The sequence below is a fragment of the Rhinolophus ferrumequinum genome, chromosome 12 (genome assembly GCF_004115265.2).
Source record: "Rhinolophus ferrumequinum isolate MPI-CBG mRhiFer1 chromosome 12, mRhiFer1_v1.p, whole genome shotgun sequence".
Lineage (NCBI taxonomy): Eukaryota > Metazoa > Chordata > Mammalia > Chiroptera > Rhinolophidae > Rhinolophus > Rhinolophus ferrumequinum.
The window spans coordinates 49838146-49982324 of NC_046295.1; the positions used below are offsets into that span (position 1 = coordinate 49838146).

General features: G+C 39.5%; 4 protein-coding genes across 7 annotated transcripts; 1 reads left to right on the forward strand and 3 right to left on the reverse strand.

The window, feature by feature from the left end:
• Nucleotides 1-534: 534 nt before the first annotated feature.
• RIGI (RNA sensor RIG-I) lies at nucleotides 535-38784 on the reverse strand. The gene is made up of 18 exons (XM_033123991.1): nucleotides 38584-38784; nucleotides 31556-31690; nucleotides 28769-28950; nucleotides 27628-27775; nucleotides 26455-26577; nucleotides 24915-25016; nucleotides 24345-24498; nucleotides 23559-23817; nucleotides 21698-21860; nucleotides 20097-20216; nucleotides 17279-17436; nucleotides 16203-16338; nucleotides 15312-15460; nucleotides 12836-12926; nucleotides 10491-10661; nucleotides 9176-9327; nucleotides 2836-2979; nucleotides 535-1148 (listed from the first exon to the last, which is right to left on the reverse strand). Exons 1-18 carry the CDS (start codon nucleotides 38687-38689, stop codon nucleotides 852-854), a joined length of 2790 nt encoding a protein of 929 aa, XP_032979882.1. The 5' UTR covers nucleotides 38690-38784; the 3' UTR covers nucleotides 535-851.
• A 71-nt stretch (nucleotides 38785-38855) lies between these two features.
• Nucleotides 38856-57574, forward strand: LOC117032445 (uncharacterized). 2 transcript variants are annotated; one of them, XM_033123992.1, is made up of 5 exons: nucleotides 38866-39079; nucleotides 42328-42367; nucleotides 52648-52856; nucleotides 56789-57073; nucleotides 57414-57574. In XM_033123992.1, exons 3-5 carry the CDS (start codon nucleotides 52829-52831, stop codon nucleotides 57524-57526), a joined length of 426 nt encoding a protein of 141 aa, XP_032979883.1. In that variant the 5' UTR covers nucleotides 38866-39079; nucleotides 42328-42367; nucleotides 52648-52828; the 3' UTR covers nucleotides 57527-57574. The 2 variants fall into 2 exon arrangements, 1 of the variants encoding a protein (XP_032979883.1); XR_004424732.1 differs by lacking the exons at nucleotides 52648-52856; nucleotides 56789-57073; nucleotides 57414-57574 and adding exons at nucleotides 48011-48140; nucleotides 48645-48765 and having other exon boundaries at nucleotides 38856-39079.
• On the reverse strand, nucleotides 42385-57383 carry TOPORS (TOP1 binding arginine/serine rich protein, E3 ubiquitin ligase). Of its 2 annotated transcripts, none has more exons than XM_033123989.1 (3): nucleotides 57201-57383; nucleotides 55277-55471; nucleotides 42385-50060 (listed from the first exon to the last, which is right to left on the reverse strand). In XM_033123989.1, exons 1-3 carry the CDS (start codon nucleotides 57318-57320, stop codon nucleotides 47130-47132), a joined length of 3246 nt encoding a protein of 1081 aa, XP_032979880.1. In that variant the 5' UTR covers nucleotides 57321-57383; the 3' UTR covers nucleotides 42385-47129. The 2 variants fall into 2 exon arrangements, with proteins under 2 accessions (XP_032979880.1, XP_032979881.1); XM_033123990.1 differs by having other exon boundaries at nucleotides 46265-50060; nucleotides 57028-57302.
• Nucleotides 57575-58041: 467 nt separating the features above from the next.
• Nucleotides 58042-69901, reverse strand: NDUFB6 (NADH:ubiquinone oxidoreductase subunit B6). 2 transcript variants are annotated; one of them, XM_033123993.1, is made up of 4 exons: nucleotides 69582-69895; nucleotides 67635-67727; nucleotides 62052-62096; nucleotides 58042-58258 (listed from the first exon to the last, which is right to left on the reverse strand). In XM_033123993.1, exons 1-4 carry the CDS (start codon nucleotides 69759-69761, stop codon nucleotides 58190-58192), a joined length of 387 nt encoding a protein of 128 aa, XP_032979884.1. In that variant the 5' UTR covers nucleotides 69762-69895; the 3' UTR covers nucleotides 58042-58189. The 2 variants fall into 2 exon arrangements, with proteins under 2 accessions (XP_032979884.1, XP_032979885.1); XM_033123994.1 differs by lacking the exon at nucleotides 67635-67727 and having other exon boundaries at nucleotides 69582-69901.
• Nucleotides 69902-144179: the final 74278 nt, after the last annotated feature.

A 144179-nucleotide genomic window follows, 5' to 3' on the forward strand; every position in this document is an offset into this window, starting at 1 on the left:
TACAATAAATTAAAAGAACAGAAATCAACTTCTCAAGCAGTACCATTTTATTTACATGACCCCATTACAAAAAGTTGTCCACTACAGAATTTTAAGATTACATGCCACACACTGCTACCTAGAGAACATGAGTATATGTAACTATTACATGGATGAATATGTATATATGTTGAACGCTTGAATTATCAACATTTAAGGGATCAGCAAAGAGGAACCAATAGAAAAGACTGGGATAGAGCTAGAAGAGCTAGAAGCCAGTAAGGAGTTCTAAGAACGGAGTCCTCAACAGGGGCAAAAGCAGCAAAGAGCTCAGAGAGAACGACCAAGAAATGCCTAATGGATTTAGCAACAGAGTCACTGGTGACCTCGATGAGAACAATTTCAATAGATTGTTAAGGGCAAAAGCCAGTTTACAGTAGGTTAAGGAAAGAAAGGGAAGTACAGAAACATTTTCAACATTTCATTCATTCATTCATTCATTCATTCATTCATTTATTGCCAATGTGTACTGAGTGGCTACTGGGGTTTTTATTCTGGCAGTTGGTTCTGAAGGGAAGGACAGAAAGAGAAGTTAAGGCTTTTTAATTTTTCCTAAGTATTTAGAGCTCTATTGGTACATGAAACATTCAGTGTTGTGATTCACTTACGTGTAGCTTTACATATATGACATAGTTCAAACTGTCGCAAACAATGAACAGAAGGTGAATTAAGTGATAACTATTCAGTACAGGACAAGTGTTTGGTAAATATCTTCACAGTGGTACAAGCCATTCATGACTTACCCACTGGGGATAAGTTCTTTTTCATGCAAGGTCACTCATTCCCTGTCGCTGAAGATTGGGGTCTTGAGGTCATTGGGACATTTCTGCAGCATCAAATGGTAGCTTCTCAAAATGAAAGTCCCTCCACTTTGCATATAGTCTCTGTTGTCCAGTTGCAATGTCCTCCACCACAAAACTTTCAATTTTTATAACTGGAATCTCAAATGCCTTATACTTCACATAGATCCCCCAGTCATGGTGACACTTTTCTCTGGCACAGAATATCTTTGCTTTCTTCTCAAAACACCCAAAACTCTTTGGTCTGGGGTGTAATTTACTCACAAAGCACTCTCTGAAAGCATCTCCAACTACAGTGAAATGGCACTCCTACAGATGAAAGGAGCGAATAACATACAAAACAGAATGTTAGAATCGGCACGTGATTGTGATTAAAAAAAGAAAACTCCACAATAGTCTGAGATGAAGAGCAGGTGATAGATACCCCACTTATTTTACAGATGGGGAAAGAAGGAAATACGGATTCACCTGAAGGCCAGTGCAGAATCCATACAGCCTGACTCCCAATTACATGGTGAGGGTGGAGGGGCAAGGGAGACGTCTCCCCAAGAAGAGGACTAAGAATTTTCCAGGCCACCCAGCTTCCCAAAGTAGATACTCTTTATTAATTCAGAAACAAAAAGAGTATTTGTTGAATATCTGTGAAGCCTGAGTTTACCAGTGGCCTGATAGGCGTAATCCAAAAGATACAGGGAAGAACAACAAAGGGTCACTGTGACTGTGAACAGGGTCAAGGACTAATGTTTCCACACATTACAGTCAACTTCACAGCAAACCTGAAAAAAGGCCACACTGCACAGAACAAATGCAGATCCAACATACCAGTCCTTCACAAAAATGTGCAGTCTAAAAGAGCCATTTCAATAGAAAAATCACCTATATTGGACCTCGAAGGATCTTTCATAGCTGAAGAAGCAGACTCAGAAAAGTCTGGGAACTTGCCAGTATCACCCCTAATAGGCTGCCTGCTCAAACACTTGGACTGATGAGAGACTTCTGCTTTCTGAAGACCAAACAGAACCCTAAAGTAATAACTCATCATCTGAACCAGCCTGGGCACGTCCCCTTCCCCTCCATCTTCACCAATAGTTACACCCATTTTTTGTCTTTGGAGACTTTTATAATCCTTTATCTAAAAGTTTTAAGGAAAGAAAAAAAATATATATATAATATATATTATATATATATATATTATATATATGGCTAACCCACACACGTTATGTTTTTAAAATAAGGAGATACTTTGTTTTCATTATATAAGTGAGCCTATCCCAAAAAGAAAGTTTGGAAAACATAAACTAGTACAGAGAAAATATCATGGAGTATCACTACAAGATATTAATACATTTTAGCTTATTTCCTTTCATCTTTTTTTCTGTACAAAGTGTTTTGATATTTGTTGTTGGTGGTGATGGTGGTATTGCTGATAATATTTCACAGCTATAATCATAAAATATTTATAATTTTGCATCCTGGTTTTTTTCCACTTTACCATTAGTTTGTAAGGAGTTTTCATTATACTACACAAGCTTCATAATCATTAGTTTGCAAATATAGTCCAGAGAATCCTGCATACCCTTCACCCAGCTTCCCTTAATGCAACCTCTTATATACCACAGTATATTTGTCAAAACTAAGACATTAATATCAGCACATTACTATTAACTAAACTACAGATTTTACCACCTTTTCTAGTAATATCCTTTATCCGTTCTAGGATCTAATCCAGGAAACCTCACTGCATTTAGCATAACCATTATTTTTCACGGCTACATAATACTTAAGTGGCTGTGCACCAATTTTTAAAACGATTTCTTTATTGTTGAACATTAAGGGTTTTTTTTTCCCACTTTTTAGCTTTTGTAAAATATATGGACCATGGCCATGATTACAACAGAAAGAATAGTATTCTTACTATAAATATCACACTGATAGTTAGTAAGCTTTAATTAGTGCTAAAAAGTGACCAGTGCTCTTTGTGGAAAAGGCTGCTTACCTCCACCACTCTTATATCAGCTGTATAACATGCAAAAGCTTTGCACTTCCTGCAGAGCAGTTTTTTATTTTTCTTATCAAGTACAGGTTTTGCTTTTCCTTGACTATCCCTGATGAATTTTTCATGGATCTGTATCTGGCGAATCTGTGTGGAAAACAAAAAACAATAAAACACCTCATAAATGTACTTTGAGTATAATTAGGAGACATATATGTACATAATCATCCATTCTTCATTCATATACACCTTCCATGAGCATGGCATACCTGGCTTTGTTTATAAAAATTCCATAGATAATTTTATTGGTTCTCCTAAATCTTTGTTAGTCAATATTTAATTGTGACCTAAAGTTAGTCTTTTAGTTTCCTCATCACAGATGCCCATAAAAGCAATAAAGACGTCCATAAAATAGTCATGTGAACCATGCTTTCTACTTTAATAGCTGGTAAAACTTAAAATATCCTTTACAAATAGACATATTATATGAATTGATTGTTTTAGACATAATTACACCCACTTCCAGGGCATAAACCTATTGAATGGCATAGCAGGCAGAAGAGCTCCCACCATCTAAAATCTTTTTTCTCTCTCCCCTTCCAACCACAGAAAGTATTGCTGAATTACAGTAAAGTTGAATGTATGTATAGTATGACTGTATTTCTACATTTAGGCCTTGGCTGAAGAACCCACACATTATATTTTAAATAAATGTAAGAAGATTCTAGAGGGTAAAGAAAGGAAAATAGACCAGGGACCCTAGGAACAACATGGCAGTGAGTTCCCTGGGTTTTCATTTCATCTCATATGTCCCAGATTGGAGCTGAAGAAGTTGGCAATCAGAAATGCCTATGGGCACAGATTAAAAAAAAAAAAAATCTCAACAAAATCCTACTCTCTCTATCCAAAGGGTCAGGAAAGGGGCAGCCTAGCAAGAAAACTTTTAGATAACAACTATTGTACTCCAGCCAAGTACCACAGAAAACAAAACAAAAATCTGTGACTCAACCACCAGCCATGCCAGCAAAGGCTGAGTGGGAAACCTAGATTTCCACTTTGCAGGACTGTAATGAAACACCCTGACACTCCCATTTGGTGGTGTCAGAGAAGGCCAAGGAGGGAGCCAGGACTATCAGCCTGGCTGAATGATAGCCCCCCTCACCTGTGGTGTGAATGGAAACTATGTGTGGAGCCAGAACTCCTATCTCCACCCAGCAGTGACAAGGAGCCTCCCGCTGGCTGGTGTCAACAGAGGCTGAGTGAGGAACCTCAACTTCTACTTCCACTTGATAGTGATGAGACACTGTCCCTACCTCCTCTCCTGAGTCTCATAATAAAATGAAAATGTTTGGGTTTTGATAAAAAAATCACTCTTCATACCAAAAACCCAGAAAGATCTCAAACTGAATGAAAAAAAGACAATCAGTGGATGCTACCACTGAGAAGACAGAGATGTTAGAATTATCTGAGAAAGATTTTAAAGCAGCCACAGTAAAAATGCTTCAAGAAGCATTCACAAACTCTTAAAACATGAACAAATATAAAGGCTCAACAAAGAAATGGAAGATATAAAGAAGAATCAAATGGAAGTTTTAGAACTGAAAGATGCAATAACGAAAATAAAAAGCTTGGTGGATGGGCTCGACAGCAGAATGGAGGGGATAAAAGAAAGAATCAGTGAACTGGAACATATAACAATAGATTACCCAACAGAAAGAAAATAGACTGGAAAAAAAAATTGAACAGAACCTCAGGGACCTTTAGGACTACTAAAAAAGATCTAACATTCATATCACTGGAGTCCTTGAAGGAGAAAAGAGAGCAGAGCTTAAAAAGTACTGGAAGAGACGATGGCTGAACATTTCCCAAATTGAACATAATGTAACATAAACTTACAGATTCAAAAAGCTGAACAAATACAAAACAGGATAAACCCAAAGAAATCCACACCAAGACACCTTATAATTAAACTTCTGAAAAACCAAAGACATAGGAAAAACAAAATAAAACAACACCATAAAAGCAGCCAGAAAAAAAATGACACCTTACCTATAGAGGAAAAACAATCTGAATGACAACAGATTTCTCATCAGAGACCATGGAGGCCAGAAGGAAGTAACACAATATTTTTCAAATGCTTAAAGGAAAAACTGTCAACCTGGACTCCTATACCCAACAATATATCCTTCAGAAATAAAGGGGAAATCAAGACGTTCTGAGATAAAGGGAAACTAAGAAAATTTGTTCACCAGCAGAACTTCCTTAAAAGAATGGCAAAAGGAAGGAAACGATAAAAGTAGGAATCTTGAAACATCATAAAGGATGAAAGAACATGGTGATTTCCACAATGTCAGCTGTAAAAGGAACTAGCCTGTCTCACTGGTTTGTGGTGCTGTCTGTATTTTATCAGGCTATATTTTCAAGTGTTCCAGGTGGAATCAGACAGTTTAGGCGCAAATCCTATTCCTACCACTTACCAGCTTGTGTGATTTTGGGCAAGTGTCTCAGTTTCCTCAAATACAAAACAGGAACAATAATAGCATCTACTTCGTGGGCTGTTGGGAGGTAACATAAACTTAGGCCACCTGGCACAGGTTAAATGCTCGTCAGTGTTATCCTTGGTCCATTAGGATAGTCTTATGTTAAGAACCATGAAAATGTTAGTGGTTTCTACTTTAGTATGGCGTAGGGCAATCACCATTCAACAGGTGTTTTTTTTTCCCAGCGAATATTACAGCTATTTTCATCTGTTTATTCTACATAAACTCTGGAACCATTTTATCAAGTTGAAAATATGTATACTTTGATTCTGAGTTGCGATAAACCTGTAATTGAATTTGGAGTGAATGCGCATCTTTAAAATATTCAGTTATTCCACTCAAGAGCACAGGATTTCTTTTCTTTTGTCTTAATTTACCTCATATCTCTCCGTACAAGTTTTAGAGTCGCCATTATTTATGCTTCAAACATTTCTGGTTAGGCCACTAGGCGTAGTAATCAAATAGATGTGTTTTGCCAGCTCCTAACTGTGTGATCTACTGGAAATAGAGCTCCTCCTGTCCCAGTTTCCCTCCTATAAAATGACAATAAGAGGGCTTGGTGGAGAGTCCATGTTCTATATGTTAGCTGAAATTATTTTTGTCACTGTGAGTAGAAATCTCCCTCCCCCTTTTATCTTTTAGTTACTGATCATTCATAGGGAATCCATTAATCTCTAATGCACTTCAAAATCAAATAAAATTCGACATAAATAAATTTAGGCCTGGAATGTAGGCTACAAGAAGAATCAAAATACGATTTTCCCAACCCCCATTCTCTGCCACATCTCACCTGAAATTATCTTCATTGTTTTTGTAAAATTAAAAGGAAGTTTATGCCTATTTTCAATTCAATTTTTCATTGCTGTAAAACTGTTACATTATGTATTTCCATTTCCATTACCATTATTTCTTTTGGATAAATTCCTAGAAGCAAAATTCCTGGGCTACATGCTATACATTTCCCTATGAACAATTTTAATTTCCTTTTCTCACATATGGTTCTAATCACTACTTGAGGCAGGCTGGGGTGGGGAGAATGTGATAGGAAAGAGTAAAAATGTAAACTTGCCCTTTGGGCATCCAATATTTTAAAAATTCACTAATACCTGATATTCAATTATATACTAAAAGTCAATTAAATAATAAAATCCCAAATATTTTAAATGTTACTACAGTCAATAAATCCCAATAAATTAAAACTGTGACTGTTATACTTAAAGCTAACTCAATAACTGGGTGAAGAGGCTCAGTCAATGTCACAAATTAAATCTATAGCACACAGCCTTCCCCGCCCACCTGTGGTTGAAGAAGCAGCGATTTTGTGCACTAAGGGGAAAAAGCAACACTATGAAACCCTGATTGTGTACGGTCATGGAAACATATCATGTTGAAAATTCTTTGGTCAAAATGAACTTCCTTTCACCCCACATCTTGTTTTCTACTCCATGAGGCAGGAAAGAGCTTTCTCATTTTGATTCCAGAGAACCCTCACAACTAGAACTGTGAAAAATATCCTTTATACCTTATTCCTCCAGAATGAGATAGTACCAAATCCTGAAGCTTCCATGATGGAAATCAGTCCTTGGATACTTCTGGACCATCTACATGTTAAAATGGCTGCAGAATAACCAGAGATTCCCCGGGGACCACAGTGCTCTAAGGAAGGTCAGACACATGCAGCTGTGGGGCTGGGAAAAAAGTGTACAGTCTCCCACTCCACTTACTCTAGGTTGCCCTAAAGAGCCTGAAACTGCCTCCCTCTGTTCTGCAGTTTTTCCTCCCATTAAAGCCAACACACAGGGACTGGGTGCTCAGATTCAACACCCAAGCCCTAATCAAAACACCACGGAAAGGGGTCTCACCCCAAGAACCATAATTCTTTTTAGTTTTAAAAATATAAGATTTTTCCCTACCTTATTATACTTCTACTAAGCCTTTGAAAGCAAAACCTTTCTCTTTCGCCATCTATGACAGGACAGGGATGACACCAAGATTCCGAGCTCCTAGCTGCCACATAATTACCACTACCAATGACTCCCAGCTACACTTGTTCTGGGCTCCCTCTTGTTCTTTACCATCTCTGCCCATTTTTTATTGACGGGTGTTAGGGGAATCCCAAATGCTATTCAATAGCCTGACTCAACAGATATTTAACCTGTTTTCTCCTCACTCCACTCTGACCTGGTGTGCTGGCTACCAAAGAAAGTCTATGCCTGGTCCAGCCTCCATCTTCCTCGGTAGACTTTTACTCTACTGCTTCTGCCACCTATGAGTCTAATTGGCTCATTACCCCATGAAGGGGATAAAAATTATGCATGGCTATTAAAGCTAATATGGTTTTAAAGCCTTTATTGGCAACATCTCCAGATCCTACAAAATGGGAAGGTGGTTCAGTGAAAAAAACGTATCCTTCACTAAAATTAAAATGGAAAATTAAGAGGAACTAAAGAATTTCCCTGCAATTCTTCTCACTGAAAATGTGGAAGAGGTGTTTTTAACTATCTTGGTCTCTAAACTTTAGGAAGAAATGTTTTTTAAAATGAGTAAACACTGACATAAAGTTATATTTTTGTCCTCAAATAAGTGCTGATTTGCTTTATATCACTGCTTCTCAATACTTTTTGAGCATAGATACTATGACTATTTAAAATTATGGACACTGGGGGGGCAGCCGGTTAGCTCAGTTGGTTAGAGCAAAATGCTCTTAGCAAGGTTGCTGGTTCGATCCCCACACGGGCCACGGTGAGCTGCACCCTCCACAACTAGACTGAAATAACTACTTCACTTGGAACTGATGGGTCCTGGAAAAACACACTTAAAATAAATAAAAGTTTTAAAAAAAAATTCTGGACAATGTGAAATTTGCCCACTGGATTGTAAGGTTCATCTTTATGAAGTTAAAGTATGGCTCATGACTCTGTCCAATAGTAACTCTCATTTTCTGAGCACTTATTTTATATCAAGGCACTGTGCTAAGCAATGCATACATCTCATTTTATCCCCCAAATGGCCCTGTGAGTTAAATACTGTTATTTCCCCAACTTTACAAATGAGGAGACTTAAAAGACAGAGTAACTACCTAAGGTCACACATCTTGTAAGTGGCAGAACTAGTATTGGAACCACTGATTTTGTTAACCAATGTTAACACTCTCTCCCAGTGCTGCAGTGTTCAATGCTTCCAGAAATTCGGAGACAAAAATCTCCATAGAGTCTGGAGAAAGTGTGAGTGTGCATACATGTGAGTGCGAACACATGCGTGTGTGTGTGTGTATGTGTTTTGATTTTCCCCAATCTGGTTCCATGTTTCTGTGTTCTAAAGGAAATTACCATAAAATGAAGGTTACTATCAAGGGGTTGAACTGAACAGGTGTGCCACTCCAAAGTATACATTATTATTCATTCCTGTAGTTCAGCATTTCAACACCTGTACAGTGCAATGTGAGCTTTTCTCTGAGGACTCCAGATGTTAGAAAGAGAGAGATTTGAGGAAAAGACTAAGAAGGGTTATGTCTTTCCGTGTTAGGGTGTTGTCCTCAAGATAAACTATCAACTTAAACACAATTCTTTTAGATCTAAAAACATAACTTTAGGTATTAACATTAATAAAATATATTTCAATCTCATTGAGACTTAAAGGCAGAATGAATTTGATGTTCACTGCAGGACAAATTTTTCAGTTTGAACTTACTGTTCTAATACAATACTCAGAGCTGTCTGATATAAGGTACCAACCATGCTCACATTCCCTGTATGTTACTTATGGTCAGATTCTGAAAGAGTAGCACATATGAAAAGACTTACCTTCTCTTTAAATACTTCTTCATCCCATGTCTGAATCTTTAAAATGGAGTCATTCATCATTTTTTCTTTGTACATGTTTATTTTTTCTTTTTCAATTACATCAGCATTACTAGTCAGAAGGAAGCACTTGCTACCTCTTGCTCTTCCTCTGCCTGTCACAAAATAAATATTTTATTTGATGTCTTTCACGTAAAACTGTAATAAATCTGAGAATACGTAAGCAAAGGGGTTAGGTATCCCTAAAATTCATCTTTGGTCACTGAACCCCACTTTCCAGGGAAGCTGAGCTGTTAAGAGCACGGAGTCAAATGCAGGTGCGCACCTGTGCATTACACATGTAGATAAACTAGGAGTCCACCTTCGACTGGCTTCCTTGGGGGTCTCTATGGTGCAGTGTGATCAGACAGCCACATTACCAGAAATTCTGCTTTAAAGACAATCAAACACGAACCCTCAGGATGACAGTGTGAGGGATCTAACAAGAATAATAAATAAATCCTCCCTCAAGGGCCTTCTAGGCAGTGGCGAAATGAGATATGTTCATAACCCCAGAATATAGGTGGAAAATGAGAACTGCTGGAAGGTCAACATAAAGGAGTATGGGCATTCAAAAGAGAGATTATGCATATTTCCAGTTAGGGGAATTAGGGACAGGTGATATGGAGGCAAAGGAAGAGGTAAAATGAACATCATCCTTCAACAAGGAAAAAATGATGAAGTCAAGTTGGCTGAAGTGAATAATGAGTAAAGAAAAAGAATGGGAAATAGGTTGGAAAGATAAGTTAGTGTTGGATATGAAAACTCTTTTAACCTCAAGAAAATTGGGGAACCATTGGAGTTTCTATATAGGGAAGTGACAGACTCAGAGCTGTTTTCCAGGAAAAGTAATGTGGCAGCTGTTATGGAAATTGAAAAAGAGGAAGAGAGACTGATTAAGAGACTGTCTAGTTCAAGTATGACAGAAGAGTTCCTTGGAGTATGTCTTCTTGAATACAGGGAGTCCATCACCACCCCAAGCACAACCATGAAAGGTCCACACATTGACGGCCAAAGCCTCAATCCAAGTGAGAATTATCCTTCCATAAACATGTCAGTCAATATTGGGCAAGTATACAGTATTCATTGTAAATAAGAATTAAAATAGTGTATATGTTAGGGGACAAAACTAGCCACCAAATCCTGACCAAGTAAGCCAATGATACCAGGGTCCACCGTGACAGAGGTCACACACTCAAGTATGTCTCGGTAAAGGAGAAAGGCTGGAATGACAGACACACTGGCAGCCATTTAACAATGGCACCAAAGCTTCTCTCACCTCTGGTTTGGATCATTTTGATGACATTGCCCACATACTCATACAGGATGACCAGATTGCACTGAGCAATGTCGATGCCTTCATCAGCAACTGAGGTGGCGATCAGAATCTTGTTATCGTCAGTGGTTCTGAATGCATCCAATACGCACTTCTGTGCTGGGAGGGTCATTCCTGCGTCAGAGTCAGAAGGCATTACACAACTCACCAGAGGGAACTTTACCCTTGAAAACTAGCTATTAATTACGGAATGCTTCTTACATGCCAGGTACTGTGATAAGTGTTTTATATTCATGATTTCCCAACAACCTTAGGCAGTAGGGCCTATTCCTATTCTTGTTTTAGAGAGGACATTTAGGGTAGTGACAACTTGGACTGTGCCGCAGATGGCCTGAGTTCAAATCCCAGCTGCGGCACTTACTAGCTGTGTGGCTTTAGTCATGTTGTCTCAAAACAAATATTGATTTTATTTTTATTTTGCAAAAATATTAACTAATTGTAATGCCTCTGCATGTGTATAAGCATTTACAGCTGACAAAACATTTTCATATCTACTTACTCACCGAAACTTCAAAAAGCCCTTTTAGGTTGATGTGGCAAGTGTTTTGATTCCCCTTTCTAGACGAAGACCTTGAGGTTTGGGAAGTGTGGTAAGCTGACAGTCTAGCTCACAGCACAACTGGACCTTGAATTTTTAAGTCTAGGACCCTAATAGTGTATAGTTCTCAGACACTGATAGACTGAGAGGAGAAAGAATTTCAGTGATCGCCACCTCAGAATTAATAGAATTTATAAAAGTTCCACTTTCCCCCCTAGTATATTGGCAGTCAAAATCTTGAGCTCTATTTTGTTAAGGCCCAAAGAATTTCCTTTCACCATCGTCTTCTACTGAACAATGGCCATGCCCAAGACAGACACCACATTTCATTAATTTCTGGACTTATTTATCCATTTGTTCATCAAACATTTATTCAGCCTTATGGTTTGTCCAATAGTGATACGGCGGTTAAAGGTCCACCATTACCTGCAAGGAGTTCATAGTTTGTGGAAGAAGGATATAATAGGAAGCTGTCATTCAATGAGACGAGCAGAAATGGAGGGAGAACTGGATGCTGTGGGGATGTGGAGGAGGTTGGGCAAGGCTGCTTTCATAAGCACAACAACGGGCGCAAAGTTCTAAATAAATGTGGATGGATGGATGAATAAATAAACAAACAAGAAAATGTTTTCTGAGCGTTTACTTATGGGGAAGTAACAAAGTTGAAAAATTAAATTAGACTCATATTGGAGTCAGATGGCAGAGAACTTTGAATTCCAACCACAGTAATGTGGTGTTGGACTGCATGGGGTAAGCCAGATTTTCAAAATTTGAATTTGCTTTTCAAGATTCATGAAATTTAAAATTTGTACAATGGGAAAATGCATGACTGAAAACTGATGAGTGGGGACTATTTATTATAAACAAGACCAAATAGAAGAAACAGAGTGAGGACCTGTCACTGCGGGTCACTGAGGCCTGGGGAACACGGCTGTGAGGTCAGGTGAGCGCTGGCCACCGTAGGATCCAACTTACAGCCTCTGTCTACTCTCGCTCCATTTCAGGATCATCTGCTTGGACTATTTTTTAATTATAAAATATATAATACATAATAACATCTACAGGTTAAAGAATAACAATAAAATAAGAGAATGTTTCTATTTCCAGTTAATCTATTGGTTGAACAGAAGAGTGACATGCTCCAACAACAGTTCAAAAAGTAACTTTGGTTTTGTTTGCAGAATATATGGGGGGAGGCAATGTGTACAACTTTTTGGCATTTGAGCATTGTGATGGTTTTGTGATTTATCAACCTGGCTAGGCTGAACTACAGTCCCCAGTTATTCTTTTAGGTGTTTCTGTGAATGGAATTTGCAGATGTAATTAAAGTTCCTAATCAGCTGACATTAACTTAATGAAAAGGGGTTTCATCCTAGTTGGGCCTGACTTAATCAAGTCAGCCCTTTACCTGTTTGAATACTTGGGCACTCCCTGAGCTCAGAGACTCCAAACAGCTCATGCCTGTGGGGTTCCAGCCTGCTACTGACCACCTACCCTACAGACTTCAGATTTCCTTTGCCAGTCCAACTGTGTATGCTGATTCCTTGTAATAAATCTCTCTCTCTCTCCGTATATGTATATATGCATTATGTATATGTATCGTCTCCTGGCTTTGCTTCTCTGGTTGAACCCTGACTACTACAAACGTTAAAAAAGAATTTGAACATGTTATATATATTCATGCGCACACACACACACACACACACACACACACACACACACATATATATACTATGCTATATATAAATACCTATGTTCTGATTTGTTTTGCCACGTCCAGTCAATATGCCAGGTTTTAGAAAGCTGAGTTTAGAATTTTCTTCAATCCATTTCTTTAAAGCCTGAAAATGAAAAGCAATTATCAGTTGGACACTATTTGTATTACCATCTCTATTAATTCAATATTGAAACATATATAAGAAGAAGGAAAAAAAACTTTAAGTTAGTATACAGAAAGTTTTCAGACTGACAAACCTGAGAGAAAAAGCTTCTTGGAATTGAAGTCTATGCAATAATCAACCATAAAGGTTCTAACCATAAAGATCTTTGTGATGTGATACTGCTGTTTAATCTCTAAGAGGCTTTTTAAATGAAGAAAGCAAAGTTCAGAATAGTGGGTATGTAGAACTAATAACTGAGTTTAGCAAGATCTCAGGACACAAGATATCAATATGAAGAGATGAGTTGTAGTTCTATATACCAGCAATAAAAAAACAATTAAAAGTACCATTTACAGTAGCATTAAAAAAAAGTAATACTTAGGCATAAGTCTAACAAAATATGTGCAGGATCTGTATGCTGAAAAAAACAAAACACTGATGAAAGGAACCAAAGAAGATGTGGTAGGTGGCCGCTAAGGTATCCCTCAATGATCCCCACTCCCTGGTATTCAGATCCTTGTGTCCCCTCTCAAGTGTGAACAACTTATTGACTTGCTTTTAGTGAATAAAATATGGCAGACATGATGGGATATCACTTCCAAGTTGAAGTTATAAAATGACTGTGACCTCCATGTTAGGCACTCTCTCTCAGTCTCTCCTGGACCACTCACTCTAGGGGAAGCCAGCTGCCATGCTGTGAGGCCTGTGGAGAGGCCCACATGAGTGAGCTTGGAAGCACATCTTCTGAGGCCTGCCAGTAGCCATCTAAGTGAGGCTAGAAGTTCATCCTCCTAAGTCAATCCTTGAGATGACTGCAGCCACGGCCTTGCTGCACCTTGATTGCAGCCTCATGAGAGACCCTGAGCCAGAAACATCCAGTTCAGTTGTTTCAAGCTTCCTGACCAATAGGTATTATAAGATAATAGAGTTTGTTGCTTCCAGCCCCTAAGTTTTGAGGCAATTTGTTATCAATAATACGTGACTAATACAGAAGCCCTACATAAATGAAGAGATATATTATGGTCATGAATTTGAAGACTTGATATTGTTAAGATGTCATTCCTCCCCAATTTTATTTATAGAGCCCATCCCAATAGAAATCCCAGGAGACTTTGTCACAGATGTGGACAAACTACCGGGGGTGCCAAAAAAATGTATACACATGATGTGTATTCATCTTTTGTTATTGGTATATATTGAGTATTACAATTTTAATACAGTTTTTTCCTTTCTTAAAATGTGTACACATTTTTTAGGCATCCTCTGTATCAATGAAAAGACAAAGGAAGATAGCTAAAGCAATTTTAAAGAAAAGAAAAAAGTTGGAGGGCTCAGACTATCTGATTTCAAGACTTACTATAAAACTACAGTAATCAATACAATGTGAGATGGGTAAAAAGATAGCTATATAGATGAATGGAACAGAACAGAGACTCCAGAAATAGATCCACATAAATACAGTCAACTGATTTTTGAAAAAGTTACAAAGGCAATTCAATGGAGAAAGAATAGTCTTCACAACCTACAGTCCTGGAACAATTGGATGTCCACATACAGAAAAGAACAAAAAGCATCTCAACCCATACCTCAAAATGGATTGTAGACATAAATGTAAAACTACAAAACTTCTAGAAGATAACATAGAGAAAACCTTTGTGATCTTGGGTAAGCAAAGGGCTTTTACTCATAGATACAGTATCAAAAGCACAATCCAAAACAAACAAACAAGCAAACAAAAAAATTGATTAACTGGACTTAATCAAAAGTTAAAACTTTCAATCTATAAAAGATACTGTTAAGAGAATGAGAAGATCAGAAGAAAAAAATTTCACATCACATTCCTGACAAAAGACTTTTTTGTCCAAATATAAAGAAAACTCTCAAAAACTCAATAATAACATGATAAACAATCCAATGAAACCCAATTTTAAACTGGGCAAAAGATGTGAACGGACACTTCACCAAAGATACATGGATGGCTAACAAGTATGTGAAAAATGCTAACCTATATTAGTCATTAGTGAAATGCAAATTAAAACCCTGTACCCAGAGAATATCACCATGTGCCCACAGAATGGCTAAAATTTTAAAAACTGATGGAAAAAAATCAAAAGACGTATGGAGTGTTTGCTCTACAGGCACTAAGACATATACACTAGAGTGATTAAGGCAGTGAGCTATCAGTGTAGTGTAAGGATAAAACACTAGGTAATCAGAACAGAATAGAAAGCCCAGAAACAGACCCACACATATGTGATGCTTGTTTGCAGAGCCGTAAAGAAAGGATAATCTTTTCAACAAAATGGTACTGAGTCAATTTGTTATCCACCAGGAAGAAGCACTTACATCCACAAGTGCTCTGGTTTTCACAAAGAGAATGGTTCTAGTGTCCGGATTAAAATGGTACTCCTCTTGCAAGATGAAGCAGAGGTCTTTGAGTTTAGGGTTCTCATTGCTGGGATCCATGGAAATGCTTTCTAGTTCTTGCAACTTTTCTGCAAAAGGAGAATGTGTTATAAATTGCTTACACATTCTAGAAATTTAGAACATACCGTGACCTTCGGCTATAGTTCAAACAGTTAATCTCTCAATCTATGACCAGCATTTTGTAAGTAATAACCACTGATTGAATGCATACATTAGATACACCAATAAATGCATATATTTTTTTCCCAGAGAGCTGGTTGTTCAATGTTCAGTAGCCCTTCACTGGATTACACATATGTATAGTAAATATTTTGGTATAGGCCAAAGAAAGATTATTAACAGTAATTACCTTTGGGAAAAAAAATTGGGGAGTGGGAGAAGGAAGACGCACTTTTCACTTAGTATCTTACTATATTTTTCTTAATATGAAGGATGTTGGATTATGGGTCATTTTGGTGTTCTTCTTTATATAGAAGTATATATAAATTATAGTATTTTTAATATCATTAAAACACTGTATAAAATTACTAAAAGTAAAACTAAAAAATGTTATATTAACTATTTCTATGGGATGTATTCTTTACGAATCCTACTATTTTTCCTTCTTCAAAATAGGAAATAGTATAAGCAGCAGATTTTTTTCCTCAGGTACCCAATTTTACAGAAGTTTAACAGTCTTGCCATCTATAATATCTTCTTAACCCAAGGACAAACTCACTGAACACCACCTATGCCAAGTAACACAAGGTAAGTACGCTGCCACTGGAGTCACCAGGCTCCATGGCTTCCTCCTCTGGAAACGCCACTCACCTTCAAATCTCCGAGTAAGATCTTGCTCTATCTCATCAAATCCTGCTGATCGGACATTAGTGAAGAAGTCTTTCAAGTAATCCAGCGCATCTTTCATCCGCGCATGCTCATTGATAATGAGGGCATCATTCAATTTCTGTTTAAAATGAAAACTGAGTTTCAATGTGTTTCTAATGTCTAACTCATTTGCTGTTTTGAAGTCATTAGCTGTACTTAACTCATTAGCTCTACTTAGCACAGAATTAATTTTAAGAAGAAACTTTTCTCAAATCTATTCCAACTTAAGTTTTTTAAGATGAATAGTCCCTAATGGTGCTGTAATAAAATCTTGGAATCAAATACTGTTTTAAAAAACATCTCAATAAGCTAGAATCATTAACTAATTAATCAGGATCACTAAAATGTCTACCTCAGAAGAGAGAAAACTACAAGAAAAATGCATGTCAAAGATTTGAAAAACAAAAAAACGAAAGCAAATCAACTTTCACATCAACCTGCCTCATAATTCAGACATTCAATTTAATCTCTTTATACATCTAAAGCCATTACTGCATTGTAACTGCACCTGTTTACAATGATGGCATGACCACTTACACCAAATATTCAATTAAGTTCATTAAAATTCTATACACGCACACTGTTGAGTGCACTTGAAAATATTTTGATCTTCCTCATGCACATGGGGCTTTATCAAACGTAAAACATATGGTTCAGGACAGGGCAACAGCAGCCCTGTACTGGACTTTAAAGATGGCTGTCACCAGTCACGTGTCTAACACGGATGTTCATCAGCATCCAAGTTTTTCTAATCACGTCAATCATGGGAATGCTCGGGGCACAGCACAGACCCTCCGCCTTTGCTTCTGTCCTGTTGCCTCTAGTGTTAAGTTTCAGAAAACACACAAAGAAGAGACTGAATGGGATAACTTTTGGAGTTTGCTTCATTAACAACCTTCTGGAAAGTTCCTAAGTGAGTTGATGTGGACAGGATGAAAAGTTATGTTCCCTCAGCTGCCACAGCACAGTTCCCAGTAGCTGCTGCAGCTAAAATATGCCTTTCCACAGAAGCCACATACCCGCAAATGTGAAGTGTACAAAAACAGTGCTTTACAAATCCTGCTCTCTTCATCTTTGTCTGCCATCTGTAACACCATGCACTTTTTCTGAACTGCAACAATCCATTGTTCGTATTTCTGTGTTCCAAAATTCCTGTTTTGAATTTCAGATAAGTTTTCTGAGGGGGGAAAAAAAGTTTTTCATTGTGCCATATGTCAGTCATTTAAGGTTCTAAACATGCCTTACCCTCTACTTTTTTTCCTTAACTCTCTGTACACAGAGTAGTCTTCCCGAAATAGTCTGTTTTCAGTAGTCTGGGCTCTGTGCATGGTGCTGGGGATAAAAGGATGAGGAAGACACAGCCCAGTTTCAAGCAGCTCAGTCTGTGAGTTACTCTAGGATTAGTTTTCCAGGGCTCCTCTGGAAGAGCACAACACAATAAAATTCACAGGCAAGAGCTATACCTCTGGGTTAAAATGCTCCTCTTTTTAAAGAAGAGGAACAAAGGAGGCTACCCAGACAAGTGGCACTGACATGCTTCTTTCCCAGCCCCAACTACAAATGAGGTGGCCAGAAGTAAGCTAAACGAATCAACAAGTATTCATTGACTTGGGTAGATGTGAAAAGAAGCTAAGGAATCCAGAAATGAGCAGTTAACAGGATCTGGACTGGTGAAAAGGTGGAAGTAGGGTATTAGAGGTGGAAGGAATAAGAAGGTAGAAATTCATGTCTCTCCACCCTTCGGCCACCTCCCCAATTCAGACCATGTCATAATGTTCCTGGATAACATGATGGTCTCCTAATTGTTCTCCCTACCTCTTGCCCTACTCCCTCCAATCCATTCCCTACTCAGCAGCTAGGGGGAGTTTCCAAATTGAAGATGAGAAAGTACGTTACCCCACTGCTTAAGAGCCTTTATGGATTCCTTGGGCCAAACTCCCATCCTGGCCCACAGGGACCTCTGTGATCTAGCCTCCACCTGCTTCTGATTCTCATCTCCAGACGCTTCCCTTCTTAAATTTCACAGGACTAATGGAAGTCTCCATACTCTCTCTACTCTCCTGGCCTTTGCACATACTGTTCCCTCTGCCTGAAACACACCTTACCACCACCCAGCACCTACCCTTATCCCCTGTTGCATTTTTATTACTTACTAATTTTGGCTTTACTGTTATACTGGAAAGGCCATGAGGGAAGGGGCTGTGGCCCGGGGGCCATGCTGTATTCCCATCACCTCGCACACTGCCTAGCACTGAATGAATGAACAAGTGAATGAACATGTTTAAAGAACTGCTAAATCAAAGAATTAAATAGAGTAGGAAAGAAGGGAAGATAAAACTGGAAAGACAAATGGAACGATTGTGCAGGCATGACTCAAACTGTCAAGTTAGAGACTTAGAGAGCTTTGCCTGGAAGGCAAAGGAATTCAAGCAGGATATTAACATGATAAAACTGGTATTTCAGGAAGACTAACCAGGTAAGGGGTGGGGGTTGGATAGAAAAGAGTGGAGGTGGGCAAACCAGCTAGAAGACTGTTAGAATAAATCCTAAATCTAGCTGTGAAAGAAAAGGAAAAAGAAAAGTAAAATAAGTGAAAGAAGGCGACACAACATGAGGTATCTTGCAGATATCAAAAAGTCAACATTTCTAAAACTCTAAATTCACCTTGTACCTGCCAAAGCTGCCCCTAGTCCTAGAATTCAGTACCAGCCACTGGCATACATACAGGTGCCCAAGCCAGAAGCCTGGGAGAAGTCTTGCACTCCCCTCTCTCATTCCCACCCAAATACAGTTAGCCATTAAATCTAAACACTTCCTATTTGCAGCTCTTTGCACAAGCCTCCTCCCTTCACCAACCCATCTCCAGGGCCTCTGTTTGGCCCTCTTCCTTCACTAGTATTCTCATCACATCACTAATCAGTTTAAAATTTTCAGTTGCTTCCCATTGCTTTTAGAATAAAATTTAAACTCAGCTTGGCCCACCAGACCCTTCCCTGTTTGCCCCCTGCCTCTCCCTTTAGTCTCACCCCTTTCTACGGCTCACATGTTAGAATTGTCAGGAAATGCTTACAGTTCCTAAAACTCAGTGTGCTCTCTCTTCCCTCTATGCCTACTGCCTTTTCAACCTCACTTGGCTGTTCTCTTTCTGAACCTGGCTGACTGCAAGATCTCTCTCCGGCTTCCCCAGGAAGCCTTCCCTGCAGTCCAGGCCAGGCCACAGTTCCCATGTGCTCCTAAGGCACCCAGGGTGTAACTCTGCCCTGCCCATGGAAACAACTCACGTCTCTGTCTCATGATTTGACTGTGAGTTCCACGAGGGTGGAGACTATGTCTTTAATCTTGTTATTTCCATCACCCTGCACAGTACCTGGCACAATAAATATCTGGTGAATGAATGAGTAAAAAAGAGAACAGCACTTGGTGACTTCATGAGAAAGTCTCAAAAGAAGAAAGAATCAAAGATCACCTCTAGGGTTTGAGGCTAACATCAGGGGGAATGGTGGTTTCATTCATATAATGCGGAAGGAAGTCAGGACGGAAAACTAATCTGGAAGGTCAAAAAAAGGAATGAACTGATTTAAATATAATAAATTTTAGGTGTGTGTGTCCAGATAGATTTACTGTGGATTTAAACAGAAAAAAAGAAAAAAAAAAAAGCAAGAGAAAATGAAGGCGGACTTAGAAGGTTCCTGAATAACCTGAATTATCTATAATCAAGAATGTCAACCTCTGGATATGTCTTGACATTGTCTGAACTAAGGAGAATGCAAACGGACACTAGTGAACAATATATAGACATTCCCAAAAGGAGAGGATACAAAATGAGATTTATCTTACCGAGAGTTACGGTACCCAGTTCGCCAAAGACACTCTTTGCCAGACTCTCTGTCTCCCTCATTAACTGAGAGATAATATATTTAAATCTGTCGTCAGTCCGTAATTCCACTTTCCTGAAAACTAGAGCCATCAAAGGAAAGTCAGTATTTTTCAGGAAGAACACATGAGTTCAAGTTGGACATTTCCCAACCTTTCCCTGCCTTTGTTACTTCCTCTGTAAAGCCTGAGGCCCGAGCTCACAGGCAGGTAGATAGTCTAGATGATAAAACAAATGCTCAGAAACCTTGCAACAGCTCCCTCGTGCTTAATGCACTGATCAGTGCACATCTCTGTCTTTCACGCTCTGGGTCTAATCCAACTTCTCTCCCTGTTCCTCAGCACAGAGCCTCTGCTCGGATGAGGCTGGTATCCGTCTTACCTGTGCAAATGCCACACTTTTTAACCCTGTCTCTGTTCTTTGATCCTTTCCCACTCAGCCCTCAGGACTGTTCATACTGTGCCAAACATTAATTATTGCATCGTTTCAGCAGAAACATATTAATTGCCTACCATGTGCCATGTTCTGGTTATAGACAGTTGTAAAAAACACACTCCATGCTCCAAAGAGGTCTGGGCTCTTAGGGGAGAGAAAGATACGTAGCCAAATCACCACAGTAGGTTGCTCTAACATAAATATGTGCAAGGAGTCATGGAGTACTGGCAAAGGAATCTCGAATTTTTCCAGGGGAGGCAGTGTTGTGGGATAAGCAGGGAAAGAAGAAAGGAGGAAGAAAACGCAGTTGTTCATGAAAATAAAGCTTAGAGAGAGAAAGCCCGTGACCCATGTGAGGAGCCCACAGGAACGCAACATGGTCGGGTTTGTGGGAGGTGGGAGGAGATGAAGCTCAGAGGGCGGGGGGACCAGTTGGTACTAAAACATTTAGATTGGGTACCATCTCTAAACCCCTCATAGGCAGCTTCCAGAAAGAAACTTACTTAACTGCCCCCTCCCTTACTATGCCCTGTGTGTGTTCTGCTTAATACTCATATAGTCATATGCGATCCAGAGAGCATGGATGAAGTTATATCTAGCTCCTCGTGCCTCTCACCCTTGCTGGGTTAGTACAGCATTGGTATCCAATAAACATTTGCTAGTCAATCTTATTTTTAAAATCATATTCTGATCTTTCGAGGAAAGATACGAGGAATTCAGATAATTTCATTTCAACCCACATTATTAGACACATATTGAAATAACGAACGACCACACAGTATTATTCTCTTCAGGGATGGGACACAGGGAAGGACTGAGGCGGCCCGTGGCCATTTACATGCTTAGATTGTCTCATCACCTCTCTCTCATTACTAGTACTGTTATAAGAGTTTTATGGAACTGAAGAGTGAGAATGTTTGCTTTCTACAGGCCATTCCTGGGCTTCCTCCACTGCGTGGGGAGAGAACTCAGTTGAAGAGAGACGCCAAAAACGTGATTATTTCCCAAGTTTGGGATTAAATATTTTCTACTAAACAGGTAAAACTTCAGTGTTCATCCAAATGGCTCTGAACTAGGGATAGCAGAGGGTCGCAAAGTCCCAAAGGGCTTGTTACTGGATCCCACTTACACTTCTGGGGCTTATAAACAATTTCTTCCAGTTCCTCTAAGTTGTCTTTGACTGTTGCTATCACTGACATGTCAAGAGACGCACACAGTTTGCAGATATATTCCATGGCTTCAGTTGTGCTTTTGGCATCCCCAACACCGACCGAGGCAGTCAGCCCAACGATCTGTGAAGAGCATTCCAACTGTTAGACGTCTGGGAAAGAGCATGACATTTCCACCACCCCTCAGGTGACTCTCTCCTGCTAGAAGAGGGTTTCCTAACTTCAGATAAAGAGCAAGAACATTTTTTTCTTTTTCCCTGAAATTCTCTATGGCACTGCAAATGGAAAGGTCCCCATTAGGCAAAGATCTGAGTAAATTCAGGAGTCACAACTCATCAGCTGAACACTAATCAGCATAGAAACGAAGAGAGAAAACCCTTCCAAGGGAGGACGTCTCTCTTCTTCATCCTTGTGGCCCTCATGATGTGTAGAACAACATACTGAAGAGGAAAAGGACTGAAATAAGACACACGTCCATTCTGCTCTCAGCCATGTCACACCGCTTGTGTATGCTGGGACAAGCATCTTCAGCTCTCTTTCAAGCTGGGTGACAATAGCGATTTAAAATGGTAGTAGTGTAAATTTAGTCAGATATCATTTGTAATGAATTTAGCTTAATGGTCACCTAATAAATATTTATTTCTTCCTCTAATAGCCACTCAATAAATATTGAATAATTGACTCATTAGCAAGGAATCTAGTTAACTACCAATTATTTTTTTCTAGAAGAAAAAGCTATATGAAACATGATTGCCACTGAATTTTGTCTATGGACACCATACTGAATTTCTTCTAACCTGTGTTTCCTACACAGGTAATTATTAGGGGCAGAGAACTTTACACAAATGTGGGGTTGTTATAAGTTCATCATTTCCAACCTCATTTGGACCCCAATATGACGAGTCAATTCTTCTGTGTATTCCTCTTTGTTCTCTATTTCAAATCCTCTCCATGCACCCTGAGCTCCCTTTGCCATTCCCATCTTGATTATTCTCAGCAAATGATCTATCTACATCTCTTACATTCAAGAGAAAAGAGAGGTTATATGCCAGGGATTCCCTACCCTTTCTGCTCCCATCTAAGAACTACTCTCTGTCTTGACTCTTCTCACCCTCTCCTCTCTAATGACACCAAAAATGGGGTTCCGTCTGCTCTCCTGTATTAATCCATTTACTTACTTACTTATCTCATACCCTCAGGTCTCTCCTGGCATCTGGTTCTATCGATCATTCCCTCTCTCCCATCCTGCCTCACCTACTGCCATTCACTGCTTCACACTCTGCATTAAGGGATACTGAAGAGCTTTAAGATTCCTGAGCACACCATATTCTTTCATACCTGTGCCTCTGGACACACAGGAGGCTTCACTGAAAACCACGCAGCTGTCTACCTTGCACACTTTTGTTAGTTTCTGCCCTCCCTTACTTCTGTTAGGTCTTGCCTTACTTTCATAGCACACCTAGGAACTCTTACTTCCATTCTGATTGCACCTTGTACTCATCTCCACAGTGTGGCATCGTGATCAATTATGACATAATTCTTACATATCTGGCTTCCCGCAGAATGAAAGCTGTTTGAGGGCAAGGACGATATCTTTTTACATTGGTATCCCCACTGCCTTGCACAATGTACAACACATGGAGGCACATGATATATACTTGTTAAGTAGACAGATGAATAAATCAATCAAAATTAATTAATGAGTTATGTAATATGGACTTAGGACCTGAGAAGGACATCCTTCCTGGGGCCATAAGAGTAAGTCAATAGGTTTAAGAAGGTCATGGCTCTTCTAAGAAATCCATCTGACTTTGTAGATACCTGAGGCAGTGGGTCTGAAGATCCTCCGAGTTTCTGATCTAGATAATTAAACATGATCATATTGTAAGGATGGTGTTTACTGGTGTTGTGGCATTCATCAAATATCATCAAAGTAAAGACAGAGAGTGATGGAACAGTCCCATTTTTAAGGCTGTTCACAAGAATCTGTGGAGTTAAGATGATGATGTCATTGTTCTCAACAATCTGCTCCACTGAGACCTTCTCAGACGTGGCTCCAGAAATGCCTGAAACTTTGTACCTGGAAAATGACAAAAACTGCCTATTACCAACCACAGTGTGAGTGAGGAACCACACAATATAAAACACTAAATCAGAATATCAATCGATTAAGTTCTCCCTAAGTCCAAAAAGAGAGACCGGTGCTTAGTTAGCACAGAGCCTTACACATAGATTAATAAATGCCACCGAGTTAAAATTGCTAGTAGTATATATTCTTTCAAGCCACTAAGAAAGAAAATAGTACTTAAAGAGTAATATTAAATAAATTATAAAATCATTAAAAAGTTAAATGTGCCACTTAAATGTAAAGTTTATCTCACGTCATTTACTCACTCTGCAAGAGTTAACTAACCAAAGGAGCTTAGGATTTCAGGTATATCTGACAAAAAAGGCTTGAATTCACGAAGGAATTACATCTAGATTACATAAAAGCTGAATCTATTATAAATTTTTTGCATTATGGTTTTTCAAAAACAAAACAAAGCAGAAAACACACAGGTTATATGAAGCTAGAGAAAAAGAAGTCGGATCAACTGTGATACCTACCCACGTCTCTCAAAATAGTTTGAGAACACAGATTTCTGCTGTTCATACACTGGAAGTTGAATAGCAAAAAACACAACCTTCCCCTTTTGTCCTTGTGGAAATTTTTGAAGATGATGTTCACATATAAGCAGTGAAACAAAGGTTTTCCCACAACCTTTCAACATACAAAGCAAGAGAAAACATGTAACTAACATCGTACTGAAGTATTTCTGTAAAAAGGTAATTATTTGTGGCTCTCCTAAAACCACTGTGTGGACTAGTAAATTGGTAATGTGGATGGGTTAACAATGGCAGGATTTACACCATGACTGAAAAATATCAAGCGATTGCCTAGGTAATACATACTCAAACAGTCAGGGCCTGGAGGAAGCTAAAAGATGGCATTTTTCTTTCCCGTTGTGTTCCTTAAAATATCTTGAGATTATATATGAATAGGACGGTTTTCTCAAAAGACAAATGGAGCAAGAAAAAAAGTGGAACTTGCCCATTTCATCCCCATATTCAATAAAAGAACAAAAAAGGAAGTCAACGCATATATAACGCAAATATAAGTCATGGCAATCAGCTTACCAGTAGGAGCACATATTATTGTATTTCTTCCTTGCTTAGCAGGCAAAGCGAGCTCTAGTTGGTAATTCCTTGGCTTTGTTGGACTGTAAGTATGAGACACTTCTGAAACACAAAAGGAACAAAATTACCAAATAGTGACTGTTCTGAGGAATCAAGACAATAGCTATCTATTGTTAAATAGACAGGAATTCTGACTTCAGCAAGAAGGGCCTCATGTAAGCAAGTTTACAATCTTGTCTCTTGTTAACCATGTCAGCTTTTCCACTGATTTGAAGTACAGAACTAATGACAAAAAGGGAAAGAAAAAAAACCAAACAACAATCAAAAAACCTCAAATGGCTTAATTCAGGGCAAGACAGATGGCCACTAGTTAAAGGAAATCCTACATGGAACAAAACTGCAACAAACCCCTGCAAGATCTTTGAAAAGCACTAAACTGTAGACATTGAATTCCCAAGGAAATCTCACTGAAGAGCAACCATGCTTTGTAATTCTGAAGGCTCTCACATGGTATTTTCTTTCAACAGAACCAGAAGTTTTAAAAAACAAGCAGAGGCTTTATGTCAATAATAGACAACGTATATAAAACGTTAAAAGCTACAAAAGACCTTGGAAATCATCTACTGAGTCCAACCTATGCATTTTAAAGAAAAGGAGAATTTCTAAAAGGTTAAGAGATTTCACGAAGGAATTTCATATGTCAGAAAAGATTAAAGAAACTTACATTCATTGATTTTTATTCTAGAATGACAAAAGACTTATATCATTCAGTTGCAGAAGTAATCTGTAAATTTTCTTGTTGTGGTTTTTATCCCCAAATCACATCTTTCTTCTAACACTACTCACGATTAATAATAAATTCTTCCCTGATGCCCTTTTGTAAGTAACTTTTTACTGTGGCTTATTATGCAACTTTCTGGTCTCCTCATAAAACTATGCTTTTAGAAACATAACGTGGGCCTTATATGGCCACAGCCAACTTACACAGTGCCTCTGTATGAATTAGAAAAAGCACCCCTCTTGGAGGACACAGCCCCTTAGTTCACTGTTTGGCAAACAGCACAGGCTGGATCAGCCTCCTCTCAACCTCTCAGCTGGACACACATGTTGAATATTGATGAATATTTACAAAATTCATCAACTTACTTTGCAGCCCTGGGCTCTGAAAAAGGAAATTGAGCAAGTGACTCACAAGTAGTAGTACTACTTTAGAAAGCCAGGCTGATTTTGCGTTTCTGGGAGGACTCTAGTTGCATTTTCAATGTAGACATGCACATACTTTCTTAATGATAAAGGAAGAGAAAAAAATATATAAAAGAGGGAGAAACAGCTGACAATAGCGATGAGAGAATGACAGGAAGAGAATGACATTCCTAATAATAGAAAAAAGTGTCTATTGTAACATAAATTCACTTTTCTTTCTTACTTTTCCTTAAAAACCATTTCAGAAGGCTGTGACTTTTGACATTGAAAAGATGTGTCCCTACACAAAATACTCGAAGAGCCATCGTTATGTAAAAGAACAAACAATGCTGGGTACCTGAAGGTGGACATGAATTCTGACTAAGATTCTGGCATTCTGGTTCTTCCTTGTAGACAATCTGTATGTCAGAAGTATTCATTTCCTCATCTTCAAGATCTTTCGTTTCAACATCTTTGGAACCTTTATGAGACCAAAAAACATCTTAGAATACTTACATAGTCTGATTACAGTCTTGATGGTGAAAGCCCTACAAACAGGTCATAATACTAAAATTTTAAACTTCCATTAAGATTTCTCACAACCACCCTCTTCACCTTTTAAAATAATTAGAATAATCTTTGTGAGTTTGATATCTTAATTTAGAGCTTGAACTCCAATGTCATTTCAGACTTTATCATTCAAAGTGTGGAACATAAACCAGCAATTTTGGGAGCTTGTTAGAAATGCATACTCTTGAGCCGCTATTGAATCAGATTCTGCATTTGAACAAAATCCCCAGGTGATTCACATGCACACTAAAGAAGAGAGGCAAAATTTAGCAGATATTCATGTCTTCCAATCCTGACCTGACCCAAGAAATCAGACGTGTATTTATACAGACAACTTGGGATCTAAAGAAGCCCGGGCAAAGCTAAGACCAGACACTCAGAGGGTTTGTCAAATTCAGCCTTTAAAACAATGCTCTTAGAAAATGTTAGCTTCAAGAAGCCAAATGATAGCTCAGATACTTAATCACAATAGATTCTTTTTTTCAGTCGTGTTCTGGTTCAGTTCCAGATGGCTTCCAGAAAGAGAACCAAGCAATGTCTATTACGAGTCTACTCTGAAAAGGGGATGAGTCCTGGAGTTTGAACCTTCAACTCTAGAATTTTCAAGCTATTTCTCTGATAATCTAAACCCAGACAGCAAGCTCAGACTCTGCCTTCCTAAATCCTTTGCACCAGACCGGCTAATTCTGGATGAGAATGGTTTGCTGTGGTCCATTTGTAGGGGTTGTATACAACCAAACTACTTCTGTAGGCAAGTAGCCACTTGCCTTCCAGAACTCAATTTCATGCTGGTCTCTAATATTAGAGATGTAGCCATGGCATCTGAGGGGAAAAGTCCTCCTGATGGTGAGTCAAAAACAGACAAGAATGAAGGAAGCCCTAAAGAGAACTATGAGGAAGGCAGAGCATATTTTCAGACCCTCCCACCCTTCAGAGGCAAGATCTTCCTTGAATAACTTACCTGTATCTACAATCCACAGTTCACTGAACTTGTTCTCTTCTTTCTCCAAAGCAAGTTTCAAAGTTTTGGGCCAGTTCTCCTTGTCTGATCTGAGAAGGCATTCAACCATTTTCTCTGCACCAGCCATTGACCCCTTGTTGGAACAAACCTAAGCAAGACAACTGCGATTGACTGACAAATAATTTCAAGTTTTCCTTTAATGAGCTTTTACCGAAGAAATACCAATTCAAGTGCTATCTGATTTAAACGATTTAAAATCATTGTATACACATAAAATCATTGTGACCTATAGTTCAATAGGTCTTATTCATGACCATTTTTGCTCCATCCAACACGATCTTTTACTTTACCCTTTCCTTCGTCCTTCTCTTCTACATGTTATATCACTATGTCAAGCCAAGCATTCTCACCTCCTCTGAGATCTTATATCCAATCATCATCAGCAATATTAGGAAAATAATCCATTTGACAACCATTCAAAATATGGGTATAGTGGCATAGAGAGATATTTGGAAGTATATAACCAAATATTAACAAATGTGTTTTTCAGGGTAGTGGGACTTACGTGACTTCTATTATTAATCATAATACCTAAAATTTATTGAGCACTTATTGTTATGGCTCAGGCATATGTAAACACTTTCCATATATTATCTCATTTAATCCTTGTAAAAATATAGTAGTAAGGTACTATTATTATTTCCATTTTATACATGAAGAAACAGAGGCTTAGAGAAACTAAGTAACTTGCCTAAGGTCACACCACTAATAAGTGGTTGAGTAGTATTCTAACAAAATTTATGTGTTCAGAGCCTGAACACTTAACCACTAGAGTTTATGACTTTTTTTCTTTTTATTTGCTAAACTGTTTGATTTTATTTAAATTTGCATGAAACATTAGTCACAAAAGTAATAAAGTAATTTTAACTGAAAATAGGGCACACCTGAAAAAAAACCTATCACATAATAACTACTCAGTTCACAATTAAAAGTACTATTCTAGGTAAGTATACCTTAGATTTGAGGATTTTTGTGGCTTTCAATGATCTTTCTTAGGTCTAAAACAGTATAGAAAACAGAAAACATTTTTTATGTTCAAATTATTTCTCCCAAATGCAGTATTTCATTTTAGTTAAATTACCTGTTTAATTTCTTCACATTCTTGATTAATTAAACATTCACACATATCAGGAAGGATATGATCTGGATCAATACTGGTTTTAAATTCTGGTTGCAAACGCCTTAAAAGCAATCTATACTCCTCCAACTTTTCAATTTTTTGGAAATCCCAACTTTCAATGGCTTCATAAAGGCCAGAATAACCTGTAAAAGAAAAAGAAAAAAGAATTGGGAGCCTTTATGAGCTCAGCTAAAAAAATACTTTGATTCTCTAAACAATATATGTTTTATTTTGCTTGTTTGGAACTTTGCAATTATATCCTACTCAGCGTATTTTCTCTGACTTAAAAAAAAAGTTTAGTATTACATTTCTAAGCTTTATCTGTGTTGTCGTCGGTAGCTCTGTCCATACATTTTCATTGCATTATAATGAACCATTGTATGAATATTTTAAAATTTACTTATTCATTCTCCTCTTCAAAGATACTGGGGTTGCTTCCAGTTTTGTTTGTTTGCTTGCTTGCTTTTGTTATTACAAACAATTATACTATGAACATTCTTATGTGAGTATTCTGGAATATATGTGTAAGAGTTTTTCTAGGGCACATACTTAAGAGTGAAACTGTTGGATAGAAAGAGAGATCAGAGTTGAACTACAAAAGATGATGCCAAATTGTTTTTCAAAATAGTTGTATCAAGTTACGCTCTGTATAGTGATATTTAAGATTTCCCATTATTAAATGTCCTCTTCAAGTCTTAATACTATTGGACTTCTTAAGTTTTGCTATCTCATTGTGTTCCTAATTTACAATTCCCTAATTGCTAATTGGGCTGAGAATCTTTTCATATATTATTAACCATTCATGCTTCCTATCCTTCGAAATGTCAATTCACATTTTATGCCCTATAGATATTTTCCTTTTTTCTAATTGATTTAAAAGCCTTTTCAATATTTTCTATATACCAATTCTTTGGTGATTATGTATTTTGCAAATATCCTCTCCTAGTTTGTGACTTGTTTTTTCACTTTCATTTTAATGTGTTTTGATAAACAGATGTTCTTAATTTTGATGTCTTCAAATTTATCAATCTTTCTTTTATGGTTAATGCTTAAACGTCTTGTTTCATAAATCCTGCCATACCCCCAGGCAATAAAAATATTATTTTATATTCTTTTCTAAAATTGTTAAAAATTTGCTTCTTAGAATTAAGTCTTTAATTCTTCTGAATTCATTTTGTATTTATGCGACTGAAATGAGGTAAAGAATACAAATTTATTTGTATCAACATGAATATGAAAGTTAGGGTTTGTTTGGTTTTAAACATTATCCTCTTTAGGTTATCCTGTTTATAAAGGCCCGTTATAATTTACCAAAAAGCCCCTCCTTTCCTGATGATCCTCCTTTCCTAGTTATTTCTAATATAGCAGGTTTCCATAAATATATGAGCCTAACTGAAGGCTCTCTATCCTATTTCAGTGGTCAGCTGGTTGATATCAGGAGCAGAGTTACACTGGGTCAATGCCTATGGCGTTACAATTAATCCTGGTATCTAGAAGGCGGAACCTAGACTACTTAATTCTTCTTCTTTAGGGATGTCTTGACTATTCTTGGGTCACAATTCTTCCATATACATTTGTGGACAGAAAAGGGGCCACATGTTAAACCTGACAAGCTCAGAAGACTGAAAATAACCACATAGGATGACGTGAGCATAAAAATTCATAACTAAGGTGGGCCATGGCGGGAAGTCACATCCTTGGCCTTGACAAAGGTCAATCTTTACCTTAAATAAGCCTAACTGTTGTCTTTTTGCATCTAAGATAACATACCCTTGGAATGTCAGAGTAATCCGGACCCCCCCAGGGGGGCACAACCCACCACACTACAGAGCAGGAAACTACAAAATGCCTCATTGTTATCTTGTTCCCCAGATACCATCCCAGTGTGCTGTAAAATGCTATTAACTATCCTGTACCCACCAACATAAAAGAAGTGTGTGTTGCTCCATTTTGCTTTTTATCCAATCCCAGAGATTTCCCCACTTTGCTTTCTCCCACCCCCTTAATTTACAACCAATGGATTTCATGTAACCTTCCTCTTTTGATTCTAATGTATGAAATAAGTTGCAAAATGGCCATTTTCCGGAGCATTTTCTCAATCCGTTGAGACTTTGCTGCCTGGCAATTGTCATCAGTTTGGCTCAAAAATAAGCTTTCTCTTAGGCTGGATGTTTTTCGTTGACACATTTTAGAATCAGCTTGTCAAACTCATGAAAAAGCATGTAGGAGTTTTATTAGAATTGAATATATAGATCAATGGTTGGGAGAGCTGACATTTTCATGATATCAAGTTTTCCTTTCCAGGTGCATAGGTATATATCTCCAGTTAGTTAAGACTTCTTTAATATCTTTCAATAACATTTTATCATGTTCTCCGTTTCAAATTTACACATCTTTTGCTAGATTTACTCCAAAATACATTGTAACTTTTGTTACTATTATAAATGATATTTCATTTTAAATTCGATTCTCTATTTGCTTCCAGTGGTTGGAAATGCAACTAACTTTTGCATACTGATCTTATTTCCAATAAACTGACTAAACTATCCCATTAGTTACAATGCTCTCTGTAGTTTCCTTTGTATATTTCAGGTAGACAATCATATATCTGCCTGAACATAGTCTTTACATTGTCTCACATTAAAAGACATGAACTATATGGGGATACCTCAGAATTAGCCGCATTTTACTTTTCCAGTTCTGAAATGGTCAAATAATATACCGATTTGTGAGTAAGAAAGAACTAACCTGCATGGTCAAGAGCGTCCAAAAAGCCACGGAACCAGCCTTCCTCCTGGAGCTCCAACAGGAACTTGAGAAAAAGTGAGGCAGCCTCCATCACGCCCTTGTTGTTTTTCTCAGCCTGAATATACTGCAGCTCATCTACAAACAGAAGCAAGAGTCACTCATAAAACTGCAGCACCACTAATTATTGGAAGAAAAACCTGAAAAGGGTTGTTAAACCTTCTCAAATGGGGATGGAGACAGTAACAAATCACAGCAATGGAGGAACTGCAGGAAGGCAGCAAATTATCTGCCCTGGCAAACGAGTAGAATAACACAACATGTCGGCTTTCTGACTGGGTTCTTTCACTTAGCATACTGTTTCAAGGTTTGTCCATGTATGTGGCATACCTCAGGTTCCCCAGGTAGAATTTCTTGATCTCATTTCTTTGCTTTCTGTCTTTACATGCCCCTGACTAGAGCACTGACCCTGCATAGTATATAATAATTGTTTGAGGGTCTGTTTTCTCCCTTAAACTGTGACCATGGACATGTATTCATCTTTGAACTCTAATCATCAATAAAGTGCCTGGCTCATGCATGTGTCCAGAAAAATGTTATTGACGGAATGGATAATACAGGAGTATGGCTCCTGCAGTACTAAGGTTTAGCCTTTGACTCCAAAGAGATACTGCAAAACAATCTGTAGCCCACACTTACGTCTACCTTGACACATCATAGATAACCTAACCAAAGCCCTAAAAACCCCAGTGTCCATGCAACCTCTCCATAAGAAACTTGGCTTCAATTCTCCTTTCCCAAGATGCAACCAGTGTACAATATCCAACATATGCAGTGAAGAATTATAGGTCATCAAAATGGCGGTGTGAAGTGAGCCTCTGTAAATCCTCCCTGGAATTTATAACTAATCGAACAACTATAACTCCACAAAGGACTCCCTGCAGAGCAGACAGGCAAGACAAAGAAGCCCACTACTGAATTCACCTAAAGGTGGGCAAATCGCGCGAGCAGGGTAGGAGGGAAGGGAGAAGTGCGGAGACGGAGCCTCGCGGGCGCAGGACGCAGACCTAGCTCAGTGCTCCAAGCTCGCTGCATCCTGGAACTACCGCAACTGCGGGAGAGGGAAGAACTTGGACTGCTGGGCTCCGTTTATGACCCACAGGGCTGAGGGTACAGCATATAACACGGCTGAACCCAACACTCATGACAGAGACCTCGGAGAAAAGACTGAGGAAAGAAGGCTGAAAATGGTGGTTTAAGCCCTCACTGCCGAGCAGAGAACGGTAGCCTTAGGCACTGAGACTAGCCGCCCCCTCCCTACCCTCCCAGAGCTCGCCCCGCGCCCACCTGCCCGGTGCTAGAAGCGGAACAGTAGCAGTGTCAGACCAAAAGAACAGAATATTTGCTGTTCTGAGAACTGTGGACCTCAGACACAGATTTGCATCCCAACTAGTTCCGGCAAAGGGGAGGGAGCTGTGGAAGCAGGACCGGCTGTGGTGGTGGTCGCTGCCATTGCTCTGGGCCACCTCTCACAACTCACCCCGCCCCTGGCCCCACCTATCTGGGCGGATCCCTGCAGGAGCAAACAGAACTGCTGAAACATACGGGCTCTGAATATGGTGCAGGAAGAGCTTTGGAACTTCAAAAGCTCTCCACATACCCACACGAACACTGTGCCCTGTGACCCAGGCGAACTATTAACAGAGGAGAAGCCCGTCTACCAGGGAATCCCCCCATTGTGTGAGAAGCTGGAATAGTGCAGAGAAAATATAGCACTACTGTGTGAGAGAGAAAAAAAGGCTGCAGTCGGAGAGAAAATAAAACATTCTACCAACAAGTACTGGAAAACAAAAGACTTCTTCCTATCAACCTGTTGCAGAAGCCACTCCGGTAGATGTCTAGAAAGATAAATAATAAATCAGTAATTGCCATGAATAACCAAGGTAACAAGACAGCTCAGAAAGAAAGTTAAAAGTCTCCAGAAAAGGAACTTAAAGATATGGAAATATGTGACAAATGACAGAGAATTCAAGACTGCAGTTCTGAAAAAACTCAACGAGATGCAAGAAAACACAGAAAGGCAGTTTAATGAACTCAGAAACACAATCAAAGAACAACATGAGCATTTTACGAAAGAGACTGAAATTTTAAAAAAGAACCAAATAGAATTTCTGGAGATTAAGAACTCAATAGAAGAAATTAAGAATGAAATAGACAGCTTAGGTAGTAGAGTTGACCAGATGGAGGAATGAATCAGTGACATCGAAGATAGAAACCTGGAAATTACACGGATGGAAGAAGAAAGACTTGAGACTTAAAAGAAATGAAAGAACTCTACAAGAACTTTCTGACTCCATCAGAAAGAGCAATATAAGAATAATGGGCATACCAGAAGGAGAAGAAAGAGAGAAGGGAACAGAGAATATATTCAAACAAATTGTTGATGAAAACTTCCCAAACTTGTGGACAGAACTGGATCCTCGAATCCAAGAAGCAAATAGAACACCTAATTACCTCAATCCCAACAGGCCTTCTCCAAGGCACATTGTATTGAAGCTGTCTAAAATCAATGACAAAGAAAGAATCCCGAAGGCAGCCAGGGAAAAGAAGACGGTAACCTACAAAGGAAAGCCCATTATATTATCATCAGATTTTTCAGCAGAAACTCTACAAACCAGGAGGGAGTGGAACCAAATATTCAAACTATTGAAAGAAATTATGAGCCAAGAATAATATATCCAGCAAAGATATCCTTTAGATATGAAGGAGGAATAAAGACCTTTCCAGACATACAGAAGCTGAGGGAATTTTCTAATACACGACCTGCACTATAAGAAATACTAAAGGAGGCTATTCGACCACCATCAACAGGGACAATTTGTGGCAACCGAAACATAAAAAGGGGGAGAGTAAAGGCCTAAACTGGAATATGGGAATGAAGAAAGTAAGCGTGCTGAAGAAAATGGAATATTCTAAATATCAAACTTTCTTTTACATAAACTTAAGGGTAACCACTCAAAAAAAATCCAGAACTGAAATATATACTGTAATAAAAGAATAAACAGAGAGAAATATCATAGAATACCACCACACAGAAATAATAGACAACAACAAAAAGGCAAAGAAACAATGGAGACACAGCCTTACCAGAAAACTAAAGATAGAATGAGAGGAAATCCTCACATATCAATAACCACCCTAAATGTAAATGGACTGAAATCACCAATAAAAAGTCACAGAGTAGCAGACTGGATCAAAAAACTAAACCCAACCGTATGCTGTCTCCAAGAGACACATCTCAGCTACAAGGACAAACATAGACTCAAAGTGAAAGGGTGGAAATTGACACTCCAAGCAAATGGTACCCAGAGAAAATCAGGTGTAGCCATACTGATATCAGATGAAACAGACTTCAGGGTGAAAAAGGTAACAAGAGACAAAGATGGACATTTCATAACGGTAAAGGGGACTATACAACAAGAAGACATAACAGTCATCAATATTTATGCCCCCAATCAGGGAGCACCGAAATATACCAAGCAAATACCAACAGAACTAAAGGGACAAATTGACCAAAACACAATTATACTAGGGGACTTAAATACATCATTGACAGCTATAGATAGATCATCCAAACAGAAAATAAATAACGAAATAGCAGTACTAAATGACACATTAGATGAAATGGACATAATTGACATATATAGAGCACTTCATCCTAAAACATCAGACTACACATTTTTTTCTAGTGTACATGGAACATTGTCAAGGATAGACCATTTATTGGGACATAAAATCAGCCTCAGCAAATTTAAGAAGACTGAAATCATACCAAGCATATTCTCTGATCACAAGACTTTGAAATTGGATATCAACTGCAAAAAGACAGCAGGAAAAAACACAAATACATGGAGATTAAACAACATACTTTTAAAGAACGACTGGGTCAAAGAAGAAATTAGAGGAGCGATCAAAAGATACATAGAAGCAAATGACAATGAAAATACATCCTACCAAAATTTTTGGGATGCAGCGAAAGCAGTTTTAAGAGGGAAATTTATATCATTACAGGCCTATCTCAAGAAACAAGAAAAATCCCAAATAAATAACCTCATGTTACACCTTAAAGAACTAGAAAAAGAAGAACAAATGAAACCGAAAGTCAGCAGAAGAAAGGAAATAACAAAAATCAGAGCAGAACTAAATGAAATAGAGAACAAAAAGATAAAAGAAAAAATTAATGTGACAAAGAGCTGGTTCTTTGAAAAGATTAATAAAATTGATAAACCCTTGGCTAGACACACTAAGATAAAAAGAGAGAAGACACTAATTAACAAAATCAGAAATGAAAAAGGGGAAGTTATCACGGATACCACAGAAATATAAAGGATCATCCAAGAATACTATGAAGGACTATATGCCACCAAATTCAATAATCTAGAAGAAATGGACAAATTCTTAGAAACATAGCCTTCCTAGGCTGAACCATGAAGAACTGGAAAATCTAAACAGACCGATCACCAGTAACGAAATTGAATCAGTCATCCAAAACCTTCCCAAAAGCAAAAGTCCTGGACCGGATGGCTTCACTAGTGAATTCTACCAAACCTTCAAAGAGGATCTAATACCAATCCTGCTCAAACTCTTCCAAAAAACTGAAGAGACAGTACTCCCTAACTCATTTTGTGAGGCCAACATTACCCTGATACCAGAATCTGGTAAAGACAACACAAAAAAAGAAAACTACAGACCAATATCTCTGATGAATACAGATGCAAAAATCCTAAACAAAATTCTGGCAAATCGAATACAACAATGCATTAAAAAGATTATTCATCACAACCATGTGGGGTTCATCCCCGGAGCACAAGGATGGTTCAACATCTGCAAATCCATCAATGTGATACATCACATAAACAAAATAAAGGACAAAAATCATATGATTATATCAATTGATGCAGAAAAAGCATTTGACAAGATACAACATCCATTTATGATTAAAAAACACTTAATAAAATAGGTATAGAAGGAAAATACCTTAACATAATAAAGGCCATATATGACAAACCCTCAGCTAATCTCATAATTAATGGTGAAAAACTGAAGCCCTTTGCTCTATGTTCAGGAACACGACAGGGCTGTCCCCTATCACCTCTGCTTTTCAACATAGTGTTGGAAGTCCTTGCCAGAGCAATCAGGCAAGAGAAAGAAATAAAAGACATCCAAATTGGGAATGAAGAAGTTAAATTATCACTCTTTGCAGATGACAAGATGCTATATATAGAAAACCCTGAAGACTCCACCAAAAAGCTATTAGAAACAATCAACGAATACAGTAAAGTTGCCGGCTACAAAATCAACGTACAAAAGTCCATTGCATTCCTATACACTAACAATGAAATCGCAGAAAAAGAAATACAAAAAACAATTCCTTTTGCAATTGCAGCAAAAAGAATAAAATACCTTTTATTCTTTAACCAAGGATGTGAAAGATCTATATGCTGAAAACTAGAAGACATTTTTAAAAGAAATTGAAGAAGACACAAAGAAATGGAAAGACATTCCATGCTCATGGATTGGAAGAATCAACATAGTTAAAATGGCCATATTACCCAAAGCAATATACAGATTTAATGCAATCCCCATCAAAATCCCAATGGAATTTTTTAAAGAAATAGAACAAAAAATGATCAGATTTGTTTGGAACCACAAAAGACCCTGAATAGCCAAAGCAATCTTAAGAAAAAAGAACAATACTGGAGGTATTACACTCCCTGACTTTAGCTTGTACTACAAGTCTACAATAATCAAAACAGCATGGTATTGGCAGAAAAACAGACATATAGACCAATGGAATAAAATTGAGAACCCAGAAATAAAACCACATAAATATGGACAGATAATTTTTGACAAAGAAGCAAAAAACATACAATGGAGAAAAGACAGCCTCTTCAATAAATGGTGCTGGCAGAACTGGATATCCACGTGCAAAAGAATGAAATTGGACTGCTGTCACCATGTACCAAAATTAATTCAAAATGGATCAAAGACTTAAGCATAAGACCTGAAACAATAAACTGCATAGAAGAAAACACAGGTACTAAACTTATGGACCTTGGGTTCAAAGAGCATTTTATGAATTTGACTCCAAAGGCAAGGGAAGTAAAAGCTAAAATAAACGAATGGGACTATATGAAACTTAAAAGCTTCTTCTGCACAGCAAAAGAAACTATCGACAAAATAAAAAGGCAACCAACTGAATGGGAGATGATTTTTGCAAACAGTCCCTCCAATAAGGGGCTAATATCCAAAATATACAAGGAACTCATGAAACTCAACAACTAAAAAACAAACAACCCAAGTGAAAAATGGGCAGACGACCTGAAGAGACATTTCTCCAAAGAGGACATACAAATGGCAAATAGACATATGAAAAAATGCTCAACATCACTAATCATCAGAGAAATGCAAATAAAAACCACAATGAGATATCAGCTCACCCCAGTCAGAATGGCTATACATCAACAAGACAAATAGTAACAAGTGTTGGAGAGGCTGTGGAGAAAAAGGAACCCTTATCCACTGTTGGTGGGAATGCAGATTGGTGCAGCCATTATGGAAGGCAGTGTGGAGGTTCCTCAAACAATTATGAATAGAATTACCATATGACCCAGCAATCCCTCTCCTGGGTATCTACCCGAAAAATCTGAAAACATTTATATATAAAGACAAGTGTACTCCAATGTTCACTGCAGCTTTGTTTACGGTGGCCAAGACATGGAAACAACCAAAATGTCCTTCCATAGATGAATGGATAAAGAAGTCGTGGTATATATACACAATGGAATACTATTCGGTGGTAAGAAAAGATGATATAGAAACAGAAACATTTGTGACAACATGGATGGATCTTGCGTTCCCAGCAGGCTACCTATATTGATTAAAAGAAGGGTGGAGGGGGGAAGTAAAGGAAAACACGTCCTGAATTGTTTTCCGGCCCCAAGAGGCGGGCGCCGCTGGGGACCACTCACCCTCCTTAAACCAGGGGGCCATGTAGCTCAGGATGTAGGTAGGGTCCAGAATCTTCGTGACATAGTTTTGGAAAGCGTGCAGATTCCGCCGCTCCTCGGCCGTCATAGCGGCAGCTCGACTTCCCGTCTCACCTGCGCTCCACTCCCCGGGAGCCCGCAGAGAACCGGGAGGGATTTTCCCGAAAAACGAAACTGCAACTACTAGCCCGGCCGGGCCGCGGAGGCTGGGTTACCAAAGGACACAGCCGCCCCGCCTCCCTGTCCCCGCTTGGTTTCGTTTCCTCTCCCGCAGCTTGCTTTACCCACCCGTTGGCGCTCGCTGGCCGACGCCTGCGGGCGTCGCTTTTTTGATTTTCATGTTATCTTACTTTTTTGTTTTGCTTTTATAGCGGTAAAATTGAGATTCAATATAGTGCACAGATTTGAAGTGTACAATTCTGAGTTTTGAAAACTGCATGGAGTGGAACCACTTGCCCCAGGTTGTGTGCGCCCTAAGGTAAGTGTAAGCGTATGTTTAACTTGACAGGAAACTGCAACCTCTTCCAAAATGGCCTTACCATTTTGCATTCCCACCGGTAGAGAGCTCCAATAAATACACATCCAGTAAATACAGACACTGGTCAGTTTTGTTTGCCACCTTGGTTGGTATGAAATGACCTATTACTGTGGTTTTAATTTTAATTCCTCAAATGATGATATTGGGCACATTTGCATATACTTATTCGCCATTCATGTATCTTTTTTTGTGAATATCTGCTCCAATCTTTTGCCTGATTGAGTGGTTTTTCTTTGCGTTATGGATTTGCAAGTTTTTAATTTACTGGATACAAACTCATTGTCAAATACATGTATTTCAAATATCTTCTCCCAGTCTGTGACTTACCATTTCATTTTCTTAAAGGTGTCATTTGAGTAGAAGTTTATTTTGGTGAAACCTAATTTATTAGTTTTTTTCTTTTGTTTACTGATTTTTGTGTTCTCTTTAATAACTCTCTACCTAGTCCAAGGTCATGAAGATATTTTGTGTTTTCTTTTAGAGTCTTTGTGTTCTTAGCTTTTACATTTAGGTCTATGATCATCTCAAATTAATTTTGTTTTGGTGTGAGGTAGGGGTCAAGGCTTCATTTTTTTCACCATACTTCTAATTGTTCCAGCACAAATTGTTTCATTTGTTGAAAAATTTTCCTTCTCCCACTGAATAGCCTTGGCATCTTTGTCAAAAGAATCAATTGACTGTATGTGTGCAGGTCTATTTTTAACTCGTGTTTCATTTATTTGCTGATACTGTTTTATTCTTCTTTGTAAAGACTGTGTTGGCTATTCCAGGCTCTTTGCATTTCCCTATGACATAAGAATCAACTTGTCAGTTCACACACACACACACACACACACACAGGCCTATTGAGACTGTGATCAGGACTGCATTGATCCTACAAATGAACTAGGGGAGAACTGACATATTAACAATATTGAATTCTAATCCATGAATTCATTTACTTAGGTCTTTAATTTTTCATTTATTTGTCTTTAATTTCTCAGAGATATTTTAGAGTTTTAAGAGTAGTGTTTTTATACCTATCTGTTAAATCTTAACATTTCATGTTCTTTGATGCTACTCTAAATGGAATTATTTTTAAAGTTTAATTTTGAAATTGTTAGTATATAGAAATACAAATGTTCTGTTTCTTGACCTCGTTTTATACAACACTGATAAATTCACTTATTAGGTCTCATAATTGTTCTGTAGATTCCTTAAACTTTGCTAGGTAAACAATCATATCCTTTGTCAACACATGGTTTTTACTTTTTCCTTTCCAATCTTTATGCCTTTTGTTTCCTTATTGCACAACCTATGATCTCCAATAAAATGTTGAATATAAGTGGTGAAGAGTTGACACCCTTATCTTATAGTAATCTCAGTGGGAAAACGATCCATGTTTCACTTTAATTACAATGTTGGCTGTAGGTTTTTTTTAGATGCCTTTTATCAGATTGATCTTCTTTTATTCCTGGTTTACTCAGAGTATTTATCATGAATGAGTATTGAATTTTTCAATTTTTTTTTTTTTGCATCTATTGTGGTGATCATATATTGTTAGTATACCTGAATTTCATTGATTTTTTTTCCTGAGTATTAAACCAACCTAGAATTCCTGGGAAAAAGTCCATTTGGTCATGATGTAGCATCCTTTTTAATATATATTTCTGGATTCAATTTGCTAATATTTTTGTATCTATGTTCATAAGGGATATTGGTCTGTAAGTTTCTTTTCTTGTAATGTCAGGGTTATGCTGGCCTCCTACACGAGTTCGTGTAAGACTGGTATCATTTCTTTCCGAAACATTTAACAGAATCCACAAACGAAACCATTAAGGCTTGGAGTTTTCTTTCTTTGAAGATTGTTTATAACTATTCAATTTCTGTACTAGACATAGGCTATTCTGCTTTTTTATTTGATCTCAAATCAATTTTGGTAAGTTGTGCTTTTCAAGGAATTTGACCATTTCCTCTAAGTTATTACATTTACTGGCAAAAAGTTGTTCATGATATTCCTTATCCTATACCTTTTTTAAAAAATCAGTCTTGCCAGGAATTTACCAATTTTATTTATCTTTTCAAAAACCAACTTTGGCTTTAGCTTTTCAAAATTGTTACTCTATTTTCTATTTCATTGATTTCCGCTCTAATCATTATTCTTTTCTCCCACTTTAGGTTTAATTTGCTCTTCCTTTACTAGGTTGTTAAGGTAGAAGTTTTGATCACTGATTTTACATTTTCTTTTCCAATGTAAGCATTTGAGGCTATAAATTTCCCTTTTGTCAGCTGATAAGTTCTAACATCCCATCAATTTTGATATATGGTTTTCAATGTCATTCCATTTGAAATAATTTCTAATATCCTTGTGATTTTTTAACCTATGAGTTAATTGAGAAGTATGATGTTTATTTTTCAAATATTGGGAATTTCCTCAACATTTGAGGGTTACTGATTTCTGATTTTAATCTGTTGTGATCAGTTTAATATGTTGTAAGATTTCAACCTTTCGAAATTTGTTGAAACTTGTTTTACGGCCCAGCATATGGACTATCTCGATATATGTCCCAGATACACTTAAGAAGAATGTGTATTCTGCAGTTCTTGGGTGTAATGTTCTTATACATGTCAATTATTCAGGTTGAGTTATAGTGTGGTTCAAGTCACCTATATCCTTACTAATTTTCTATTTGTTTTGTCAAGTACTGCGAGGGGTTGTTAAAATCTCCAACTATGATTATTGATTTGTCCACTTGTCCCTTTTGTTTTATCAGTTTTTGCATCATAAATTTTATAGCTGTTATTAGATACAGACACATTTAAGGTTGTATTTTCCTGATAAATTATGCCTTTTATCATTATGAAATGTCTCTTTTGTCTCTGTTAATGCTTGTTATGTCAAAGTACTATACCTGTAACAGCTTTCTTATGGTTACTGTTTTCATGGTATATCTTTTTCCATCCTATTGCTTTCAACGTCTTCTAATATTTAAAGCACATCTCTAGTATACAGCTTATAGTTGAGTCTTCCTTTATTGTATCCAGTCTGATAATCTCTGGCTTTAAATTGGAGCAGTAAATCCATTTACATTTAGTTATTGACATGAGCTTAAAACAGCAAGTTTACTGTTTGTTTCATCCAATTTTGTTCCTTTGTTCCTATATTCCTTCAATTTGGGTTAATCATGTACATTACTTTTCTCTTTTAGCTATAATTCTCTGCACAGTCACATGCCGCTTAACAATGGGGTAAGTTCTGAGAAATGCCTTGTCAGGCAATTTTATCATTGTGCGAACATCATAGAATGCACTTACACAAACCTAGATGGTATAATCTATAACACACCTAAGCTACATGGTATAGCCTGTTGCTCCTATGCTACAAGCCTATGCAACATGTTACTGTACAAAACAACACGAGATTAAATCAAGCACTAGAGAAAAGGATGCCATCAAGAGACACAGTAAACACAAGCTGGATGAGGCTGCTGCTGGTATAACACAACATATTGTTTTACAGCAAACTTTTTTTATATAAGTAGAAAGAGTGCACCCTAAAATATATAGTGCAGTAAATACAAAAACTAGCCACAGTCATTTATCATTAGTACACACTGTACAAGATTGTATATGCTATCATTTTATATGACTGGCAGCGCAGGTTTGTTTACACCAGCATCACAAGAATGCATTGTGCTCCAATGTTACAACTATGACATCCCTAGACAATACGAAGTTTTCAACTCCATTACAATCTTATGGGACCCGTCATATATGTAGACCATTGTTGACTATACATTGTCATGAGCCCATGACTGTATTCTTTTAGCTACATGCCTCTCTCTCATCCTTAGATTTTATCAGTCTACTTAGAATTATTGTATCGTACCAGGTAAAATTTAAGATCCTTGCAACCACATAATGCCATCTACCCCAGTCCATCCTTTGTGCTAGTCATAATTTTTACTTCTCTAGATCTAACGAACCACATAATACAATGTTACAAACTTTATTGTAAAAAGTCAGTTGTCTTTTAAATAAGAAAATTATAGTCTTTTCTATTTTCCCATCTATTTACCACTTCGGGTGATATTCATTCTTATCTGTAAATACCGGTTTCTATCTGAAGTCATTTCCCTTCTGGCTTCTCCAATGTATTGGTAAGGCTTACAGTGAATTTTTCATTTCAAATACTGTTTTTAAAAATTTGGAGACTTTCGTTGCTTCTTTTTCTATTTCTCAGCTGAGAACCTCCATCTGTTCATTAATATAACCCTCTTTTAAGTTCATGTACATATTTCTAATAGCGTCTTTAAAGTCTTTGTCTTCTAATTTCATCATGTGGATTATTTAAAGTATGTTTTTTGTAACTGCTTTTTCTTGACTATGGGTACCTTCACGTCTAGTAATTTTGTTTTATACTGGACATTATAGCTATGCTATAGAATCTCTAGATTCTATCATTTTACACTGGGGAGTGTTGCTTTTGTTCTAGCATGATAATTTACCAGCTACTCATTTTGAATTTGTAGCTTTGTTTTACATTGTGGTGGGTCTGTTCAGCTGTGCCCTTAGTGCAAGGTGAATCCCTTAGTCCTGGGTCATGGTCTTTACTGCAAAGGTGTGGCTCAGTAGGGGTTTCAGTGAAAAGCCCTGTTTTCCCTGCCCTTGTTAAGTTGGTGAAACTCAGTAACTCCAAATTCTGTTTTCCCTGTGGTGGCAGCTGATGTCTGATGAGCTCTTTCAGCCTTCCAGCTACTGCTTACCTGGGCTCCTCGGAATCTCCCATGCATGTTTGTTTCAAGGTCAGCTAAGGAGTTGAGTGAAAGTTATATACAAATTGTAGCGTTTCCCCTTTGTTTCCTTTCTTTCTGAAATTTCCCCCAGTATCATCACTCTGGCAGCGCCAGAGTTCATCTTCTAATTCAATGACTATGGCTTTCTGCTTGTGTTCTAACTTCCATGTGGACTGGGGAGGACCCTCAGAAGAAAAGCCATAAATATATGTAGTTTTCATGCAGGACCTAACTTTCAATGGTCTAATTCCTTCCAGTTTCTGCCTTTTGATTTTTCTCCAGTGTCTTCAAGTACTTGTTCTTTATGTTTTGTCCATTTTTATAACTGTTACCTATCATACAAGCTATTCTGCCAATACTTGGTTTTGGATTTTTAACTAAGAGAAAGAAATCAGATCCAAAATTCCTTTAAAAAAATAAATCCATGCCTCCTTTATGCTAACAGTGGGAAATAACATAGCCTTGAATAAGGGGATTTATTAAACATCAGCAGTTATAGTGTAGACTGAATCTAAAAGAACTGAAGTCCCAGAAAGGAAATCATTTGGCAGATTTGTAGGTAAAATTTTACCAAGGCCAGAGAAGAAGGGGAGTGTCACAAAAATAGTGAGAAGAAAGAACTCTTGTCTTAGACCCTCTCCTCACCTGGGCATTGATTTACCCAACACATTTACAGAGCATCTGCTATATGCCAGGTATTGTGAAATGTACTGGGTATATGGAGATGAGTGAAAAAGTTTCCCTCATAAGCTTAGAGTCTGATGGTGAGGAAGAAGATAGACAATAATAATGTAAAACCACAAATAATTAATTGCCAAATGTGAAGTGATACGAAGAAAGTAAATAGAGTCATGAGAGAAATGGAGGTTGGGAAAGAACTTATTTTAATGTAGTGGTAGGGGAATATCTCTGAGTAGGTCACATTTCAACTGAATCCTTAAGCATGAGAATGAACTATTCAAAAAAAGCAGTGTGGGGGGTTGCATAAAGGGGGACCGATAGCACAAATGCGTCACAAAGTGAAAACACTTGCAGAATGGAACTTCATGAACAAGGGGTAAATGATATGCAGTGTTGCTGAATAGGTAAACAGAGCCTTGTGAGGCGAGGAATGAAGTGCTATGGGAACACATGGCAGGGTTTTAAGCAAGAAGTACATACCATAATCTGATCACTTTTGTGAAAAGACCTCTGCCTCTTGTGCAGAACTAGTAGATCAGTTGGTAGATGACTCAAGTGAGAGATGATGAGAGCACAGACAAGAACAGTGGCATTGGAGAGTGTAAGAAAGAGGTGAATTGCTTGAGGTATATTTTAGAGGTTAGATTGAGTAAGTGGCAGCGGAAAGAGGGGAAAAAAAAAAACAAAGCTACATTCCAGGTTATCAGGTTTAAGCAACTGCGAACATGAAATGGAGAAGACAGGTTTAGAGTTTATCACATTCTAGTGTGGGAGACAAAGAAAATAGATATTAGGTAGTAATAAGCGGAGAGAAATGAAGGGAATAAAGAATAATGGGGAGTGCTGATATTAGATGAGTTGATCAGGAAGACCTAAATGAAGTGAGAGAGCATGCCATTTGGGTGAAGAACATTCTACCCAAAGGAAGAGCAAGTGCCAAGGCCCAAAGGAGGAGTGAACTGAGTCTGCAAAGAACAGGAGGTGAGCAAGGTGCTGGAGTGGAGTGGTCTGGGGAAAGAGAGGAGACAGATGACCACAGCAGTTGCTGTTAAGGCCTGACAGACCAAGATAAGGACTTTGGTTTTGATCCTAAATATGATGGGGAACCATTGCAGGATTTTGAGAAAGGAAATAACATGCTTTCATGTTTTTAAAGGATCACTGTGGAGCGAACTGCGGGGTAGGTGGGCCAAGGGTGGAAGCAAAGTAACTAGGTAAGAAGCAAAAGTACTAGTCCATGGGAGAGATGATGCATCTTAGATTAGGATCAAAGCTGGGGGAGTGGTGAATTATAGGATATTAGATTGTATGCTTTTATAGTAAATTATACTTTCTGTCCAGAGGACTTATAGTGTTATATATGTGTATACACATACGTACGTACACACACACGGGCAGGGAGCATATCTGTCTGCTTTGTTCTATCACTAAATCCCCAAGAACTTAGTACAGAACCTGCCACACAGCTGGCATTCCAATTTCTGTTGAATAATGAATAAATATGGTAGCAAGGCAAATTGTAGGCTAAATTTAGATTTAATCCAAGTTCTGCTGTTCACTGCAATCCTTCATCAGGTTATAGATGTAGAACAATTTTATCATCTCTAAAACAGGATAAAACATAAACAGTCACTTTGTGTAAAAGAACTAAACTACCAATAGAGAAGTCTGGCAAGGGTTTTTTCATTTGTATTTAGTTATCTAAATGCTACATAACTCATTTTTCTGAATATAGAAAGCAAATAATATATACTTCATAATCAGATTAAAGAACTAAATCATTAAAACTGTAAAGTTAAATGCAGCTCACCTGAAGTTTGTATTTATGACATAAGTATATCCTTAATTATTTTCACTAAAATAACTCACTTAAAAAATATATCAATACTGCATAGGAAAATGTCTGGATTCTTGTTTTAAAATGTTACTGTTTTATTTTTTCTTTTGTTGAATATACATTTGTTTTACTGGCAGTCCAGATAAACAAGTATATAAAAAAATATTTAAACTTTTCTTTTGGCAGACATCAAGATAAACTGTAGATTAAAATGCCTCATTTTAACCTGAAGAAGTGGTTTTGAATCATACAAATTTTTAAGAAGAAAAATAAAGACTGTCCAAAGGGATTCTCCTAGTTTATAACATATTTCCAGAATAACTCTCAAAAAAAAAATTCAAAAATACTCCTTGACTACTTTAAAAATATGTCAATACCATATGGCTTTATGAAATAACTTCTAAAATTTATAATTTTTATTTAAAAAGGATCCAAGTTTTAAATAAACTGCTAGCAATATCATTTGTTTTTTTTTTCACTTAAAAGTGCATATCTCTGAGGGTGGGACATACATACTTTTTCAACAAATAATTTTTACAAATTTTTAACACACACACAAAAAAAAAAACACTTAAAATATTTTTAAGGGGGAAAAGAGTTTTCACCAAAAGTCATCTTTAAATAGACTGAAGTAGATGATGTTGTTCTTTTTTCCTTTTTATACCAGCAAAATTCTCAATGAGATGCTTTGGCAATTTTAAGACATATCATGGTCTCTAACAAGAGACACTGACACTGATGTCTGTGGAGATGGCAACTGCCTTGATGGCTCAGTTTGGACAGAGAGATTAGTGGGCTGATTCTCCAAATCAGAGGCAAAGGTGCTCTCTTCTCTTACATCAAGAATCTGTTCAATTGATGCTGCCTGGAGTGACATATTATCTACAGTTTTGTGAGTGTTATTTAAGTTGTTATTAAGTGTGGTAATATCACACTCTTTGTCCAGGACACCAAGTTCATCTTCTATTGTAACTATATCTTCAGTTTCAAATGTTTCTAAAGGAGCCAAAAACTCACTTTGCAGACGGTCTTGAGGACCACTATTGTCACATTCGGTACCCTCCTTTACTTCAGAATCCTTATCACTGTCACTGTCACTGGTAATTACAACTGGGGAACGTGAAGCATTATCTCCATGGTGTTTCTTATGCTTCTTCTTATGCTTCTTCTTTTTCTTTTTATGATGTCTAGTTGTATCTGTAGCTTTCCCTTCATAAACTATCTCTACACTTAGGCTCCGAGCCCTCCTTTTTCTCCTCTTGTATTTTGTCTCTCTGTCTGATGATCGGCTATCTGAAAAGCTGTCAGTCTCATTTTTGTAGTTTCCATCCAATTTTGATGAAGACTTTTGGTAATGACCTTCCTTTACTTTAGAAGCAAATTCACGAGATGGTTGAGCCATTTCGCTCGTACCCTCCAAATGCCGTGTTTTGTATTTTCGTTTCCCTCCAGGCTTTTCATTTCTTACCCGGTCAGGCCCTGTAGATGCAGTCTTCGATCTATTACTAGATAGACTCCTTGACCTATGCCTTTCATAGTAGTAATACTTCCTTTCACTGTGATTATTTTTTTTCCTAGCATTTGTTCTTTCAGAAAAGGATTGCATTCTAAATTCTGGACTTGAAGATTGTCTGGAATAATGAGCTCTGGATAGAGTCCTCCTCCTGTAAGATGATTCGTAGCCATCCCTATCCTTGTTTCTACTATAGTAAGTATACTCCCACTTATATCTGCTTCCATAATTATTTCTTAAATAATAACGATCTCTAGTTCTGCTCCGCGATCTTCTTTTACCATGATCACTGCTACGAGATCTCGATCTGCTTGTGCTTTCACTACTTAGAGACAGAGTTTGGCTTCTTCTCGACCAACTACTATCTCTAGTTCTTGATCTTTTTTTGTCTCTCCTACCTCTAGGTCTGCTACTCTCCCTGCTTCTGGATCGTTTTCTTTTCATTCTTTTCTTCCCATGATGCTTTCTACGATTCTTCTGATCATGCCCACTTCTACTCTGGGAACGTGAATCAGAACTTCTCGATCTTCCCCTCCTTCTGTGTCTGTGGTTATATGGGGAATATACTCTGTCTCCTCTGATAGATGAGCTCAGGTCTCTGGGAGAGGACAATGATGTAGACCGTTTCTCTTCCTTCTTTGATTTGATTCTTGTACCAGGATCACAATGATCTTTATTTACTTGCTCATCCTTTCCAAGGACAGAGCGTGGAGATGAACATCTACTAACATCACTATCACCAGAACTGTAAGACTGTTCTTGTTCTTGTGTCTTCGCTGTCTCCATTTTCTCATAAGAACCTAACTCCTCAGAATCGGAGGACAGTTCAACAAGTTCTGGGGTCCTCTCAGCTAGTGGTTTAACAAACCCAACAATGATACAATTATCCGAAGAAGAATCACTGTCATTATTTAGGTCTTCATTGGTTTGTACTCCTTGTATCTGAGACGTGGCTCTTCCCGGTACAAGTTCTTCATCTGAACTGTCAGAAGTATTTAAAAGGGAAGACATGGCAGCGTGTACCTGCTCTGAGCTTGAATAAGATGGCCCTGGAGTTTCATCATCCCATGGTGCCTGACTAACAGTGGCTACATTAATATCCAGCTCTTGGGTCTCAGCTTCATCTGGAGATATTGTTATGACTGAAGAATCAGAATGGCTACCTTCTTCATAGGAAGGAGCAGGGCAATCATAATTAGCGTGCTGGTCAAAGGCTGCCATGTTAAAAGGAGATCGAGCAAAACTGATAAATTCATGTATAAAATGCTCAGTCCGATTAAGTAAAAATGGCCTTAAATCAGATACAAATGCCTGACTCTCCAAGTCATATCGAGTAACATTACTCATGATGATGTGCTGCACTATATTCACTAAAGATCCATGAGCTCCAAAAAGAACTGTAAGTTCACGTTTTAACCAGGGGACTAATCTGTGAAGACAAGCTGGATTTCTACGGAAAAATTCAGCTGAAATATCCCTGTAGCGACCACCATCTTCAATATTTCTAACACGAGTACCAGCACGATAGAGAGTTCGCCTAAAATTAATAATATCCTGTTCTTGAATTTTCCGCAAAGATCTTTCATCTGCTGTAGTTGGCCTCCTTGGAATCTGTCTCATAAATTGAGGAATTTCACCATCTCTAGGTCTTGTTGAAATACCTAATCCTTCAAATAGTACCCCACTATCTGGTGGACTTGTTGTTCTTCTATTCATGGTACTACTGGGTGAATAAACAGAAGCACTTCGGTCTCTGGTCATAGTTGTACGATAGCGGAACCTTCGAACATCAGGTGTGACAAAAGAACCATTATATGAAGGCCTTAGGACGTACTCCTTGAAGTCATCTTCTGCCCTCACAGAATGGAAGATAGAATCAAAGGGCTGTTTACACAGTGGACATTCAGCTTTGTTTTTAGACCACTCCTGTACACAGCGAAAACAGAACTTGTGTAAACAGCGATCTAAATAAGACACATTATCAAACCTATCCAAGCATATAGGACACTTAGAATCAGGAGATGCATCAGCTGGTACTGTCTGTTGCAATTTGCTAGTGCCAGCTTTAGGTGAAAAGTTGTCCATTTTAAATTCCTTAGCGGCTGATGCCATTATCTGTAAAAGGGAAAAAATTACATCAGTAACCTGACAGAAATGACTAAACCTGAAAAAATTGCAAATAATGAGTCTGAAACATACTTAGGTGAAAAGTTGAGTAAGCTCATTATCTTTGTAATATAAAGAGGCAGTGCAGCATAGTAATATAATAAATAAGCACAAGCTCTAAAGTAAAATTTCCTTTGTTTGAATCCTGGTTCCATACTAGCAGTGTAACTGTGCACCAGTTACTACCTCTATGCTTCAATTTCATCTGTAGGTCACTGCCTCACAGGCCTTGTGAAGGTGTCAAAAGCCCTTAGAAAAGGTGCCTGGTACATAGTAAGTTCTCAAATGTTATATAACATTCTATTATTCTTTAAAAAAAAATAACGAGAAATACTTGATACATAAAAGAAAGTACAAAAGAAAATATACCAAGTACCCATGTATCCACCACTCAGATTTAGCAACTAACACTTTCTCATGGTTATTCCAGATTTTTAAAAACGTCACTATCTTCCCCTCCTATATCTCTCTAGAAAACAAAAAGCAAAAATATTACAGTCCTCAGTTGGTGTTATTTCTATCTATGGTTTTATATCTTTCATACATATGCCCCAAACAATATAGACTACTGATTTATCTTATTTGTGTTAAGTACTGTATATGTAACTTTAAACAGCTTTAGTAATAACTTTGTATGTTGACAGGTGGTTGCTAGACTTATCGTGGTGGTAACATAGTAAGTGACCACATAGTGCGGAATCACTGTTACACACCTGAAACTAATACAGTATTGTATGTCAACTATAAAAAAGAAGCTTTAGGGCAGCCGGTTTGCTCAGTTGGTTAGAGCACAATGCTCATAACACAGGTCGCCGGTTCAGTTCCCACATGAGCCAGCGAGCTGCGCCCTCTGCAACTAGACTGAAAACAACGACATGACTTGGAGCTGATGGGTCCTGGAAAAACACACTGTTCCCAATTTAAAAAAAAAAAATTTTTTTTAAACTTAAAAAAAAAAAAAAGCTTTAGTGAGATAATTTGCATACCAAAAAGCGGAGCTGCTAAAACCAATTCTGTGGGGTTTATTTGTTTTTTCCCAATTCTGTGGTTTTTAGTGAAAGATTCTTTCAAAAAAAATATTTTTGGTGAAAATTAAATGAAGTACAAAATGTAAAATCACTCAAGGACAGTACCTGGCTCATAGCAAATGCTCACTAAATATTAGTTGCTGTTATCAGGACTAAACTACTACTATTATTACACTATTATATTCAGTTCATTACTGATTCCTTTCAGCATCCTTAAAAAACCTTTTTTAGCCTTCTTATTTAATCCAAAGTCAGCCACAAATTATCTTGAATCATGCTTTTGGTCCCTTTCCCTGGTCACTAAAATCTTAAAGATTAGTTTTGTTTACTTTGAATTTATCAGTTTACATTGGCCCATAACTCAAAAAATGAACTTGCCAGAGCTGAAATCTAGTTTGCATTACATTTTGTCCTTGTTATCTTATAAAATCCTTCTTTAGTTGCATGCTACACTAATCGTGTTTTTCCTGGGCCTATTATTCATCTTTCTCTACCTCCTCTATCTCAGATAGTCCTATCACTAGTGAACCGCTATCAAGTTAGTCAAATAATAGAACTGTAATTTTCTAAATAGACTCATTTGCCATACCAAGCTCTAAGAAAAACAAACCCACAACAACAATCTGAAACTGCAAAATATTAAGTATTTCATCACAGATTTCAAATTAAACTTGCTCATCTAGGGTATCTTAACTTTCTCAGAGCCATAATTTAATAGGAAACCAATTGATGCTGAACAAGTTTCTTCAAGGGTCCAAAAATTTCTAGTCTTCTATATTCTAGAGTGGAAGTGCAGAAATCACCACTGTCCTTAAAGAGAATAGTAGGGGGTGAAAAAAAATATATATATCTCAACTGCTTTTCTGTTAATATATTTAAACTCTGAAACCTTAATATTGAATAAATTTTTCAGCATTTCTCCCTACTTCTAATATTTTTTATTCTTTTACTCAGAAAAAAGAGAAACAACCCTAAAAATAAAAACCTTTAGGATAAGAGACATTTTGTATGTATTAGGAGAAGGAGTAAAGAAAGGGGACTGGAGAGGTTATCAGAAGATCTGGATTGAAGACCAGGTATTACCTACGAGTAAAACTAACTGTAAACTGGTGAAATCCACATTAGCTCTGGATTTAGTTTGCCCCTCTATATAATAAAGGGATTATTAGACTTTAAAAGACTGGTGAATTTTAAGTTAATACATTTTATCTTAAATTATTTCTTTGGAATACAAAATTTGGCATTTATTAACTAACCATTTCCAGTTCACATAAAAATTACAACCCAGAATTAATATATTAAAGAAAATTATTAGGTAGTAAACTTGAAATTTAAATAAAACAAAATCTCAACTAAGTATGATTTTTATATCTTAGTCTTCCCCTTCCTAGTTTTGTAAGCCTGTTAACCACTTTGACAGCACAAATCTAAGAATATTCAGCAATGCCATCCATAGTAGGTAAAAAGAACAAATTAATTAATTAGAGTTGTTTTGTATTTCTACACAGCAATATCTTTGGCTACAAAGAATGGTATTCATCGGAAACACCAAACAATGTCAATGAATGTAAATCATCAAATTGGGGATTTACTCCTTCAAAATCATCACTCAACAGTACTAAAATTAAAATATCTGCTAAGATTCAAATGAAGTAGAATTACCAGCAATTCCACATCTATTCAAGAAAAATGAACACACAGGTCCACACAAAAACTTGTAAGTGAATATTCATAGCATCATTTGTCATAAAAGTTCAAAAGTAGAAATAACCAAATGACCATCAGCTGGGGAGGATAAATAAAATGTGGTATATCCATACAATGGAATATTTGGCAATACAAAGGAATGCAGTATAGATACACGCTACAACATGGATGAACCTTTTCATTATGCTAAATGAAAAAAAAAAATCAGTCACAAAATACCACATGTTGTATGATGCCATTTATAAGAAATGTCCAGAACAGGCAAATCTATAGGTGTAAAGTGTATTAGTGGTAGCTGGGGGAGAAGGGGGGATTATAAGGTTTCTTTCTAGGGTGATGAAAATGTTCAATTTGATCATAGTTGCACTCTGTAAATATACTAAAAAAAAACAAAAACCATTGGATTATATAATACTTTACAGGTGAACTTTATGAATGAAATGTAAGTTATATCTCAATAAAGCTATTTAAAAAATAAATTAAGGCACAAAACAGGGATGGCTAGAAACAGATTAAGATTTGTAGGTTTGTAGGAGGGGTTTTGGTTTAGGTAGCAAAGGTGGACCTGATGGTAAATTTAGATTGGGGTTCTAGATGAAGTTTGTGATAAATGTTTCTCTATGCTAGCACTCGAGGAATTAGGACTTGAAATTCATTTCCCTATAGGGGAGAAAATTAATCAGTTCTTCTGATTCCATTTCCTTAACTGTCTCCAAAATTCTAAATAAAATTTACCACCTTTAGAATAAACTGATTAAGCCAAACCTTCCCTTCCCCAAATCTTCAACTCTGTTGGCTTTAACAAGGATAAGAACCTTTCGTGCCAATATTTTTTTAGGGTATTTCAGATAATCATTAAGCATACATATCTAAAAAATCAGGATAAAGAATTAGGAGGCTGAAGTCCAAATTAGACCATAGACTGCATAAAAACTGCACAGTGATATAAACAAAGTAGGAATACTCTGAAGAGTTAAATATTTTATAAAGCCAGACTGCCTATAAAAGTCACGTTCTATGGTATTCCTTAAATTATCACTGAATATAAAATTAAACCACCAGCTGATTATATTTGTTGAAATGATGTTAATTCTAATGCAGAGTCAGGGCTGAAAACCAAAACCACTTAATAGCTGTGTGATCTGGAGGAAGTTATTTAATTTCTCAAAACCTTAAATTTTCTAAATTTTAAAATGGGTTATGTAATAGTACCCACTTGAAAAGGTGGTTGTGTAAAGGGATATATTCCATGTAAACACTTAGGATAATGCTTTTTGAACAGTAAGAATGGAATACTGTTTCCTATGTTATGTAAAAATAAACTTATTTCTGGTCATTTTCATCACCCATAAGTGGTTATAAAGGCCCAGAAAGATGGCAATCTGTAACAACTAATCTTCATAATTAATAATTACTGTACTAAATACATCTAGGCAAAATGGCAAAAAAGGGTTCACAAGTGGATAAACTAGAAATACATCTCCAAGTATTAAAAATAATCTGGGTTCTACCTCTTGTGACCTTAAAGAAATCACTCTGAACTGCAATGCAATAAATTCCAAAAGATCATATAGAAGTTTTAGGATCTATTGATCAGATCCTGTAAAATTTAATTCCAATTCCAGCAATAAAAAAAATTGCTTGGGAACCATTCCCCTCTAAAGTCACTCGTTTCAAACAAGCGAGATTACTTTGACTGAGTGCATAGCTTTTCATGTCATTGACTCATTAAAAACCCCCAGCCCTCATCACTATTAACGGACAGCTCTTTGTTAATTTACCTTAATCTTGAAATTACCTACCAAAAAGTCTATTCATTTTCCTCCTAAATCACTATTTGCTCATGTAAGTCGAGGCATCTGCAGCCCACCAGGAAAGCTGCACTGACTCGCTGGATGAATAAATCACGGCAGGTGAGCCCAGCACACAATGTTTAGCACTGCGCAGACAACTCCAACAGTCACGGTGACAGTCCCTTCCTTAGGCCAAAAACTGCCACCGGCCAAGATCTAAGACAATCACCACGTGCATTACATAATCACAACGAACTGAAATACTGTTATTCCCATTATACAGACAGGATCAGAGAGATTAGAGGGCCCATTCAAGGTCACACCTCTGACAGTGCAGGTGCCACCATTCAGACTCGAACGTTTTGTGTTGAGTTTTTTTCCCCCGAGACCAAGCTCTTTCCAGTACACGGCTAGGCTCGCGGCCCTCGGGAGCGCTTCTTGGAAACGTAGCCCTCCCCCGCCCACCGGCACAAATCTACAGGTGCGCCGCAGGTGCCGTCCGCCCGCCGGGGCCCCTGCCCCACTGAGGCCCGGACGGCCTCTCAGCTCCCTCGTCGCTGGGCCTCGCTCCAGACGGTAGCTCCAGCTGGCCCAGCCCTTCCGACCCCCGCGCCCCATTGTTCCTGATCTCACTCACCTCGGAGGATGCCGGCGCAGGCCGAGCTGGGGCGCTCGTGGCAAGCTCCCGGCGGCCCAGGAAGCTAGGGCGGTGACGACAGGATCCGCGAAGGCGTACCCGGCGACTTCTCCGCCGGGCCTCAGGAGCGGGAGCAGGCGGGGGCGCTTCACCCTCCTCGCGAGACAGCGGAGACCCCGGCGGCTGCTGCGACCCCTGTGACGTAAAGCGTTCATCACCAATGGCAGCTTGGGGGCGGCGGTAGAAGCAAAACCCACCCCGCGGCCCTCGGCGCGTCAAAACACAACACCCACCAACGTAACGCATGCGCAGTGGAAGGGCGCCGGCGAGGAAGGAGGGGCCTACGTGCTCGGCCCGAGCCCGGGTCCTTCCCCCAACGTCCACTCCCAGGAATCAGAGCGACGTGACCCCTCAGAGGCAGAAGTCACTATCATCACCGTCATGATTCTTGTTATTACTAATCTCTGAGGGTTGAAGGGGCACTAACTTAATGCTCCCTCCTAACTTACCTGGAAAATACGATAACCAACTCGGCCTCATTTAAACCCCACTAAACTGCGAGAAGTTACTAAAATGATCTCTAGTATATAAAAGAACCGAGTAACATGGAGGTGAAGTGACTTTACTTCCGATTGCACAGCTTGGTAATATCACCGGGATTCGAGTGGAATCCAAAGCCAGAGCCCAACCAGTATCCTACAGTCTTGAGAGAGACATCTACTCCAGTCTGAGGATAAACAGGGATTACCTAAGAGAAGAGCCTTGAAATCTTCCCAAAACAATGTTTTTCTCTCAAAAGACTGCTTTCCCCTTTCCCCACGCCCCGAAATCAGGATTAAAACCCTATTTAGATGACATTATGAGATGTACAGAGAAAGAACGTCTGAGCCTAAAGCGGCCCGTTGCCCCATTCTACCCTCTGGCCTCAGATACGAGCGTCCCAAACATTCTCAAGTTGAACTTGGTACAACCTGCCAAGTGCCAAACCGCCGTCCTTTGGCTTCATATTTGATACGCGCTACCGTTCTGGGCACATATTATAAACGCTCAACAAACACTTGCTGATTGGCAGGTACATTATGACAGTTAACGGTGCCAAGTTATTCTCAGAAGTTATTTACATCAAGAAGCCATTGCGTTCTGAAAGATTTGTTTCTTGAAGAAGGGTTCAATTAACAGGGATTCCCACAATGATTCGTCACTGTTAATATAAAAGTGAGTAGTATTCTTGTTTACATCAAAAATGAATATACGAACCTCTATCAATATAATGTCGGAACAGACTTAAGAAGAAACGTTAATTCTTCCAGCGTTAGACGCCGGTGCAGTATTTAAAATACGGATTAGTTTTTCAAATACACTTTTAAATGCACACGACGGTATAATATCCTGCATTAACATTTACTGCAACGGAAAGACCAATTGACGAGATACGCTTATTTAAGTGGCAAAAAAAAAAAAAAAGTAATTTCAAAACACATTTTCCCGTTTATCCCATCCCCTCGCTGAAAGGCGGGCTAGGCCCCGGATCACGTGAGCCTGCCCCCAGCTCCGGGCGGAAGAGGCCGGCCATGTCGGTGGGAAACGCTCCTGGAGGCGAGTGGGCGGGCGTTTGTGCCCGGCTGAAAGATGGCCGTCGTCGCCGCCACCGCCACCGCCGCCGCCGCCGCCGCCCGGCAGCCGCCGCCCGGGAGGTTACTCTAGGGCCTGCAGGTTCTGCCCGTGCCCGCGGACTGCCGTCGCCTCCTTACCATGAAGCCAGTGAGTCGCCGCACCCTGGACTGGATTTATTCAATGGTAGGTCCCGGGTCTGGCGAGGCCCCACAGTGTCGACTCCGTAGGCCCGCAGGCGAAGCCCCCCTATTCCTCTCAGCGCCCAGAAACTCCAAAATCCATTCCTGAATTAAGCATTTCACTCCCTCACCTCGACTCCGCCTCTTCCTGGAGGATACGCTCTTCCGCTGCTTACGTAAGGACAGCTGGGTGTACGTGCCTTGGAATCCCATTCTTTTGTCGCTGTAATTTCCGCCTTAGCAACGTGCATGGCAACCTATGGGGGGCGGGGAGGAGGTGCTGCTCACATTAGAATGAATTTTTTTGCATTTACTTCGCCTCTTGCATTTTTTTTTTTTTTTAGTTGCTCCTTGCGATAGTATTACTCTCCTGGGGATACGTCCTCTATGCATCAACAGTAGCCGCTCGACGACAGCTAAGGAAGGCGTACCCAGACAAAATCTTCGGAATGAATGAAAATTTGTAATTCCTCTAGATTTTATTCTACGCAAATACTTCTCTGGCATGTGTCTTGATTTAAAGTAAAATCCATGATAGTTTCCAATTTTATTTTTTCATACAGTCCTTTATAATAACCGATCTAATATGCTAATTTTTCAAATATTTAGGTTTGTCTTTTACATTCTTATATAACAAAGCAACCTAGATCCGACAGCCTTTGAGTATCAGATCATACATGGGATAACATGCTTTTCAACTTAAGAATGTCTAAAATACGTTTTAAATGCCCCAGAAAACCACCCTTAAAACAAAAGTGTGTGGAATTTCTATTCTTATATTTATTGCAACATTTCATTCTGTTCCATACCTACACACCAGACTAGATTAAGTACTATGTAAAAAAAAGAAAAGTGACTATTTTTCTATATCCTGTTTTCCAAGTCAAGAATGGCCAGAAAAAGTAGTTGGTTGTTCATATCATTTTTTAGCACATCCAGTTTTCATTTATTGTTAAATAATTCAGTCTCAAATTGTATAGTGTTTAGGAAGAAATAAAACAATACATATCTGAGAGTAAACTTTATTATAAAGTTACTTTTTCAGAAAATATATTCAGTAAATATGGTAATGTAGCAACAAAACTTGGGCTTATATGCCTTTGAAATTTTAAAGTAATCTTCAGTGATGTTGATCAGGAAATGCTTTCATTGGTGGAATTACTTCTCCAGTCTCCAGAATTGTATCACCCTAGGAAAACAAACATGCTTTAGTACAAAAATCTTGTCTGCAGAGGAGCATCTACTTGGTCAGACCTCACACCAAAAATCTAGTTCAGCTTTGGCCTTCATACTATAAAAGGGACTTAGGCAAAGTAGAAGCTGTCTAAATATAAGCAATCAGTATTCAAAATCTTAAGGTGTAAGTGAAAGAACGGGAAGTTTCACTCAAAATGAACAGAAAGGGCAGGCAAGTGGTCTTCACAAAATGATAAAGGGATAATGTTTATTTTGCATGGTCCCAAGAAATAGGAGAAGCCCTAGAAATAAGTTACAGGGGAACATCTTCAGCTCAACATAAGGAGGTAATGTATTCACAGTAACTAAATGTGTGTTAGGCAATCATCAATTTACCATTTGGTACAGGATAAGTAGAGACAGAATGCAAACTTTGCCTAGGTAGCTGGTTCAGGTGTCTTTTCAGACCTAGATACAGTGTGTGGTAGAAAAGACATGGATTTTGGAGCCAGAACCAAGTGATGACAATCCTGGAACCTCCACTGACAAGCTGTATAACTTGAAGCAAAAACCTTAGCTTTAGTTTCAGCTTTGTGTTCAAGAGAGCAGATTCTGTCAGCCTGAGAGTCCGTGAATGACTGGGTACAGTAGAATTATTCACCCATCACCACCCCTGCCATTTTCTGACCTGGTACTGCTCAGGACTATTATCTGATAAAGAAATACACGTTTATTATGTTTGAGCCATTATAAATTTTGGGAAGAATTTATTACCACAGCTAGCATTACCCTAACAGAAAATAGTACCCTGAAGTGGTACTAATGCTGCGGTAATAAAAATTGAAACACATAGCACTGGCTTAGTCTGGAGGCAAAGGCTGGCACTAGAGGCTGACAGGTGGAAATAAAAGGCAGTAGTAACTTGGAAACAGTCTAATGAACTTGAGGTTCTAGGAGAGGTAGCTGGGGAAAAGTTATAGTACGTGTTTACTACTAGCTGCTTTGGGAATATACTTTAGGAAACATGAGCTCAGGCCAGAAGTGGCTGATTTGAGAGGAAAAATAAAAATGGAGAGAATAAAAAATTCAGAACCTTGCAGGATTGGAAAATCAAGTTGCTTCTGAATCTAAACAGTAAGGGTTAACACTGAAGAAATTCTGAGAAACCCAATAAAACTCGGTAAACAGAGGGACTCAGCCCTATGACAAAGAACAGACTGAAGTGAAGGTAGCCTTTCAATCAGTCTATTTCAGATGGCCTCCACATAGCTGCCACTGAGTTGAGAGAGGCAGTTGCATGAGGACAAAGGAAAGAACTTGGTAACCATGTATAGAAAGCACAGATGCATGTGGGACTGACTAGAAGCAAACAGACTCCTACCAAGTATTTTCCTTTTTCTGCCTGCCAAATGTTGTGGGGAGTAGATGGTCAAAGAAACCAAATATATAGACAACAAAGGCTTATGAATGAGCTTAAAACAACCTCTGGCACTCAACCTCCTGTGAGCAGGAAGCAGATTTAAAAGGCTGTACAACCCTAAGAAGGGCATGCCTCCCAGTACCCATTTTCCATGTGGTCTAGGTAATGAAAAAGAAAGAACTCCTTGGACAGAGCCAGGGGCCAGGAAGAACAATGAACAAAGGTGTTACTTCCAGAAAACAATCTGCCCATTCAAGTCACTTCCTACACACAAGGAGTTAGGAGTCCACAATATTTGACCACAGATTTCAGAATTGCCAAGAACCAGTGACTGCACTGCTGTCCTAATTCCACCACTGAGAAATGGGTGGGATGGGGGGACAAGGGCAAGAGATACAGTTAACTTGCCTTATTTATTCACTGGTTCTCAAATCTCAAGAGAAGTCATATCTAAACATGACAGACACTACTGTGCATCACCTAGAGATCTTGGATTTGGGACTGGTTGCAGTGATGGAATAGGATTTGGGATTTCTCCCTCAGGAAGGAACTGTGTTATAGGAGTATGTGAGGGGGAAAGAAGCAAAGAGATATTTGGTGACTAGAAGGATGGACTGTGGCAGAAATTCCAGGCATGAGAGGCTGGGGGAAAAAACAACCACTACATAGCTATTTGGGACAATGAGAATGAGTTCTGGCCAACAGGATTTAAGAGAAGTGATATAAACTACTTCTAAGATTAGACCTTAAAAGCATCCCGAGATGTCCAGACCTCTTTTCTCTTAACATGCTCTTGGAAGCCTCCTAGTCCAGGTGGCATAATTACCAGATTGAGGAAGATCGCCTGATCTACGTTAGTCTGTGATATCAATAAGAAATAGCGCTTTGTATTATTAAGCCACTGAAATTTGGGAGTATGTTTGTTACTGCCCATCCTATTCTGTTAGGTTGGTGCAAAAGTAATTGCTGTTTTCACAATTATTTTTAACCTTTTAAACTGCAATTACTTTTGCACCAACCTAATAATATGTGTACAAATGAGCTTTCTTCAGGTCATCAAATGGGAAGCTTCTCAAAGGGGTCAAAGGCATAGAAATGGAAAAACCACAATGGCAAGAATAAGAAAGTAGGAGAAATGCCATGGGATCACTATGTGGTCTTCTAATGACAACCCCCTTTCTTTTCATTTGAACAATAATGACCAAATAAATAATAAACAGATATATAAATGGAAGAATAAATTGCCCAACTGGTGAAACCAGTAAGATAATTTCCTATTTTGAGACTACCGTGTTTCTCTGAAATTAAGACCTAGCCAGACAATCAGCTCTAATGCATCTTTTGGAGCAAAAATTAATATAAGACCTGATCTTATTTTACTATAAGACCGCATCTTATATAATATAATATAATATAATATAATATAATATAATTAATATAATTAATATAATATAATAGACTGGGTCTTATATTAATTTTTGCTCCAAAAGATGCATTAGAGCTGATTGTCCGGCTAGATCTTATTTTCAGGGAAACACGGAATCTAGGCCCTGACATATCAATTATACACAATAAAATATAGAAGAAATCCCCTACTATTTCCTAAAGCAGAGTTCCAACTGGAAAGGTTAGCCAATTTTGGTGGTTCTCCCTAAAATTTACTTTGGTGGTTCTCCCTAAAATTCACAGATGATGGATCACTGTGACTGTCATTTGATTGAAGCAAGAATCAACACTGAGTTTTGTTTTTTAAAATTACAGAACTTAGAGATTGATGGTATTTCATTATTTGACCAGAAATAGACAAGAACATAACATGTATTTTACTATGTTAAATAATAACCTCACAAACAATAAAACTGACTACTGTGTAATCTTTTAATGCTGAAAAGACTTATTTTAAATTAGGATAATAGGTTACATATTCATATTATAAAATTTAAGCACACATCAACAGATTTTAAATTCACAGATGGATAAGTTAAGGTCCAACTGCCCTGAGAAACGATAGTTTGGAAATAATAACAGAGGAATTCACTTGCTATTACTGTGCTCAGGTGTCTATAGACGCTCAGGTTAGTGCCCTAAGTCTTTAACCCTACATGAAAACAGGGCACCTATCTTCAATTCACTTTAGGACTACAAAGGTGACACACGTTTTACAGCTAGGTTGAAAAGAAACGTGTCCACCTCCCATTTTCAACTGTAACTGCTACCTCACAATTTCCTCTTTTTTAAAAAAAGAAAACAAACAAGAATATACAAAACAGGCACTAAACTGACAGGGAGAAGGAACATTTTAGTCTAATGATCACTTGGAGATTGGAGAGGGAAAGGAGAGAAAAACAATGAACAAAAGAAAAACCAGAGACATTTTAAGACTTACTGGGAATATTCTGGGCTTCGTTTCAACAATGGCATATGGTTTTGTCTGCAATGAAAGTAATGTTCTGTTAATTATGGTTTTAGAGTTTCTCCTAAAATAAAATACATCATATCCCAAATGTTTAACTTAAGTTAAAAACTTGCACCAAACTCCAGACTCAAATCCAACTATTTACTCAAGATCTCTAATTGGCTATCAAACTGGCATCTCAAACTTAACCACGTCAATTACTTAACTTCCCCCAACCCCTACCCCTACTATCCCCTATCCAGCATGACTCTTTCATTCTTCCAATTAAGGTCAAAAACTTGGACTGCTAAGCAGATCCTGTTGGTTCTACCTTGAGTTTATTATCCTGAATCTGCTTCTCACTACCGCTATGTACTACTAACTCTACACTACTAACTACTACTATACTAAATAAAACCTGGTTTTCCCCGAAAGTAAGACCTAGCAGACCCATCAGCTCTAATGCGTCTTTTTGAGCAAAAATTAACATAAGACCCAGTCTTATTTTACTATAAGACCAGGTCTATATAATATGATATGATATGATATGATATTATAATATAATATATACCAGGTCTTACATTAATTTTTGCTCCAAAAGACGCATTAGAGCTGATGGTCCAGCTAGGTCTTATTTTCGGGGAAACAGGGTACTACCTTTGGTCTAAATCTCTATCATTTTCCCCTACTAGTCTCGCGGCTTCCACTCATGCCCTCCTACAATCTATTCTGTAGGCAGAGTAGAGTGATTCTTTAAGATGTATCACTCCTCTGCAGTTTTTTATTTCTTAGAGAAAAAGCCAAAGTCCTTGCTGTGATCTCTAAGACCTTGCATAATCTGACCCTTGGCTACCTCTTTGAGTGCCTACCTCTCTCTCTCCTCCATATCATAGAAAAACCAGAGATGTTTTAAGACTTACTGGGAATACGGTGGCTCCTTTGCTATTAGTCCAATCAGTTGGGCCTGCTTGAGCGTCAGGGCCCTTATACTTGATTCCTCTACCTGAAACGCTCTTCTAGATATCTGCTTGATCCATATCCCCTCTCATTAACGTTTCTCTTCAAATAGCACTTCCTCAGAGAGGCCTGAGGAAATAGCAGCCCCTGTCATTCTCTTGTCTTTTACCCTGCTTAGTTTTTCTTCTATAGACTTATCACCTCCATTATATACCTCTTTGTTTATTTTTGCCAGTATCCAAGACTAGAATAAATATGAGGGCAGGAACTCAATCTGACTTGTTCACTGCTGTATCAGTGCCTTGCACAAAGGAGGAACTTAATAAATATTTGTTAAATAAATATACTTATTAAGAACATACATCTGCAGGAAATACCAAACCAAAAAATCTAGAAGATTACTGGCAGGATGTAAAACTTGGAGAAATTGGAGCCAAAAGCAGGTGAGAAATGCAGAATACAGTGTGAGCACATTAAAATGTGCGTAAAAACATTTTATATAATACAATGTAAAGACATTAAAATGTCTCTAAGAACTGTGGCTAGAGGCAAGAAGACACTGAAATGTCATCACAGAGAATTGTAAAATTCAAGTAGGCAGTAAAGGAGTTAGCTGAAGTAAATGGGCTCCAAAGGTTATTGATGCAGTCCTACTCAAATCAAGAGAGTAAATAAGGTAAGAAGAGAGAGGCCTTGGGACCTCTATTGACACAAAACCTTTAACTAAAGATGTCCATGTTTGGCTCAGGAAAAATCACCTGGAAGCATGAATCCCTCAGATAAAGCAACCATATTAATGTCATGAATTGTCAACCCAGTAACTGCAGCTTGTTAAATGTGCTTCTCTTATAAATGTCTTTTAAATTCTAGAAAAATTTAGTTAAATATAGATGACAAAGTAAATTAAACCCAGAGTATAAACAGGTGAATGTCAAATTTAATAAGTTCTGAAATCACTGGGACAAGCCATATATTCTCTTAGAGTATTTATAATATTTAAGATAATCTGGCTATTAGAGGTTTTAAAATATTAGTTTCAGGATTCTAGTTAAAGTGCATAATTGATTTAGACTTGTGATTTTAAGTTTAAAAAGATTTTGCTTCTTGGGGTCATTAATTTGCCCTATAAAATACTTAAAAAATAAAATTGATATGTAAAATTTACAAATGCAGTTTAAAATACTTAAGAGAATTTGATTATGTTTATACATGGAATTGTTTTAGGAGAGTTCAACTTGAATTAATCCAAAAATAATAAGAACAAAGAAAGGAGACTTCGTATTTTTCTAGATGTGTAAGTAGTTTTAACAGAATTTTAAAAATGGATTTAAAGAATTAGAAAAAAAAGTTTTTAAATTTGAAACTAACACACTGAATATTACTTTATATTCCAGATAACTGAACAGTTCTTTCTGCACATGAAAACCACTCTTGGATGTTAAAAAACTGACAGAAAGTAATGTTTTCTTTTCTAGGATCTTGCATGTTAAGACAGTGAAAAAATCAGACCTATAAAGTGGCCTGTGGACTTGTAGGTAAACATAAATATGAAACCTTGTTTAAGCCCAAAGGCAATAGAAATATAAACTAAACTGACCCTTAGACATATAAATTGTTAGCCCCCTTTAATGGCTGCAGAAAGATTTTCTGTTGGTTGGTGTGTGTGTGTGTGTATATATATATATATATATTTAATGAAAACACTAAACTCCAACTCTAATTTCCTACTAGCCTCTACTAATCTCATCTTTCTAACACATAAGACAGGCCATGTCCATTTGAACATCCTCAGAAACTGATGCGGGGACATACACTCCTAAACACATTTACTTCCTCCCCATGACCAGAAAGCCCGCCTTTCCAAAACCCTACTTATAACTTCCAAGGCTAGAAATTTTAGAGCCATAAATGACTCTGAACTTTGGTTTCCTCCCCAATTTAACTTGAGCTATTTCTTCTTTAAAAGGTGTCATATATTTTCTATAGCAATTAAAGAAGAGGACATACTACCCACCCGTTCCATACTTGTAGATCAAGGGATATAATCTGCTTAGTGAAGAGAACAAAGATGATGTCAGCAATCAGATTTTAAAGAGACACATAATCAACAGAGAACAATACATATTAGAGGGAATTTTCTGAGAACCCCAGTTTGTTTCATTCTCTTTTCAACAGACTAACAGAAAGCAAACCTCAACTGGATTATCCATAATTTGTTAGGAAGTCCTTAATTTTTGTTTTTATCTTGAAATAATTTTAAACTTATAGAAAGTTGTAAGAATTGTAAAAATATTGTTTTTATTGAATCACTTCATGATAAATTGCTGACTGGTTTATTACTTTAGGATGTATTGCCTACAAATAAGGATGATATTCATAAAATAATCAATATACAGCCATCAAAATTATGAAATTAACATTGATACATTCCTAACTTCTACCTAAAGAACCCATTCAAATTTTACCAATTGTTTCCATAATTTGTTTAAAATTCTCAGAAAATCCCCTCTTACGTGACTTGTTCTCCATTGTATATGCTCTTTAAAATTCTGACTGCCAATACCATCTTTGTTCTTTTGACTAAGCAGATTAAGCCTGTTAATCAAGAACTGCATTTAGTTGACATACCTCTTTAGTTTTCTTCAACCTGGAATCTTTAATCTTTAACTTTCATGATCTTGACACTTTTGAAGATAACAAGCCAATTATTATGCAGAAAACTCCCTCAGTTTGGGTTTGTCTTATGTTTCCTCATGATTAGATTCAGATTATGCATTTTTGGCAGGAATATCTCAAAATTGATGCTGTTTTTTTTTATTGTATCTTATCAAGTAGTACACAATTTCAGTTTGTCCCATTATTGGGAATGTTAATTTAAATTTCTTGATTAAGCTGGTGCTTGCCAGGTTTCTGTACCACAAAATTACCTTTTTTCCCCTTTGTAACAAATAAGTATGTTGAAGATATGTATTTTGGAATTAATCTTAGCATCTTTTGATGTTCCTTAGCTAAATAAAATATTACTATGATGATTCTCAAATGATGACTTTTCTATTAGGTTGGTGCAAAAGTAATTGTGGTTTCTGCAATTACTATTTTAACCTGTTGAACCGCAATTACTTTCGCACCAACCTAATATTATTCCTTGTCCATTTATTATGTAGCAGTCTATTGTATAATACAAAAGAGCTTTCTCTTTTACCCATTTATTAATTCATTTAATTATTTATATGAGTCTGGACTCATAGATTTACATTTTATTTATTCAGTCATCTATCATCTACTACTATCATTATTTATTTTGATGCTCAAATTGTCCCAATGGCAGTCCTTTCTGACTATGTCCTTTTGATATATCTCCATCATTCTTTAAATAATTCCTTACTTTCTGGCACAACAAACTCATCTTGTATTTTCCCTGCCCCAGCCCTGGAATGGGCCATTTCTCCAAAGAGCTCTGGATCCTGTCCATGGAGAATTTTATTCAGAAAATAAGACCAGGCTACTAGATGTACTAATTACCACAAGGTAGCACTGCCTCCAGATGCTGTCAGTGGACAGAGCTAGGAAATATCTACACTTAACATCTATAAGTGTTTAAGTATACATGTATAAGTATAAATTAATATAAGACCTGGTATTATATTATATTATATTATGCTATACTATATTATATTATAAAGACCTGGTGTTATAGTAAAATAAGACTGGGTCTTATATTAATTTTTGCTCCAAAAGATGCATTAAAGCTGATTGTCCAGCTAGGTCTTATTTTCAGGGAAACACGGTTCCAGATGTCCTCGTCCCCTTGCTTAGGTTTCAATATCCTACATACACCAAGTTGTTGCTGGTTACTCTCCAAACAGGTGTACTAACTCCCCCACTCTCCACCCACCTAGCAACCCATTCAGGCTCTAACACTCCTCAGTGGGTACAAGAATCCCCTCCTACTCTGTTTGGGTTACAATACTCCATGCTAGGCAGCCACCACTGCTCTCCCTTCCATGCCACTCCCCAAAATGCACTCCTTCCTAACCCTGATGGGGAGCCCGTACCCTAACCAGGCTATCCTTAGCCTTTAAAAGATGGCAACTGGCTCAGTTCAATCACCACATGGAAGATCTTTCAGTGAAAAAGTTCAAGCCTTTGAACATCCTGGATTCTTAAGAAAAAAGTTGTGAAAAAGCATATAAAATGAAGAAAAGGGAAATGGGATGATGACAAAGATAACCTTTGTTTATCTTGAATTTTATCTTATACCAGATCTATGCTCAAAAAAAGAAGCAGAAATTCTTTTCTCTCTTCTTACTCATGACCCTGAGTTTACACTAATATTATAATGTCAACCACATTCTGATCATTTAAGTACTGTTTCTATGAGGAGTGCATTTCAAGTTGTAAGCAACTAATATATAAAGATTTCCTTTTTGAAAAACCATACATTATTTAAGTTTCATCAAACCTTTTACCTAAAAGGATTCAAAGTAGTTCAAAATTAGTTATAAGTGACGGATTATTTCCACTAAGTAAAGCAAGGTAGGGCATACCCACATAAGAAATAGTTTTGTACAATACTGAAAATAAATTCTGAAAAACACATATTTAAAACATACTTACATTCACATGATATTTGAGATAATAATGAATAATCCAGGCCGGTATAAGTACATGAGTGAAAGCAAAGATAGTGTGTCGGTATGTCTTATAGATCTGGGGGGAAAAAAACAATACACAAAATAAACAGATACCTCGTCTTTTACATTTGTGGCAGAAAAAAAGCCTCAATGATAAAACAATGTCATGATTACATTAAAATCTCTAAATGCTACATAGTTCTTGATAGTCTGTAGCTAACCTGACCCATTCAAATATTTTTATAGGGCCGGCCAGAGTTGAGGGCAAAGGACGCTTAAGTAGCGTTTTGCAAAACTATAGTAAGACATTAATAGATATTTCTTTTAAAACTTATTTCTAAAAATATCCTTTATTTTTGTTCAAGATAAAACATGGCATAAATAATGGAAGACTTTTTACTGATTTAACCAGAGTAATCAAACCTATAGAATTTTTCAGGTAGTCATGTCCCTAATTTATCAATTTCAGATACAATCGCCACCACTTGCATCATTCTAGGTGTAAGGCAGAAAACCTGGGCACACCGATGCTGGAAAAAGTGTTTTACATACTGGGATAGGGGTGTTCCAAGCTCACTTTGAGATGCCTTCACACTACTTTAAAAGAGAAAGGCAAAAGAGAACTAAAAAATGGAACTTCGCCACGGCAGCCAATTTGACTGAAACACATCTACCCTTTCACGGAAAGGATTCTAAGTGTTATAATAGATATGATTATAGACGTAAAAATTAACTCAAAGTAAGGAAAGACAGATTTTAACAAATGATTATATCACTAGCTGATGGGTAGGGTGTCTACTTTCAACCAGTGGCTGCCAGAATCAACAAGTAATGTCAAGGATACAAAGGGTGGGAGAAGGGTTAAATTAGAGTTTAATTTTACCACCATAAATATCTCATACCATCTTCTCGGAAAAATTTGCACCAGACGTTGGAGCACAGTAAAAAAGTAGATACACATGGATTTCAATGTGAACTCCTTCGATTCCTAGCTCTGTGACCATAGATAAATCACTGAATTTTTGTAGGCCTCTTGTTTCCACTCATTTAAAATGAGAATTAGGAATAGTTTGCTACCTCATAGGAGTAAAGAATTAAAGTAACATGTAAAACCCTCAGCAAAGTGCCACACACAAAGTAAGCACCCAAGTGTTACTTAGTAGTAGTAGTACCATTATCAGCCAATGTCATAGCTAACTGAAAGCAACTCGTAGTGTTCATCACCCATATTGATGTGATCTAATTAAGGCCTCAAGAAAATGTCCAGAGACCTTGAAAATAAAGACAGCTCTTGAACGAGTGATTTTCTGCCAAGTCCAGGCATGGCATTTTTTTAATGAAAAAGTGTGTTAAAAGGAGATAGTGGTAGTTTAGAAAGATGGTTCATGAATATGACTCTTGGAGCACACCAACAGGCCCTGTCTTTTGTGGTGATAGCCTGGAGGCTGCACTACCAGCTAGAGGCTCCTGGTGCCTTCTGGTAGTTGGATGTAATGTTAGTTGGTCTCCTAACCTCAACCTTAAAAAAATCAGACAAATGTTCTCAAATACTAAAATCATAGAATTTTAACTAGTGAATCCTTGGCTATCATTCTCAGGGAAGATATCTAGTCAAAAGAGAACCAAACGTAAAACCTAAACAGATTCGCTCTCGTCACATTTGATAGCAAAGGGGCATGACTCTTCCAAAGCCGTACATACTCCTGGACTCCCAGCTCCCAGCCCAGGACTATTAAGACAAGGCAGCATCCCCGCTAAACCTAAGTCTCAGTTGAACCTGCTTCTCCCTCGGGGAACTACCAGGACTTGCGGGCGGTGTCAGCCCGCACACCAAGGCGATGTTTGTCAGCCCTTGGTTTGGCTACAAGGAGTAGGCGTCCCAGGTCGTGGTGGGTTGTGCGTATGGGGGCGGGGAAGGCCTGTCACTCACCATGTTCTTCCAGGGGGTCTGGTTCTGCAGAAATTTATTCCAGAAACTCTCCATAGGCCACATCCTCTGCGGGGGCAGCACCGGCTCCCGGGGGCTCAGCTCCTGGTCCTTCAGCCATCGCCTTCTCAGTTCTCGAAGCTGCTGCAGCCGCAGCTTCTCGTCTGGCGTGTACCCCGTCATGTCGCCGCTGGTACCCAGGCAGAAAGAGACGGCGCGCCCCCGAACCAGGGTCTTGTCACTTATGCGCGCTCCCTCTCGGCAAAGCGACCTTGCGAGGACGCCTGGGAGCGGCGCGCCGATATGATGTCACTCTGGTCCTACCTCTGCAGCGGCTCCAATCTCTGCGTAGTGGCTGAGCATGCGCAGAGACCTGCGCGAGCCCCGATTTGCGGTTGGGGCAGCGTTTTATTTGTGGGAAAGAGAAGAGGCGACAAGAAAAAAGTATGAGAAGTGAGAGGACTAGAGGTTCTGATAAGGAAGAACTGGTGTGCTGGGAGCTGGAACGTTGCGAATATATGATTCATTGAATGTGGTGTCCCAATGCAAAGTTCTTCATTTGCCTTTCTCACCTTGGAATTACTCTTCCCCTGACTTAGAGAGTCTGGAGCCTTACGTCCAAGTTTAAATCCCAGCCGTGAGGGTGACTGGTCAAATGACCTTGACCAGCTATATCAGTATGTTCCTTCATTTGTATGTACTTCGGAAATAAAAAGAGTAGTTTAGGAGAATTAGATGCATACACATGTTGACCTGCTATCCCATTTCTAGGACTCCATCCTAAAGATACAGTAAAAATATAAAAGGAATGTGCACGGCTATTCACTGCAGCACTATGTATAAAAAATACTGGAAATTACCCCAAAATTCCTCAATAGAGGACTGGTTGAATAAATTTATGGTACAATAACACAATGAAGTGCTCTATATGCAATTGTGGATTATTTTTAAATATATTGTTAAATGAATAAAACTAAGGAGAGACAAGTGTATATAGAATGTTACCTTTTATTCAAAAAAGGGAGGGTGGCAATAATACTAAATATATATACATGTTTGCTTAAATTTTAAAAATAATGGAAAGGAAAACTTGATTTTTTTTTTTTTAAATGTTACCTATGGGGAGGAAGGGAATAGGATAGAGGAGAAGGGATAGAAGCTAAACTTCTCTGAATATATCTTATTTAATAGATTTGACTCTAGAAACATGTAAACATTTCATAGCATGAAATTAAATTTACAAAAAAAGCAGCCTCTAAATATCAAAAGTAAAAACACATGGTTCTAACTGATCTGCTTGGTGATAATAATCTCAAAAACACACCATATAAAGTAACTTTAAACCATCAAATTACTGTACATCTATAGAGAGATACACCTCAAAGACAAAAAGAACTGCAAAAAAAAATCTTCAGCTGTTTTACGTCATCGTATTGGTAGTGATGGTAATGGTGGTATTGTTAATCTGACATGAAAAATAAATGGCTTATGCTGGGGTTTTGTAATGGGAGAAAGGAGATACAAATGTAAATTGTAGGAGTTAAGTAAAAACTCTGCAGTTCTGAATTTGAATTGAAAGAATCATCAGCTCATGAAGTATTTTATCTTTAATATATATACAAAATTTTATCTTAGCTCTGCACTAAAAACAATGGCCTAAAAAACGATGGCCAACCTAGTAATCACGAACATCTCTAGCTCCTAGGTTGTGATCTCTAATACCATTTTCCATTAAAGGAACTAGGACTCCTTGGAGTGGCAGTTCTCAAACATATTGCTTCCCAAACTTATTTCAAACTCTTAAAAATTGTTGAGGCCCCCAAAGAGCTTTTGTTTGTGTGAGTTGTATGTATGAATTTAGAACTGCCTTAGAAATGAAACATTTTAAAATAACAAAATATTTAAATATTTAAAATAGCAAAATTAATAAAAATTGTTTAGTGAGAAGAATGCCATTGTTTTACATTTTTGTAAATTTCTTTAATGCCTGGCTTAATAAATGACAGCAGAATTCTTATACCACTTCCGCATTCAATCATAATATCACAGATCACGAGCCTTTGGGAAACTTAATACATATTTGTGAGAGAATGAGATTTAAAAAGGGCAAATAGCATGTTAGTATTATTATGAAATAAATTTGACCTCATAGATTCTGTGAAAGGATCACAGGGACTCCGTGGGTTCCCTAGAGCATACTTTGAGAACCATTGCCTTAGAGAAATAGCAAATTCCAGGTCCCAGGTAGGAAATGTAAAAGAAATCTGGAACATCTTGTCTTAGCAAACAGCAGGGACGTTTTTTAAACACTATTAGAGTCAGGTCAAAAGGATTCCAGAGCCAACTTGAATAGACTTCAACTTGTCAAAGATGGAATAATTTGAGCATCAGTGTGTATAATGACATCAGTGGATTGAAAAATATCAAATACATTCCCTACATAAGTTCATAATGATTTTTTAAAACTCATTGCTCACTTTTGAATGATTAGGGAACCAACTCTGTATTTGAAAAACTGGTAGAGGAAAAATAAGCATTTTTCTGGCCTCTATGTACAAATTGCATTCTAGACTAATAAAAGAGTTGATGAGGGGAAACATTCAAATAACCATAAAGACCTAATAAAAGAAGAAGTGATGGCAGAGTTAGAATATCACTATTTTACCACTATTACATGAATGAATCAATGCAGTGATCATCAATAGCAGCTGACGGACATCTCAAAGGAGAGCAACTGTGCCTCTTGGTGGAAGGCTGCCTCACTGCCTGTGACGTAGCCTTCCGGAACAAAAATTGAACATGAATCTGATCAAGTGTCTAGATCTAACTACTCATTTAATTGAAATATAAGAGACAGAGGAACTCCTATGTAACACCAATGTGACACATTGATAAAAATCCAGATTGCAGAAGCTGCAGAGAAGCAACTCTGTTTCTTTTCTTTTTTCTTTTTTTAAATTTTACTGGGGAATATTGGGGAACAGTGTGTTTCTCCAGGGCCCATAAGCTCCACGTTGTCCTTCAATCTAGTTGTGGAGGGCGCAGCTCAGCTCTAAGTCTAGTCGCCATTTTCAATCTTAGTTGCAGGGGGCGCAGCCCACCATTCGATGAGGGAATTGAAACTGCAACCTTGTTGTTGAGAGCTCGCGTGCTCTAACCAACTGCTCTAACCAACTGAGCCATCTGACCGCCCCGCAACTCTGTTTCTTAAACAAAAATATGTCAAGGGGAAAAAAAGACAAGAACCCATAAATCAAAAGAAACGATAACAATAATAACATACAAACATCCTGATTAAAAAATGAAGAGATTCGTTTTTTTTAGGCCTTAAAAAATGACCTTAACAGACACTTCATAAAAGACCTTAACAGACACTTCATAAAAGAAGATATACAGATGGTAAGTAACCATATGAAAAGATGCTCCACATCATATGTGATCAGGGAAATGCAAATTGAAACAATGAGTCACCACTACACACCGATTAACATGGCCAATATCTGGAACACGGACAACACCAAATGCTGACCAGGATACAGAGCAATAGGAGTCTCATATATTGCTGGTGGGAATGACTTAAAATGGTACAGACAATTTGGAAGACTGTTTAGCAGTTTCTTATAAAACTAAACGTTCTCTTACTATACAGTCCAGCGATTTTGTTCTTTGGTATTTACCCACAGGAGTTGGAAACTTATGTCCACACAAAAACCTGCATATGGATGTTTATAGCAACTTTATTCATAACTGCCAAAAACTTGGAAGCAATCAAGATGTCCTTCAGTAGGTGAGTGAATAAATAAACTCTAGTACATCCAGATGATGGGATATTCTTCAGTGCCAAAAAGAAATGAACTATCAAGCCATGAAAAGGCATGGAGGAATTTTAAATGCATATTACTAAGTGAAAGAAACCAATCTGAGAAGGCTACATACTGTATGAGTCCAACTATATGACATTCTGGAAAAGGCAAAACTATGGAGACAATAAAAAGATCAGTGATTTCCAGGGCTGGTGGAGGTGGGGAGATGAATGGGCAGAGCACAGAGAATTTTTGGGGCAGTGAAAAATATTCTGTATGATAATGTAATGATGGAATATGTTACTTTACATTTGTCTAAACCCATTGAATGTGCAACACTAAGAGTGAACCCTTAGGTAAACTATTGACTTTGGTTACTTATGATGTATCAGTGTAGGTTCATCATTGCTTTAAAAAAATTCTGGTGAATGATGTCAATAATGGGGCAGGCTATGCATGTGTGAGACAAGGGAGTATATAGAAACTTTACTTTCCTCGCAATTTTATTGTAAACCTCAAACTGCTCTTTTAAAAGTCTTTTTAAAAAAGAGAGACGATAAGGGAAATTTCAACACTACCTCGATCTTTTATGATGTTAAGGAATTATTGTTAATTTTGTATGTGATGATGTTGTGGTTATACTTTTAAAGGGGAAATCTATCTTTTGGAAATACCTCCTGAATTATTTATGACTGAAAGAATATGATGTCTGGAATTTACTTAATAACTGGAGAGGGAGGAATTGGTATGGCAGAATAGTAATGAGTTGGTAATTGTTGAAACTTTCTGATAGGTAAATGGGGATTAATTATACTCCTCTCATATACTATTTTGTATATGTTTGAAATTCTTCCAAATAAGACCTTTTTAAAGCTCTATGCCTTGAAGTAGTAAGTACACTGTGCCTTTAAGCTAGTCTTAATCCTCATTCTGTTTTATAACAAGTACATTTTGGACTGAAATTCTATAGCTACTTAGGCTAGCACTCTCAACTCTGTTATGAGATCCAAACAATTGGTACTCAAGTGAGAGTAAGTCCCCGAGTGCTTAATCATCCCAGGAAGGACTGTATTTAGATTCTCAATAAGGCATTTGATAACTCCAATAAATGTTTCCTTTGTGAGTAGAGTTAAAGACATCTAGGAATTTCTTGAATATGGGCCTTCTTTCTGACTTAGGAAAATCACTACTCTTTCTCCACCTCCCACCACCACATTTAAAAAGAAAATGAAAGAAAATGATATGAACATTGTTTGGAAAATGTACTCTTATACTACTGGCTACTGTCTACCATATATCCACTTTACCTATAGCTGTGAAACCCTTGAAGATAGGTTGAATAAAGGTAAAGCACAATGGGCAGCATATTCAGCTTAGTACCCCTGGGAAATGTGTACTTATAAATCAGATGGTCTTGCAGCACCTGGAAAACTACTGGATCCCACAAGGGGGCGCTCAAGCTTGCTGAAAAATTAATGCAATTAAAATTGGGTTTTACAAAAGGTTTGTTTAACCAGCCCACAAAACTTGGAAGGAGCACGGTTGACATGACTACAGCTGTCTTAATATTCTTCTGAGATTAATATAGCAGAATAAATTTACTTCTCAAGCATTTAGTAGTCCAAAGCAAGTCCATTTGCTCAAGCTTTACTTCTAGTTGGATCTCTGCATTTTCAATGGCCCGTGATGCCAATCAGACACTCTAGAAAGAGTCATTGATTAAAATCACTAACTCTGTAATACAGAAGGCGACCTTGCCTCAAGTTCTCGACAAGAATTTCTAATTTTGTGTTTTCATTTCAACAGTAATTTTAAAAGGTTTATGTGAGCCTATTCTAGATCATTCTAGACCACCTTACTATAACCAAGTACCCAAATTTGCTTGGGAACCAAGTGATATTATGGCACACTATATGAATAAGGTTTCATTTATAGGTAGGGAAATGGTAAATGGAACAACCTTATAGCACACAGCACTTCACAGCAAAGATTCCACCTTTGTATATATTGACTAGCAACAGTTCATTCAGTAAGTAACGAATTCAGAGGTAAGGAATAGGCAAAATGAAAAAGTTTTCATTATGCCTCCATATTGTTAGAATATTTTGTTACTATTGCAATTCTTGAAGGGTGCTATTACGCAGATCAGCCCAATAAAACAATGAATTGGTTAAAATTAATGTAATTGATTAAAAGGAAAAATAAAAACAATGCTCAATGACTCAAGTAATGTTCCAGCATTTTCAAAATCAAGACAATAAACAATGAAGCAGACAACACAAAATAAATCTTTCCACTATTCAAACTAACATCACTTTTTTTTTGCATTGTTAAAACATATCCGCTGTTGAATTTTATTAGTGTTAGATTTTTGTTTGTATTTAATCTGTAAATTAATTTCAGTTTTATAGTTGAAACAAAATATAACAATGAGATTATATGTAATTTTTGTTTGTGGATATTTAAGTAATGTTATAATGAAAATTATTTTACTCTAGGAATATGCAAGAATTTGTTTTCCCTCCTTGAAAAGAGATTATTACATTACTTAAATTTGAAAAACACTGTTGTAAACATCATACAGATTATTTCTTTTCTATAAAGTTATTAATGACCAGCAGGGAATAAACCAAAGAAAAAACAAAGTATATAGTCATAAGAACAGTTGCACTGCCTTTTGGGGAGTAGAGTGACAACTAACTTTTTGTATGATACAATATTCTTAAATGTAAGAGATCATTCTTTAATTTCAACTTAGTAAATTACATTTCATTATTATATATCTCACAAAGCATCAGGGCAAAGTGTTCAAGCCACCGGACCGGCCCTCTCCCTTTAATTTTAATTGATTTCCTTTGGATGAAAGAAATAGCTTTTGGAGGAAGGGAGGTGGAATCTGAATCATGCCAATTGATTATAACAAATTTACATAACAATTGATAAACTTCACGTTCACTTCTTACTCAATAGAGCTGACAGACTCAATAGAGTCTTAAAGTCCTTATTAGTAAAAAGGAAAAGTATTGTTTAAAAATTTTTAATTAACATTAAAAGCCTTCATCATTATGAAAACACAGCTGTCTTCTGTTTGTTTTTGAAATAACATTTTGTTTCTTTGCTGCTCATAAGTTATCTTAAATCTCCACACATTTGCGTTGGTGTATTTATGAGTTTCTGTAGTGATATGAGTGATGGGAACATTTGAATGGCTTCTTTGTTCTCTTTTCTTATGTATTTCATTAGCATGATGATGTAGTGGTCATAATCCGGAAGAGTTATTATTATTCTCCTCACTTCTTTGTTTACACACACACACACACACACACACGCACGCACGCACAGATTCTGCCTACTTCAGATAACACATAACCACTGTCATCAATTTATTTACCTGGCAAATTTATTTTATTTTTAATTTTATTTTTCCCCCTTCTTCTGCTTCCTCCTCACCCTCATCCCCTTCGGTTCAAGCCATTGTTTCTCAGTCTAGTTGTGTAGGACACAGCTCCCTGGACTCCCCCCTTACCACCACCACCACTCACAGCGGCTCACAGCAGCTCTCGCTGGCTGCTGGCCACTCACGCTGGCCACCGGCCGCTCATGGCAGCACACGGTAGCCCACGGCAGCTCACCGCAGTTCATGCCAACCTCCCCCTGTTCACAGCAGCCCAGCTCCAGGGAGAGCTGTTGTTCACAATCTTAGCTGTAGAGCGCGCAGCTCACTGGCCCATGTGGGGATCGAACTGGCAATCTCGGTATTAGGAGCGCGGCGCTCCAACCACCTGAGCCACTGGGTCGGCCCACCTGGCAAATTTAAATTAAGAAAAAATATGTCTAGGGCAGGCCCAATGAAATGGAGAATTGAAACACAAAACTAGATAAAATTCTTTTTTAATATTTATTTTAGCCAGAATTGTACCAGTGCTTGTTAGCATTGCTCAATTCATTAAATGTTACTCGAACATTTTAGCTGCATCATTAGGGAAAGACTATTTCACTCATTAATTATACCAATATTCATTCAGTGAAAACAATGTGTATTTTGGTGGATAAATCTTAATTATAGTACCTATAATTGGCATAAAAATTTCCAGTTTGTAAAGTACTTTCATGTATATATTTTATTTAAGGCTCACAACAACCTTTTGAGTCTGTGATTTTTGTTGACTGAGTGGTTTAGAGAAATTAAAGTCAGAGGAAATGGTATACTTCGTTTCTTCCCAAGCTACTCACGATCAAATGAAGTACTTTTAACACCTTCCTCTTAAAAAAGGAAACATGGCTTGTTCGTTTTAGTGGATCAACAATGAAAATGTCGTGGCATGAAGTTAACCCCTGGTCATTCACAGAAGGTGAAGCATTCACACAAGACTCTACAAAGTGGAAGATCAAGAAAAAGTGTTATTAGGCCAGTCCAGTGGCTTAGGCGGTTGGAGCTCCGTGCTCCTGACACTGAAGACTGCTGGTTCGATTTCCCACATGGGCCAGAGGGCTTTCAACCACAAGGTTGCCAGTTCCATTCTTTGACTCCCACAAGGGATGGTGGGCTCTGCCCCCAGCAACTAACAATGGCAACTGGACCTGGAGCTGAGCTGCGCCCTCCACAACTAAGATTAAAAGGAGAACAACTTGACTTGGAAAAAGACCTGGAAGTACACACTGTTCCCCAATAAAATCCTGTTCCGTTTCCCCAATAAAAAAATCTTAAAAAAAAAAAAAAAAAGGAAAGGAAAAGTATTATAAAAGTTAGGAAAAGAGAAATACTGGCAAACTGCTTGGTCAGGGTAGTGCCTGATAGACAGCTGCACTTAACTTCAGGTTAGTTTTTTCTTATATAGGAATGGGGGAGTCAGTCAGGCAGTTTTGAGGGCTGACATCCTTCCTGGGGTTTGGTCTGTTTGAAGATGATGTTATCTCTGGACTCCGGACTCTAACTCGGTCATCATGGCCTGGACTATGCATCACTAGTTAAGAACTGCAAGAAGTTGTAAATTGGATTTTGGTATCCAGGCTCCTGAATATTAAGAAATTGCTCTTTTCCAGGTTAGGATACTGTCAATTAATGTGTTATGGGTAACCTTGAGAAAGGGAACAAACAGAGTTCTTCAATTAATCAGTGAAGGGAGAAACAAGGAGAAAACAGATGAATATCTGGATGGATCAAACTGCAAACAAACTAAGTCTTAATTACAGGTAGCTAGATAGCGAGCTATGCGGTGAGTTAAACTGCAAACTAGCTAAGTCTAACTACATTATTGATTTACTGAATTTCACCCTTACAGAAAAGAAATCCCCTGCCAATACATTTTCTACTGGTTCTGGACATAGTTGATGCAAGATCAGTGACTCCTCTTGGGTGGAAGGTTGAAGTCACAGGGTCACATTAGATCTCAAAGTACCATCTAAACTAGTGGGATGTACCCTTCAACAGCCCCCAGCCTCAGCACACCTACTTCCATCAGATGGACATCACTGATCCATGTTTCCCAAGGCTACTACATAAAAAACAGTGGTTTACTTTTTATTGACCTGTTTACTCACAAGAACTACTTGGAGAAGCAAGAAACTAATTACAATGGGCTCAGTTTGGTTTATATTTTGCAGGGAGAAAAGGTTTCCATATCAAACCCCAAAACATTCTTGCGGCCAAGTGTCAAGTTTCCTGTAATTTGCTTACATCAAACAATATATCATAATACTATTCCAAATATGCTCCACTTTCAGGTCTGTGTCTTACTTCTACTTTCAGTTTTGTGTTTTACGATGTGTAAACACACACACACACACACACACACATACACACACATATACACTCTTCTAGCAACTGTTTACTTATAATAAGACATAATTTTCATTTATCAAATTTCTTCCAGATACCTGGTGGTATAAGATCTTGGAAGAAATCTTTGAAAATCTTGGAAGGTATCTTTGTAATTGGTGAGTGCTTATAGCAGGAACCATCCATGCATCCATTCATTCAGTAAACATTTTACTTAGTGTTTCATACATGTCAGACACTGAACTATACTGAGAATAAATTTATGAACAAGACTCAAGGAGCCTTGCAATCTAATAAAGAAGACAGATATGTAGACAAATAAGTATACATAATGGCTATGGTGGAAATGTGAATGAAGTCTCCAGCCTTGGGGAAATAAACCCATCTCCTTTCCCTTCATCCTTTGTGCATTGATCATAGATTAACCTTGAGTACCCACCAGATGGCAGTCCTTGTCCTAAGTGTCAGGGACACAGAGTTAAATGAGACATAGCCCCGGCCTCCACGGAATCCAGTTTAGTGTAGGAGCCTGCCTGCTCAGTAGTAGAGGCATGTGTCTGGTACCATAGCTGTACAAAGGAAGCAGTGACAAGCTACCTGGCTGAGGCTTCAGGGAAGGCGTCACAGCAGAGAAGGCAATAGAACTGGATCTAGAAGGATGAGACACTGTCATCGGGCAGATGAGGAGAGGAAGAAGCACACAGACGAGTATTTTTCATTATCTCTGCACATTTAGATATAGGAGCAGAGAATTCAGTCAGACCCTCTTTCAGCTTCAAGTGCCCATGTGTGTGCCATCGGAGAAAAGTGAATGATGGCAGGTACCAGAACAAATGATTGGGTAAGTCCAGCTTATTTTCCAATTGTATTCAATTGGCCTGGGAGCTCTGGCCTGTGGCTTCTAATCCAAATCACAGTGACGGTTTTAGACTCTTAGTAACTTGCCCTCATCTTCTCTACAATGCTTAATTTTCACTCTTTTCCCCTATCTCAGTCCTACATTATAAGACCAATCACCTTTCTACCCCTGGACAATATCTCCTTATTCACTCCTTTCACTTTGCCTTCTGTCACCAGTCATGCTTGCCTCCTTCCTCTATGCCAGGTGACTGGTTAGCTCAAGTCCCACATCCTCTGCAAAACTGTGACCTCTGTGGCTCACTGATTTCTATTTCTTTTGTATGTTAACGGACTCCTTGTGTGTTAAACCAGTGCCAAGTGTTGCTTCCACAAATGGCTCAGATGAACAATTTTGCTAACATCCCACTCTGCCTAGTCTGAATATACCTGGAACATCTATTATACGGCAATGGGCACATACCATATCTTGCAGGAGGACATCATGGAATAGAGTTAACTGAGAAGTTTAATTAGCATGAAACAATTAGTAAATATCTGCCGGCTAAAGCTGACAAGCCTTGTTCTCAAATCTCCCATATTGTAACGCTTCTCACCACGTTTACCTCGTCTCAAGCTGTGGGAGGCATCTCCATCCAAACTTCAATGTCTCCATCCACAGCCTGGCTTCCTGACCCCACCAGCTCAAACCCTGTTAGAAAGCACTCTGTGGTTCTACTTCCAGCTGTTTTTGTTAGATGTTCTCAGAATTTATCAACCGTGTGCTTACTCTGAAACCTGGAGAAAAATGTCAGAATGTTCACAAATATCTCTGAAGGAAGTCTGGACCTTACTGCCCTTCTCTGACACCATCCTCTTTTCTGTCTTCCAGTCGTTTCTTCCCTCCTGTGTTAATCAGGGTAATTCACAACTAATCCCAAAATCGCATTGGCTTAAAATGATGAAAACATATTTCATGTCCATGTCACAGCCCATTGTACGTTGTGGAGATTAGGGGGGAGAGGTATGCTCCACACAGGCATTGAAAGACCCAGGCTGATAAAGGTTCCCATGGTCCTGGCCATCGATATTCACTGGATGGAGGGTGGGGAGGAGAAGCAAAAGAAACATGGAGGATGATGCAGGATGTTTAGGAGCCAGGACTGGTAGGGGTGTATATTTCTTCCATCCGCATCCGTTTGTCAGAACTCAATCATAAGGCTTCACCTAACTACAGAAGTTGCTGCGAATGTAATTTAGCTATGTTTCCAGGAAAAGAATGAGATGAGTTTGATGAACAAACCCCTATCCCATTTGGTTAGGGAGAAATATACAAATACCTGTTCTTAAAGGCCTGTTCTCTCCAACCAGTTCAAGGAAACACACTTTGACATCTCACACAATTCCAACAATGTGTCTGATGGGTCATGTAGAGGCCAGTTATATTTGCAACAAACATCTGAATCCTGTATCATACACTGTCTTGTATAATTCTCAGGTTGTCTCACATAAACATTATTCAATTCTTCAGTGAGGTTTCATGCTGGAAGGGGTGGCAGTGTGAGAAGAGACAGACTAGAAAGGGCTGTTTTTCATAGGAAGGAGGAAAAAGTAAACAACTTTAAACTTTAGAAACTTAACTGAATGTGTCCCCACAGATTATGGTATTGTCGAATTAATCAGTGTAGGAATTTGAGTGGAAAGTTCATTTCTGAGTAGACTCTTTATATCAGGACAGTTCATTTGGATTTAGAAGCATCAAAAAGGATATTTTAAAAATTTGAATGTAAGGTCTTAAGAGAATACACTCATGGTTTCATAGTTAGGGGATTCCACTAGATGGCCCTGTTTCGATATATTACAAAATGGAGATCGACAGCTTTCTGATGAATTGCAACTTTCATACCTTTTCAAGTATTTAGGGTATTTCATTATCAACAGTAGGTGGTTTTCTTAAAATACTACTGATGTGACAATTTCATCTTTTAATATGACATGAACACTGTTTTCATAAAACAATTAGCTCAAAGTTTTCTTAGCAGAGAGTATTTTGTTCTGAGCAGATCACTTAAAATGAACAACCTGACAACATTGAAATGACAACCTGTCCCTCAAAGTGCAGAATCAGTAGTGATGAGTAGAGAGACCAAAAAGCAGCCCAATCTGGAAATTTCCCTTGCTCCAAGTGGATTTTAAAAACCAACACAGATTCTACTCCTTTTTTTCCAGCTCTATTTGAGACACACATTGCAAAATCCTAAGGTTATTCTGCTTTGTTATACGGATTCTGACAACTCCAAAGAAGTCAAAACCACCCAAATAAAATATGCTTTGAAACGAAAATGGGATGATTATAATGAAAAGCTGCAAACCTAATATTTAGCAACAAGAGCCTGGTAGTTGCCCTTATAAAGCATCTCCAGAATTGCTGACGAGAGAGAACAGAGGACACTTTTTTCTATGCGTGTATCATTAACACTGGCATCCTTTGTATCAGGTGCTAGCTTTCAATGCACAAAAGGAGTTCATCTGATTAAAATAAAGAAAATCAAGGGAATGGAGAGTGGGCCATGAATCTCTCCTTCCTTCCCTTCCCCAATCCTCAGTCCTACTTAAAGGAGACCAATGGTAGGATTTCTACCTCTTCTGCTCTAATCATCTCTCTAGCAAATCTGATAATAGCAACATTGGGTTATTCCCAGAAACAAAGGCAGTCAACACCAGAGGCTTTTTCCTCCACTTCTGCCATCCTTCAGGATTCTCCCTGTACTTAAATGGAGCCCTCACACTATGAAGTCAGACAATCAAATTCACCAACTTGTCGCAACGATGTTGCTAACCTTTTTTGATATCAGAGGGATTATTCATTATGAATTTGTACCAATTGGACAAACAGTTAACCAAGTTTACTATTTGGAAGTACTGAAAAGGCTGCGTGAAAAAGTTAGACGACCTGAACTTTTCACCAACAATTTATGGCTCTTGCATCACAACAATGCATGAGCTCACACGGCAATGTCTGTGAGGGACTTTTTAGCCAGTAAACAAATAACTGTATTGGAATACCCTCCCTATTCACCTTATCTGGCCTCCAATGACTTCTTTCTTTACCTGAAGATAAAGGAAATTTTGAAAGGAAGACATTTTGATGTCATTAAGGATATCAGGGTAATACGACAACAGCTCTGATGGCCATTCCAGAAAAAGAGTTCCAAAATTGTTTTGAAGGGTGGACTAGGCACTGGCATGGGTGCATAGGGGAGTACTTCTCAAGGGGAGTACTTCAAAGGTGACCATGGTGATATTCAGCAGTGAGGTATGTAGCACTTTTTCTAGGATGAGTTTGCGAACTTAATTCTCCATTTTAATACACCATCCACAATTGTAGACAAGAAATCAAAGTACTACATTCAGGCTAAAACAATCTCCTACCCATACTGTGGTCATCTATGTTATCTTAAATATTAGATTGAAAACATTTCCCATCCTGGTTCTTACAAACTTATGGCAACCGTGTATTGTCTTATCCATTAAATTTCAGAGCACAAAAATTGTACATTTGTATGTCCAGAGAATTGAGGGATTAAGTTTGGCCATGATAAAGTGCATGGACTTCCACTTCTGGCCAGTAACAAGGACCTTCCTGCCATAAATAATTAGAAAATCAGGCACATGTGGAACACCTACTATGAGTCAGGCCGTGTGCCAGTCCCTTTGTAAAACACAACGATGAATAAATCAAGGTATGTGTCCTTCAAGGCAAAAACAGGATCGCAATACAAAATGATCAAGAGAAAGTGGTATTGAAACATAGAAAGGGATCTATCTACTCATCTAAAAATCATTTGTTGTGTACGAATTATGTTCCAGGCACTATATTAGGGTTTTGAATACAATGGTGGGCAAAATAGCCACAGAACTTCCCCTCCTGAAGTCAAGACAGACATTAATTTTCTCTCTTCATTGCTCCGAACAGCAATGTTAATCCATTCTAATGAAAGTAAAAATACTTCTTTAGAAAACAGACAACAAAATCTATAACCTCAGATATGTCCCAGAATCAAGAAGGAAAGAAAAATGCATGGGCTGAATGACCTTCAAAATCCTATCCAGCCCTAAGATTCTATTATATTGTATAAGTTTTTGAATGATCTAGAATGTTGATTTATTCCTATTCGAATGAATGGGTTCCATTTCTTAACAGTCGTACTTTTATTGATGATGATGATGATTGTAAGCAAGCTATCTCAGTTTCCCTGAGATACCAGGCAGTAATGATATGTTGGACAAAATTATGAAGTTTGAGGGCAGCAAGTCCTGGGTTCAGATTCCATTAAACATTAGCAAAGGTATTACAATGTATTTCACTTTTCCTAAGCTATTGTCTTCTAGTTTCCAAAATGGGAATAATAACAGTGCTTATATCATAATTTTTATAAAGATTAAAAGAGCTCTTGAATATTAAAAAAGGCAATGTCAATCAAGTAGGTGTCGGATACATGAGTCTGGAGCTTGGACGAAAGTTCCGTGTGGGAGATATAAATTTGCGGATCATATGCATGTCAATAATTGAAGCCACATTATGCATGACAGTAACTAGGGAAAAAAAATACAGAGACAGGGCACAAGGCCTAGGACTAAGCATTGAGAAACTCCTAATTGGACTTCCTGGGCATATCAGAGTAGCAAGCTTCTTTATTAGATTTTAAACCTTGAGTAATTATCTAGGTGGAGAAGGAAGGAAAGGGTATTTTGACAGTGGGAACAGTAGGAGAGAGATCTTAAGCCATGTGGAATATTCTGGGAAAGGTGAGATGCTCAGAGAGGCTGGAGGGTGCATGAGAGAGCAGTGGGTGCTGAGGCTGACATGGTAGATACTGAATGATCGTGTATATCAAGGAGTTTAGGCTTTCCTGTAAGCAGTCTATGAAGTTTTATAATCAGAGTAATAGAGCTTGTTTGTAAAAGAAAATTTGTCCAACGATGCAAAAGTCAGCCAAGAGAAGGAAGAGCTCAGAGACAAAATGAACCAGTTAGGAGGCTAGTAGAAGGAGACAAGTGCTCCGCAAACACAGTGGCAGGGGACATATGTGTGAGATATTTCAGAAGTAGCATAAGCAAGACTTGCTAATGGACTGAGTATGAAAGAGAGAAACATTAAGAGGAGGAATCGAGGCCCCTAGAAAATCAGGTTAAAAGAAATGCACACATCCAACAATAAGCGTCATTTGTGAACGGGCTGCCAGGAGAATCATAGCAGAACCATCCGATCTAGTTAGATGAGGTCATCCGGTGCATTTAGGCTGTAGGTGGATCACAATCTGTGGTGCTGTGAGGTCCATTTTGCCTCTGAAGTTATTGGATGCTAAATCACATGTGGTGAAAGCAACAATGTTGGATGGTAGCCTGTATGACCACTTTCAAATAACACTGTATCACTCCCCTAGTGATGCAAATTCCTTATAATGCCAAAATATTCCTAATTCTTCCCTCCCATCTCTTATGCCACTGCTGTTATTCATTTCACTTACACATAAACTATAATCATCAAATACATTGCTATTATTATCTCAAACAAACTGTTATCTGTTAGATAAATTAAAAATAAAAGTTTCATTTTACCTTCATTTATTCTTCTCTAATGCTCTTCTTTTTTTTTATGCAGATCCGAGTTTCTGATCTATATTATTTTGCTTCTCTCTGAAGAACTTTTAATATTCCTTGCAAGGCAGATCTACTTGCAACAAATTCCCTCAGTTTTTGTTTATCTAAGAAAAGTATACAGAAGAATGGATTAATAAATCGTGATATAATCACCTGATGGTAAATATACCAATAAGAACAAATAAATTTAAAACTACATAAAAAAAGAAAGTATTTCTCCTTCATTTTTGAAGGATAATTTCACAGGATACGAATTCCTAGGTTAGTGGGGTTTTACACTTCTCTCAACGCTTTAAATATTTCATTCCTCTTTTCTTCCTTGCCTGGTTTCTGAGGAGAAGCTAGATGTAATTCTTACCTTTACTCCTCTATAGGTAAGGTAATTTTTCCGCTGGCTTCTTTCAAGACTTTTTTTTTTTTTTTTTTGATTGGCTACAGTTTGAATATGATATACTTAGGTGTAGTTTGCGGGGGTGGGGAGGGTCATTTATCCTATTTGGTATTTTCTGAGTTTCCCAGATTTGTGGATTTCTGTCTGATATGAATTCGCGGAAATTCTCAGTCATTATTGCTTCAAATATTGCTTCTGCTCTTTTCTCTTTCTTTTCATTCAGATATCCCCATTATGTCTGAGAGAGACAACGTGGGGCTGAAACCTAATTCTAATACCAAAGCCCATGGTTTTTCCCATGCTGCTTTAACAATAGTTTGCTAGCAAATTAGCTTTAAGCCATAAATTGCTCAACCTGAAATCCTAGTGACGTAAGAATATAAAGTGAGCCTGAGTGAACAAAACAAAATAAAACAAACACCACAGTGTATAGGCTATGAGCAAGGAATGGGGATGGGGGAGAGACTGAAACAACTGAACACTTAGAGAACAGAGGTTCAGTGGTCCAGTCTTTATATACTTTTTCTCTTCTACTCCTCGCAATAGTCCTATGAAGCGGGATTATTATTTTCATGTAACCAATGAGACTGTGGAGCACAGGGAAGGTTAACCTGATGCAAAATTGTCAATAAAGTGTGACTTTTATGTTTTTGTACCTTTTTGCCCATTGCCACTTGCCCCCAACATTTCAATCTTCCTCTTTCTTGATGCTCTCAAGTGGGTGAGGTTTCCTTTGAAATTTGAAAATCTAATTCTTGACAATCTCAGGGGAAAATCTGATAGAAAAATTAGGTGATTTAACCTCATCTCTTGATTGGCTTGATTTTATTGTCAAAGGAGAGAGAGAAAGGGAAAGAGAGAGAGAGAGAGAGAGAGAGAGAGAGAGAGAGAGAGAGAGAGAGAGAGAGAGAGAGAAATAGATATTTTCTTCCTTCCTTCTCTTCTCCCTCCCTTCTTTCCTTCTTCTCCCCCTCATTTTGGTATTTTGTTATATGTTTTAAATTTTGCCTTGCCATTTGAATGACAACTTAGCTTAGTATAATATTGGGTCCCACTTTCCTTCCTGCAGAAACTGTAGATATCGTAGTGCTCACCTGTCTTCTGTGGAAAAGTAGGAGGCCACACTGACATTCCTCCCTTTTAGGTGGCTAGGACTTTCTGCTTGGAAGCCTCAGGAAATCTTTCTTTAGCCTTAAAGAAAGTTAAATATCTTAATTAGTGTCCATTGTTTTATATCATATAGTTTCTGGATATACTCAAATATCTTACACTTCAATAGCAGTTTTTGTTCTTTCACTTCAGGGCAATTTCCTTCATTATATTTCTGAATAATTTTTATCCTCTATTGTTGAGAATGCTATTTCAAGGACAATAATTATCTATATTTGTGTCTTCTAGATCTGAACACCTTATTTGGTCTCTAATTGTTTTAATTTCTTGTAACTTTCTGCTGTGTTCACGATTAAGTCCTTCGTCAGGGTCAGTTAACTCTTCAGTTGTGTCTAGACTGTCTTTTTATTTCTAATTTATTTGTTAGACCTACAATTGTATTATTTTCCTTAGTCTTGCAATTTCTCTTTATCTTTTCTGTCATTTCAACTTTTGTCTTTGAGGTCTTTTTTTTATTGATAGCATATTTTTGTTGTTTTACTTTAGCACAAGTCAATCGGGGTAGTTTTCTGTTTTGGAGGATTTGTTTTCTTCAAGAATGCTTTTGTGTGTGTCTGGCGTGGCCTCTCTCTCTCTCTTTCTCTCTCGCTCTCGCTCTCGCTCTCTCTCCTCTGTGGCACATTTACAAGGTTAACGTGCCATTTCTTTCATTTTGCTGGAACTGCAGTTGGACAAGTTCTGTGTAACTCTTCAGTTTCTCTGATCTAATGTAGTTCTTCTTGACCTTCTTCTTACCTTCCCTGGAAACTATTTTATTACCCCTGTGGGCAACAACTTTGGGGCTGTATGTCATTTTCTATTTACTTTCTGTAGCCTGAGCCTTGAGAGTGGGAAGGGGAAGAGCTCTTCTGGAACTGCCTGCAGTCCTGGCTGGGATCCTAGACTACTTTCTCTCTTCCGAGTCCCAGCAAATGTCCTTGAGTAGGGCCAGTCTTCCCAGAGAGGGTCAGGTATTGCCTAAAGCATGGGCTTTGGTTGGTTCCTCTCACTCAGCAAGGCCCTTGGAGCATGGCCGGCTCTATCCACCCCTCTTGCTCCCGTAGGATCTGCAGTGGTTCAGAGACGACTCCAACGCTTGTAGTTTCCCCACCAACTCACCTTTTGGCCTCTTTCTTCTAATTAAGGTGAATTCAGGATATCAAATTTATGTTGACTCACCTTTCCTCAGTTCTCTTTCTGGGGAGCAGGTGTGGTAAGCAAGGTTAAGGGCCACTTTTCAAAATTTCTTACATGAAGCTTTATCCTTTTTCAATTTGATTGCTGCTGACACATTTTTGGCCTTTTGAAAAATAATATTTTTGTTCATTTCATTAATTACTGGGTAAGAAATGTTATCTGATCTGAGTTCCTTTACCCCAAACTTCAGAACTTTTAAACAGGTACTTCTGGGGATTCCAAGCAGGTGGTTCAGGGATCACACTTAGAAAAAAACAAAGCATGGAATTCAGAGTCAAGGTAAAAATAACATTAAGGATGGGGTAGAAAGCAGAAAGCCTTATTTCATATTGGCTTTAAATATTGAGATGGTTCCTAATTTTATATTTACTTAAATATAAATATTTACTTAAATATCAATTATGCTTTTAAGAGCTAATAAAAGAAAAGAAAAAAATTGGCCAAGACACTTTTAGTTTTTACCTTTCCCAGTGTTAAAAAACACTGAAGGTGAATAGTTGCAGGTTAAAACTCTCATATATTAAATATATTTTTAAAAAAGAAACACAAAGCTTCACAATCCCCTAAGGTGTCAGAGTGGCATTAAAAGGTGTCCCAAGTACACAATATGCTTTTCCCAATATGTCTCCTTCTAAAAGCAGATGAGCGAACATCTCTGACTTTACCATATTTTGCATTTATTTATCTTACAGAATGAAACTAATTCTTTCATCACTTTTTAGAGATTAATCCTGTGTACTGACTTCAATAAGACTTGATGTTTTCCATTTGGGCTCAGCCACATTTAAGCAACACCCTGGGAGACAGTTGGTGCTGTGTTCCGGGATTTCGCTGCACAGTTCCCATCGAGATCAGCAAAATGGTGGATAAATCCCTAGGTACAGTTTGAATTTTGTTGCCAGGGGAAGAAAAACAACAACCAGTGTTCAGAGTCTATCAGGCTTAGCTTCTCTGATGTGCCTCCATGAAGTGCAATGGGCAGGAACAGCACATCTTGGACCCTGAGCCTCTGGAATCACAGCTGCCAGCCAAAGTCAGGAGCTCGGTCCATGGAGCCCCAGCGATCGCACTACCCCAGCATTACAGGCACAGATTCCTGAGGCCTGTTTATTTTCTTTTCAGCATTTGACAGGTGTGCTTCACCATTAGCTTAATTCTCCCTGTGTTCCTTAGATGAATCACAGTGATTGCTTCACATGTCACCTTAACCTAGTGAGCAAATTGGCAAGAGTTGTTTTTTCATTTGAAGTATGTATAAAATGCCTCCTAGTTTTCAATGGCTGAAGAGGCCATGAGCGCCAATGGCTATTACCATTGATTTTCTGGTATGCTTCACAGTGACTAGTTAGTACAGCAGTTAGGAGGGCAGGGTAGCAGCGGTTACACACCTGTGCTCTGGACTCGGGAAACTAAATCCTGGCTCTACCACTACCTGCATGACAGGGCCAGGTAGTTACCCTCACTGAACTTCAGGTACCTTATCTGTAAAACAGGGATAATGGTATCCAATGGAGGATAAGAAAGCTTAATACATGGGGGACTTCTTAGCTCTGTACAAATGTTACAGCTGCTGAAAATAATTATCATCTTATTATTTTACTAGAGAAGGCAGGTAGCAAAGACTCAAATTTATACATTTTTAATTTTTATTAAGTTTCCATACCATGAAAATGAATATAGCGAAGTACTTCTGAAACCAGATTTCTTTTATTTTTAAGTGTTAAACATTTTATTTTTAACTGGATAAACCACCTTGTTTGTAGATGAGGACACAGAGAAATACAGAGATTTCATGCATGAGATCACAAAGCTGACTAGTAGGAAAGTCAATAACTAAACCTCCAGTAACCTTATTCTGAAGCCAGTGCTCTTTTTACTACGTTACCCTGCCTTTCCTTGTATGATCGCGTTCATCAGTGGAGACTCTTATATTGCAGTCATTTTTCCACAGAGGCTTCTAGATGTTAGTAACTTCACATTTGGGCTGTCATAACAGAGAGCCGCAAAATAACTCTTGTACTTATTTCTCATGTTTAAGTCCAGGTAAGCAATCCAGGGCTGGTATGGTGGCCCTGCAATCAGAGACCCAGACTCTATTTTGATGCCCTACCCACTTCAGCACGTGGTGTTCATCTTGGGTCTAACAAGGCTACTCCAGCCTTTACATCATTTGCACTTCCAGTAAAGATGTGGAGATGGGTAAAAGGTGGGCTTACTTCTTCTGTTTAAGAATACACAACATTTTTGCTTACATCCATTCACCGGAAACTAGTCATCTAGCTGCAAGGGAGGCGGGAATGTACTTTTTAGTTGTGCCCACCCAATAATTCTATTTCTGTAAGAAAGAAAGACTGGATACTGGGGTACAATTAACAGTCTCTGACACACACAATAAATTTTAAGTGATGTGATATTTTTACAACGGCACTAGTTTCTATTACAGATTTTTTTTTTTTTTTTAAGATTTTATTGGGGAAGGGGAACAGGACTTTATTGGGGAACAGTGTGTACTTCCAGGCCTTTTTTCCAAGTCAAGTTGTTGTCTTGCAATCTTAGTTGTGGAGGGTGCCATTCAGCTTCAAGTTGTTGTCCTTTCAGTCTTAGTTGTGGAGGGCACAGCTCAGCTCCAGGTCCAGTTGCCATTTTCTAGTTGCAGGGGGCACAGCCCACCATCCCTTGCGGGAGTGGAACGGCAACCTTGTGGTTGAGAGGACGCACTCCAACCAACTGAGCCATCGGGAGCTCAGCGGCAGCTCAGCTCAAGGTGCCGTGTTCAATTTTAGTTGCAGGGGGTGCAGCCATCATCCCTTGCAACTGGCAACCTTGTGGTTGAGAGCCCACTGGCTCATGTGGGAATCGAACCGGCAGCCTTCGGAGTTAGGAGCATGGAGCGCTAACCTGAGCTCTAACGTCTGAGCCACCGGGTCGGCCCTCTATTACAGATTTTAATACAGCAGCTGGAAGGTATACACAGTTCCTAAGCTTCTACAAAGGATAATTAATTTATTTCTTGAAATGTGATTAGAACAGCAACTTCCACCTAAGGATCTAGGAAGATGGTGTAGGTTTCATACAATCTTTACAATATTTACAAAGCCAACAGATAAAAAGACAGAAGATAACAAGTGCTTGCGAGAATGTAGAAAACTGTAACTCTTATACTCTGCTGGTGGTAATGTAAAATGGTACAGCCACTTTGTAAAACATTTCGCAGTTTTTTAAAATTTTAAACGTAGAGGTACTGTATGGCCCAACAATTCTACTAGTTATCTGCCAAGAGAAATAAAAACTTACGTCCACACTAAGACTTGTATGTGAATGTTACTAAGAACATTAGCCATAATATCCAAAACATGGAAACAACCCAAATATTCATCAACTGGTGAATGGATAAATAAAATATGGTATATTTATACAGTGGAATACCATTCAGCAATAAAAAGCAATCAGTACTGATCTGATATATGATTCAATATGGATAAATCTCAAAAGAACTGTGTTAAATGAAAGAAGTCAGATACAAAACACCACATATTGTATGATCCCACTTACATAAAATACCCAGAATAGGCAAATCTATAGATGCAGGAAATAGATTAGTGGTTGCCTGGGGCTGGGGGTGGAAATGGGGAGGGAGTGGGGGAGTGTCGGGTTGACTGCAAATAGGTACGAGGTTGGCTTTTGTGTGTGTGTGGTGATGGAATGTTCTAAAAATTTGATAGTGGTAATGGTTGTACAACTCTGTAAATTTAGTGAAAATTAGTGAATTTTAACACTTTTAAAAGCCAATGGAAGCAGCACATATATCCTCAACTGGCTGACACAATAGGCCAACTCTGCGGGGCCAGGCTGGGGCCAGGAACAATATAGGCACTGGAGATATCAGAGGTGAAAATACTCTTTCTCTGCTTGCAAAGGGCTCACATCTCAAAGGTTGTAAAAGAAAATTTCACTGAAAGGATTTTTTTGATTCTATATAGTGGATTGGATAAATTAAATAGAACATTTAAGGTATCACGACTTTAAATGTTCAACATATATCCCACTGATGGTATTTATTCTCCTATTTGAAAAGTTCATGATGTACTTCTCATGTATCCATCCTCATAGCATGACTGCTTCTAATCTGATCACTTTACGTCAAACAGTGTCTTTTGTTTTCTGAAAAACACACTCTGGCCTCTTGAAATATACTGTTTAATGAATCTTGCTCCTGCCATCAGCTCAGCAGTTTCCTCAGTCTATGAAAGGAATGAGACAGGTGTCACCAGATGTCCCATAACATCTTCTAGATGTAGTCTTCCATGAGTCTAAGTGTGTTTTTCATTTGCTGTGTAGCCTGAGAAAATCTAGAATTTGAGTACATACCTGATGACTTGCTGGGAAAATTAAGTGGTTAAAAAAGCCATGGCCTGTGCAGCACTCAGTGAAGGGAAAAGATAAGCCAGGAGAGTGGCAGCAAGCAACGAGAAGCTTTGTAAGTAACCTTTCAAATGCTCAAAAAACACAAGATTCTCATCCTTTACAAACTGCTTCAAATATTTAAAAAATGGAACTCTACCTAATTACGTACAAGAAAACTGAAGTCACGGTGCTACCAAAACTTAGAACAATAGCAGAAACTATAAACCCATTTTATATATTAATATAGATGCAAAAACCTTGGGTAAAGTACTTATAAACTAAATAAAATAACATATTTAGGGACTTTCCATCATGTCCAAGTAGACTTTCCTCAAGAAATGGGAAGATTTAAAATATTAATAAACATACTAATACTAATATCTGTGGTAGACTATAGATGGCCGCAAATTCTTTGACACTCCTCCCAGTGAGGTCTGTTGGGCCTCCTCTTGAACCTGGGGTGATCTGTGACTGCTTTGGCCAATTTAGAATGGTGGACGTGATAGCATGCCATTTCTGAGTCTAGCCTTTGAGAGGACCGGTATCTTCCATTTTGGTTTCTTGGATCCCTGAGCCATCTGTAAGAAGTTGGACCACCTTGCTGGAGAGTCCACATCAAGAGGCTCTGAGACTATAATGGAGAAGGACCAGGGCCCAGCTGAGTGCACCCTTCCAGCTATCCCCATCAAGGTACCAAGCAGGTGAGTAAAGCCATCTTGGACCCTCCAGACTCCCCCAGGGGCCAGCTCCATTCCATCAAGTGATGGTATCGTGTGGATTGAAGAGTCACCTGGCTGAGTCTTGCCCAAATTCCTAACCCACAAAACCATGAGATAGAATGATTGTTGTTTTATTTGGAACAGTTTGTTAAACAACAATAGATAACTGGAACAACCGCCCAACACATGTGAACTGACAATACACACAAAAAAGAAAATATCTAATTTATAAACACAAATCTTCAACCTTGCAAGCACAGCATAGGGAAACCGACCATCCTATGCTATTGTTGGATGCACTGCTTGTGCGACCTTTTTGAAAGGTAATTTGGCAATATACATTCAAATATAAAATTTGCAGACTTATGATATAGAAATTTCACTTCTAGGCATCCTTTCTAGGGAAATAACCTATTAAGAGTACAATGATCTATGTATGTATAAAGATACTTTCTGTAAAGTTATATATAACAGAAAAATTGGTAACAATCTAAATGTGCCTCAGTGTAGGTCTGCTTAAATAAAATATACACACCCCTCCAGTGACAACGTATGCACCTATTAAAAGGATGCCTAAAAGATATAAACCAAATTGGTTATAATGTTTAGATATTTCTGAGTCCTAGAATTATGCAGGACTTTGACTTTCTGCTTTACATCTCTGCCCTACCGCCCCCGGCCAATCATGTATTACTTTTATAAAAAAATAACACAAGAGTATTTAAATTAAAAATAAAAATACTGTATTTAACAGGAGCCCTCCATATGTTTCAGCCTAACTGGAGTTCTGTTCTGGGGCCTGGGATCCACCTTCAGAGTAATAACCCACCCACCCCCCTTCACCTGGCTTGTCCTCTGTGTATTCTCATATATGCTATTTCCTCTTGGATCTTGTAAGCCAGAGGTTCTTCCATCATGACTAATGGCTAAATGACTAATAATAACTTCTTAGAGAATGAGTCTCTTGAGCTCAATTTATCTTAATTTGGAAAAATAATTTACTGAATAGAAATATTCTCCCAATGTTTCAAAGTCACCACTTCACATCAATAAGCATGAACCTGATTCAATTGTCCACATACAAGTCTCCAAACATTGGTAAATGTTTAATTTCTGTTTTTTCCTACCAGTAACTTATAAAAATCAGTGCCAATGCCCTAAAGTAAACATGAGGCTCTGTACTTGGCGATGAAGGGTCACTACTGGAAGCACAAGACAAGGTCCTGCCCTCAAGTTACAAGTCTATTTCTCCCTCCTGCTCCAGGGGATGTGAAACACCGGCAGAATCTGTGAGGCAGCTGAGCCCACAGCAAATGCTTTTCCTGTGCAAACATCCTTGGCTGTCTGGCCCTATCACAGGGGCCGTGAGCCCAACCACAAGCGACAGCAAGACCCACTAAAGGAGCACAAAGTCAGATGGGGAACCAAGAGAGCCAAATGGAAGGGAGAAACGTGAGGTGACAGCACTGCCTTTTCCTAAGTTAAAGGTTTATCATCCTCCTGCTCTCAAGAGCTCCCATATGCCACATCGGCCATTAACAGACTGAAACATCAGACCAGTGCGAAAGAGTCAACATGGCTTTTTGCAAAGCTGACTGGTATTCCACTCTGTGTTTAGAGCAGATACGTATGTATGTATATATGTATTTATCAATTGTAAATATTTCCAATTTTTGACAATTATAAATAAAGCCACTATAAAATTTGTGGAACAGGTTTTTCTGTGGCTATATATATCTTCATTTCTCTTGAGTAAATATCTAGAAGTGGGATTGCTGGGTCACAAGGTAAGTGTATGTTTAACTTTTTAATAACTGCCAAACTGTTTTCCAAAGGGGTTGTACCATTTGGCGTACCTACCAGTAAATGCATGTGAGTTCCAAAGCCCTTCATCCTCACCAGCACTTTGTATTATCAGTTGCTTCTAGATAGTGGTATGATATGGTTTTAATTGCATCTCCCTGATGACCAATGATGTTGAGCATCTTTTCATATGCTAAGTGGATAGGTGATTTGGAACTACATTATTTGCCAGTGGTCTTGAATCTTCATTTACTTTGCAATCTTTGGTAGTTCTCTGGACAAATTAAAATTACATTTAGTGGCAGCCTGAGATGCAGGATGATGTTGTTTTCCTCCACAAAGTATTTTCCTTTTTCTCCTACAAAACACTTGAGTATATAAGCAGTCTGGGATCAAGGTTTGAGGCTTTTTGCAAGCTGGAGTGAAATCCAGACCCCACACTTCCAGGTTACAGCCTTTGTCTCAAGCCAGTGGAAGGGGTTATTATATTAGGGCCTCTCTCAGCAGCATGAATGCCAGTCTCCAAACCTTCATACAACTGAGTCCTCAGAAGCCGAGCTCTCTGTCTCAGCTGCTTCCAGTAGGTTGCCAAAGTGCCTAGCTTTTATTCTCTCTTTCGTCCACAATCTAATCACATCAAAGGAATCCCAGAATTCAGAAGGGCTAGTAACCATACCTGCTGCCGGTGGATAGCCTGACTCTCCAGGTCTTCTCTGCATGAGTTGGAACATTTCACTACCCAGGACAGTGCCCTTCCCTGACTGAGAGAATCCAATAGAACCGGGTCTGGGCTGATTGTACCTCCTGTGGTCCCATGAACACAGTCACGACAATTAACAGTCAACTTTGGGTTGAAGAAGTTGCCTGACTCAGCAAGACTGGCATTTCCTCCTACACAGTTCTTTCCAGCTCATTGGCAATGGTATCCAGGAGTGGCTGGAGAATTCTGATAACAGCTTGCTGGTTGGATTCCAAAGGAATAGCTCAGATTCTGCTGAAGACTCATCGGAAGGTGGAGAAATACTGACAAAGGAAGTTAATGATGACCATTCCAGAAACTTTGACTACCTCCACAGATGTCTTCACAACTATTTAAAGCATCCCCTTGGAGCTAACTGACACACCAGAAAATGAAACAAACCCCATGAATGGAAATTAACAATCAGGCTGTGACCCACTTAAGTAGGTGTTATGCCTTTTGCCAAAGGCCTGCAAGAGAGTGCACCCTGGGTTAATGTCTTGGTGCCTTAGTTTTCTCACTTTTAGATGGAAATTACACAATAGTCTTTTTACTCCTTTGCAGAGCTGTGCCCTCTTCTTTCCTCACCTCCATTCTTGGTAGCTTTTTCTAACTACTTAACCACTTTATAAAACACAACAAACAAAGGGCTGGAAAAGGTGACTAGCTCAAACAACTGTGCATATGGACATGTTAGAGTTATAATTACCATGCAATATTAAATTCATGAGTCTTGAGTGAAGACATTGTGTATTTCTGTAAGCTGTGGGCAATATTTGGAATACTCAGATTGATTCATAAATGTTTTTCAAGGCCTTCCAAGTTTGGGACCTAGTCAACTTCTACCGTGTTTCCCCAAAATAAGAGGTAGCCAGACAATCAGCTCTATGCGTCTTTTGGAGCAAAAATTAATATAAGACCCAGTCTTATTTTACTAAGACTTATAATGTAAGACTGGGTATAATATAATATAATATATATAATATAATATAATATAATATAATACTGGGTATAATATAATATGATATAATATAATGTAATATATATAATACCGGGTCTTATATTAATTTTTGCTCCAAAAAACGCATTAGAGCTGATTGTCTGCCTTGGTCTTATTTTCAGGGAAACACGGTAGTTACATCTCCTTTATTATTTAATCTCTCTATGCTCTTATCTAACACCAACAATTAGAAATATAATGTGAGTGGACTTATGTTGTTTGCCAGTTTCTAGTAGCCATCTTTGAAAAAATTAGAACAGGTGAAATTAATTTTAATAATATGCTTTAACTCAATGTGTACACAATATCATTTCAACATGTAATCAATATAAAACATTATTAATGAGACTGATTACTTTTTTTTGCTACTAAAGACTGATTACTTTTTTGATTCTAGTGTGTATTTTACAGGTATAGCATAGCACCTCTCAATTCCGACTAGCCATGTTTCAAGTGCTCTGGAGCCTGATGTAGTCAATGGACCTCACTGGATAGTTCTAGTCAAAGAAGTTGGAGGAATAAGCAAATAAGGAAGTAGTACAAGTTCTCCAGAGGAAAGTAAACATGGAAAGGTTTAAGGCATTCTTGCTGTTGCATAAACGTTGCTCCCTGAGAGGATTTGTTGAGACTCAATAGTAATTAGTCCATACGTTTGGTCTAATTTTGAGGGAAGTAGAACCTGAATGAGGAAGATGCCTAAGTTGTAGACTGTCTTAAAGGCACAGAGCTTTATAAACTATGAGTGTTGTGCCAAGAAAATGATTGTTTAAATGAGTTTTGCAAATGATGAGAGACATTAGGACTGAGGGAAGAGGGAGGGGGAAGGGTCTGTTACTTCTGAAAGTTTTTCTACCCTGGAGCTTTTACGATTCCATATTTTCTATCAATTTTGTAACTGAGTACTTTGAAGACTTTTACAAATGTGTATTCTTTTAAAATAATTTAACTATTCAACCTTAAATTTTGTCTTTGCTACAAATTCAGGAAGTGAGCATTTTAAGTGCTAATCCCACCCTAAATAGATGAGCACAGTTCCAAGTTTCTGGGCTGCAAATGAAAGGAAGCCCTAACTTATTCACGGGTAGTTTGTATATTGGCCAAAATCACTGGCTTCAGATTCTGAAAGACCCAGATTCTAGTTCTGTTTCCCCGGTTACAGGAATTGTGACTTTGGGTGAGTCTTTTAAACTCGCTACACATAATCTGCATGATGCAGATAACAGTATCCATCACCCAAGCTTGGTGAAAGAATTTACTTAGACAATGTGCAAAACTCCTGCAAGCTTCTCCATAAATGTTAGTGACTGTACCTTGTTACTTTATGGTTTTGATCACTCTAGTGCAGACATTCCCATCTAGTAGAATCTTTGCAATGGCTTGTTCATGTCAGTGGAAAATTTCCTGATAGCAACAGCCCAATAAATGGTGATACAAAATAGCATTTCTTCCAACCCCAAAGGGCTACCTCCCAAAACAGCCACTTAGGAACAGGACCATGGCAAAGGGATTGATGTCCTCCCTTTTCAGCCCATCGCAAGAATTGGCTTCTGTAGCAGCATCAGTGAGAACTAAGAACCAGGGACCAGACACATCCTTTGCCAGGGGGCTCCCAGTGGAGTTCTTGCAGACTATTCTACAGTGTGCTGTGGCTCGAATTCAATTCTAAGCTCTAGCTGTGTGACTAAAAGACTAAAGGAGCAAAAAAACAGCCTCAAAGTCCTGCCCGCTTTAATTTTAAAAGACCTCTGCACAAGAAACTTACGAAGTTCTACCTCCAGGAGGGCCAAAGGGGCCAAAAGAGGCATTTCCATTTTATAGCTCTCTTACTCACCAAAAACACAGGAGAGGTTTTCAAAGAAATGTACATTCATTGGAATAAAATAAATCACAGTAGAGAGAAAACAAAAGAGAAACGCAAGGTTTACCGACCATCTCCGCTCGGCAACACACATTCAGGAGTCTTGTCAGAAAATAGTCTGTGCTCGTAGGACCCACCTTCCATTAAGTGACACCTTTACACCATCAACTTATTCTGGAAACGGTATTTCTAAGACATGACGCTGGCAGAGTACTTTGAGGAGCTCTAGTGCTCAGGGTCTTGGATCCTTGATGGATCAGGCCCCGTCCAAGGAACTGGTGAGCAAAATAGGTAACTCAGAAGTCCAGAGCCTGGCTTTGAGCCAGACAGACTGACCATTAGAATTTTGGACCTGCTCACTATTAACTTGTGACTTTGACAAATCACTTCACTCTCTAAGTCTCAGTTTCTTCTTTTATAAAAATATATCTACCTCATACATTATTAGGTTCAAATAAGAAAGCCTACAAAATGCTTAGTATAGTACCTGGCACATCATAAGATTTCAATAAATGTCCATTCTTTTCCCATACAAGACTGGTGAAAATGAGTCTTAGCAGTTCCCAGAGACTCTGTCCTTCTAGAAAACTGCCAAATGATAGCAATATATCCAATCCCAACAATTTATACAACCAGAGCAAGATTTCTGCAAGACCATTTCACCTGGCTCCACACATAGCTCCTAAAAAAGAAAAACATTTGTGACTAAAGAAGCACAGACTGTTAGAGCTAGACGGGCCCATCGAGACCATTTTGTCTGAACTTCCATTTTCCAAATAAAGAAATGAAATCTTTGAGAAGTAAAGTAACTTGTTCCATGCCAAGAACTAGTTAGAGGCAGGGCTGGGGTTCAAATCCAGGTTTCTTGACTCTTAATTCTGTGATATGATGAGTTCAAGTGCTTTTGTAGTTGAAACAATTCCGAAAAGGACAGAACAGAAATCATCACAGGGAAAAAAACTCCTGTATTTCTAATTTATACCATTAACCACTCATTTGAGATTCCATGATTGTATCTCAATGTGCTCTCAATGGCAAACAGAGGGCAGGTGATTACAAGACAAGCCTTAGAAGGAAGTTTCTACGTTATGGGCCTTGCCAGGCATTACCATCACGGCAGGGTTGCCTAAACTTATTTGAGGGTAAGGTCCAATGTGTGAAAAACTTCATCAAATGTTGTGGCCATTTATGCCAAAGAATTGGGAGAAATCATAGAAATCGATACTGTGACCTGTAACCCAAGAGGCACTTATGGCAGATGAAGAAGGTTCTGCTAGACAACCTCTCTCTAAGATGGCACTTAATAATCCCCACTTCCTGGTATTCATACTCTGGGTAATCTCCTCCCCTAAAGTGTGGACTGGATTTGTTGACTGGCTCCTAACAAACAGAATAACATGGCAGAAGTGATAGGATGTCAGTTCTCTTATTAGGTTGCACAAAGGCTGTGACGTCCATCTTGGGCACTCTCTTTTGCTCTTCCTTGATTGCTTATCCTGGCGGGAGCGATCTGCCATGTTGCAAGGCAGCTTCATGGAGAGGGTCACATGAGTAAGTTTGGAAAGAGATCACTTGAGGCCTGCCAATAACCATGTGAGTGGGTTTGGAAGCAGGATCTTCAACCCCAGTCAAGTCTTGGCATGACTGCAGTAGACAGCTTGACTACAACCTTATGAGAGACCCTGGGCCAAAGGCACCCAGCTAAGCAGCTCTCGATTTCCTGAGCCACAGAAATTGTGAAATAATAAATGTTTGCTGTTTTAATCTGATAAACTTTGGAGTAATTTGTCACACAACACTAAATAACCAATACAAAATGCAGCCAGGGTCAGGCTATAGCACCCCTGAACAGAGGACTTGATGCAATGATCCCTCAAAAAGCAAAAGTCTTTATTGTCATCACAGACAGTCAGAAAAATCCAACTGATTTTCTATGAGACTTTTCCAAGGCTCTGTGAAAACCAGACAAATGCACTTACGGATGAACTTAGTACTATTATCTGGGCTGTGAAAGTGGGAATGTTCAGTTTATTGCTATCCTCAGTGCCTGGCCCACGTTGACTCTATAAATATTCACAAATGAACAAATGAAAAATCCACCCTAACGGCATAACCATGGATCTTTACCAGGGTCATGGGGATAATAATTTTTTAAAGTATCTTCCATTATTTCCTCGGTAATTTCTGGGTACCCCAGGTGTTTTTTGTTGTTGTTGTTTTTTTTCTTTCCCATGAATCTCATCTACCTTAAAGATAAGCCAAGAATCATGTTGCCTTGGGGAAAGAGGAGGTTGGTACCACATCAAACAAATGTCTGTTTTTCTTAATTCCTAGCAAGACAGACTTGAAAGCCAGACATTGCAGAGAGAGAAAAGAATTATTATAAATTCTAAAATCTCCTTTTTTACATGTAAGAAACAATGGTTCTAGGACTGAAAATACATAGTTTTCCTCTATGCCATGGGTAGAATGGACTCAGAGGTGACCCAAGGAAAGTTCCCATAGACAGTAGAAAGTAAAATGTCTTTTGCCAAAAGAATAGAAGAGTGGCAAGGGGCCAGATGCTAGGGTCCTGGCTTCCCCTTCCCACCTTTGCTTCCAGGTGGTAACTTAAGGGCCGTGTGAGATAAAACTCCAGCAAGTTTGTGGAAAGGAAAATCAGAGGCTTTTGTGCCCCAGTCTCAATTTGGGGTTTAGAAAGATACTGCATCGGCATGAGATATGTGAGTAGCATAGGGGAAGACAAAAGAGAAATTATACAGAATAAAGAAGACATACTTTTGGCACTGCTTACTGCTTAGTACTTATTTTGTTCACCTCAGTTCACCAACAGGTCAGCTTAGGCTGTGTGTGGGGAGTGCTCCTGAGGCCCAGGTTTAGAGTCTTTCTGTAGCCTATGGGAAGAAAGGCAGGAAAGATTGTTATAGATGTGACTGGTTCTCACTTCCTTCTGTCCCTGACTGACAAGATTCTGCCCAGAATCCTCTGTTCCACAACAGCATTTGTTGGCAAGTTCTGCCTTACCTGGTGGTGCTTTTTGCAGTAACCATTTTCATTTCTTTTTTGCAGCAGCACGGTATATGAGGTCTGACAATTAAGTTCACGAACTCATCCTAGAAGAAGTGCTACATAACTCATTGCTGAATATCACCACGGTCACCTTCGAAGTACTCCCCTTGGGAAGCTATGCACTGACATCAGCGCCTAGTTCACCCTTCAAAGAAATTTTGGAACTCTTTTTCTGGAATGGCCATCAGTGCTGTCATCGTATTACCCTTGATGTCCTGAATGTCATCAAAATGTCTTCCTTTCAATATTTCCTTTAACTTCGGGTAAAAAACGAAGTCATTGAAGGCCAGATAAGGCAAGTAGGGAGGGTGTTCCAATAGTTATTTGCTGGCTAAAAACTCCCTCACAGACAGTGCCGTGTGAGCTGGTGTGTTGTCGTGACGCAAGAGCCATGAATTGTTAGCAAAAGGTTCTGGTCATCTAACTTTTTCACGCAGCCTTTTCAGCACTTCCAAATAGTAAACTTGGTTAACTGTTAGTCCAGTTGGTACAAATTCATAATGAATAATCCCTCTGATATCAAGAAAGAGTTGCAACATTGTTGCAATAAGTTCACAAACTTAATTGTCAGACATCTATGTGCAGCTCTTTTCTGTGCATGTATACAACCTTTAAACAAGTCCCACATTTATTCTGACAAAAACATTTGGATGTGTAACTATGACTTATCACTTTCCATTAGGCCCCATATTGGGGCTCGGAGTCATGTCACCACAAGCTCCCCCTAGATCTGGAGATAGATGCCTGCTGGTGACTGCCTGCGGCAGCGTACCTTCAAGCCGATGACAGCCTGGGCAGGTTCCCATTTGCTGAAATTAGCCTGCAGGATCCTTGTAGGCAAAGATATATTTTAGGACAGCAGTACCAATCAGCATCACAGAATGGCAAGTGATCAGAACACAGCCCCTTCCGCGTTTCCTCTCATGTCCACATCTCTACTTCTCAGGTTTCACCCTATTGCATAGATTGCCTGTATGGAGGACAGGAATCTATTTATTGATTAAATCAACAAATACGCATGCACGCACAATTCTGGAACTGAGTGACAATGACTTCCTTTTAATAAATATTTATTATCATAAAACAAATTCTCTTCTTCACAAGACTGCACCACATTTTAGTTAGCAAATTCATTTATTGTGAATGATTTCATTGGCTGCTGAAGTCTTCCACGAGAATCATTTGGAGTTACTGGTAATAATAATAATGACTAGTAATAGTGCTTCTTAACAAATTATGAGTAGAAGTATGCCTCAATAGTGCAGTATGGAAAGTACTTGCTGATCTAGATCTGGAATATTCAAGACAGAAGAAAAGTTAGAATGTATTTATTTCACATCACAATCCATCCTGTGGGCATAATTTACAAACCAGGAAGCAGGCTCAGAGAGTCAATAACATTTTCCAGTTCACTCAGTAGGTGAGGGATGTAGCCGGGGTCCTGACTTCCAGGACAGCAAAGTCACACCACTTCACCACACTGCCCCATTCATGTTTTTCTGTACGACTGTGACAGTAACTGTCACAGGTAACTCACTACTTTCCATTTTGGGGACAGAATTTAGAGGTATTACACAGGTTGTATTCACAGGAAGAATACAACATGTTTGTTGAATAGAAAGTAGAGATGAACTAGGAATCCAAATTCAGAAGGAATTTATTGGACCTTCAACATGCCAGACGTCTAGCATCTCCTCTCACCTGTACAACAATCCACGAGATTGATAAAATTGCCCCATTTCACAGCTGAGGAAATGGGGCTTAGTGAGGGCATGAAGTGACCCATTTCACACAGTTCATAACAGAACTAGGATTTGACACTGAACATTGTGACTCCAGTCCAGTCCCTTTCCATTTCCTCATGACAACAATTTATTAAAGCTTCCATAAACACCCAAGGGGGAGAACTAAGGCTCTCCTTGGCTCTATTAAATGTCTAGATACTGCCTCATGCAATGTTTCCAGTGCCCTTTTAAGGGCACAGCATTCAGCTCATGGCTCTTACCCTTGAGGGATCATTCTCCCTTTGGCTGATGAACTGAAATTATTCAGAAAGATCTTGGGTAAAGTATGACTGTTGGCACAAAATACAATGCTAAGTGGAATAATAATAAATTACAAACTCAAGCATCTTCCCACTATTCCAGCTTGGAGAGCTTATTACCACACAGATAAATCCTCCAACTAGCTCAGGAAAACTATCAATATCACCTCCTACATTTACCCATAATGATTACATGCCGAATGGGTTTGCAATTTAGTATGCAATGTTAAAACCCCTAAATCCATCATCTTTGGCTTGCATTTGATTCCTCTCGAATGCTCAAAGTCTCCACCATTTATTCATTCCTAAGCCAGCTGGGAATTTGTAACTCTTCACTAATGATCTCTCCTGCCTCTCACTGGTAAGCTTCTTTTTTTTTTTTTTTTTTTTTTTTTTTTTGCATTTATTGCATCAGCTTGCTATGTATGCTGAAAACCTTTAAATATTTAAAGTTGTAATTTAGCAAACTACAGAGAAGCCAGAAATAGAACTTGGGATTTTTAACTTTTTTTCCTGATAAGAAAAATTTAGAAATGCACTAACCCAAAAAGGGAAAAGACTGAATCTCCTGCACAGGCGTGGGGCGTTGCTGGGTATACTATCTTTATAAGGTGGCATTCTATTATCCATTGCATGTAGAAGCAAAGGGCATATAGTAAATAGTGTCTAATTATCTACTCTTCATAGTCTCTTCTGCTAGAGCCAATGCCCTCTCCTTTTGCTTTCTTGTCCTAACTCCCCATTCCCTCTGCACCCCCACTGCCGGGCAGCTACAGCACCCCCCATCCATTGGTGTAGTTCTTACCAGGACCACCAATGCCAATGACCTTCCCGTTGCTAAATCTATTGAGTATCTTCCAATCCTTATCATACTTGGCCTTTATGCCGTACTGTTTATTGTTCCCTCCTTCTCAAAATTCCCCTCTTTAGGTCAATAATAATAATTATTGTTGTCATTAATATTATAAGTTTGCTACAACATGAAAAAGCTTGAAAATATTATGTTAAATGAAAAAAGCCAGACACAAAATACCACATATTTTATGATTCCATTTAGATGAAATGTCCAGAATAGGCAAATCCATAAAGACAGAAAGTAGATTAGTTGTTGTCAGGGGCTGGTGGGGAGTAGGGGTAGAATTAGGAAATACAGGAATTAAGTTCTGGAACGAACTAGTGGTGATGACTGCACAACATCATGAATATACTAAAAACACTGAATTATACATGTTAAAATGGTGAAAATGGTAAATTGTATGTACGATGAATTTTACCTCAATAAAAATTTAAATAAAATAAACATTTATTATTTTTCACAGTTTCTATGGGTCAAGAATTTGAAAGTAAATTGGTTGGGAGATTCTGACTTGGGGTCTCTCATAAGTAGTCAAGATGTCAGTTGGAGCAAAAGTCATCTGAAGAAGTCTAGACTAAATTGCACTTGAGCTGGGGAATTTGCTTCAAAAGTAGTTCACTCAGATAGCTATCAAATTGGGGCTGGTTCTTGGGGGGAGGCCTTGGTTTCTCTCAGTGTGGGTTTCTTCATGGGGCTGTCTGAGCGTACTTAAAACACAGAAGCTGGCTTTCCACAGAACAAGTGATCAAAAAGAGAGCAAGGCAGTAGATGCCATATCTTTTATTTCCTAGCCTCAGAACCTATGTACCTTCACTTTTGCAGAAAGTAAGAGGTTTTGTTTAGCTTCTTACCACTTTTTTTTCCCTGTTAAGAAAGCCAAGGTCTTTGCCAACTGGAATACTGAGAACATATACATCTATTGTAGGAATGCTGTTTTTTTTTTAGGTTACCAAATGTTATTCTCTATCTCCTATTTATTTTACTTTTTCTACATTATCAGCAACTGTAACTCTCAGACAGCATGTAAGCATGAAGTGGGGAAAGTAGGGGATTAGGGTAGAAAAGCAGGTAATGCCATTAGACAAAGGACAACAGGGGGACCTGGAAAAAGAGAAGTCCTGATAAAAAGTATACAGGAAATTATACATTTTCATGATATCATCTGTTTAGTTAGTAGAGAGTCTGCAGTAGGGGTCGGAGGCCATAGCATCTCAGTCCATCAAAGCCACACTAAATGAAAGAGTGTTAAATTCTGCCATCTGAAAATAGAATACAACCATATTCAAGGGGACAAAGAATGAAACCAAAGACAATCCATTTACCAAATTTGTTGGTAATCATTATTGTAGTAATCTCTTATTCAAGTATAAGTTAGTAGGGATAGAAGCTTTATTTTAAAAAAAATACTGTAGAACAAGGGAAAGGGAAATGTATATGCAGTGTAAGAAGAAAACTCTGAACATAATCTAATTCAAAATCCAGAAAAAGAAAATTCTAGAAATCTATTTGGCATTTTTAGCAGGGTATAAGAAAATAAGACTCTTACCATAGAAAAAAACTATAAGAGAACAGTCTAAGATGGAAAACAACAGGATGAGATAAAAATGGAGATGAATGAGATAAAAAAGATACAAATCAAAACGTAATAATATTTAAATGTCCATTTGGAGATAAAACTAGGAAAAACTGAGGGAAAAAGAATGAAGAAAATATGATATTTAAAATTATAGCTATGGAAAACAAAGAAAGAGAATTGGACAGAATTGTTGATGTTCTTTCTAAAGAAGTAAGAAAATTTGAGACAGAAGCAGTAATTAAAGACATTTTCAGAAAGATTTTTTTGAGTTTAAAAATACTACAGTATGAAGGTTAAGGAAAGGATTGACTCCTTCCATATCTAGGGGAATAAATTACCTCAATCAGATCTCACTGTAAATACGTTAATGGTATTTTTCCTGAGAAGTCTCTATAGAATCTTTTCATCTTGGTATGTCTGGTTTGTCTAGATTGCTTACTGTGAATAGAGGTAGACTTAAGTGAATAGTCTGGACTTAAGGAGCATGGCTGGCTGGAAAATAAAGGGTAGTCATGTAAGCTTTTTCCTCTCTGTGTAATTGATGGAATATAAATGAAATGGTCCTTCAAAACCACAATGGACCCCTTTGTGAATATTTTCATGCACATTGTTCAAAATTCATTGGTTATTCCAAAACCCAAACCAAAATCCAAAGTGTAAAAAAAGGAAAATTTTTGCAAACTTTTGTAAGCTTTGGGTGATTTCAGGCTCTTCCAGGAAAAGAATGCTTTGTTTCTATCTGGTATTTGCCTTTAGCATTTTAATTATTAGGAAAATTTGATGAGGAGTACAATGTATGATTCATGTGAGACTACTTTGATTTTTGTGTCAGTACAAAGATTGAAAGGGTGAAGCATGTTTTCAGCAAGATTGATAATAATATCACTTACTGTGAACCAGGTATTGTGCTATGCATTTTACATCCATGATTTCATTGAAGTCTAACAACAAACCTAAGCAGTAAAAAGCAGTAAAGTGCTGCCATTATTCCACTTTATGTTGAGGAAACTGAAGCTTAGAGAGGGTAATTTGACAAAGGGCTCAACTCAAATAGCAGAGCTGAGATTCAATCTATTCTACTTGATTTCCAAGCCCGAGTCCTTAACCACTATGCTTCCTGCCTCCCTTTGAAAAAAGATACATGCAGAGACATATTCTGAAAATGGTTAGAATTAATGAATAAAGAAAAAGCCGTCCAGGTATTTACTAAAACAAACATAAAGGAACCAAAACCAAGTTGGCCCCAGGCTTTTATTTTTGCAACACTAAGTGCCAGAATGTGATGGAGTAATATCTTCAGAGTTTTTAGGAGAGAAATGTCCCAACCCAGATTTTAAAAATTCACTCAAATAGATGTGAAGGCAATCAAAAAAATGTCTGTGAAGGACTAAAAGTTTCTACTCACCTATCCTCTTAAAAGTCAAGCAAGCAAATAATAACCTTTAAGATGAAGAAGTGACTCAAAATTAAAGGGACAAATAGGAAGAGGTAAGAGAATTGGCAACAAGCACTAAAAATATTTTGAGATTAATTTAAGGAATTGTAAACTTTGTTACAATGGAATATAGTTGTCAAACTATAATCCTGAAAGAAAAAAAATAATAGAAAAGCAATTTAATTAAACTCCAGGTTACATTAACAAAGACTAGAAAGAGAGATGAGAAGAGGCAGTAAAAGTGTTAATTCCTCATTCATATAGAGAAGAAAATCTGAAGATACCATTTCATTTCTTATTTTGATAATTAGAAAAACTATAGGTTAACAATGCTTTTTAAAAAGTTAAAGGAGAACTACTAGTGATCTTCAAAAATAGATGATAATTAAGGGAAATTGTAAAAGATATAAGAAGACCACAATTACGTACATGTTAATTAAACGCTCAATGACTCAGTTTCCCCATCTATAAATGGGACTAATAATACCTACCTAAGGAGTTATTGTGAAAATCAAAACAGTTAATGCATATCAAGTGTTTAGAATAATAATATTAGCTGTATAATATACCTTAAAAATTGCTATAGTAGTACAATGTTATCATTTTTTAAAGTTCTCTACAGTAAACAGATGTTACTTTTCAAATTGAAAGGAAAAATAAATGTTACTTAAAAAAACATATAACAGTTTTAGGGCAAAATTCTCGTTCCTTCTTATCTTTTACTATACAACAATAATCAACTTTAAAAATTATCATTATGTGATTGGATAAAGAATATATACGCAATGGAATGGAATATACACACAAAGTATATATACACAATGGAATACTACTCTGCCAAAAGAAAAGATGAAATAGTGCCATTGGCGACAAGATGGATGGATCTTGAGATTATTATGCTAAATGAAATAAGTCAGACAGAAAAAGTTGAGAACCATATGACTTCATTCATATGTGGGATATAAAACTGAAGGCAACAAAAGAACAAGATAAGCAAATAAAGAAACAAAAACTCATAGACACAGAAAACAGTTTAGTGGGTACCATAGGGAAAGCGGGGAGGAGGTAGAAGACAGTAAAGGGGTTTAATATATGGTAATGGAAGGAGAACTGATTCTGGGTGGTGAGCACACAATGTGATATATAGATGATGTATTATAGAATTATACACCTGAAATCTATATAGTTTTTTGCCCATTGTCACCCCAATAAATTTTAATAAAAATTTTCATTATGTATGCATATATTTGTTAAAATAGTGGCATAAATTTTGGGTTTGGATTTTAAGAGGATCCTTTCCCATTGTAATTGAAAATGCTCCACTTACGTCTCCAAAATGTCTACATTGCCCTTAGTTAGACTCCATTTTTCTTCTCCAAATTGCACACCAGGGACTATAGGCACCAAATGCAAACTCATAAACTCCTAGAATTATAAAATGTGCATTAGCAATTCCAAGAGTTTGGCATTATGTTAGGGTGCCCCCTTCCCCCAAAGAATTTGCCATATCCTAACATCAACATAACTCCAAAGAGGGTCTGAGGAGTGTTGCTCAGGAACTCACATGGTAGGGTAATTATAAATGCTTGGAGAATCTGTTTGATAGCAATACTCATGATAGATATTAGTATATTTTCCATACCTTTCTTTTTCAGATTAGATCCACAGAAATAAAATAGGGGAGTGTTCAGACAATATGAATACAAATGTGTGCCACCTACACTCTGCCCCGCCCAATATAGGACCCTTGGATTGAGACAAGGAATATTTGCAATGGGAACCCAATCATATTCTTCTACTCCTGGCTGTGTTGCATACTTGGAGTTTTAGTTTCCAAAGGATATAAAAGGAGAAGTGATGAGGCAGGTGTGGGACAGGTTACACAACTCTGCCTATCACAGCAACCGCTCCCTTGCAGAGATGGGTGACCACCTGGGTGACCACCTGTAATTCTAGTAAAGGCACCTCAGATTTAAGGAGGGCAGAGAATAAGGGCTGATCAAAGCGTTTTCCCAACTTCATCACTGGGGGCACATTCATCAATGTTTCTGTTCATAGAAATTCCCTCTAGTAGAAATCGCCACTAGACCACTGCCTGTGGTCTTCTCTTTACTTTCTAGTGCTGTCCTTTTTGTGCCTTTTCTTAGGCATTTTATTGGGAAGCTTTGAAAGGGCATACTAAGTACTACTAACATGGAGTCGTGGAAACTCATGACTTCATTTTAAACCGTCTTTTCATCAGGCTAAAACTTTAAATGACACAAAGTGAACTTTAAAATTGCTGTTTGGAATTATACTACTGCCTCCAGCCCCCACCTTCGATTCGAAGCACACCTTTTAAGTTGACTAATATCCTGGGATTAGCGTACCACACTAACATCCGTGTTAGGCCTTTAATGATTGCATTGATTTTTCTTTTTTTTCCCCACATCTTTTCTCAGTCATAATCTTTTCACATTAAATCCCAAGCTATTCAACCTTGTTCTCTTTCACCAACACCCTGTTGTCTTTGATCCCAAAAGCACTTCTTCTCAAGATCTTCAGATGTAGGGGGATTCAGGGGACTAATAATTTGGTTATTATTATTCTAAAATACTGATTCAATGTTTACTTAATGACTGCTGGAAGAAACTTATTTCTGTTAATAAAACAGTATACCACTCGTTTTGTATTAAAAATGTCACCATCAAAAATACTGAAGCTCACAAAATGTTAATGTGTCAGTATTCACAGCCTTGCACTGTCTCTTCTAAGGAGGATGGATTTGGACTTGCTGTTTGGTTGCTCTGCAGCATCCAAGAAAAAGACACAGCGGGGAAAAAAGAACCTAAAGGAACCAGAGAAACTCCATTATTCTGTAATAAAGGACTCAAGTAAAAAGGGAACAAGAGAGAAGAAGACCAATCAGAGGGTTGGGTATTAAAAGAGTTTGGAGGAGAAAACAGAGGGGACTCTTTCACTTCAGAAGCCACTGCCAGATGTGTTTGTGAGTATTGTGTATGTGTGTGCCTGTATCTACGTGAGGAGACAAGGAGAGTTTTCTCTCTTGAAATTTTTACTATTTATTAAGGATATTCTCTCACTTGGCCTTTCGTCAAAAGATACTGAAAAGATATGAAGTGTTTCCAATTATATTTTTCTGTCCTAATCCTGGGATGTACTTTTTTCATTTATGTAACTCCACTGGATACGATAGGTCCCAGTGGGGCTCCAGGTATATGTGGGTTACAAAGATAAGGCATTTATTAGATATATGGGCCATAAAAAAAAAACAAAAAACATTTTCATGTCTTTGGAATTGCCATCATTTCACTCCTTTTCCATCTCTCTTAGTTAACTAGCTATTTGCCACCTGATCTTCACTAATAAAGCAATAAATGATAATTTGTGTAAATATAGATGCAATTGTTCAAAATATGTTTAAAAACTTGTTTTCCCAGATTTTCTGATGGTAAAACACTTCCTAATTTTTTGGTAATTTTTGTTTTCTTTATAGATTGCCATTGTGATTTTTTTGAACCAAACAACGTCTTGAGAGGCGTATTTAAAATTTACATATTTACAAGGAAAGTTTACAATTTATATAATAAAGTAAATTACCCATTCCAGATAATAGCACCATGCCATGTGTCATGGGTTGAACTGTGTCCCCACAAAAAGCTATGTTGAAGTCCTAACTTCAGTACCTCAGAATGTGACTTTATTTGGAAATAGAGTCTTTTCAGAAGTAATCACGTTAAAACAGGTCATTAGGGTGGGCCCTAACCCACCATGACTGGTGTCCACAATTATAACAAGGGGAAATTTGGACACAAAAACAGATATGCACAGAGGGAAGACTATGTAAAGAGACACGTGAAGATGGAGAGTTGGAGGCCTGCAGGTTTAAACCAACGAATGTCTGGGGCACCAGGAGCAGGAAGAGGCAGAGGAGAATCTTTTCCCTACAGGCTTTAGAGAAAGCATAGCCCTGCCGACACCTTAATGTCAGACTTGCAGTCTCCAGAACGGTGAGACAATAAATTTCTGTTGTTGTAAACCATCCAGTTTGTGGTACTTTTGCAGAAAGTCCTAGGAAATGAATACATCACGTATTAAACAGGCTCAGCATTTTGGCTGACTACAATTATAGTCATGAGGGGACTGTGAGCTGGATGTTCTTAGGATTGCTGTGGTCTCTCACTGTACCAGGTAATCTGCAGTCACTCATCGTGAAAGTAGTTGACAAGTCAGTGTCTTCCCTAGGAGGACCTTTCTTCTCTACTCTTTCCTCCTTTCCCCCTTCCCCTCCCGCTCCCATTCCCCCTCCCTTGCGTCCCTTCCCCTTCTTCTTTCCCTTCCTTTCCCCTTCCTTCCTTTCTTCCCTCCCTCCTTCCTTCCTTCCTTCCTTCCTTCCAAGTTCAACTTGATTCGCTATCTCCCTCAGGAAGAGTGGATCAATTTGCATTTTTCTAGTTATGTAAGGAGTTGCTGATGGAAGCCTGAGTTAATAGAAACCATATTTTCAAAGTATTCTAATTTAATTTTAGCATTTCAGCCTGAAGCCCAGGTTGACCTCCTGGGTCACTGTCAACCACTTAACATGGCTTGGTTCACCCCTACACCTTGTCTCAACTATGGGGCAGGGTGTAGGAATAGTGTGAAAATGTCCATTTTCACATTACTAATGTTTTTTTCCAACTGAAATTTTAATTGTTGTAGGTTATGCCCCAGCAAAATGTTCCTGGCTTCAATGTGGTTGTATCACAATGGCTAAGTCAGAATAACTTGACCAAAATGTTGAATACCTGCCCCTGACTAACAGTGTACAGCAGGATAGCAACACTGGTGTCCAGATACACTGGGAGAGATCAAAGATCCACTTCAGTGATATCTGCTGTCTGAAGGTCACGGAGGAAGACAGCATTTTGTGAGATGCCCTTTGAGATCTTCCTCTACCTCAACAGACTCCCTCCCCCACCCCAAACACACTGCAGTCCTAAGATCTGAAGGGAGACTTTAGATGGGGCTAGAATTCTAGAAATCCAAGTAATAAAGATCAAGGCATGGGAAATGCATTACGCTAGTTGTACTCCAGGCTGGTGCTATTGGGTTGTCATAAGGTAGGAATAATTGTGTCAGATGGACTGTGTTCATCTGTATTCAAGTCCATCTGAATTCAGACATTTGGATAACAATGTCACTGTCTTTACTACCTGTATTTTTCTCTAAATTGACTTTTTTTTTTTTAATTGGGGATGGGGGGAACAGGACTTTGTTGGGGAACAGTGTGTACTTCCAGGCCTTTTTTCCAAGTCAAGTTGTTGTCCTTTCAATCTTAGTTGTGGAGGGCGCAGCTCAGCTCCAGGTCCAGTTGCCATTGCTAGTTGCAGGGGGCGCCGCCCACCATCCCTTAGGGGACTCGAGGAATTGAATTGGCAACCTTGTGGTTGAGAGCCCACGCTCCAACCAACTGAGCCATCCGGGAGGCAGTTCAGCTCAAGGTGCCGTGTTCAATCTTAGTTGCATGGGGCAGAGCCCACCATCCCTTGCGGGACTGGACGAGTTGAACTGGCAACCTTGTGGTTGAGAGCCCACTGGCCCATGTGGGAATCGAACCGACAGCCTTTGGAGTTAGGAGCACGGAGCTCTAACTGCCCGAACCACCGGGCCAGCCCCTCTCTAAATTGACTTTTGAAGTAGAACAATTGCAATGGGTCCCCAGCTCCCCTCTCGACGTGCCCCTTGCCATATGACTTACTAGTTCCTCCCACGTAGAGGGAGGGACTGGCCTTCTGATCTGCTTGAACCAACAGAAAGCCACGGAAGTGATGTGCCAGTTCCAAGTGGCCTCAAGAGGCCTTGAATTCTTCTACTGTATCTCTTTGATGCCTGGCTCTGCCATAGGAAAAGCCTGGAAGCCCACTGGGGGATGAAGGGCCACATGGAGGAGAAGGGAGGGGCTCCAGCCGACACCAGCCAACCCGCAGAGGCCTCAGCACTTAGCAAACCTGCCACTGACCACAGACACATGAAGGAACCAAAAGACCTGCCCCACTGAACCCAGCCCAAACTGCTGACCACAGAAGCATGAGTACAGGAAGGTATTTCTGTTTTAAAACATTAGGTTTTGGGGTAGTTTGTTTTGCAACAACAACAAACTGATATAACCTTCAATGAAATCACCCTTTAAAAAGTAACTGTGAAATCATGAGTCTGATATGAGAGTGATATATTTTCCTAATACACAATAAAATGAATATATAATTATTGAACGTTACATATGTTAAAGAACTTAGGTAAAAAGAAGATATTATTCCAGGCAAGGCTAGTGGTCCACAGAACATTTAGAGAGAAGAAATTTAACTAGACTGGGAAAAACATGCAGGATGTGACTACAATGAGGTCAGCCAGGACAGAAGATTTGGATTAGGGAGGAGAGGATATCCTAAAATATAAAGTGTATTTGTGGGACAGTGAATAAATCAGTTTGATTAAGATGTTGTTTTTGGTGCAGTTCTAAACCTGAGAAAAAATGGTTTTGAGAATAACTTTAATGGAAGCTTGCTTTCAGTTGAGTAGCAAAACAAAGGGAAAAAAAATCCGCTATCTGTTCTTTCAAGCTGAGACCAGTACATTTCAATGCATTTCTAACCTCACTTTTAACCTAAAGGGATTCATTTTTAAGGGATCATAACTCTCTTTTGAAGTTCTTTTTTTGTCCTAAGGAACAAGATGATTTGCTATTCCTGCACTAAATAATTTAGGCCCAGCATAAAGCAGATTCCAGAGCTGGTAATGAGGCAAAAGGGGAATGCAGGCGACCGGAAGCAAGGGCACCAGCTGACGCTCGTATTTACCAACTAAGGAGCTGCGTTACTTTGGGCAAGTGACACGTCTCTGGAGCTCAGTCTCCTTATCCGTCAAATGCATGGGGTTAAACCAGGTTTTCTCTAAAATCCCTTCCAGCTCTAAAATGCTGTCATTTTCCATCAGTGATTCAGCAAGACAAGCAGTCATCAAGAGACAGTCAAATTCAGTGCTGATTCAGCCCAGTGGGCAGGAGGTGCTTCTGAGTTCTTACAGGCAGACTCCCCACTGTGTGGGTCCCAGTTTACCAAACCCGAGTGAGGCTCAATGTACATCAGCTCAGTGTAACTCGGGCTTTTCCTTTAGAATAGGCACGTGTGCGTGTATGTGTGTGCATTGTGTGTGCATGTGGTGTGTGTGCGTGTGTGTGCGTGTGCATGCATGTGTGCGCACGTGTGCATGTGCACCTGTGTGGGGTGTGTGTGTGTGTATGTGTGTGTGTGTGCTGGGAAAAGGGTGAATGATGAAAACCTTAGGGTCTTATGACTATATTATATTCAGTCAATTTAAAGGTAACCAGGTCTTTGAAAAGCAGATCGACTTCACATTTTTGTCTGAAAATACCGTGGTTGGGGTCAGCAAATTTGCAAGGCCAGAACATCCTTAGAGGGAGCTCCTGGTGATCCTGTCTTAGGAAAAGGCACAGCATTCAAAACAGAGCCCAGCATCACAGGAGTAAATAATAAATGGGAAAGGAGGAGAAGAAAAGACAGCTGTCTTACAATCACCCTTCCACATCCATTCATTCATTGTAGCCCTTTCTAGAAGTGGGGCACTGTTCTAGGCACTGGGGTCACAGCAACGAACAAAACCAACCAGAATTCCTGTCCATATGGAGCTTACCATCTGCTCCCAACTGCTCTGTCTGAACAGCCAGGACACATCAAGTACACACACCTCTGTTTCTGGGGTGCTGCTTGTTTGCTTGTTTGCCTCCTTTTGTTTTCTTTGGGTGGACAATAAAGATTTGACAGGGTTGGGGGTAATTTTGCTGGGGGATGATTGAGCGATGAGGACATATGAAGGATATGCACTTGGTTCTCAAAGCCTGACTTCATCATCTGTGCACTTGATTGCCAATAGAGGTACAGAGAACTAGATATAGAGAACAAACTGGACTCTGCAGTTCAAAAAAGGAAATAGACCAGATTCCTTGCCCCAAAGACATTCACAGCTTAGTTTTCCCTAGTGAGGGAAAAACAACATAAAAATACATAATGACAATTCAATATGACTAATCTCTAACAAGGTACACAAAGAACAGACCCTCAAGAGGGGAGCAGTTAACTCTGCTGGGGACATTTCTGGAACCTCTTCCCAGAGAAGGTTTCGTGACCTGGGTTTTGGAAAATGAGTAGAACTTATTTTTTGCAAGCTGAGGGGAGAGCCAATGCAGAATAACAACAAGGAGGGCGCTTGCATTATGTTTGGAGAGTGGTGGCGGCTCCTTGTGGCTACAACAGTCATTCTCCACTTTGCAGTAGATGAAGATCACCAGGAGAGCTTTTAAAACTACAGATGCCCTAACCCTACCACCAACTCGATTAAATCAGAATCTGTAGGGGTGGAGCTCAGGCCCCCACGATATTTTAAAATTTAAATTTTAAAGCTCTCCAGACAATTCTAAGGTGAAGCCAAGGTAGAGAACTACAAGGCTAGCACAGTACTTCGCCGATTTTAACATCATCTGAATTCACCCAAGGATCTTTTTAATGCAGGTTCTGATTCAGTAGGCCTGGGGTGCGTCTAAGTTCTCGGGTGATGCTGAAGCTGCTGGCCCACAGAGCACACCAGCAAGTGGCTATAACGGTAGTTTTAAAAATATGGTGCCCAGACCCTGGGCATCACCTGGGAACATGGAAGAGATACAAATTTCAGGCCCTGCTCCAGATGTACTGTGTTAGAAACTCTGAGAATGGAAAATCAGCAATCTGCGTGTTTCAAGCCCTCTATAGGTAATTCTGCTGCACCTTTAAGACATAATACTGTTGGAAAACCACTAGCCTAGTGAAACAGGTTAGTTAGCATGTTGTTAGGTAGACAGGAAGGTCCCTGGTGGAAGAAACAAAGGCAACCATATTCTGAAACTCCAGGACAAAAATGTAACAGCACCTTGAGGTTAATAAGTTATCTCGTAAATCCCTTTGGGCCGGACAAAAAGAGCAGATCTGATAGAAATGGGCTATTTCGTTAATCCCTTCAGGAAAGACAAACAGAGCAAATCTGATAGACAAATCCCATTAGAAGGCGCCAGCTCCCTTCTCCAAGCGGGCAAGAGAAGATATAAGAATGAGCCTCTTGCCTCAGTCCGTGGACGCTCCAGTCGGTACCCCCTGTTGCTTGAGAGCTGCGACTCTTTGCTTTTAATAAACTGTCCTCTTTTGCAAGTCCTCGCCTCTCTGGTCCATGCTTCCATTCTTTGGTTTCGCAAGACCACGATCCCAGCACTCACAGAAATTTCCTACATCACTAGAGCATTAAAAAGTTAGGTAGTGGTGTTGAAAACTACTAGAACTGTACAGAGGGCATAATTATAAAGAAACTGGTATATAAACAATTAGAACTTTATGCTCTAGGCAATAGGGAGCCCTTGGACAGTCTTAACAAGAGGGTAATCTAATTCCAAGTTACGTTTTGAGAAAGATCTCTCAGGTTCAAGTGTCCCTTTGAGGTACTTCCCAATTATGGTACATACTGCCCCAGTTGCCTTGATGCCACTGTTGGCCCTTTCCACTTACTTACCCAAGGCCTCAGGCCCCTACAGAAAGTCCCAGGTTGTGTGAAGGCTCTGGGTCCCGCCTGAAGCTCTGGGTCCTTGCACATTTCCGGCCACCACGACTTCCTGGTTTCTGACCTGCTACTACTTGTCCACAGGTTCTCACTCTCACCTGAGTCCCTATTGATGATTACTGCCTCAGGGCTGTCGGTTCCCTTTGACTTGACTTCTCCTGGGGCCATGGCCTCTTGGGTCTTTCCTCTTTGACGTGAAGCACTGAATTTCAGCAGCACCCCCATTTCCATGCCACACCCTACTCCCACCCCAGAGCAGAGGAGGCACTAGACAGAAACAGCTGAGACAGAGACTGTCAGTCTGGCTGGCAGTGACTTGCTGAGTGACCAAGGTCAAGCCATTTACCTGTCTAGGCTTGAGTTTCTAGGCTTGAGTTCTTCTTTATTTAATTCAGTCACGGGAAGTGGATTAAATAATCATCAAAGAGACCCAATATAAAGCACTATAATTCCACTGAAGGCATTTGCTGGGCAGAATTACTTTATTGAAAATATACTGTGCAATCACAAGCCATTTTTCCTGGATATGGAAGAAGTTTACATCGTAAAAATACAGAACCTGTCTTTATAAGCTCAGTATCAAGGTATAGAAGAATAGTTTTGAAACATTCACTAATGTTTTGCTCTCAGATTTCTCTCTTGTTCCAGAAAGCAGACAACCATGTGCTTATTGCCTCGGGGAGAGATGTCACACATCTGAAAGCAGGAGAAAGGGTGTCTTCCCCGCTTTGGTTTTCAGAAGTCTAAGCCTTTAGGGCAGAGGCGGCAAAATGGTGGCCCTCGGGGCAAAGCTGGGCCACAGATTTTTCATTTGCTTGTTTGACCTGCAGTGAGTTTTCTTTTTTCCAAAATGATTTCCAGCATTTAAAATCAGAAAGGTTTGCATAAAGTGAAAATACCCAGCTTCTTCTTGAATAACAAATTGGAAGAATTGGCAACTTTGGAACTCTTGGTCCAAAGCAACCTCTTTCCTGATTTGAAGGGTCCTGCAAAGAAGCAAGACCACAGAGCCTCACCTCAGGCAGGCAGAGCCACCTGCAGCCCAAGCCTTATCAGGAAGCTGGCAGGGAGGTCTGCCAGGGCCAGAACTAGAAGAGAGATGCTCAGTGGTGAAGCGTGTGGTCCCAAGACCGTGGACGCAGTGGGATGAAGGATGGATCTCAGCAGGTGACTGTGGACAAATGACATACAACACAGATGCCTCCTATTACATCCTTCTCTTTGATCCTAGGTGGGTACCCCCATCCTAAGTAAGAGCCTCAGAATTGAGACACAATCCCCTGGGGCAGAGAGAAAAATAGAAAATCCCAAACATAGAGATTAAAACTCTGCCATATAAATGGAATAGGGGCTCAAAATAGGAATTAACTTGAATTTTAGAAAAGTAAAGGAAACGTATATTTTCTGTATGCCTCAGTTCAGACTTAAATATGCACCCATCATAAAAGAATGTAGGATTTTACTTACATACTTGTTTTCTATGTGCAAACACCCTATTTAAAAAGGTAAGGGTGAGAAGGGTGGTAAGAGAAAACAATTGTGGCTGAATCTTCTCTTCCAGAGTTAGACAAAACATGAGTTCATTCTGAAGAGTTTGGAGATGGCTTGATCTTTACACCAGTGGTTCTTGACATGTTTGGGTCACGGACTCCTTTGAGGAGCTGATAAAAAAAAAACATAGACATCTTTTGTACCACCCCCCCACACACACAAAATACGCAAACACAAAACTTGTGTGTATAATTCCTTCAGAACTCATTCTTCTCTGGAAGCCCATCCATGGACCCCAGGATACAAAAGCGAGCATCCAGCAGGGACTGTCTGTCTGCCTCTCTTCCTGTCCCCATTTTCTTCCAGGGGATTTCAGGGGGAAAAAATAAAATCCTCAGCTTATTTGGAATACAAATAAAACTGCCACCTACAGTCTGCCACCTTGGCACCCTTACCATCTGCAGCCTTTCAAAACCCCCACCCATTCTCATGCACCCCTGGGGCCATCCTGCACAGGCCTCTTCCTGTAGGTCTGGTGCATTCTGAGCTCTGCCCCGAGCACCCTCTTCGGGACAGCCTGTCACTAACACACGTTATAAATAGAAAGGGATGAGAGCCTGAGTGCTCACCGCACTTCTGGCAGGAGATACTTACATTTGCTGCCTGTCAGGAAATTCATTCTAAACACAAAAGTATGCTGGGCAAGAGGTGTTCAACCAGAAAGGGTGCAGAAGTGTGTGGCTGAAGGTGAGACAGAAAGCGCACCCCGCCAACTGGAAGCCACAGCATGCTGTTCAGTCGATTCGACTAAAGCAGGCGTCCATCCAGACACCGACCACACTGATGGAGCTTTCTCTGTGTGGAGAACAGCTTTGGCTTGATAGCACCGTGGAGAAACACAATGGAGGTTGGCGACATGAGTCTGATCATGAAGGATCCACTCACCCATCACATGTGCAGTGGGCAGGCTTTGTGCCAGGCACTGTGAGTCCCAGGTACACCCAACACCTCCCTGCCTTCAGGAGCATAAGTCCTACTGCAAGAGGGTGGGACCAGGTGATGCCCACGTCTTGTACTCAGCATGGCCAAGGGCGCTCCTGGCTCCATCACCTCTTGTGAGGCTTTCAGCAAGTCATTTTCCCCTTCTGGAACCTCATTTGTAACGTGAGGGTGTTGGACGTGAAGATCCAGGAAGTTCTCTCCCAGGTTGTAAAAATTCTCTGATTCCTTTGGCCTACATACAAAGCTTTTGCAGGAAATTTTATTGCTATCTTTGAGCCACCAGATGGCGATTGTACTTAGTTTAAGAAAAATGCTAATTTAGAAGGATCGCTGGTTTAAAAAAGAAAATGGGTTGCTTAAGGCAGTGAGGAATTATGAAGAGTTAAATGGACAAAATCGAAATGCAAAGCAGCTAATAGTGTCTGCTACCTGTGATAAAACATGCTTAAACTGTTAGCAAACCAACATATCTAGCTTGTCTGTGCTGATTCGGGTGCTTGTCTGGTGGTTGTGGTTTGGGAGCAGGCAGCAGGGTGCTCTGCATCCATGTTAGGAGACCTACTTCTAGTCCCAGCTCCTTCTCTAAGAGGCTGCTGGACTTTAGTGAATCTCCCATCTTCCCCCTGCCTCAGCTTCTGCGTCTTTAAGACGAGGAGGGGCTCTACCATACTCTGTGAACTAGCCCTAGCTCTAGCATTCTCTGGATAAGATTGCTTAGTGCCAGTTAATAAAGATTTCCAGCACTTAATATGGACGAGAAATTCCAATATTGTTGGATTCTAGGACAAGAGAAGAAGCCCTATTGCCACATACACACTTACCACACATCATGCCACCACCATTATCTGAGGTAGCTTGAAGGTGTCTGTGCCTCATGCCAAAGTAACCTTTGCCAAATAACTGAACATCCCTTTAAACCTGAAAGCTTCTGCCCAAGGGAATGTGGCAAGAGGTTCATCTTCTCAGGCAGACCAAATTGTCTCACCCCACGACCAGAACCAGTCCCTTAGGCAGACAGCTTGAGTTCCTGCGGAAAGTCTTCCAGGTCCATTCCAGAGCCACCACCAGTTCTTTCTGTCTTTTGTTGCTCCACACTGGTTTCATTTCCCCACATCCCTTTCTCTGGGTGCATCAAACTTCACGGTGATGGGGGAGGAACCCATAGCTCTCAGGAATAGAAAACGTCCCTTGCTAGAGTTCATAGCCACACATGAGCTTGCAGCCCAATCTAAAGCTGTTTTTCAGTGTGGTCTGTTGACTGCATGTATTGGAATCAGTTATGCTAAGAATGCAGATTCTGGGTCCCACCTGGACCTACTGAGGCAGGACTTCTATGGGGAAGCCTGGAATATGCATTTTTACAAGCACTCTGGATGAGACTGAAATTTGAGCTCCACTGCTTCACATCAAGGTCTAGGTTGCCTGAGTTATAGGCAATTTAGTGGAATTCTAGGCACTGAAACCAAAATAAGGGGTAACCATATATGATTTGAGAAGGCATACAAGGCATTTGTTGAAATAGAAAGTGTCAAAGAGAGACATTCGCAGTAGCTCATGTGGGACTTCTCTGAGTGGTAGAGTTTTTGTAGGATCCAGGCTTGCTTATCTCCTTTAAAGGTGGAGAAATTCACATCTTCCTTCCCCAATTCATCAGAGCCAGGAGCAGCAACTCATTCTAATTAGCCATCTCACAAGAGACTGGTAAATACACTAAGATGTTATGTCATTAATTACAAGGAAAGACAAAATTGCTAAGCAAACTGAAATATCCATGTCAGCATGCCAGGGAGTGCTCTTTTTCAGAAAAGGCTACATAGGAAGGCAAATTGCCCTTCGCAGGTGGTTATCAAACATGGACTAAGAGTATGGGAATTAGATGATGCTAAAGTCAGGAGATGTGGCAACCAGTGACACAATGTCCGCCAAGGAGAGGAAGATGGGAATAGATCTGCCATTTAACTAAGCACCTACTATGCACAAGATATTGCTCCTATTTTTAATCTTGTAGGAATCCACTTGGCAAAGTGACAAGAATCTTCTTGCTAACTTGTCAGAGCACCTTGCAGATGGAGACCCAGTGATAAATCCTTGCCCCTTTTTTTCTTTTGCTGTTTTCTCCCAAGACCTGATGGCCATTACACGCGGTCAACTCTTTCTTTATTCTGTCCAGTTATAAGACAATTGACTAGGATTCTTGAGCAGCTCCCCAGTCCTATTGACTAATGCAATCTCTTAGGGTTTTTCCTCTGCAAATGGGATTCCAATCCATTGCCTATAATTCTGGGTGCATGTTCACCTAATCTGTATGCTTGCTAAACATGTTTCACAAAATGAGCCATACAAATGGAATATTTGTGTTCCTGCTGAACTCTTTTCAAATCATACAGTCACTTAATTCTTTACCTCTCTTCCAAAAGCACAGCTGAAGTAGTGTCAGAGGGAATGAGCGACCTATACCTTACTTACGTGCAATGCACTTCTGACCTGCATGCTTCTAACTGGGTGTCAGGCTCAGCTTCCAATCTAGGTCGCAATGATGTGCCTAGCCTCCCTGATGTTCCCCCTCATCCCCTGGGTCCACTTTGTTACCATTAGTCACTTGTCATGTGGATTCTATTGACGTGATCTGCCCTTTTGAGATTCACAGGTTTAATTTTTCCCGTAATCAACTTAAATTTAGGGTAAAGGACAAAGCCAGAGAAAGCAGATGTATTGGAGGCTGGTTTATGCTTATAAAGCTGCTGGAACTGCTGAAATAGAAAATACTTGCTTCTTTCCCAAGAGTTTATATTTAAAATAAAAATGTAATAATAATAGTAGTAGTAATAATATCATTGTACGTTTAAAATGGTCAAAGCATTAGAGAAATAATACTCTTAAGACCTGGTCCGCATTTTCCTATTCCAATGAAAAGAGAATGGGATTATCATATGGAAGAGAACCAAAGGCACAGAGAATATAAAATAACAAATAATTTACCAGACACTTATATTTTCACTTGTAACACAGTTTTAGATTTTACAGTACAATGTAGAAATAGAGGTAAAGTGCTTTGGAAAACACATTTTAGTGTAGGCATTCTCTAATCGCTATCCTGTCTTTCCAGACCTTTCCAGCCCTCCTCTAACCATGCCTGTTCTTCGATCCTCACAATATCTTCAGCAACTTGAGTACTTTCACTTTGCATCAGTCCTTTCCTGCTTCTTTTTCCTTCCTCTCCTGCCCAGATCCCATAGTCCATCACTTCAACTATTCTACCTAGAAAACCTGGCTTCCTTTTCCTGTTGTCCTGCTGTTAGTCCTGTCTTATAAAACCCAATCCCTGTATTAACCCAAACATATCTATCTTCTCCAGCTCTACACACTGGTAGCCAAACATTAGAGAAATACACACAGCTGGGTGGATTGGTGCTACTATACATTTAGAATTTCCCAGTGCTTTTTAGCCAACCTTGCCTGTTTCCCTAGTCAGTTTCCTGTTTTCCCTCTTCTCCAGGGAAGGTCCAAACTTTTGCCACTTTTCTCATGCTCCTCAGCCCATCTCAGGTATCCCTACTCTCTTTAACTGATAAAATCCAGATGACGAGGTATGACTTCCTTCGGGTCCCCACCCCTCATTCACAAGTTTATCTGCACCCATATCCTTCTTTCCTTGGTGTCTTCAAGGCCAGTCTCACCACGGTGCTCCTGAATTTACTCTTCCCCATTTCCATCCGGGAATTTTTTCTCTCAATGATTTATTTGTTCTCCTGTTTCTTCAGTTTCTCCCTCCTTCTGGTTTCTTCTCATCATGACTTAATCATGTTCATGTCTCCTCAAACCTGCAAAATAACAAACAAAACTCCCACCATCCTGCATGCCTCCTTCAGCTATCACTCGATTTTTCTTTTCTGTTTTTATTCAGGTTTCTGGAATCATCCCCATTCAGCCTTGCCACTTCTTTACGGTTCATTCAATCCTCCATCATATATGATTTGGCTTCTACCCCTACAGATCCACAGAAACTGCTTATTCTAAAGTCACCAATGACTTCTTCATTGCTAAAGCCAGCAGACAATAGGTTCTTCCTTACTTGATTTCTCTGAGATATTTGGCATCATTGTCTGCTCTGCTTTTTGAAATCCTCTTTTCTGACTTCCTGTCGATTTGTAGGTAGTCTTCCTGTAGGCTGCAGGTATTCTGATGACTCTCAAATCATATCTTCAGCCCAACCCCCTCCTTGGAAGTTCTGACCCTAATATCGAACTGCACACCAGATTCTTCACCTGGATCCAAAGGCAACATATCCAAAATGGGTGTCATTTATTTCTCCCAAATGCTTTTCCTTCTCTTCTGTGTCCCCCAATTGCCAAGTCAGAAGGTGGGATCATCCTTAACTTCTCCCTGATCCCTGCCCTTACAGCCAATGGTTGCCAAGTTCTCTCTACTTGACTTGTTTAAAAAAAAGCCTCGTTTCTGACCTAACTATTGAGAGAATCAACTGACTATCCTCTCCTGCTTTCCACCTCACCCCAGAGAAATCCTGTGGTTTTCTCATCCTGCTCTTCATACATAATTTCTAGTTACTGAATGAAAACATCGGACTTGGGAAGAGTGAACCCAGCTGCTGTGAAGGGTGCCAAGTGTCAAGCTGATTTCTTTTCTCAATATTTGTGTTGAACAAACGAGATTTTTTTCAAACTATAAGCATCTTGAATTATGTATCTTTGAGCTGCTTTAAACAGAAAGGTAAAAGAAAGAAATGTGTAAATGTTCCGAGGAAGTTTGGGCCATAAAAATCATCGCAGTGAAGTCACTTGGTGGGATTATGCTAGGTTCTTCTGGTAAGGATGACCTCTTCAGTTCCCTCTGAAGTGGAAGCATTTGGGTTTCTAAACCACAAAGTCCCATCTTTGTGCTCCAAGTGAGACATGAAGATAAACCAGAGGACAGACGTATGCCTGTCACCCCCTCACCTTCCGACACATATGGGTAGACGACCATCCCACTACTCACAGCGCTATTCTGGGTCATCATGATGCATTTTCCAAGACCCATTGGGAAGTTGTTTCAGGAGAGAAAGACCTAGAGAACTTTAATGTTTGTGAAATTTTTATGCTAATCAGACTCAAATTTTTACATCAGAAAAATTGAAAGAGGAGCAAAAACTACTAAACACCATTCAAGATTCCTTCAAGCTCAAAATTCTATGATCTCTTTAAGTTATTGGTTTTAAACTTTCGTGACAATAGTGGTATTGCAGGCTCCTTTGAGAATCCAGTGGAAGAGATGAATTCTCTTTTCTGGAAAATGCTTACATACACACACACACACACACACACACACACACACACAGAGCTTTGTGTGTAATTTCAGAGTTTTCATGCATCCCACTTTTTTTTGACTAGATTTATACTCGTAGTTTTACTATAGTAACAAATAGCTGTTTAAGACCTCCTGGCTATATCTGGGCACTGACTTGGTATGAATTTGAATGTGACTGAAAGACATTTTTTTGTAATCAGATAAACATAAAGTTCCCACCCAGTACCCCCCAATATCTCCCAGCCTCTCAAACCTGTTTCTCTTCCATTTCCCAAGGACCTTGTCATGGACTGCCATAGGGTGGCCAGCTCTCAGCTCAGCAGATAATGCTGTTCCTTGGCTAAGCCAGTGTGTCTCAGACAAAAACCTTTGGAGGAGTTGGCCCTTCTCTGATCTCCATTCCTGTATCCACGGGACCAGCTACACCAGGAAGGACAGGCCAGATTCTGTCCAGTGGGCTTTCCTCTCCAGTTGGACCCTGAGGGTATTTTCAACGTGACTCCAGATTTAGAATCTGGGTCAGAAGTGAGATGGAGGAGGGTAGGATGGTTCAAACTGCTTCTTTCCTGGAGAGACAAGAACAAATTGGTCTGGCTTAACTGGAGGTTTGAGTCAGAGATGGGTGCCCAGATAAGGGGAGAATTGGTGCCATTAAGACAAAAAAGCTTTTAAGGGCTTTGGAGGTGCTGGCAGCTGGGCTGAGCAGGACATATGGAGCTTGTATTAGGAAGTTAACACTGGAGTTAAACGTCTCTCACACTTAAATGTTCTCCGTGCTCAGGTCACTCCACATTTCTGAAAATGTCTGAGAGGGTGTGGGAAAGCATTCTTCTCACTGCTTAATACCACCTCTGTCACGTGGGCTGCTATCTCTCTGTTGCTAAGAACCCTTCCAGTTTCCCCACTTCCTTCACTTTCTGGGAACTCCCCTCTATATGATTTCCTAATGGCTGGGTATTTACCACTTGCATTTCCCTACAATTTGAGGGCTTTTGCAAGAATTTCAACAAATAGTCACAATTTCTCCTGACTCCCTTCTAATTCCAAGCCATGAGAAAATATTTTGCAGGTCACGACAACGAGATCAACATAAGTTGTAATTTCACCAACTGATGAGAAACACCAATTTTGTTTCACGTTATTTCTGCAGAATCATAGAAAACAAAATGTTGGCAGAATTCCATGGGAAAAAATAAGAATTTCAGCAATTTCACCTAATTCCATTACATCATCACTTCCCAAACTCACCAGTTGTCATACCATATTGCAAAATGTCACCAGCAATTTCCCTATTTCATAAAGTATGGAGAAAAGAGGATTTTGTAGGGTGCCTGGAGAAAAAGTAGAAAAGGACCTTGTACAAGAGAAGTGTCACATAGAACCATTGTGTGCGCTTGCCTCCTACAAATTCTGATAGGTGCAGAGAAAAGATTTTGACAGTGTTTGTCCATAATGTTTATTTTTAAAAAAAAACAACAAAAATGCCGACTTTAGTTTGCATCATTGAGCTACCACAATGTGTTGAGTATATGATGTAGAATACAAGTTGTAGAATGAAATAGATACCTCCTGTGGGTTTCAAGAGTAGGACCTAGCTGCTTGTAACTCCCCACCACACACACAAAGACACACACACACACATACCCTCCTTCACTGGCTCATTCCAGAGTTGTCCTAATTTTTTTTTTTAACCAGATTTGACAATTGTAAACCCCATATGGGTGGAAAAGAGACTCCATAACTGATGATGTGGTGCTAGCCTGCCTGTGAAAAAAGGAGTAACAGTGGAGACTTAGCAATCATAAGTTTTCAGTGGAAACTTCCTGTCCCAACCCCCGGAGCATTGCAAAAGTGCAGGCAGCCCCAATCCCAGCCTAAAGAAAGAGTAAACCATTATTTATGTATGTAAGCAGTGAAGCCATTTAGTGGTTGAGAGCACAGAATGCCTGGATTTGGCTCCTAACTCCAATGGTTATGACCTGTTTGATTTCACAGATTTCAGATAAATTGCTTAATCTCTTTTTGCCTCAGTTTCTTCATAGGTAAAAGGGAGATTATTAACAATAATAATATCTGAGGAATAAATAGGACGCATAAGAAATAAATGAGTTGTTTGGGGCAGCACCTTGAGCCTAGCACACAGTACGTGCTGTAAAAGTACTTACTATTATTGCCCCATAGGTTTAAACTTTTTTACTGGAATAGGATAACTTTTTGCATTATAATCGCGGTCCTTTAGCAACCCTACAACTATACTTTATTCTAATCTGTAGCTTCTTCCCCTTTCACTCACTGGACAACCATTGTCAAGAGTGGATGCCGACACTGGGCCTGACGCCTGGGGAAGAACACTTGCAAAACCAGCTTTCTCCCCCTGATGCCTGAGAAAGGATTAAAAGATTTCTCTGACCTGAGGTCAGAAGGAAGAGTTAGAAGAGCCGCAAAGAGGAGAGGCTGGTGATGGTATCCTGAGGAGGATTTTGGGGGCTCTGACATGATTCCACCCCCCCAAGACTTGCTGTATACGAAGAAACAGTAGGACCCCCAAACAAAAGAGGGGACCTGAGAGGAGAAGAGATTCCTGCCCTGCCTCCCGATGAGGCTTGTGTAATGTCAGCTGCACAGAACATCCTGCCCCACCACAGCAAGGCAGTAGGGGGGCACAGATGGTTGCAGATGGTGTTGAAGCAGAGAAGATCTAAAATGCCCCCACTAGGTGTGGCACTGATCCACAAGGTATGGGAGCAGTAACCCTTCCCTGGGCCATAGAGGTGTGTGGGCAAATTTCACTGAGGAAAAGAAAAAGCCAACCTGCAGGTCTATTATAGTCCCGATGCTAGCAGCCAGTTAGGAACCTGGTGTTTCAAGACACGTCAGTGTGACAGGCTAGCAGGGCCTAGTACAAGGAGACGTTTTGTACATCTCAGTGGATACCAGCATGGAAAGGTGCCAACAACCAGGGGCCTGAGCCCCTTGTCATTGATGCTATGATACTACATAAGGCCCTGAAGCTTAGATGCCAACTGTGGGTTTGTGGGTATCAAATCAGGGACCAGGGAGGACCCACTCCTGGGTAAACTCAAGTATATAAGTATTATAAATAAGCCTGAAATTAATGCCTTTACCTGAAAGTAACCAAAATTAAATTTTCTGCCAAGAAGCAAAATGGGGTTTGAAATAGAGAATAACTTGAGTGATAGAAAAGCAAAGAACATCGGGACTGAAAATTCTGCTAACTTATCCGAGAGTGGAAATAGCTAGGACTTCCGTTCAGGAGTGCCCTGTAAACTGAGTAACCATGCCTCACAGTCCAAGATGACATTGGGAATTCTGCTAGGCAGCTTTGGGTATTGCCACTTTATTTCTGAAGGAAGAAGTACTCCGGGGTCGTCATCTGCCAGAAATAGCAGAAAAATAACAAGAAGTAAGACATGATATGGTAGCCAAGGAAGTGTATGCTGTTTATATGAAATTAAGGAGTGATTACGTGGGACCCCCCGCAACAAAGGAAAAAGGCAGACAGCCTGGTAGAAAGAGCCCTGAATTTGGGTCAGAGGTCCTGGCTTCAAATCCCAACCTCACCTCTTACTTAGCTGTGTAAACTTGAACAAGCAATTAGCCCCTCAGAACCTCAGCCTCCTCATCTAAAAGGAGTCTCTCCAGATTCACATTAAATGAGAACAGATATGGAAAGTACCCTCAGGCAGCCAGGCCTGTGGTAGGTGCTCAGTGAGTATCTGCTGAAGAATAAAACCCTTCCTCTAACTCCTTTACTTCCGAACGTGGCCTGGCTTCTGCCCCCACGTTTACAGTCCTGTTCACCACACCTACTTCCACCTCTGGCTGGGGTCTTGACCTGAATGGATAGATGACCCAGAACCGTGATGTGGCCCCGCACTAATTCAAATGTTATTTGTTTGGATTCTGGCAGCCCAGCTAGCTGGCTGCCCTGAACCCTGACCCCACACACACACCCCCACACCCCCACACCCCGCCCTCACCAGCCTGTGCCAGCGAGGTACCAGCACACTGGGAACAAAGTCTATCCTACGCGGCTGGAGCCGCTACAGATGTCTCACCCCAGAGACATCTTAAAACTGAGGAGGGAGATAAACAGCTCCCTCAACTAAACAGACGGGTCTGGCTTTATAATGAAACAGAGGAAAACTGCGCAGCAATATCCCACTGTCTGATTTAAGCGGTGTTCTAGCCCGGGTGCTGAAGTGGGCTCTTCGTGGATGCAGCAGAGAAGATGAGCCCCACCCTCCGTAGTAAAAGGAGACGAACCTTGGAAAGGAAGTAGCGCTTTAAAAAGGGGGACTCTTTACAAACTTCCTAGGGCTGGGGGAAAGGAACAAGGGTGTGCACAGGGGAAGAAACGGAGGGGGAGCCCTAGGAGCTTTACCAGTTGGAAGTCTGTGTGCCTCCCTGGCCCTGGATATATTTCAGTGTCAGAAACTGCTGACCGGACCCTTTCTCTTTAAGTTAGCACATTTTGTTGGCTTCCTAGTTGTAGGTGTTAGGTTATTCTTTCCTAGTTTCCTGTCTCTGTTCATTTTCCTCCCTTTAACATACTTATGCCTGGGTTCACATTCTTAGTAATAATGAAGTTAAAATGTCAGGGCTTTCAGCAACACACACACACACACACACACACACACACACACACACACACACCCAAACAACAAAAGCAACCAACTGACTACAAAGCAGCAGTGAAGGCAGCTAAAATTGCACCAGGAGGGGAAGATAAATGGAAGCTGCACCCCATGAAACCTGGGAAACTCCATCAGCTTTTCCAGTTTCTCTCCAGCCTCCACATCCCCGAGGACCTCATTGTCCCTAAAGAAAGCTGTAAGTGTGCACAGCCTAATGAGACCCTCCAGTCACCGGAACGGGGGAGACTCAATGGGGCATCAGTTTCTGCACACTTGGCAATAGGCTGCTGAAACACCTGGTCCTTTTATTCGCCCACCCCCACCCCCTCCCCAGGCTCCAGTCAGGGTGGCGCTGGCTCCTCCTACCTTAGCCCTGAGGAGTCCGAAAACTTGTCTGCTGGGTTCTAGCGACCAGCTGGGACTCCTGCTCCCATCCTGGGAGCAGGACACTGTGTCAGTTTCATCCTTGACAAAGGACTTTAGAGAGGTCTTCCTGGGTGAAAAGGAGTTTTTCGTGAAAGCCAAGGTAAAGACTATAACAGGGATCCACTTTTATTTCTGAAATAAGGAATTATTCCCAGATTATGGTAGGGAGGACACATGACTGCCATAGCAACCCCCACTTAAACGTGAATTCACCCCCGTAGACGAAACTCATTCAGTTGCTAGTCACATTTCCTCTGATGGAAACCACTTGGAAGCCCAATCTTGCACACAGAGAAGGCGCTGTGTAGCAGCCTTCATCTTTCTGTGGAAACTCATTCCCCAGGGAGCGCCACGTGGCTCCCCGGCATAGGCGGCTTCCTCTTGTCACGGCACCAGACCATCTACCTCCACAGAATATGCATATGAGTTCTAGTCAATACTTCGGAAATCTCAGGAGTCAATGCATCCACCCAGTGACGCTGTGATTCCAGAGTGACTCTCTGACACCTCTCTCGGCAGGGTGAGGGGACTTAACAAAAGGAATACAATTTTAATCTCTACAGAAAGCATCTTTCTCTATTATAGTTTTTTTTACTGTGAATTAAACAGTGGGTGTTCAGGACTCCTTTACAGCTGCTGTCAGCTGGACAGTGAGAGTCTCTCCTTGCAGAGGCAGCCATCCTTGGCTGAAGATAAATCTCTGGACTGGCATGGATGCTGCCAGGGCCTCATACCTCCCTGTGAGCATGTTAAGGGGAACCCAGCCAGCCTCTGCAGTGAGGCCCAGCTCCTTTGCTCTCCTCTTTCCCCCAAACTGCAGCACAGGCTTCAAAACAACTTAGAAGCAGAGTGGTCGTGGTAGAAGTAAGACTGCAGATTGGCCTTTGCATTTAAGCTGCATGCTAGAAGAGATGAGAGGAGCATGTACCAGCCTGAGGCTGGGTGACTACTTCATGTCAGTTGAGTTCTGAACGTACCAGTTTCCTGGGTTCTCTTCTTATATTAAACATGACCCCAAATCTACCCGCTTCTCCTTTCCCAAAATTGTTTGGGGGATCCACAGGTGAGAGCGGCCCCTGTAGTCTCAAGTAAACAAACTTACATGTTGCATTTGAAAAGTGACTTCAGGGTACATTTTGGAAACCAGGGAAATAACAAGAAACAAAGATAAAAACATATCTCTGAAAAGAGATTCAGATACATATTTAGAAAGAAGAGGAAGCACAGCATTCCTTCAGAAGAAGGAAGAGGGTACGGCATTGAGGCAGTAAAACACGACAGCTATTTGTGTTCATTGAGTATTTAAGTTTTAGGACACATGACATGGAGTCCTTCTGAAGCCTGGAGTGCTGGGCTCCTCACCACAGCGTAGGAGGCGCCTTGGGAGGAGACACAGCCTCCAATGGCTACAGCAGTGATGCTGAGCAGAGAGAAAGCAAGACCCTCCCACCCAGGGGCTCACAGCTCAGACCGGGAAACGCTCTAGAACAGAAGTACAAATGTCTGCCAGGAGATTCGACCCTGGCTGTGCCTCAGAATCTCTGGAGACATTGCAGAAAAACAGTCGTGCTTGAGTCCCACCCAGGCTTCCGAATCTGAATCTCTAGCTCCGACGTTACCTCTACGATCAAACCTCTACGATCTTTCCTGAAGCCTCTGCACAACCCAATTCCTTCACCTGGGTACCTGTACATACTTCTGTGCTGGGGTGTTGTTTTTTCTCACCCCTCCTTCCCTATGTGTCCACTTGCCCTCCGGGTCCCACTGGACTCTGAGCCTGGTGAGTCCGAGAAATACCCATCATACGACTAGAAGATGTTTTGTTTTTTTCCCCAGAAAGTGGCTGGATATTCTAAATTAAAGTTCATAGTTCAGTTTTGACATTCATGGTTGGCCTTATAGGTGAAATTTCCTCTTTAATTGGAATCCGACATCCCATATATCTTTCTAGCATTTAGAAGCAAATTTCCTAAGACTGTTGTTCTACACCCTGAGATAGACTCATTAGTCTAGGCGGTGATGATGGCCTAAATCCTTTTCAGCAGCAGGACTGAAAGGTGAGCCTAGGGAAGGGGACAGCTGCCAGGTTGTGACTTTCTCTCTCAGCCAGTGACTCACCTGCAGCAGCCACATGACAGGAAGGCCCAGGCAGTAGGTGGGACACGTGAGTGTCACCCAATTGCCAATTTTCACATTTCAGAAAGACTAGAAATGAGAAAACAGACTATGATAAGCCCTAAAACTATGTCACGTCTCCTCTCCCCATATAGTTTATTGCCGATTGCTAATGTCATCAGCTGTGTCAACCGGCGGTGAGCTACACTGTTTCTTCTCAAAACCCCTCTAGTAGCAAATGTCCCATCAGGTCACCTGCTCACTCAGCTGAGTCAGAGCCCAGAATTCTGGAAATGTAAAGCTGACAGCGATCTTCCTAATAACAGGAGAACTGTTAACATTTCTTGAGTGCCAACTATGGGCCAGTGATTTCATATGTTGTATTTTGTTTACTCCTCACACTAACCCTGACATGTAGGTTTCATTGTTCTCATATTGCAGATGAGGGGAGTAACAAAAACATGCTTGGGAAAGTGAAGTGATCGGTCCAAGGTTACATATCTAGTAACCCAGATCTATAGAAGCCTCTGTTTCTCAAAGTAGGGCTTGTGCACAATGCAGCATGCCCAGAGTCACAAGAAGCCATATGGTTAAATACAGCACATCCGCCATGAGGAATATTCTGGTAGAAAGATTTAAAAGCAGAACCATAAACCCAAACAAAACTCAGAAATGGCGCCCCCAAGTGGAAGATGGGGGAATGGCATATCATCAAAGAGCAAAAAGTAGTGACTGCGTTTTGCCGCGAGGCTCAATTTCAAAATCCATCTTTGGAGGAATATAAATCGTATAAGCCCATGGGTTGCCAAGACACTCCCCACCTGACTGATGCTCTCAGGGGGTTTCCGAAGCTGCCCAATGTGTAGATAAGGATCTATCACTGAATGAATGAGCCAGTGGCAAGCTCACCCTTCCCCAACTGTCCCCCTGCCACACCCCATCTCCTCTCACCCCCTTGTATCCCTGCAGAACTTACTTCCCCTAAGGCCTAGGTATCTTTTTTATAAATACACTCAGAATCATCTTTGAGGTTGTGACAATCATCAAGGACCCGATTCTAAGCAAGGAAGGCCAGCCTATACTCTGCAGACACTTGAACTCCTCCAGAGAAATTAATCAGTAAATTCTGAAAAGGATGAAAGGTAGGACTCCATATAGGCCCTCAGCCCAACTGAGGTAGGTCCAACATTGCTTGGCATCCTGACATCATTTGAAGTTCATAGGTATAGCCAAGAAAACCACCGAATACAACAAAGAAGGACATAATCTGGTTGGGCTATGGAAGGGGACCCGGACCTGGAGGAAACACAAGTGGCACCACATCTACAAGCACAAAGCAGCCAGCCTGCACCGTGCCCTCCTCCCCAAACACACCTGCTCCCCTGCCCCACTGCCATTCCCTTTGACTGGGAGGCTCTCTTCCCTGCTCATTGCCTGGCTAATCTTACTCAGCCTTTAGGCCTCAGCTTCAATGCCACTTCTTCCAGGAAGATTTCCCTGATTTCTTTCAGCCTAGCATCTTCCTGTTTAGTCCCATAACATCCCACATTTCCGCCCTCTTAGCATTATGATTGCCTATGTATTATACTTGTGTGCGAGTGCCACAAGAACATGCATCCCAGAGACAATGCCCAGCACATAGTTGCTGCTCTCTAAATGTCTTCTGAATAAATGAAAATTAAAGATGTGTAAGTCCCCAAGGATGCCCACTGGGCCACAGGAATACACTTTCCTGGCAACTCAGCCACCTGAAAGTCCATAGCAGTAAAGGGCTGCTTTTGAGAGTGCTGAGAAGAGAGAAGAGCCCATCCAAACAACTGGGCATCTCCCACATGCACTGGGGATATCAGAGATAAAGCAGAGAAGATTTTTCCACTGGGGAAACTCAGTCTAATGAGGGAGACTATTAGGGACACAATAGCAAGGACAAATTGCTTCAGTACAAAGCTGAAATGGAGACAAATGTGAAAACCAAACTGGGTGAGCAATTACATTGCTTATATACTAATCTTATTGCTCTAGAAATTCTCAGTAGACAAAGATTTTTAGGAGGAAATAATCACGAGAACTTTGATACCTATAGTAAGGTGTTCATTTGTAAGATGACTGAGAATCAACAAAACTTTTTCATATATAGCATTTTATTTCATTTTACTCATGCATCAAATATTTGGGAGGTGCTTCTTGTACTACACTACCATCTAGTATTAGGCTAGTTGGGAGGGGTCGAAGATGACTGCCTTCAAGGAGCTTGGCGTCAAGTGATGGAGATACTAGTAACAATAGTTCAAGACAGATAGATATACGTGCAAGTGCTGGGTAAGTCAGGATTGTTTCTGTCGTAAGACTCAATCTGGCTAACTAACCAAGGAAATGTATTTCTCACATACCTAAAATGCCTAGGGGAATCTTTAAAAGCCAGGTTCAGCTTTATCCAGGGGCTTGAATACTGTGTACCTGTCATTTCTCTCAGTCTCTTGGCTTTGCCTTAGGCTAGGCTGGCATCACTCTCAGGTTCCATCATGGTAGCCTCTCACAGTGTCAGATTCATATCGTCCAATGCCTGATTTGAACTGAGAATAGAGCTTCTCTTCTCCCACAAGTTTGAATGAAAACCAGGGTCTGATTTCCTCTGGCCTGAGTGATGAATATATACCCTACCATGACCCAATTACTGAGCCATGGGAACGGAATTAGCTGACTGGTAGGTAACACTAGGTCACATGCCTCTGCCCCCAAGTGGTGTGGGGATCAAGCCCACCCAAACCACATGGGCTGAAAGGAGAATGAATTTTGAGTAGCCAAGTATCAGAAAAGATAGTCTGATAAAATGCTTGAGACCTAGTTCCCACAACAGCTTTGTGTTTCCACCCATGTTACAAACGAGGAAAATGAGGCTAATCACAGCAAGAACAGGACTAGAAGCTGGTCTTCTGATTTAGTCCTGTGCTCCCTCTATTTGTGTTTGTTGGGAGCACTGTTAGAATTTGGGATGGGACATTTCTGAGACTGTCCCAAGCATTATGAGATGTTTCACATCCATGGTTCGAAAACCAGTGACAACTGTCTCCCATCACTGGGACAAAATGCTCACACATATTTTTAAAGGTCCACTTGGGGTGGGGGAGTAGCACCTCTCTCATTTAAGAAAAGCTGAATGTTACCCACGTGAACCTTATTATCAGCAATTTCATTCTTCTCAGAATTTCTAAATGTAAGCTCTAATATTTGGCTCTAGAGTCTGAACTTTTGATTGGACATGCCTTAGAGATCATCTAGTTCAAACCCCCTTGAGCCAGTAGTTCTCACCTGGGGGAGAAGGGTTGAGCACGGGTGGGCAGGAAGAAGGTGGGCAGGAACGCACCTGGAAGGTGAGAGTGAAGGGCTGGAGGTGGTAGGCCTCAGTTTCCCATGAATGACCCACTTCTTCAGATAGATGAAACCACAGAATTAACGCATTTTTGTAACTGTTTCTTAGGAAACACACTACTATCTTCCGTTATTTGAGTAAGATAAGAAATTATGGCTTGTGAAAGGTAGAGCATTCAATTCTGGATACTACAAACTAAGAGAGATATTGCCAAACTCAGATGCACTCTGATGGAGCAAATAGGATAGGTGGGAATTTGAAACCAGCTCATGGCACGAAGAACATCTAAAGGAACAAGCAAAGTTACACGAATGAAAATACTCAAAATCAGATAGAAATCGGCCTAAGATACTGAAGACAATCATCCAGGAGTAGACTTAGAATTATTCTATATGGCCCAGATGGGCAGAACCAGGTCTGACAGAGGAACAGGAAACCTTTGAACAATGAGAGATGTCTAATAAAAGAAAGAACCATCTGGTAAGATAGTAAGTTCCCCACCGCTGGAGGTATCCAAGGACACCCTGAGATGTTGAAGTGGGTTTGAAACTCAGTCTCTCAAACATTCTGAAGCAACACAAAACGGATGACGTTTCAGCGCCCACACACTGCTAACAGAGACTACATAGGGACAGTGGGTTGTAAGTTATACCCAGTTTCTATTAGAATAACTGTAGGGTAAAGACCCCTTCTTCTCCCATTCCAGAAAGCCAATCACAGTGTGAGAGACATTATGGTAGGATAATTTTGAATCTGTTCTAATTTATAAAAAACGGAAATATTTAACCAACTTTATTCATACTTTATTGATAATGCAATACTTTTGTCAAAATAAGGAATCTCTTTGTAAAGAACTGCTGGCCTAAGGGGTTACACTAGATGATCACTAAAATTTGTCCAACCAAAAGCGGTGTTTCACCTAAAACTCCATGGGCAAGATAGAGTGCCTAGAGGGTGTTTGGCAATCTATTCACAGGATGTAGTGTGGTGCTTCTAACTATCTCATGGCTCATAAATGGAGGCCCACGAAAGTCCAAAGGTTAAAATGAAATGGACGTTATGTGTCACACTAAATGGCCTGAGGAAGTGGTGGCAAGTTTTACAAAGCAGTTGTGACCTTGCTATACCTCTCCCTTATCTGAAGACATACCAGTTGAGGCAGCTGTCTTTGTAAAGGATGATCTCTGTCCATTAGCAGAGCTCTGACCTAGAAAAGACATTTGGCATTACCAGCCTCTAGCAACGAAACCATTTTATTAGGTTGGTGCAAAAGTAATTGCAGTTTAAAAGGTTAAAAAAAAAAAATAGCAGAAACCGCAATTACTTTTGCACCAACCTAATAAATCAGAAATGCTGTGAGATTGCGGGAAGACAGATCAGGTATTTCAGAGGCTAGAAAACTCCCATGTGGCCTGGAAATGCCATCATAAGGTCCTCTCTTTGATCTCCAAAGCCACCGGAGCTGAGCTAGACAGCCATTGTGTATTTTCATGACATTTAAGTCCTTGGGAGCAAAAATGTTATTCTATTTCATACTGTAGGATTTGCCATGAATTCTAGGACACTACTTTGGTAAATTACAAAAAAATGGATGTTTCTGTGGGACACCAAGGGCATTAGAGACTGTAGGGATCAATGTACAGGCATGTGAAAAAGGGACTTGGTCTTTGTTAGGACGTCCAGAGTGTGGCTGCGCCTTATTCCTTTTCTCACCAAGAAACAAATATATACCTCACTGCCACCTACTACCCCTTCACATCACCAAGGTCATTTTTTTCACTATTCAGAATGAAGTGGTGTCCTTGCTGCTTAGTTTCAAGGGCTCATGGGAGCAAACATTCTTCCTCAGAGATCTATAACCTGCTGGATGATGCTATCCCCAATCTTGTTGCTATGGCTAGAGTATGTGCTGTTCATCTCTTTTTAGCCTTCCGCTGCAGCGCCACAATCATCAACACTTCTTTGTGTTATTCACCTTCCTGCAAATTAAAGCAGAAGTGTTGCCCTACTCTCACGTGCTAACTATAAAACTGAGCAAAATGAATATTCACCCTCATGCATTCAAACACTATTTATTGAACATCATCATGTATTTACTTGGTATCTCAGGTTGATTTTACTTAATCTGAAAAACATCTTGTTTGTAGATGGAATACCTTTCTATTATATTATTTACCAAATATTCCAAATAAATGTAGAGGCAGAGACTCCATAAAAATTATAAAAATGGAGGTGACATATCCCAGAATTCTACAGTCAACCTTTTTTTTCTTTCTCTTCTCTCTCCACACTTCTCCCTGAAGTATGAAATGCCATTTCATGATTATAATTACCACCTAAGTCTACATCATCAGTCCATATATCAGTGGTGTTATGTCCAACTACTAACCAGTCATCTTCAGAAGTCTGGCAAGAAACCAGATTCATGATATTCCAGACCAGAATTCATCATTTGACAACCTCTGACCCTTCCTTCTCGCCTTTCCCCCAGCTCCTTCCCCAACCAACAAACCAGTTTTCCTCCGTATACTCCCAGTCTTAGCTGGTGGCACCACCATCTGCCTATCAGAAACATTGCTGTCCCACTGGACTTTTTCTTCCTTCACCCTCCACATTAAATCACACAACAAGTCCTATTAATTGAACCTCCCAGAGAGTCCTCATAACTCTTTTTTTCCCTTTCATTCCCACAGCCCAGCCACCAGTGAGGTCTCAGCTCCTTTCCCCTGGACTATTTCTCTGATTGGTATCTTGGCCTCTAGCTAATAACCTCTGTGTGATCTTCCTAAAACACCAATCCCGTCATGTCCACCTGTCCCCACCTCCCCCACGCCCCGGCCCACTCAAAATGCTTCAAGCTTTCCTCACCACCTGTGGAGTAAAATCCAGGAGGGCTCTGATCCCTAGACTTTCTCTCCCACCCCCTGCATGTAATCTGTGCCTTACGTTTACCTATCTTTAATAATCCCCATATGGTATAGTAGTTCTCATCATCATATTTTTGTTCTTGTTTCCCCTGCTTGAAGTTTTTTCCCACTTCATCCATCTGGTAAATTGTTTTTTGTGCTACAAAACCCACTGATGTGCAGCCTCTTCCTGGAAGCCTTTCCTGACTCTCCTGCTCCTTTTTTGTCTCTGAATCTTAAACTGGCATCTGCTATTCTTATCTCCCTCTGGTCACTGGGGAGCCTCTAGTAAGTTGCGAGCTTCTTGAGGGCAGGGATTGTGTCCTAGTTTTCTCTGCCTCCTTGGTTCTGGGTATTGTACCGGGCACACAGTAGGATCAAATAACTTACAAAGTGTAGAGGGACATTCTCAACTAGACTCTAAAGGGGAGGGAAGGAAAGCAGTGAGACATATGTATTTCTTTTTAACTATCAACAATTTCTCTCGTCCTTTAAAGATGGGGGTTTGGATTCACTACCGAGGGCACAATTTGTTCCTTTGTTTCTGGAAATTTTTAATGATCCTTTACGCAAAAGTGAAGCTATGATTCTCAATTGCAATAGAGAGCTTCTAGAGATAGCTAAGATGTTTTGCATAAAAATACAAAAAGTAGTCTTTATTGATGATGGAGAGCCACCCCCAAGATTGCTGTGCTGTTGAGAGCCTGGTTATAGACTGAGCGTGAGGAGGATGTGGGGGTGCTTCCCGGGGTGTCGGTGGAGTAAGGGTCTGGAGCGCATAGGCAGGAATTTGGCAAGGGCACTCATTTCGTAGGGACACAACCTGGCCCAGCAGCAAGGCCACAGGTTGGTGGTAAAGGGAGGGATAGCCAGGAGTGGATCCCTATGGGAGAACATGGCCAACGGAACTGAAAAGAGACACAAGTGATGTCCAGTTTTAAGGTCTCCCCACTGACTCTTTGTGTCATTCCCTCCTTTACCTTATTCTTCAGTAAAGCTTTAAGAAAGCCCCATCTCTGTTGAACTTTGGGGGATTAATACAGCAGCCAGTATCCACTGTCACAGAATGAACAGAAAGACCACCAAACTAATCTAAAATGGAGGCAGAGTTGATGATCCCCCAGGCAAAGGAGAACCATGTTCCTTAAAAAAAAGTCACTGAGTTTCCCCTAAGCTGAAAAAGAAAGGGACAGATATAATATGGAGAAGGGGAAGTTTTCCCCCAAAGTTCTGATTGGTTCAATGGATTTTAAAGTCTCTCTTGAGAATGGTTACTTTCCTGGCTTAGAATCATTGAGGCACAGGTGCAGTTCTCAAACAGGTCTGGAAGGTGCATTCAGGCTCGAGAGGTTTCAGTATTGGTGGGTGAATTGAATGGGCATGCTTGAGACTTGGTGAAATTTTTATTGGAGTGAAACAGTACACAGGTAGCTTATAACAGTCTGAATGTTCACACAGATAGAAAGTGGTCATAGTTTGAGGCCAAAGTAAAGAGCAACAACCAGGGTGAATTTTGAAATGTGTATATGTTCCTGAGAGATTCCTGGGGCACCATGAAGAAGTCTGCCTGGTAGAATATTAGGGACTCAGATGATGGATATTTGGCTATTAAAGGAGAAAGACATCTGAACCTGGAACAACTAGGTCCATCCGGGTCATCTAAGTGTTACCATCACCCTAAAAATAAAGTAACCTTTAAACCCAGTTTGCCCTACAATTAGTAATATTAACTCTAACCTTCATATCGGTTGAACTCAGGGGAAAACATCATATCGGAGTTAGAGGTGGGTGGGGAGTTGGAGCTATTCTGCATGAAGACAATCGTGCTCTGAGTTACACACCAAAAGCCACAGATGCTGGTTTTGTCTATTTAAGCAATGCAAGGTTTCGGTGACTTTTTTTTTTAGAAATCATTATCATTTCCTTTCTATGAAAAATTACCACAGAGGTATTGTTCATTTTTTTTTTTCAATGCAGTTGAAATTGTACATGGTAGGGAAGTTTTTAATTAGTTCATTCTGAGCAGGAACTGTGTGTGCTCACTGCAGCAGGATCCTAATAAATTACTTCATCATCTCAACTGGAGGCTTTGTGTCGGAAAATACTCATTAGTTTGCACCAGCAGCCAGCGGCTTCCCGTGAAAGGCCTTAGAAACTTGCTGCAGTAGGTGTAGTTCAAGTTGCTCACAGCAGAACTTCTGGGGCTGTGGAAACAAACAACTTGGGTGGTGAGGGAAGCCAGTGGATCTGAGCTTTGGTGTCTGGGGACAAAAGAACTCTTGGAAACTCTAGGCCAGTCGCCTTTGTCCAGTCCACTTTCCTGATCACAAAGCTCTTCTCCCATTCCCAAAAGGCTTTTTTCCCCCTCAAACCACCCCAATGTCATTTTTTAAGTGTGGAGAAATCAAATGCTTGGAAATACTTGTCACAGACTAGTCAGAAAATGTTTATACTGTTCTTTTTAGATAGATAGATAGATAGATAATTAGATAATACATAGATACATAAATAGATAGATAGACACATAGAGATAGATATATAAAACGAGTGGGCAAAATGTTATTAGCCCAGCTGGCAAGGGAGTTCCTCTCAGAGGTAGCAAATGATTTGATATGTAGGTAAGTCACTTGGAGTACAGGGTGAGACCCCACAAGATATGCTCTTATGATAAAAGATGTGCCCTCAATTGCTTTCTAAGGAGAGAATGTCTTGGTGATTTCAGGGTTCTAATATTGTAGCCTGATGTTTTGGTAAACAAGTTCGGGTGATTGCTGAGGTACAATTGTTCTGAAAAATAAAGAGGTGAGAATTTGAAACGGGGAATAGAGGATTCAGGGAGAGGTATGAACCAATGAAGCCAGACTTGGTATGCGAGAAAGGAAAGAAGGAAAAATGTGTATCTTAGCAGAGCAGGAGAGTTGAGATGTCTAAGGAGGATTCTGGAGCTATTTGCTGTAGGATATGCACAGTAAACTCCTCCCTCCGTCTGCCCTGGAAAACTGTGTCCCAGCAGCAGGTCCTGAGGCCAGGGTTCCTGTGCAAGGGGCTTATTAAGGAGGTGCTCTCATGGGAGACAGTAAGGGAGCCTGGGAAACGAGACAGGGGAGGAAAAGTCAGGTTAAAATGCAATCCAGGCAGTCCTTCAGCCTGATCCTGCAGGGGATCTCTGGAGTGTAAGTAAGTACAGCTCAGAGTTGTCGCAACTGGAGCTGGGATTCTACACTCCCACACCTGCCAGTCATTGGTCAAGTATGGGGTGGAGGAAGGGGATAAATTCCCAAGCACTTCTGGCTCTGTTATGGAAGAAACATGGCTCCAGTAGCCTGAGGGCAGTCTATTAGAGAACGCACAGTGTTCTCTGAAGAAGTGTTGCACAGGGGGGCAGAGCACAATATCGCAAAGGGGATCTGAGAGAACATTGATATTGTCCACTGTAAAAATGTTTAATAAAGTCTAGCTTTGCTCACCAATGCTTGTATATGAGTCAGTTCTTCATAGTAATAAAAGAACTGACATACACATCCAGGTCACGTCTGCAGGGAGTAAAAGCAGAGACTGTGCTTGTGGGTACAAACAATGGGGACCACCTAACACCTGGGTCCATGCTCTTTTGGAACCAATCTCACAGTTACATCCAAATACACTGTGTATACTCATGAAGCTATACTGCTGATGCTATGTTAAAATGAAATTCCTGTTATCGAAATACAAGTTATATGTGGGAGGTACATTTATTCACATCTCTGATCATTTCTGCTAGAAAACGGCCACGGCTGCCCTTGTCCCCCAGTACAGTCAGGCATTGCCTGCCACAACCCAGCTCCAGCCCCTTATTCCAGGTTTATCTCTGCCAAACTCCAGCCGCATGCTCTTCCTCACCCACACATGCTGTCTTTGCATAGTAGCCACAGCTACACCCTAGCGTGCACCGGACACTGGGCTAATACGGGTTATGGGTGTCACTTGACCCTAATAATAACTCCAGACCTTGGGTGCATTGCCTTTATTTCATAGGTGAGGAAAGTGCAGCTTGATGGAGTCAAATCCAAGGCCTTTTACTGAGTAAGGGTGGAGGTACATTTGGACCCAGGACTGAGTGACTAAAGAGTGCTTTTAGCAGCTGTGTTCTTCTCCTCCATGGATAGTTCTTCTAAAGCCCCTGTCTCCATTTCAGAATGTGAATACTCTACCATTTCCCAAGACTCAGTTCTAATGCTATATCCTCTACAAAGCCTTTTAAATTAAGCAGAACCCTTGGAAGAAAGGGATAGAAATGCAATGTATAAGAAAGGAAAATTACTGGTTTGAGTGGTTGGGAAGATTCCTGGGGTGGCCTACATGTTCAAAGGGGTTGCTGCAGGAACTAGGGCTGTAAAATGGACTTACTGTAGCTGGAATTCTCTCTCTACGTCCTTCATCTTATACCCACCTCTCAACCTATATCCTCAGCAGTATGAGACACCTCTCTCTCTCTCTCTCTCTCTCGCATTGTCCATTTATCAACCCACAAAGGAGCCTGATTGGCCCTATTTGGGCCATGTTCTCACCCCTGCATAAATCTCAGAGTCCCAGGAAATGGAGTATTATCGTCCACCAGAACAAGGAAACTGGATTGTTATGTGAGGAATGGAGCTGAAGAAAACCGTTCTGGGTAGTTCACAGCAATAGCTCCTCAGCCCATTACACCATCTATGAAGACCCAGACAGAATTACTCATACTCTGTTCCAGTTTGTCGGGCATAAAACAACCATTTATCATGCTGACAGACTCTGTGGGTCAGGAATTTGGATGGGACACAGTGGGGATGGCTTGTCTCGGCTCCAAGTGTCTGGGGCTTGAGATGAAAGACTAAGCCAGGGGCTGGACTCATCTGAAGGCTCATTCGCTGGCAAGTCTGCGCTTGATGCTGGATATCAGTGTGGGGGCTCAGTTCCTTTCCACATGGTCTCTCCATGTGGTCTCCATGTGTGCGATGGTGTAGGATTTCTCACAGCAAGATGGCTGGATTCCAAAGTTGAACATCCTGAGAGAGAGAGACAGAGCCAGGTGGGCACCATATTGCCTTTTCTAACCCAGCTTCAAAAGCTCTGCTGCATTCAATTTGTTGGAGCCTTACAAGCCTCCGCAGGTTCAAGGAGATGGGAAATAGACTCCACCTCTCGATGAGTGGTAAAATTCTGGACGGGAATGTGGGGCCAGAAATATTGCTGCAACATTTTTGAAAACTACAGACTGCCCCATATTTTTTCACTGCGAATTTTCTTTAGGTATGTTTTTTTCCCCTATTTTATTCCCTGAACATTCCCTAAAGTATTGTAAGTTCTCTGAGATACTCATATTTGTACTTCTATGGAGTGCCTTGAACA

Coding starts and splice junctions, on each gene's coding strand:
- RIGI (XM_033123991.1), bottom strand. CDS start 38,689: ATGACGGCCGAGGAGCGGCGGAATCTGCACGCTTTCCAAAACTATGTC. Junction 10,662..12,835: donor CAAAACAAATCAGAACATAG/GTATTTATATAT, acceptor ACTCTGACGCAG/GAATGACCCTCCCAGCACAG. Junction 9,328..10,490: donor CAAAATGATCCAAACCAGAG/GTGAGAGAAGCT, acceptor ATTTTGTGACAG/GCAGAGGAAGAGCAAGAGGT.
- LOC117032445 (XM_033123992.1), top strand. CDS start 52,829: ATGAACACACAGGTCCACACAAAAACTT. Junction 52,857..56,788: donor ACAGGTCCACACAAAAACTT/GTAAGTGAATAT, acceptor CCTCGCTGAAAG/GCGGGCTAGGCCCCGGATCA. Junction 57,074..57,413: donor TGGACTGGATTTATTCAATG/GTAGGTCCCGGG, acceptor TTTTTTTTTTAG/TTGCTCCTTGCGATAGTATT.
- TOPORS (XM_033123989.1), bottom strand. CDS start 57,320: ATGCACGTTGCTAAGGCGGAAATTACAGCGACAAAAGAATGGGATTCC. Junction 55,472..57,200: donor CAGGAAGAGGCGGAGTCGAG/GTGAGGGAGTGA, acceptor TTTACGTCACAG/GGGTCGCAGCAGCCGCCGGG. Junction 50,061..55,276: donor CTGCGCCGGCATCCTCCGAG/GTGAGTGAGATC, acceptor TCCCTTTTACAG/ATAATGGCATCAGCCGCTAA.
- NDUFB6 (XM_033123993.1), bottom strand. CDS start 69,761: ATGACGGGGTACACGCCAGACGAGAAGCTGCGGCTGCAGCAGCTTCGA. Junction 67,728..69,581: donor AGACCCCCTGGAAGAACATG/GTGAGTGACAGG, acceptor TTTTCCCCCCAG/ATCTATAAGACATACCGACA. Junction 62,097..67,634: donor ATCTCAAATATCATGTGAAT/GTAAGTATGTTT, acceptor CTTTCATTGCAG/ACAAAACCATATGCCATTGT.